This window comes from Genypterus blacodes, unplaced genomic scaffold, assembly GCF_046128005.1.
Source record: "Genypterus blacodes isolate CSIRO-AG114 ecotype Tasmania unplaced genomic scaffold, CSIRO-AGI_Gbla_v1 ptg000007l_1, whole genome shotgun sequence".
Classification (NCBI taxonomy): Eukaryota; Metazoa; Chordata; class Actinopteri; order Ophidiiformes; family Ophidiidae; genus Genypterus; species Genypterus blacodes.
Window position 1 is genome coordinate 5,896,957 of NW_027466821.1, and position 107,785 is coordinate 6,004,741.

Here is a 107,785-nt window from a genome sequence, read left to right on the forward strand (position 1 = left end):
GGGGAGAAGAAATCGTCCAATCACTCCGGATTTGGCCAGACTGCATAATGATATTTTTGGACACCTGTGGCTCACATTTGACTTTTGTATTTTTCCCCCCCAAGACTCCAAACTGAACAATACTATTTACAGTTGCGCACAATATCAAATAGTACACAGAACAATATCTTAAAATTGGATACTGGAGGCATTTCTATACAGTAGGTGTGTTGGTGAAATAAAGAAATCCCACAATGCCTCAATTAATACGCTTTAACTAAGAGCTGATGCTCCTAATGTCATGGCAACGCTACTGTTGAAAACAAAGCTGGATACTATAAATAGGTACATTATGCCATTTGGTAAATGTCATGTGTTTGGACTGATTTCCCTCCGTTTGTGAACCCTTTGACTTTTACAGGGCTTTTCAATAAAGGGCAGCTCAACATGTGGTCCCAGGTGTGGAAGACGGGATGTGCGATGCAGCAGTTTCCACTCTGGCATGATGTGGTCTGCCTCCGCCGTAATTGAATGCCGATCGCTTCCGTGATGTTGGAGAAATCGCACAAACTTGAAAGAGAAGGCGAGAGATTGGGACAGAACAGCATGAAGGTGATAATTTCCTCCTCGATTTACATACAGGCACTGAAACGTCACCTCAGCTCGAACTTTCCCTTTTAGAATAATGTGGTGTAAGAGGCGCGTGGGCAGAGACGAGACACGTTCAGGTTGGCTTTTGAGAAAATGTGGCTGCGTAATAAGAAAAAGGCCAGAGGGGCAGGAAATTGCAAAAATATATTCTGCGCGTTCGGAGCCTAATCTCCATCTTCCATCCTCTATGGGTGAATGCTTCCTCCAGACCCAAGAAGATGGAGGAGATTGTGTCAGAGAACGGAGTGTATGAAAATGAAAACCAGCGACAATAACATACGGGTTTCTTCTAGAACATGATAAGAATCTGCCTCTCATCTCCCGCGTCTTAACCACCGCCTGCTCAGATCTAATTCACTTTGCGGGTTTCTGTTTACAGGCATTACGCACAAATAAACCGTGGCATGTGTACACCATCGCCACATATGTGTCGGTTCAGAGGACATTTTTCCCTTATTTAGAAGAACAAAAGATGGCAATGAGGCGGCTGACTGGCATGCCGGGAGGATTATATAACATCGCCTGACTCGTCGCAGTTTGACAACCCAAAGGAGGAAACACCAAATTGTGTTTGCCCTCTGTGCCATGATTCCAAATAAACCCTCCAAGTTTCCATAAAAATGCTAATAGGGATTACAGCTGAGGCCTCCTGCACTTTCTGTGAGCTATAAGAAGCTATTATCTGGAAATGTACTTGGTATTAGCCCTGATATAGCTCCTATAGAGATGCTTGGCTCACCACTCTGCCGGTATATGAGGGAATTAGTGGTTTGAACAGAGTAATAGAGGGCGAAGGGGTAGACTGAGGCTTTATGTCCCAGGATGGTGGCTGTAATGCAGTCAGGTTGTGATTGGCACGTTGAATCATCACGGCTGTGTGTGTGTGTGTGTGTGCGCGCGTGTGTGAATGTGTGTGTATGTGTGTGTCTGTATGTGTGTGTGTGTGTGAGGAAGTGATCCCCTGCTGCCGTCACATCGCATTACCGACTCAGTGGCATGGTATCATCACATCAAATTAGTCTTAATGAACACAAGCGAGTCGACTGAGAAGAGAGATAATCAAACTTTTATTAAATGTCTTAATCTTCTGTACATGCATAATGTAATGGAGAGAGGGAGAGAGAGAGAGAGAGAGAGAGAGAGAGAGAGAGAGAGAGGCGGGTTTGTGTCATTTCCTCAACTCCCTTCATGGATGTGCGTTTGTGCCAAAGTGTGATTGAGTGTGTGTGTGGAATCATCTACAGACCGTCACTAGAAACTAAACATGCTTGGAAATGTCAAAGTAAAACGTCTCTACCAGCCAAAACCTCAAATCCAGCGCTCCTTCAATTCATTTGGTTAACGCCTATACTGTTTATAAAAAAATTAATCCACAGAAAGCACCTAAACATCTACCATTATCTCAAAGACATGAATTGTAAACACTTGAATTACAGAATGTGAAGGTTTTACCCGAAAACAAGCAGGAAACTCAGATAACGCTGAAGTGGGTAAGGAGATAAAATGGGATATTAAGCCTCTGCTCGCGTCAACTTTACCATTTGCATTGACATTATTTCATGTATAATTTACTTCATCCAGGAATGTACCAGGTATTTAAATGGAAGAGGAAGAAGAGAAATCAATCAGTTGATTTATAAAGCGCCAGGCTTCATGTGTTCAATGACGATGATGATGATGAATTTGGTCTATGCGATTTAAGTCACAATCAATCACTAGTTTTACATGCACTCAACGCTACGATTACGCCTGAATACATCAATTAACATTTACATAATCTGGGTTTATTTGTTTGTTTGTTTGTTTACTTTCATTTATGCTAGGTTGTATTCCTGACTATTGGAAGAATCTATTATCTTAAAGTCAAAACAATATTGCGGGAGTTGTTGTTCATTAACCTGCTGTTATTACTCACTACCAGTCAGGAAACAGAGCAAAGCTTCAATCGCAGTATAATCAAAGATTGAACGTGCATGTAAACACAACAGCTCGACACCGCACAAGACTTTTTAGCCTCAAAATCATTTTTGAAAAGACTGTGTACATTCATGATGTTTTTTGCTTTTTAAGACTTGAAAAATGGACAATCTACCTGGGCCTATGTACAACACATTTACATTAAATACAGCGTGACAGATTCTCCCGGGGGGCACGGGTGGGGGGGGGGGGGGCGCTCCGTCTAAGTCTCTACCTCGTCAGCTGGCCCACCACCTTCAGCAGAGTCTTGTTCTCCTGCTTGAGCTGCTCGTTCTCGTCTTCGATGTCATCGAGGTCCTGCGAGGTGGCGAGACAGAAGCAGAGATGAGGTCATTGGAGGTCCATTTTCATTTTATTTCAATATTCCTTTCAAATTTCGTTTCATTTTCAGCTTTGAAGTTTTTAAGAGCGGAAATTAACATTCTGTATCATTTGTGACACTTTCCATCATTAACCTATGGTAGATATGGACTATGGACACTTTGTTGGGTTTTAAATAAAAAATAAATATAGTTGATTGTTGTTTCTACCAATTTTTAGGTATTAATTACATTTACATTTACTCATTTGGAGGATCAAAGCTACGTACATGTGAGATAAAGATACAGCACAAGCAAAATCAAGTCATTTATTTTGTAATTACATTTCAGCCCTTTGTTCAGTTTTTATATCAATTTGATTTAGTTTTAATTCAGCTTAAATAACATCGGTTGGGAGGTTTAGACGCATCAGTATTCCGCAGCATTCCTCTCATGGATGAAGGTGCTGACTGATTTGTTTTTTGAGGGTTCCTCTTAGCCAATCGCCCCCTTCTGAAGGTAAATGTCTTTAAATCAGTGAGAAAATGGTGGTGAAAGCAGCTGTAAGTGTAACTGCTTCACACCAGATGACCTGCCGACTCTTATGTACTTCTACAACCGTCTCAGACTGGTCGATGTCTTTGAGGGCCCCGGCCAGGTTGGAGTGTGAGCTTTAAAGCAGGTCTCCTCCCCAGCTGGACCGCTGCCATAGCAACAAATTGGACTTTAACAGCTTCAATTAGTCGCAAACGAGAGCACCTCATCAGCAGTCGTGATCGTGTGGCCGCTGGGAACAAGTCCGAGTGCACTCTAAATGAAGACGAACTCTAGAAGTCAAACCGAGGAGTTTGCAAGTTTGACTTTGAGGTGACGGTTTGGAATTTCACACACATACTTGTATTTGCTGCGTCTTGCGAATGTGCTCCTCCAAGTTTGACACTTGAACGCGTGAAACACGTAAACACACGTGTCGAAGAACAAGTGATCTTCACAGCCCCCCCTGCCCCCTCCATATTCATTCGCCAACCTTGTGCGTGTGTGAGATTCCGAACTCATCCTGACGATCATCACTTCAACCTTGGAAAAGTCAGAATCCTCATTTCGCTTTATCGCCAGCGGGATCTCATCTGCATTGGTGGCACGATGCATACGTGCCCACATTGGATCTGAGCTTTGGAACAACAACCCAAGCGGCTTTGTTTCCTTGCCGCATATTGAGAGAGAGATACTGCGGGGGTCACAGGTTCGGCTTTATCTCTCGCTTTCCTCCCAAATAAAGTTCTGCGGCAGTCAAGGGCTGGATCAGCCGTTATCTCCTGGCTTCTCCCTCTTTCTCTCTGGCACGTTTCCGATGGTAATCGCCCCGTCAGGCCTTCACATAAAGCCCCCTCTCCTGCATCTCGCCTGCTTCCTGCCTGTTCGGCGCTATCAGCGGCCTCCTGACCCTCGCTGTGATACTGCTCTGCTTGGTCGTACGGCGGCTATCACAATGCACGGACGTGTCCAGATAATAAGCGATGGACTATTTGGCAAAGCGGCACACACACCCCTGCATGCTGTGTGTTGTTGGCACCGTCTGATCTCTTGTTCAGATTTGGATAGCTGCCGCGGGGGGGAGAGAGCTGCGATCTGTCCTCTCTGAACATCTCAGACACAAGACACTTTCAGTTCTGCTCGCCGCTCTCTTTCTTCAGAGAATCCCTCCCAAAAAACAAGAGTTCAGATTTTTGTTTTCTCACCAGTCGAATTGACCCCGAGACCGCGGGCGCCGGCTGCGAGGAGAGTCGAGTCGAGGAGGGATTATTGTTGACAGTCTAGGGTCAAAAAGGAGACGAGGGTTCACAGAGTTCAAGTCTGCTGCTGCTGGATGTAAGTGCATCCGCGACCTCTAGACCCTGACAGCGCGAGGCGAAGACGTAACGTGACCCCCACGACCGGCTGTGAGGCCAAAACAACCTCAGACAACACCTGATCTCCCCAAGAGCTCGCGAAGGGATTCATGTTAGTTTAACAATTGCAATAATCCAGGAATGACATGGGAACGTCAGCACGGTGGACTCACTCTGTTCAGCAAGTCGATCTCTTCCTTCAGCTTCACAATCAGCTCGTCCTTGTCCTGGTGGGCCCTCAGCAGCCGGTCGTTCTCCTGATGCTCCCTGGCCAGCTCCTGCAACCACACATTTCACTGTAAAATCACACTGGAGATTCACACCTTCACCACGGTCCCTAACTGCCATGGATGGGTAGGAGACAAAAATACAGAAACAGCGGTACAAAGGAACAAACTGAGAACAAACGCTTCAAATCTAATCAATCTTCTCCCCAAAATCGAAGACTATTTGTGATGATTTTTCCAAAACAAAAATGAAGAAGCTGCGGTCGCCTTTTGTGTTGGCACTGTGAGAATTCCACACACACACTTTCACTTTGTTTCCACAGCAGATAGCATGAAACAGTTTCCATAGAAACCCAATCGAGCAGGTAAGAATGCAGTTTGCACATGAATGACGCTGTATTAATGACTTTTGGCAGATTAACTGCTGCTTTGACGCCTCTATGAAACAAATAACACAAGATAACGGCATGAAATGTGAGAGATTTGACCCAGAGAAAGGTCAACAAGGTCATTGATGTCTCCTGAACCTCTCCCAGATTTTCTGAGGTGTTGTGATTATTGTCTTTCCTCTGATTTCCACCCAAATTCCATACAAATAAATGTCATCAATACCTTTTCCAGCTCCTCCAACCTTTTCTCCAGCGTTCCAGGTGCCGCAGCGCCACCGTCTCTGCATTGACGGGCGTGTCTTTGTCTGCTGCTACCGCCTCCGCCACCGCACACTTCCTCTTCAGATCCCGGCCCTGCAGAGCTGAACAACACACACACACACACACACTTATGTGACACTTTGTAAGACTGAAATGAGCGCGCAGCTGTTTGAAAATCGGCGAAAAGGTTTGAAGTTATGAATCACACCGTCTTTGTTTTGGCCCCTTTCAGCATCTCTTTGCTTTTATTCCATTAATGCACAACCTGTGAAAGGAGGTTAGCAAGATGGTGCAAAAAGGATTTTGATTAAGAAACAATTTTACATGTTAAACCTTCAAAACCCTCAGTAGCGCCATGAGTATAATATCATATTATATATTGTTTGAAAGGAGCTGGGACAGAGCAACATTAAGCTGCTCTGCTGCTTACTGCTCCACACTTGGAGACGGAATACCGGAACAGCTGGGAGATAAGGTAAGAGAATATTCATGTGCCGTTTATTTTCTTACTGACCTTTTTAGTGAAAACATTGAATTGGAAAATTGGAAAGAGTCGCCTTTGATGGCAGCGAACACACACCCACACACACACACACACACACATCCCCTTGACATGCCGTTCCCCAAAAAACGCCACATCAAATCATAGACGCGGTGTGTGTAATGCCAGTCTACATCATGTTGAGTCATTTTGAGAAATATCTGTCGCATTCAAACACTCGACCCAAACACACACACACACACACACACATACACACACACACACACACACACACACACGCTCAGCATGTGTTGAAGTCCAGCTTACACATCCGCGGCCTCAATACTAAACCTCACACTGTGGCCCATTAGCGACCTGCTGTGCCGGTCTGAGGAGAGGCCGGCTCAGCCAATCATCTCGTCCCAGGAGCCTCAGCGGGTGAGGAGGAGGAGGAGGATGAGGAGGAAGAGCGTGGAGAGGAAGAGGAGCCAGAAAAAAGAGCCCCAAAAAGAAACACTTTTCTATCGTCCCTAAACATTGAAGACAAGCGAAGAGGAAATCCTCCACTCGCAAACTTTCCGATTCACTTTCTGGTCTGGCGTCGGTGTTGGTGGCGCTCTGAGGTGAAACGGACACATCAGACTCAAACCATCTGGACTCTGCGCTCTACCTGTCAGCCACTGCGGCGAAGTCTGAGGTCCAGATGGCGTTCTGTCAACTAGCGCTCAAACACACACACATCACTCCTCTCCAGCCAAGGAAGTGCGGAAAATCCTTCACAATCGAGAGCGGGAGAAGGGGAAGGTCCTTGTTCTCTCATCCCAGGCCTCTGTTCCTTCACTTAACTCCTCATTAAAACACAGGAAAATAAACAGAGACTCACCTTTTGTGGTGGCCGCCGTCGGATCTTGGGGTCTCCTAGAAAAACAAATGAAAACCACACATGAGCAAAGGAGAGAGAGAGAGAGAGAGAGCAGCATTTATCTGCCCTAGGTTGTGTTTGTTTGCTCATCAGCAGCCTTCACAGAGAGGCCTTGAGGTTTGTGACGGGCAGCTGTTGATCTGTCGTATAGATGATCCTTGTGACGTTTAATAGTTCAGCCGGAGCCTCGAGCTGCAATCATGTTTCGCAATGTTTATCATCTTTTTCCACGGCGATATCACGTACAATCTAAATATCGCTCAGGTCTGCAGCAAAAACATCTTCGGGTTAAAATGGTATTTGGCTGTGAGATGATGAGATGAACGCGAGTCTCTCTCTCTCTCTCTCTCTCTCTCTCTCTCTCTCTCACCTAAACTCCTGTGCAGTGAAGGGTTACAGCTTTGATAGAGGAGACGGATCATCCGTTACCCGTTACCGAGTGTGGACAGATTCACAAAGATGGAAGACGTAGCAGGGGACCTGCACCGAATAAAACCTCGGAATCGGACCTGGAACCAGCCGAACCCCGATTAAGTAGACTTTGGTGATTAATGACCTACATTAGATCTCCAAGAAATAAGTAATAAAAGTAAAATATAGTGTATATTAGCCTGCGATTGCCTAAGTTACTGTCACACATCCATGTTTTGTCCGAAGGAATCCAGGTGGAGTGAAGTTTGTGGTGAAGCTTTTATGGGAAACTGTCACAGGGTAGAAACCTGAAACACACTGTGGGATCCAAATTGTAAAAAAAAAGGGAAGAAAAGTACTAAAACGTGTTCTGGCCCATTAATTTCCCACAGCACTTTTATTTCCTTTCAATTATTTATTTATACCTACACTGAATTTTTACGGGGTTTTAATAGATTTTTATCGACCAATAAACTGGCTCCGTGTGTCAACACATATACGTTACGGTTTAGTCTGTAACAGTGTATGTGCCAGTCCAGGTTGTCCAGCTGACATGACACGGGTCAGAGCAGAGAATTGATCGAGCCAGAGCAACAGCAAGGATAGCGGAGGGGAACAATAGTGAGGAGGGGTTCATTGGAGGTAGTGTGACAGCTCTGGCCCTCGCTCTCACGCATGCACGGCGCCATACGTGCAGACGGAGCAAAAACAGCAAGGCCCAGATTGCTGTACGGCACCAAGCAAATAGTGCTGATTTCCCCTGGTTGGCTCGCATTTATGAGAATGAGAGTTTAGGAGCTGATCGGACCGATAAGGGATTGATTTGAGGCGTTTGGCTCTTGGTGGCGCGCCAACCAGAGGAAATGATGCGTGAAAACCTTGCATCACATCAGAGCAGAATCTATAGAATCTAAAACCTCTAAGACAATTTCCTTGTCTTATATTCCACATTTTGACGCTACATTTATTTCTACAATTTACTTTTAAGGCAAAATGCAATGCAGCAAGGGAATACTCTACGCTTACGTCTCTCTCCCAGCATGCATCCCCTCTTCAACCTCCAAGCTTATTTGGCAGAGGAAGGAAACTCAACGTTAACATATAAGGAAAAAAAGACGAAAGCTTGCAGAAGATGTAAGGAGGCTTTCAAAAGACCTCTGGAACTGATCAGTAACAGGCCGATCCTCTGCAGATTCGTCCGTTTGCAGGCTGGAATATGAATAATCAAATCACAGCATGTTTACCGAGAGCATCCCAGGCTCCGTTTAGAGCTCCTTCTGTCTGGGATATGAATCTGCGAGACAAGGTCAGCTCAAGTCACGTACCAGCACTTCACTGCACACAACACGCGCCCGTGCTACTTTATTTATCATGCTTGAGCTGCCCTGACAGCTCCCATGAGCCCCTGCTGCACACCTGAAAGCTCCTAAGAATTTCACGGGACCAATATTCACTAAAACACTGGCCGCCATCGCTGACCTCCGGCCGATTGCCACTCAAGATACAGAGGCGTTTACTCTCAAACATCGCATTCAGATTTCTTTAAATAACACTGACAGCCTTTTACGATCTCGTCAGGTTTTTGACAGGCTGTTAAATTTTCATAAATCTCTAAAGTGGAGGCCTGGCGAAAGGTTTTAGCATTCCAGCCAGCGACCGTGGATATAAAATCGCTATTTTACTGGAGGCATTCACTCGATTCCAGTCAGATATGCTGTTCAAATAAGCATGCAAGACTGGCGTTTAAGGGCCAGGGAGAGAGATAAGGCAAAGAGTAGAGGCTGTACAACAACGTCCTAATACCCTGGTGCCTTATCTTAAAAATTGCCTCATCAGTAGTATCATCTAATGAAATCGAGGCTTGAAGTGGCACAAAGCAAACTGGTCTTTCTTGGATATTAGGGAAAACACAGAAACAAAGAATTAAAGACTTCCCTGCAGACTTTTGTAAGTTTTCTAGTATCAGTATCAGTTTTTGCTGGGACTCATATGTATGTTGGCTTACATAACCTTAATCATAAACATCTTGAATCAACAGAGGTGAGAATGTGATGAAAGGATGCTTTAGACAACAAGATGGAAACCAGTTTACAGCACTTAGTGGACATTTCTCTGCTGTTCAGGTGGAGAAGCTCGGAACAATCTACGCTTCTGGCAATTTAAAACACAACCAAGACTCAATAAGAAGTGATGGATGGAGACGGGTTCTGTGGACAGAAAGACAGGGGCCTGGACGTCTCCGCTCTGGACTTTTGGCGCCGCATTAAAGCAGATGATCCCAAGGAATGTTCCATACCGCTCCTGCCGGCCGGATCGCTAAGACAGGTCCTCCTTGTCAGACCTGCATACCAAAGGGAAGTAAGGCCCGATAACCAGGACCACATGCTTACAGAGCAGAGGTGTGTGTGTGTGTGTGTGTGTGTTTGGTGTGTGTGTGTGTGTGTGTGTGTGTGTGTGTGTGTGTGTGTGTGTGTGTGTGTGTGTGGTCTGTGGTGTGATCATGTGATGCGTCAACCGTTGTACGTTCTGTATCTTGGTCGATTAGGAAGTTTTGTCACATCTGATGAAAGGATCCTTAATGGAGCTTCCATTTTGAAACACTGTTATGGTTGGGAAACGTTTTGAGGCCCGTGGAGACGGTTCAGATCTTCTCTGAACAGAAGTTAGTCTGCAGTTAGTCTGTTTAAAAACTCTCCCCTGGTCCAGATAGCTTGGTAGCCGGTGAGCTGCCTGGCCCGCTCGCTCTCGCCGCGGCTGTATATCAAAACCGGCCCAATGTGGCGATTGTTTGTCTCCCCGATAAATGGGGCCCTGCGAGAGCCTGCACATTTTTGGGATGCTCCGTTGTTACAGATGTCTGTAATAAATCCCCGTCAATATCCATCTCTCCTGCTCCCTTTTCTCCCTCCCCGCTCGCCTCCTGGTGAGCGATGGTCCGCATGTGGCCGGCACACGACTCCGAGCCGAGCGTCAATTTTGACGTATGTGGCAATGAAACGTCCAACGGTTTTGTTTCTACCGAGCCACATCCCCTCCCCATTAGAGCTCACGTCAAGACGGTAAGAATAGATACAGCAGGCATAAACGGAACTCTACCACTATGAGATGAAAGGCTGTGGGACTGATGGATGCAAGACGAGGCGACAAAAAAGGATCTGACTCGATTTTTTTTTTTTTGTTCACACACAGTATTTCATGTAAATAGAGGAAGTTGTGGCCCTTCTTATATTTTTCCGGTCGTTTCTCTGCAGGTGCTGCCATTCTTCCTGTTCGGGTGACATTTGTGTACCTATTTCACACGCAAGACCTCACTCGGTGTAAACAACCAAACAAAAAGCACCTCAGAGCTCAATTTGCCCACTTGATTTTGTGTTTTATACTTTCAGGCAGTAATTTTCACGTCAGTCAGATACAGAAAGACGCTCAAAGAACGAGGTTTTGGTGGTTGTTACACAGCTGGATGCCTTTCTGATTCTTATTGGAAGTACAGAAGCTGTGCTCCTAAATAGAAATGATTGTCGCCGTCAGAAGCGAAAGACTTGGAGTGTGCAGGTTTCCGATTTGGCTTGTTTTGCATTCATTCGTTGACGTGACGTGACACCGCCTGGACGCTTCACAGCGAGGCCAGTTTTTATTAAGTGAGCATGCGATTAAACGCCTTGTGTATAAACCAATAGTCTCTACTTCAGATGGTAGCGAGTCACTCTGCTAAAGCACTTTGGGACAGAGGAGAAACTTCTGGATGAGGCTGTGAGAAATGGCTGTAACTTTGCAATGAAAGGTCAGATTTGCATGAGAAAATGACTAAAAGCAAGAAAGCTGCACACACCTTCCACATAAAGAGCTCTGATGCTCTGCATCCCTGAGCAACAGTGCCTCTGTTAGGCAGAAGAGGTGAAAGGAAAGCAGGACGAAGACAGACGTGAGCAGAGCGCCAACGCTGTGTCCCTCCTTACCATTAAGTGGCCTGTGGCAGGGTCGGCGGCCATGGCCTCGTTCTGGAAAGTGTTGGCCTGAACCAGCTCCTCCTCCTCCCTCCGCTCCTTCTCTCCTCCGTCATCATCGTCCAGCTCGTCCAGACTCTGTGAGTGGAAGAAGAAGTAAGAGGGAAACGGAGGGGGAAGAAAATCATTAGATCAGCGTCGGATAGAGAGACAGGACGACAGGAGAGGTCATTCTCACCAGAACAGCAACCGTGACCTCTGGCTCTGGGTCTCCTCTTAACTCTCTTAAGACATGATCACATTCACTTCCAGGAATCCCAGAGGAGCTGTGAACACTAACAACTCCCATAAACCTCATCAGGCAACAGGAAGACGACCTTCGCCAGGGCCTTTCACCTCCTGGGGACGGTCAGCAGGGGTTTGGGACAGGGAGGAATGTCCCTGTCCCAAACAAAAACCCAAAGCAAACATCCCTTTGTGACGGAGGAGTGTGGGCTTCACTTCTCGCTCCAACATTCCCACATTGCCCGGGAACGCGTCCAACTTCGCTCCTCGTAATCTGGATTCTTAAATGTATTGCAAGCGGAGCCATGGGAGTAACCGGGGGTTTCGCCTGTCAGTGAGGTGAAGATGCATTGCACAAACGGAGCGCGACACTCCGACGTTTGATGATTGTGACGAGAGACAGCGGCCGGGGCAACGCTCCCAGGAGGGCACAAAGCAACCGGCCTTTCCTGTTTGGCGCTGCGGCGGGGCAAACAAAAGGCGCTGGCTCGATGGGCCCTTCAGCGGTAAAAATAGCCTTACAAGGTTAACAAGGAATGCAGCTGTTGCGAGGCCATTTCCTGCCAAACGGTTTATCAGTCGTCCTTGGGGAAAAGGCTCACTCCTTTCTTTTTGGACTCATTCTTCCCAGTTTAAATGCTACAACTCTCGTCTACTTCCCAGAAGTAACCAAGCGCTCAGAAAACCTCTTCAGAAAATAACTATTACGTTTTAGAAGCTTCGTCTTCTAAATAAAGTTTTTGCCTGCTAATTAAGATTGACTAAACAATCTTTATCTTCAGTTTAGTTGAACAAGAAATGTGCGTATTTTCCCTCTTGGGATTAACATAGCATAAGACAACAGGCGTTGCTTGCTGTGCCATTACATGCCAGTAGGGGGTGCAAAATGGTCACGAGTCGCCCGTTTCCAGTGTCATGTCACCCAGGTGGACGCAATTTACAGCTGTGAGCTTAACCGGGAACCCTTACAGACAGAAGACTGAGACATTACGTGGAAAATAAATGGTAGGAATTATGGGGTATATCATGCAAAATTAAACAGAAGTCGGCCTGTGTCAACACGTAGTGAAGTGTGCAGTGACTAACCGCTCTGCTATGCACAAACCGCCTCAAATCTGGAATTGGGGGATCTGAAAGTTTATTTTGGATGCAGATGCAGCAGATTTTGGACTGTAGTAGTTTGAAGCTGCTGTTCATTTCCCCTCTTCCAAATAAAGGGACGGGGGTTCGACGTGCAGCCATATAAGGGGTGTTTTTGGTGCTGATGTCATCAAAATGTGTCTGCAGATTTCTCCGGGGGCCATTTCTTACCTCGGACGGTAGAAGTAAACAGAGGGAAGGGGGCGGATGACTGAGCCGTGTTTTGACTGTGTCTCCTTTTGAAATGATTAACTCTGAACACACACTCATGTCAGATGCAGAGCGGCATTGTTACACAGAGCCCCCGGAGGTCTGATGGTGGTTATGTAACTCTTTTGCAGACAGAAAAATGAGATCTGCAAATTAAAGCAGGACGTTTTCAATTTGGTGTCTTTTTGTATTTACTCAGGACGGTCGTTTTGACGTTGCAATCTGTTCTTCATGAGCGTTCTTGCCACAGTTATGGGACACAAACCCGACTTGGAGACAATGGTGGACAAAGACTCATAGTGACGTGCTTTTGAGACTGTTTGATTTGAGAACACTGTTTAAATTGTTTACTTACTTACTAATTCAGTACTTACAAGGCCTGATGTTAGTTATGCATTTTTTCTAAATGTCTCATTGGACGTCCTCTGGTTCAGGCTCTTTGCAAAACCACATCCCTGAAAAGAGAGCTGCCACATCTGGCTTTGTTTTGCCAGATATGGTCAATTTAAACTCTCTGCAGTCTCCATCTTCATCTTGTTTTGGGCAGTCGTGATGGAATGGAAGCACTTTTTCTACTTCATTAGGACTTTGGGATCAACTAACATTTGACCAAAGACTTGCAGCATTACGTGATTATTGATCCTGGATTTACTCCCAGTGAGCCAGAACTGAAATCTGTGAGCCGCATCTAAAGAATCAGGCAGTGTATAAGGTTGATGCATGTAAACTGGACAGTTTCCTGTGATTGTGAGCCAAAGAGCTAAATCACCAGTGTGAGCTAAGAAGAAGCAGCAAGGGTGCCAGAATTCTCTCCGCTTCCTGTTTACAATAGTAAGACCCCACAAGACAGTTTACTTCTCCATAAAATAAGTATCCCGGTCCGCTCACGTCCGCCACCACGCACGACTGGAAGCAAAGAAGCTCCATCTGCAGAAGACGTCACACTCCATTGGAATTTCTGTTGTGGTTGGAAACTAGGGAGGAAAATGATCAACCATCTATCACTGGAAAGCGCCGGCCCTGACGACGGGAATTCCAATGATTTTGATTGCAGCCCGCACAACAGCACTCTCCCACTGGTATTTCCGAGTGTTTCTAATTTTGTCCATATTGCACGGCTGCAACATAAAACAATGCAAACACATCCAGTGTTAAACATATCTGATGTTATGGGTGGCAAAGTCATGTTGAGTGGCACACACAGTGACGTTATGTTGTTGTATTTTATGTTATGACGTTATTTTTCTGTTGTGACGTGTGTGCCTGCGTGCACTATTTATACTGCGTGCATGCGCAAATAAACGCTCTTAAGTTCCCAGACGGTGTCGGTCTGTATTTGTTCTCCCGTGAATATTAACCACAAGAGGGTGTGAGCTAACCGCTTTGTTGACTGCTATAACGATAGACTGCTGCGAAGATGTCTAACGCTACATCCAGGAACGACAGCAATTAACCTCTAGCAACCCAAACCTTCATTATTCTGAGTCATTTCTGATTCATACTGAAAAGGTGCTTCACTAATTAAGCAGCAGCATATTTTTGGAGCTGCAGATCCCTCATCAAGTTGATTAGAAATGAACAAAATGCATTTTTTTTCACCAGTGTAAACAACATTATGTATTCTACAGTCATCACCAAACAATGTATAAGCAGCAGTTACTGACTCCGAGTGTGTATTTACCCTTCATCTTCAAGATCTTGGTGAAGACACTCACACACTCTTGATGTCCTGTCTCCCTGCCAGCATCCATCCCCTTAGTCCTTAGATTTATCTCTAAGCAAGCGGAGGGGACGTACGCCAGAGGCCGCACTCCAACAAGACTGCGAGCTTAACGACTTGTGCGTATTAATTACCTGTCGCTCGCCCCCAGCAAGCGACTTCATTACCATGATCTACAAGGGAGGATGGGGATTGGCAGGAAAGGACTTTGCGCCGGTGCCCGCTGTCTTTTAATCAGAAGCAGTGAGAGACGACAGACTGCCAAGGTCAGAGTTAGAACCAACGACAAGCTGGACAGAAGAGTCGCTGGAGCTGCTGCAGGTGTGATTGGACCTTCATTGATCTTCACACACACACACACACACACACACACACACACACACACACACACACACACACACAAAGCTGGCATTCATCCCATAAGAGCTGGTACATTTAAGAGAGGAGATAGTGTGGAATCATAATAACACACTGGTGGGTTCATGCAGTCTACAGAATGTGCAAACGAGCGATTGTTCACCGACATCTTCATCTGTCAGCTTCTTTTAGAGGTTTTTCTGCCCCTAGTGGTTAAATCTACAACTTTTCCTCCAAAGCGTAGAGTTCAAGATGCATTGCAGCTGCCAATCTGTGTCTGGTTTCAATCACATCCTGCCCTTTCCCGTTTGAGTGAGTGAGTATCTAAAATTGCACAACATGGGTTTTCTGTGGGACAGGGTTGCTCGGGGACAGAGTCAAACTGCGTACAAGACATTCTCATGAATCAAAAAGCTTGTATTGGCCACAAAAGCTCCGTTATTCAAAAATCTGTGTTTATCAAGTGAAGTCTGTGCTCATTTTGGCTTTGAACTCCCGTGTCCAAGCTTGACCTTCATCTTCATTCCGAGTGCGACTGGAATATTTTAAAAATCGATGTGCGGCAAAAAAAAGAGAGAGGACTCGTCCAAACCACAGCGTGAGTTTGGCTTTACACAGGGGGGCCAGAGCAAAAAATGGATTTCAACTAAAGCGTCAGGGGTCCAAAGGGATTGCTGATGCCCATGGAGACAGATGCATCGCTTTTTGCTCTGTGTGTGTCTTTGTGTGTCTGTGTGTGTCTGAGGCCTGAGGGCTGCTCGGTCACCCTCTGGATGAGCTTTGATGCCTCTGTGGGAAACGTCCCCCCCTGGCACATCTCTAGTTTGCCAGAGTCACTTTTGTTGTGTAACCTCCACAGCAGGTTGGGAACCCATCAGAAGTTTTGAGTGAACTTTCAAAGCATCTGGCGAGTGTGTGTGAGAGTATGTGTGTCTGTGTTTGTGTGTGCAGGGTTGGAGCAGAGGCGTTTGTAGCTTTCTTTTTTTTTCTCTGCGTATAAATGGGGACGTTTACGTTCCAACGCCGCAGACCTCAACAGGAAACCACACAGCCCCTACTCGGCCCTCTGCTCGCCCATGTGGGATTCAAGAGAGAAGTAGGAACAACACAGAGATGAACCTGGAATACGGAGTAAAAACAAAAACAAGGAAAACCATCAGTCATTGCTGCATTGACTCTAGGACTGCGAGAACTCAGCTCCTCAACGCAGATTACAGCTCCGTGCACACATGTGTACCTGAACGGAATGTTTCCCTTTCACACTCGAAGCCAAGATCAAACAAGGCAAAATAAATGCACGCAGGTCTTTGTAGAAGCAGAAGGAGGAGGTGGAGGCAGGATGTGATGCAGGACATTTGCCGTTATTTGGTCATAATCATTAATAACTTGAATCTCTGCGCGTTCCTGTTACGGATTCCAGACATTTCTTCGAATGCCGTTCTGGAAATCGCGACAACCTGGGAAGTTCTCAGCCCCGTTCTGTTCTGGCTGGAGTGTCTCCAGGTTCATGCAGGCGTTTTCCTGACTGCAGGGCACGTTTGAACGAGGCTTAAGAGGTAAGCAGCAGACCTTACATAACCCTTCCTCTGTGCTTTTCAGCAGGCTTAGTACATCTCAAGCTGTGCCTCTGACCTTTTACAGACATGTGGTCCTGACCTGCTCCGCATGTACTCAACAAGTTTCACACGCAAACTTGAACACTCTGGGAATAAGAGTTTACAGAGCGTATTTTTATTTTCAATTCATGCCCGTCAACACCGGGGGCGCATGGCTGCATAGCAACACTGAATCGTCGTGTCAATCTGAAAAACGGCGGCAGTTTTCCTGTCAAACATGGCAGCAAGCATTATCGATTCAAAACCAGGATGGAACTTCAAGTGCTTCAAGTAGCGCCGCAAGTAAGATTAGAGTCTTGAATAAACAAACTCTCCAGCTGAGAGAGAAGGTGCGATAACGTGACAGGCGAGGCGGGAAAACACAGCGAATGCGATGTAATTAACTGACAAGCTTTAAAGCATTCCTGCTAAATGTTTTGCTGTTTGTGATTTGTGACAAATTAGTTCGACATAAAAGCAGTGAGAGAAAAACGACTAATTAGATGCAGATTTCAGGTCAATTAAAATTCACAGACGGAAATAAAGACCTGTCCTGGAATGACTCGTTGCTTTTCCCTCTGCTTCCTCCGCTTCCTCCAGGTGTAAACACTCTCTCATCGCAGGAAATGGAGTCTGACTGAAGCGACCCCCCGGGCAGGAGGCTCTTCTTTATCTTCTCCGTGTATATTTGCTCACGCCCGCTCCTCATAAACACAGCTGACAGGCTGGCAAAGGACGCGCACGCCGCTCGCACTTACAGGCCGCTGTGTGTTCTCTGAAGCGCTGCACTTTACTCTGAGCCCTCAGGCGTCAACAAACACACACAGGGTCGCGACTGGATCCTGATCTTTGATGCTTGTAATCATATTGATCGCAGGTTGCAACCCTGCAGATTGAGTTCAGGTGGTGTTGGGTCTGTTGTTTAAGATTCTGGATCATAGATTTCATGTACACACTTAATGCAATAATGAGAGAATTGAACCCGGCACCTTCAGGAACGGATTCACCTTCACATGAACAAAACACTGATTAAGGCAAAAATGTAAACGGACAAAAATTATTTATATGTTGCAGTTTTTGATGTGTCTAAAATATAATGTAGGAAAAATATGAACCTAAACATTGCGTCATTATTTCCTCATCTGAACAGAACTCTTAATTCAATTACCAAAAATCGATTTAAATCAAACATAACTAAGTCTATACAACATCATCAAGTCCAAACATCTTCATTTAAATAAAGCAAATAGTATGAGGGGTTAAAGTCAATCACAGTCGGTTTCCCTTTTCATTTGCCGGCATGAGCGTGGTTACAGACGACGAATGTAAACAGAGTCAAAGTGGTATTTTTACCCTCCGGTCTGAAGTGTTAACAGAATTCAGCTGTTCTCTTAGTGTACATGAAGGGGTTGCGTAATGGCAGAAACAGCCAAGTAGTTCCATTCAGGAAACGTGTTTACATGCCTGAGTAAATTAATTTATGAGTAAATCTACTCAGATTTGAAAGACAGGGCGTTGTGGCGTATACATGGCACCGTGATCTGTTATTGCCTTAATCGCAGTGTAATCTTTGCATGTAAACGTACTGACTCATCCTCTTAAAACACGACATTGAGTAATAACAGCTCTCTCCCCGTTATTACGAGTACTTTGTGCTGTCTGGAGCAGCCGTGGTGAGATGAGTTTAACATCTGCGACCCAGACACAGACGAGTGTGGCCTTAACTCAAACCAGAGTTGGCAACGGCGGCAGGCAGGCAGGCAGGCAGGCAGGCAGGCAGGCAGGCAGGCAGGCAGGCAGGCCGGCGGCGATGGCTGCTAGAGCGCTCAGACCGCCGGCGTCTCCTGGGTCCTGCCTCTATCGTAATGAATTCTGTTCCTGCAAAGCAGCGGTAATAACGGGGTGCTTGCTGCGCACCGTACGGAGGCAGCAGGGGAGGGAAGTAGCCCAGTGTTTTGTCTAACCCCCTTAATCTTGTTTTGGCCCCGGCGCTAGCATGCACACTTCCTCTTCCTCCTTCCTAATGTTCCTAAACAGCGGCCCCGACCTCCACACACAAAAGGTCCCAGCAAACTGAAGCACAATGCGGGCCTGGCAATTGACGCTGCGATGGGACAGAACCACCAGCCTGTTGCTTTCCATCTCTCAGCCCAGCGTCCAAACGCAGGCACTCGGAAAAAGGGATGTGATGAAGTGATGAAGAGCCCGAAGACAAGCCAGAGCGGCAGGAACAGCACGCTGCTCTCTCGTTCATCATCATTTCACCTCCTTTCTCTTTTCTGATGTTTGTCGTTTAAATCGAGTACGAACACACACAAAGGAGCACAAAGACAAATTGGTGGCGGTTTCACAATGGTTGAAAAAAGGCCAATGAGATCAGAACAGGCCAGGGCCGACACGCAGGACATCCTGTACCTTAATCAGAGTTAATAACGGCTTATCTCCTCAACAGTTTATCAGCACACCGCAATGTGACCCCTGACCTCCAGCTGCCTCCTTTTCCGCACGAACTTCCAACAAGGAATGTCTGGTATCTCAAGTACACTTAATCTGCTCCTCTGTCTGGCTCGTTGCACTGAGCCGAATTGGTTTGTTTGACATCTGCTATCCCAGAACATTCTCCTATTCTACCTCCAACGCTCCTGCAGTGAACCTGTCCGCACTGGCAGCGTGACAAGCTGGACGCCCTGTTATTGTGCCGCTCGACCTTGACTCGCTGCGAACGCTTGAAGGGAAGAGATGTCTCGGGGCATTGTGGAGCTCCGTCACAGGAAGGAGGACAAATCTGTGCTGGCCCTCTTTGGGGTTGGGTTTATCTAACGAGAACAAGCCACTGGCAGTTAGAGCCAAGCGCCGCTCCGTCCTCGCTGCTCGGCCATGGTGTGTTTTGGCTGCAGAAGCCGGGTTTTCTTGGCCGGGCGCTCGCTTTTATTCAGAGCTCCGACAACTCTGGGACTATTCGTGTTTCGCGGACCTATCAAGCGGACCACAGACATGCCGGGCCGAAGCGTAGCCAGGGCCACGGCATCCAGGAAGCTATGAAAGAGGCAGCAGCAGCAGCAACCGCAGCGCAAATGGCTTTCTCACATTGTCAGGGCGCTCAATGCTCTGAATCCATGTAACTAAGTACGTAACCTGGTACTTAACTTAATCTCATTTAAAAGCAGAATATTTTATCCAAGTTAGGACTATCCAATAAATTACCAATTAAAATGACTGCATCAGCCCATATCAGCTTAATCACATTTTCTGCCTCTAATCGCAGTCAGGACAAATACTTTCCAGTACTGAGAGCATGTGAGCGAACTAACTAATGCATTCACATCATCATTGCGGGTTCGTTCTCCACGCTCCATGGATCACACACCAACAAGGACAACCGGGATGAACTAAACAGTTGACGGCGGATCAAAACTGGCCATCTGGGGAACGCTGGGCGGCCGTTCCCCTTAAGCCCAGATGTTAAATGTGATGACTCATGCCCCCCTTGTCCCCTCCCTTCCTGCACGAGTGTCTGCTGGGCAGCTGGGGAGCAGTTGCAGCCTGAGGGCACCTGATGGCAGTGCTTAATCACCCTCTTTGCCAACCTGCACCTGAACAACACACCTGGCAATAAAAAGGTTTGCACGTCTGACATCGGGTGACACTGAATGTCCTGATCTCCATGTTTGGTTCGGTTAATGTTCCTCTCATTTCCAGGTTTCTAGTAATGAGGAAGAATTGTGCATGCAGGGAACGTCTGCCACCAATTTTGTAGCACATTTCCAGGTAAAACATTCCAATAAAGGTTAATGCAGCTTCAGAAGGGAATGTTGTGTCTTTCAAAACACATGCCGGGCAAATTACGCATTCAATCAAATTCCTCACAAAAACATTGCGGTCGGAAACAAGATGCCTGTGTTCCCGGGCGCCGTAGGTGCTCCGAGCCTTTGTCCAATCATTACAAGAGAGAACGGTTTTGGAAAGCAATGATTGCCTCCAAAGATTATTTCCTCTCTGTCGTTTATGTAAAAGGGGCCGGGCCTAAATCACGGCCTAATTAAAGAGATAATGTCTTGTAGAAACAAAACAAATACCTCTAGCAGCCGGCGTGCCCTGCAGCTTCAGAATGGGCACAATTCAATTATTTCAGATGGAGCTTCTTGCCGAGCAGAGGCTGGCTACTAAAAATCTGATTTAGTAATGGGATCAAGCTGTCTCTGGAAGGACAGATTGTTTTTATGTTTTGTTAGCTGTGGCTCTTTTCTCATTTTCCTCTCGATGCTTTTTCCAGACTGCTTTTTGTCCCCACACGTGAGGCGGCTCGTATAGTTTGGGCCTATGGACGGGGAGACAAGCTGCAGAACGGGTCAGCAAGGGTGCGAGCGCCGTGTAATTGATAACATCTGCGTCAGGAACCAAAAGTGAAGTCACCTGTGCCCAACGACCCGACCCGCCTGTCAGAGCCTGTTTATTTATCGCGCTTTTATTGAAGGTGAATGACAAAATTAAATCTATCAGAAAAAAAGCATAATCCCTAGATGATTGTAGGTTTTTGAGAACGCGTCTATAATGGAACCGTTAAGTATGAGCGAATCTTCAAGCATTCCAACAATTTCCATTTCAGAACATTTCTCGTGCCAAAACCAAACCTCTGAGACAAAATCGCATTAATGTGGATAGAGAAATGATTGCGAACTTTAAGTGTGGCTTATTATCCAGTCTCCAGCTACCACTTTCCCCTCTGATGTTGCATGACAACCTACACGCCAGAGGCAATATGTGGAGTTCACAGTCGAGCCCCCTTATAGCCCATAGGACCGGCTCCTCCAAACAAACGGTGGAGCAGTCCACCTACCGCACAGCGCAGCAGGAGCGAGGCCTCTGGGGCGACTGCAGCCGTGACTGACGTGAGGAAAACACGAAATGTCCAAGCCTGACAGCCTGCATGCAACAGTGTTATTGCTCCTCATTTGTATTCCCGACTCCTGTTGAGAGGGATGATTTCAGACAGGAAAGAGGAAATCACTGCGGCGGATACAGGGGAGAATGATTACACTCACAAATAAGATGTTCAAGAGGATTTGATCTTTGGTGGACACATGTTACCGGAGCTCGTAAGACAGACGGTAATATCACATCAACACATTCCCCAAGCATTTGGTACCACTTAAGTAACAGTCCTGACCAAAACGATGCGGTACAGACGCTTGGTACAAATCCGAAAATTCAAGCTTGTAAACACTCAATCAGCATAAACATTCTGCCATTGGAGGATAGCGTGCTGGTTAAAGTGCTGAGTGTCAGTCCCTTGTTCAATCTAGGTCAAGAGCAGGATTGTAAAACCAGATCAGATAACGCGTGTGGACCCATTCATCTTGAATGCAAAGACGAGTCGACTCTGCGTCCTTGCTTAGAGTGAAAAGCGGAGTCGTTGACAGTAGATATCATCACCTAACGTTCAATGGTAACTTTGAGCTCTGCACACGAATGAAAACAGTTTGATCAGCAAATTCCAGAGCCAGATTGTTGTGAGAATATGCATATGTGAAACTGCAGTTCAGCAGGAAGGCATAATGAGTCTGAAAAAAGGCCCGGCAGAGTACAGCGAGCGCCCAGTCAGGTTCCAATATCAGTGGAATTTCAATGAACTGCGAGCTGATCCCCAGAGCTACGGCAGAGGGACACTCATCGAGTTTCTGTGGGTTTGCTTTGGCAGCGACGCCGCATTCTCCTCAGAGCCGGTTCATCGCAACAGGAGAGATGAGCTGCAGATGCTTAAGAAAACAACCAGGAGGTACGACCGCCGAGCACAGACGTCTGGCGGAACGATTAAACCTGTGTGGCCACTGACAAACCAACAAACGTTTGATTCCGCCATGTCCGGTTCCTAAGTTATTGAGAAAACTTAAGTGAACTCAACTAAGTGTTGTATTTTGCGTAAGTTCATGAGATACAGCACTTTTTGAACGAACCACGCCCACTGAACTTTGGCAGCCAATTATATGGAAACGGTGAGGGTTATCAGAAGAAAGAGATAGAACTTTTCAGTCCAGATCTTCGTGTTAACTTTTGTGATTACCGACTCAAAGGTACAGGAGGAGATGCGGATAGATGGAAGGAAAAATTACTTGATTCTATGACTCACAGTTCAAGAGGCCGTATAAGTGGTCATGTCAGCGCCACCACCAGGCCAACTGATACCAAAATATAATGAATTCTCTGTGGATCATGTCCATCAAATCCATTGAAATCTGTCGATAACTTTCAAATATCCTGTGAACACACAAGTGCGAATGGAAAACATAACCTCCCTGGCGAGAGAATGTAGTGAATATAGCAAGTGACTTTTTGGTGCACTGGTGAGTTTGCTGTACTTGTTTTATCCTCAAGCTGAAGACAAACAAAGGATATTTTCTCTAGACTGGCATGTGACCACACAATCCCAGATATGAGCACAAAACAAACTTCCACGCTCCTCTTTTTCTCCTTGTTGGAATGTTTCTGTGCTCCCTTGTCAGGGCCACAGGTGATAAAATGCCCCTGAGGCGGTGCAGATGGGGCTCCTTACTAAATATGTTCATCATACATGAGAATTCAGGTCCAACATAAACTGGCGGTTGAGCAGTGGAGCATTACTGGAAGCCCAGTGAGAGGGGGGGTACGATAAAGGTAGGGGAAGCGACCAGGATGGTGAAGTGTGTGTGGTTGCGGCCTGTGATTAGGTTATGTAATTTCCACAACAACAGATACGTCCCTCTCTCCGTACACATTACATCCTTCCCGGCACTAATGGCTCAAAACAAGCTCCTATCTTTTCAGGGCAGAAATCAATTTTTTTTCCACACAGGGTGACTTTGCACATCTTTTTCTTGTACCATCTGTTCTTCTCCCAGCTAACTCTCTGGAGCAATCAACGCCCCAATCTCCACCATTAAACAGCCGTTAGACAAATTCCCCCCCCCGCAGACCAAATGGAATTTTGATTGCCGTCAACGAGCTCAGGCTGAAGTCGACTACATATCCCAACACGAATCCAGAATCTGCTACCATCAAACAATATTCAATAATCTCATCTAAACCTTTTACACATGTTCCAGTGTCACAGTACTAGTTTTATAATTCTAACAGTTCGGAACAAGGTCTCTAACCTATTAGACGAAGACATGTGTGGGACAAAACTAAAACCCTGAAACCTCGTGACCTTCTTGAACTGTCGAAGCTCATCAATATAAAGTATGTCACAGATCAGCTGATGTGTGGATTGTGTTTTTTATAGTTATATACTGTAGCTTTGATTGATATTTCCAGGACTAAATCAACAAACGTGTTACCTTACGTTAGCAAATTTGGTTGCATGAGTTCATTGTTGACATCAGTTAGACACCACCTTGCAGTGCACTAGATGGACGTCAGCCACGTGAGTGAGGTAGTAATTTCTTTTCATTTGATACTGTGATTACCACCGTGTTTGCTGTGCTCCAGCACCACTTAACTCACATTAACTTGAAATTAAAATAAGTGCTTTGATTTGGAGCTTGAAAATGAAGTCGCTGGCTAAACACAACAAAAGCAACAGTGAGTTTAAATCCTTTGCGCTCATTTAAGCAAAGTGCAATTACATTTAATTCTGTATTATTAGATGTCATTTGATACTTTTGTGGTGTTCGCTTCGAGTAACAGGAGGCCTTTGTTTTGGGCAAGAATGACAGCTAAACACAATTTAAACGTGACTTATCCATTCTACACTCATACACATTACCCCCCCCCCCCCCCCCCCCCCAATAGCAGTCGTGTCAGGGCACGCTGGCGTACAGTGAGCCAACACCCATGAACACAACACAACACTGGTAGCTCTTATTCACACCTGGTTCAATGCAATAAAACAACATCTATGTGGAAATGTAAGGGTTACGCTGATGACATCAGCGTTGATATTGGCTTTATCAGATGTTTGCTTACAACACACTTTACAAGCACACACTAACTATCTCTTATTACAGTTAAGCAAGATTATTCTGGTTGTCTGTGCAGAACTGTACAACAAAAACATTACAAGTCATAACTCGGATCCAATATTGAGACAGAATGCAAACACTTTCTCAGAATTTCAATAGTGCTGAAATGCACTTGTATAATGTATGTACATGATCGTATATGTACATACATGATAATAATAATATGTATTACTATCTGTATTATGTAATAAGCAGGGGAGGGGGGTCAAGTCATTAACCTGTTAATCATTGATTAAATGTTGACATCATTGAAAGATTAGAAGTATGCACTCTCTCTTTGGTGTCTTCTACTTTTATTGCACATTTTTGCACCCTGTCAAAATAAAAGCACAGGAACACTAAATGCAGTGGTGTTTTTTTGGGGGGGGCATTACAATAGTAACATTTCAGGATATGAGTGAATACACCCAACCTCACTCTTAAACTCATGGCACGAGCGAACACTGCACTGGTTGAACTCTAATCTCTACCAGGAACGCCACAATGAATCCAATCAAGGCCGACACAAAAGTGAAACCTCGGTTACCCAACACCGCCGCGTCTGTAATCTAATATATCTCGCTAACAATCTGATAAAAGCAGGACGGGGGAACCAGAGCCGGCCGCGGCATGTGACGGGCCGAGCTTTGATCACCACGCAAACGCCTCACAGGTCCGTCAGTTCGCTTTGACATTGGGAGGAATCCAGGGTCTTTGTGTTTTCTCTGCCGTTTCCTCTAACCTGACATCTCCTTATCGGCTGAAGCGCTGAATGAGTTATTTCACCAGTGGGGGTTGTCTGTGCACCATGAGCAACGACGGGAGCTGAACCCTGAGCTGAAGGAAATCAATCTATCCCAGAAATCCTCAGAGACTACTTCAATTTGTTTGCTTGCTATACTAAAATATAGAGACAAAGTAAAAACAAATCCCTACATTGCAAAAGCTGGATGCAGAAAATAAAAATTGAAGCTATAGCAAGCGAACAAACGAGTTCCAGATTCCACCACAGGGTGTTGGCACTCGATCTCAAGGTGCAGTTGTGCTCGAGCTCATCCGCCTATTTTCTGCCAGCAGCTTGGTTCACAAAGCTTTGGCCAGGTGAGACGGTTTGGAGAGGAGACCCTGAATGCAGCCTGTTGTTCCCGAGCAGGCCGGGATCACCGTGTCACAACATTCCCGTCAGAGAGAGAGAGAGAGAGAGAGAGAGAGAGAGAGAGAGAGAGAGGATTGGAGGGAATGGGAAGCCAAGCTGGGCTGTGTGTGTGGGTGAGGGGAGGGGGTCATCCTGGCACAAGAAGATGACAAACTCTCCACACTCACCAGCTCTCTTTTCTCTCTCTCTCTCTTTGTTCTGTTGGTAAGAAACGGCTGAGGACTTTTTTTTGTTTTGGTTCTGGAGTGCAGACAAAGGCAGCGCTGCCAGGGCCAGGCAGCCGAGTGGTGAGATTAGTGCATTCCTCAGCGTTCCACCACTCCACCCCACCCCACCCGGTGCACAGACAACCTCTCTCTCTCTCCCTCTCTCTCTTCCCTGTTTACTCTTTGGATCACTGCATCACTGCCTCCCCATATTTACATACAAATAAGAAAGAGGATGTGGATAGTTATCTCTACTCCCCCATCCTCCTCTGCACTCTATCATTGGTAATTTGTTAGTCAACCCGTCGGGCTTTCGCTTTTCCTCTAACAGTGGTGAGGATGTCAGATTAGAAACGCCGCTCTGATAGCCGAGGGCGATTAGTGACAATCCTCCAATCCCAGAGCTTTGCTGAACCTGGATAAGAGAGCACAAAGAGGGTATAAATGACAAATATGACTGAGGACTTCAGATAGCAGCCGGTAACACACAGGTGTGTGATGACACCAGCGGGAGGATAACACATTTCCTAGCAGCTTTGGGGCCCTGACACCTTCCTGTGAGGAGCGAGAGGCATAAATCACGGCTCATCTACACACGGCAACCTGAGTGGAGAAAAGGCTCACGTGTGTCTCGCTTGTTGCAGGTCGATTTGCATTCGTCCCAACACTCCCTTTGCGACAGTCTCACCCGCGTAGAGGATCGCCTTAGAAAATTTGCAATAACCTCTGTGGGACATATCAGGAGCCGCAGCAGAGGTCCAAGGTGAGAAAGCAGAGAGGAGGCCAGCGAGCGTGAGCCGTTTGTTATTCATGAGAGAGCCGACTCTCCTCTTGAGACTCGGGGAAATTATACTCTTGGTATTGTCAAATGACCCGCTTCTCTCTTGAGCAGGGCAGAAATGGCTCCACATCAATCCAAAGACACCCACGACCTTTACACCCCCGCCGCTGCTCAGGGAGAACGGTCTGGATTTGGCAAGTTTATTTAAGCCAAACTACCTCTTGCAGGAATGCTCTGACTGAGCCTTGGTGGAGGTATTTGCTCTGCGGGTGCCTTCTATTATTTTCTGCAAATCCGACTTTTCTCCAACACATTTTCCCAATACGTCATCGGTGTGTCCAGAAATCACAAGTCTATCCAGGGATGGCACAACAACTTGTCAATACGTTCTAACAACAATGGCAGGAACCTTTCCTGACTGGAGAGCATGTGTCAAAGGGGCTTAGGTGAGAGGAGGAGGAGGAGGAGGAGGAGGAGGAGGAGGAGGGGGAGAGAAAGTAGGAGATTGAGGGGAGGAATTAGTTCAGTATTCGATAATGGACATACTTGGATGAAGCCCAACCACTCATGGAGGAAAGCAGGGAAAATATGCAGGGGACGAAGACAAAGAGCACAAACGAGACTGAACCCAAACTCATCGATCTAAACTCCCAGATCCAAAACACCAAACACTTCCTGTGTTTATATCATGGTTATTCATCAGAGCTCTGCACCTCAATACTTTGAAAAGTGAGAGGCAATCCCTCTTTCCTGACATAAAGGAGATATTCCTTTATGCTCCCTGTCACCTCGTTTATAATCGCCGACAGCCGATTGCGGGCTCTTAATTTTGACGGTTCTTTATCTGTCGTTTGAAGCGTCGCGAGAGAGAGAGAGAGAGAGAGAGAGAGAGAGAGAGAGAGAGAGAGAGAGAGAGGAGGGCAGCTCCAAGCCCGGGGCGAGCGACGGAGCTTTGCATGTGAAATGAGGAAGCCAGCTGGGAGCCGCGGCCCAATTAATGGAAAGCACCTCACTCCAGAATACACTGAGACAGGTCTGTCAAAGGCCCTGTTAGATGCATCGGACTGGAGAAAGCCTCACAGCGTCCTGGGGTCCAATCCTGATGGAGCCACGGTCCCCTCTACTGTCCCTCACCATAACCCATAAAATGTGCAGTGTGAGTTTGAAGATTTGTGCTTTGGGCAAACATCACTGAATCAATGCGAGCCCTTCTTCTTCTTCTTCTTTCTCGATTCACTGAACACAAACAGGATTTCAGCCTCTAATGTAGAACGACTGGATGGACAAGGATCCCTAATAATCCCTGAATGATCTTCTTTTGGCACAGGCGAATCAAAGATGGCATTGCATAACCGCACAAGCACTTTGACATTATGTAACCCACCTCAAAGGCAAATCAGCCCCCCATTATAAATCATTCTCCACGAGGCAGGCATGTTTTTCAATAGAGTGGCGTGGATGTTCAGCGGCGTGCATTCCGCCGCGTAGCCTCCCTCACAGTTCCACCCTCCTCTGCTCTGCATGCAGGGACACGCAAGATCACAGCTTAAATGACTCCAGGGAAGGGAGGGAGAGGGGAGCCAGCGACAAAGTGGAGGACGAAGTGAGGGGACACAATTAGAGGCCCCCCATTAACCCTAAGCGAGGGGGAGGAGGGGGAGGCAAGGGAAAGCGAATGACGAGGCAAAGGAGCACCTCTGCCGACATCCCAGACGGGCTCGTTACTCAGCAGCAACATTAACGTAGTACAGAGTGTCGCATTTCCCTCCGAGACAGACGGAGGGAAAACAAAAGTTTGGTAAGACAAACCTGCAAGTCAGCATGTGGGCGTCTTTGCCTCAGGCTGAATCTGTGAATTATGTGCTGGGACGTGTCACCGGCTCCACGGGGGCCTCCACTTCCAGGCACTGACACCACACTTCCTCTAAGCAACACTTCCTTTCCAAAGAACTCCTCACATTTACATAACCTGAATGAAAACTTGATTACATTCCGATCCATTTCCATGACGTTTCTTCTTTGTAATAAGGAAGAGATGTCAACAAACGCCTGTGTGTTCAGGTGAGAGAGGGGAATTCACAAGACACCGTCTCATAGCAACCGTCACCGTCTCCTCAGGTTGTAAGCATGACATGTGAAGAATCTGATCATTATTAAAAAAATTCCCAAAATGTTTGGCATATTTCATCATTTTCAAAACGGAAAAGCATAAAAAAGAGCATCAGCCAGAGTTTCATCCAACTTTTAACACTAACAAACATTACTAGCAAGTAAGTAAGTAATATTTTTAAAGCTTCCCCAATTAATCATCTTCATATTTAGTTGTGTTCTCTGATCAACACGGGGTCATGGTGGTTATGTCTGTGTGTGTGTGCGTGTGTGTGTGTGTGTGCTTGCTTGCCCCTGTAACAAAATACGCAGATATACAGTATCGGAAACCGTTACAGCATGTTTTGCATTCCAGCAGGAGGGAGGCAGGGCCATTGTGTACGGAGCCCCATTGTGTTGGGAGGCTGGCAGACACCAAACCAGACCATGAGTCATGCTAGAGCACAGCCTGAACTCCCCGTCTGCCCAGCCTGGGAAAGGTTGAAGCCCCTTCACCAGCAGAATTCCAGCCCGTTTCCTCTTACGACCAGACTGCCGTGACGGATGACGAGCGCGAGACGTGACGCGAACGCACGAGCAGTAATTGGAGCACACGGAGCAGAGCGCTCTGGAAACAGGAAGCTGCAATTTCTCACATCCGGCAGTCTGCTGAAAGAAAGGCCTAGAAAAAGTAGAATTTTATGTAGAGGAGTGTCTGGGTGCATATTAAAATCATACATTTAGCTACCCATCATGCATTGCACGCATCATGCACGCCAGAGGCATTTCGTGTACATTTGGTGTCACGGCAAAGGAATCCCCTGCAGGCCGAGCTGCTCTACACTGAGGCTGTCGCTCCCTGTAGATAACGATGGTGCGACTGAACCGTTTGCCCTCCACGATTGTGACCTTTCGGGCCGACACCAGGAAGACAAATCCCGCCCGGAGGACAGAAAGAGCAAAGACTGCAAAAGAAATCGGTAGGAAAAAATAGAGCGAAATAGAGCTTTACCTCATGTTTACTTATGAGCTGCAAGGCTGAAAGAAGACGCTGAGCTAATGAACAGCTCCGTTTGTGGCGATATGGCATTTTTATTCCTCAGAATATGTGGGATAGAAATGGCAAGAGTGTTATCAAAATAAAACACACTCGGCATCCCCAGGGCCAAACACCAGCAGAGCGACATCAAAACACAAATACACCAGCGAGGAATAGGTGAGGGAAAGAGCCAAAGAGGGCAGCTCGTGAGCAGAATCCAATCTGTCACGCCAAACCGGGGAGTTTCATTGGCTATAAATGTTTCAGGAGGTTAAAGGGAGCTACAGGACTTCTCTTTCTCTCTGCGTGAAGCCGTGACTCCAATAGCAACCCGCTCCCGCCGCTCCGTTAATTCCGACTTCAAATCACAAGGTTTGGATGCGGTGGCGGCGGCAAAACGAACAGGCACGGCATCAATTTATGCCACGTCTTGCTAGCCGGGAGGGGAGGAAGAAGAAAGTAAAAACAACATGATGCAAAATGAGGGACAGAAGCCCGAGGAAAAACGTGGAGAAAATTAAATTACGTGCTCTGTATGTTACAGGGTTTCTGCACTGGCTGGAATATAAATGCCTGAACTTTTCCGTATTGTGACGAGAAATACACTCCAAGAGATGCTGAACATTGGGTGTGGACACAGGAATTCTCTCGAAATTTCAAAGCAATAATAACAGCGCCACCATCAGGCTGACCGATACCAAACTTGAATACGTTCTTCCCATGTGCAACCTGCTCACAAAAAGTCATTAAAATCAGGTCAAAACTTTTTAATTTGCTGCATCACAAACCTCTACCAAAAACCTAAAGTCACCAATCCAGAAAAATAGCTTATTGTGGCTTTAAAAGCGCAAATAAAAGTTACTTTCCACGTTCACTTCACGACGCCACCTGGAGGTCATCAGGTGTCTCAATTACACGCCGGCATAATGTAACAATGGCGTCAGTGATGGAGAGGAGGGGCGGGGGGTCCAGAGCACTGAGAGAGCTGGGGTGGAGTGGAGGTGTGTGTGTGTGTGTGGGGGGGGGGGGGGGGGGGGGGAGTTTGGGACCCCAAGCTGCTCTGATGACGAGCAATCAGAGGACAGAATACATTATCCTGCAACACTTCCCCGTTAATTCAGCAGCTGTCGGCTTCCTCTCTATAAATTATGTAAAAATAACATGCAGGAGAAGAAGAAGCTTTCACAAATGTAAAAATTGGGGCTTTAGAGCTTTGATTGCTTTTCATCAAATCTGATGAAAAGCAGTTTTAAAGCTCCTGAATTCCTAAAGGAAGCAGCAAAATTGTGAGAGAGAGAGAGAGAGAGGGAGAGGGGGAGAGAGAGAGAGAGAGAGAGAGAGAGAGAGAGAGAGAGAGAGAGAGAGAGAGAGAGAGAGAGAGCGAGAGAGAGAGAGAGGGGCAGTGAGGGCAGCATAACATCACTCCTCACTGTTGTGTTGTGACGTGCACTGCCTTAATAAACACATCACTCTTACAGCCCTGGCATCCACAAACACACACACTCACACACACACACATGCAGACCCTCACGCACATAACAAACAGGCCCTTTACGTCACAAGAGCATATTTCACACTCTCTCTCTCTCTTTGACGTGAAGACTTCGCACATTTAAACAATTTCGAGACTCCAGCTGAATTCCTGTAAGTTTGGTTGGTGAACATGAAGATTGTCCTCTCTGTGCTACGCAATGAGACTGCAAAAAAAACACCAGACCAAAGGTCAAACACTCCTGTCTGTGTCTGTGTCTGTGTCTGTGTGTACGTGTGTGTACGTGTGTGTGTGTGTGTGTGTGTGTGTGTGTGTGTGTGTGTGTGTGTGTGTGTGTGTGTGTGTGTGTGTGTGTGTGACACTTTTGTTCTTGGCGGCGGCGGAATTTATGTCTTTTGTTTGCTCGTTGCTCAGGCTGGAGTGCAGGTCCGGTTACATAGGGAGCATGTGGGAAATGGACTCGTCAGATAGCGCCGATGCTTATCTGGAGAAACACCCTGAGCCGACATCACAGTGACATAACGCAGCTGCAGTGTGTGTGTGTGTGTGTGTAAGAGGTGTGCATCCATTCATAAAAAAATAAACTGAGGCTTAGTGCAGACTGTGCAGTTAAACACACACAATATAACTGAGAGCTGATTATCCATCCGTACAGTTTCCACCGCTTATCCGTTTCATGTATCAAAATTTGAGATTTTCCCTCTGCCCCCCGGCCAGTTCTTCCCGGGGGGATCCCAAGACGTTCCCAGGACCGGATAGGACATACAATCCCTCCAGCGCTTTCTGAGTCCTGCCCCGTGGTCTCCTGCCAGGTGGACGTACCTGGAACACCTCGCTAGGGAGGCGTCCTGATTAGACGCCCCAGCCACCTCAAGTGTCTCCTTTCAACGCCAAGGAGCAACGGTTCATCAGGAGGCTGAGACCTCACATCCTTCTTTCAGCTAATCCATAAAATGTAAAAGATCCAGACAGGTTAATGGCTGAAGTTCTGAGTTTGTGTCCCTTCCGAACACTGCAAGGCCCAGCACTTTTCAATCAACACTTGTTCCCAGACATCTATGTCGTCGGCTTGTTTGTTTTTAGTTTTCGCACCGGTTGTCAGTATCTAAAGAGTCATTTAACAACTCTGGGTCTGCGTGCAGCCTCTAACACCGCACACACACGCACACACACACACACACACACACAGACTGTGTGTAATTCTGCTTTAATGAATACAAACAGCCGGGCTCCCAAATGCCTAATCACGCAGAGTGGCCTGATTAGGGCTGACTCACAAATTCCCCTCCGCCATCGGCAAACACACAGGCATGTCCAACAAAGAGGTTATACACACGCACACATACACACACTAACACACACACACACAAACAAACACAATCCAGTATTTTCTTACACTCCACCACCCCACTGTGCACGTGTGTGTGTGTGTGTGTGTGTGTGTGTGTGTGTGTGCGCGTTTGTGTGCATTTACTGTCCTGCAACCAAGCAGCTGAGTTCAACAGTTTCCAAAAATGAAAGCATGATTCTGATTGGTCCTCAGCTATCAAATCCCAGACGGTAAGGTTCTGGAAGCGTTTGTCATTTTTTTAGGTAAGTGTGTGTGTTGGTAATGATGGCGAAAAGCCATGTTAGAGGGGAGGAGGAGGGTCCAAAGTGTATTTGAGTTAAACATTGACGCACAGTGGGTTTAACAAAACCTGCGCATGCACATTCCACCGAATCGATCATTTCTGCTCCGTTGTAGGGGATCCGAGTGCACACAAACCGACAATAGCTCACCAATAGGGCCTGGATACAGCACGCACACACACACACTCAGAAACACACACAGCGGTTGATGATTAGCCACAAACACAGCCATCGTCGTGTCTCTGCGGCAGTAGCAGAGGAGTGAGTAATGTCTCGCTCAAACATGAAGTCCAGATGGAACCAAACTGAGACAGAGACACAAAATTTGTTATTTATGTATCTATCCTTCATCTATGCTGCTGTTTGTGAACAATAGCTGAGTCATTATTTATTCATTATGTCATTCAAGGCTGAAGTTTGGAGAGTGAACATGTTTTCCACCACAGCATGCAAAAACTGAATTCAGTAAGGTTTATATAGAGTTTATGAATTCCGATTTTGGAAAAAGGACAAAATGAACTCATTCAGAGATAAAACAAGTCGCCCTCTAAGTTCAAAGCCTGCGCTGCCTACCATTGGTGATCGGTCGACATCCTCGTAACAGACAAAGACAAAGACAGTAAATGACTTCATATATGCTGATGACGCCACGTTATCCCTCACAAACTGGGAACATGGGGGAGAAGGAGGATATCTGCCTGTTCTTTGGATGTCGGCGCAGGTTTTGCGTGAGTGTGCATTCTCGTGCCGTCGAGGATCGAGTGTTGGGGGGGGGGGTGACATTCCTGTGGAGTAATAAGCTACAGTCTGCTTGCTTATGAGCCATAACTAAAGAGCAGTGACCTGGATGAAGAGGCCTGTGAACTACATTAAAGCAGCAGTCTGTAAGATAGCGGAGGGGTCGACTCCCTCCTCCTCCTCCCACCTGACAACGGTACATAGGATTAATGGATCCCCCTTGTGGTAAATAGGGGTATTCCATAAGTAGGAGACGCTACGGCTACATACACATATTTTGTGGATTCCGATCAGGATGTAATGAGGATTTGCGGCAAAATGACATTGAAAAGCGCGTGAAGTGTATTTCTAGCAGTAGCCTCGTGTTTCCATGGTGCAAAATAACGACGGAATGTTAATTAGCGTTAGGCGGGGGTGTGTTCTGCGCTCGCTCTTAAAAAATACTTCCTCTAAACAAGGTCACATCATCACATCAACAGCTCCGGGGTTTTTATCACGGGCTGAGGTAAGCCATCCGCTATTTGGGCACGCTGCTGTTTTTGAAGCTTTTTCCCTTCCTTGTTCTTCAGGAATGCTTAAGTCTTTAACTGAAACAAGCGTGGCTCACACCCAGATTTCCCAGGGAGCGTTTTTGCTTGGTTGACTTATTGGGGATTTGAACTCTTAACCATTGTTTACGAGGGGCCACCGGGCAAAAAGTGGGAGAAGTCCCGACGGAGCCGTTCTGTGAAAGTTGAGGATTTTTCAGAGTGGGAGGAGGGAATGTGGAAGTGCTCGCCGTCTGCATCTGCTGCTGTTGCGGCGGTCGTTGCCTCGCTGGCCTCTATCCATACGTACGGGCACCCAGGGGTCTCTCAGCACCTCATAACATTTTTTTCTGTTTTACAAACCCTGACGGTCCCTCTGGTAACGAGCCGTGGCACGTGGTTCTGCTCGGTTTGCAGGAATGTTACGCCAATGTCGGTTCTCGTTAAAATGGTAGCCAGGAACGTCTACAGCCGCCGCCGCCGCCTCACATCGTTGTCATCGTATAAAAATGCTGCGACTGCAATTCTTCCCCGATCGGCCGCGCGATTCCGACGGTCTGTTGCGGGCTGGTATGATTCCCAGAACATCCCGCGCTCGCTTACAGGGACCCCACATGATGCGTTACATAACTGTAATCACATCCATCATCCTGGGCCTCCACATATGCTTCAGCTTTGGATCATTTCTTAATTTTTGGCGATCTGCTTTGTTTTCTCCCCGATCTTGAAAGGAAATTCATATCAAAATGTTTTTTCCAGTCAAAAAACCCAGAAAATAACATTAAAGTTCAATTTAAATTAGTTGACAATTAAATCAAGCCACAATAAAGGGGACATATTACAAAGATTTGCACGTTGTTGTTCTTGTCATTTGTATTTTGTAACATTTTGAGGCCTTCGTGACACAGAACACACACTAAAATGAACGACGGGCTGCACCTCAGCTTTGCTTTGGAAAATACGCAAATAAAATGCAAAAATATCACAAGTAAAAATGTGAAATTCAAGGTCTTTCACACACACGGATCACACACTCACGCTATCTTTGCCTATTCAGGTTCAATATGTTTACATTCACAAAGCTGCTGAACAAGCTTCCCCATGTCGTCCTTGCAACAACATGCAAACTCCCAGACTTTCTAGCGCCGAATTGTACTTCCAGAGACACACAGGCGACAGAAGCCTCCACCCCGCTGATCCAGTTGGAGTTCACACTGCCGGGTGGAGGGTCCAAGGAAAGCATCGGAACTCTGCGAGGCTGTAAAAAACAGAAACCGCACTCCACCGACTTTGCTCTTTGGCCTGGCCCTGTTGCGCAAAAGCGTTTGGTGGGTATAGGAGGTCAAAGGTCAGGAGCGGCCACAATGCAGCCTAGACTAGAGGCAGCAAGCGGGCGTGAGAGAAAGGAGACAGCTTCCTGGAGGGCGGGAGGAGGTATTGATTGATGCTGTGTGTCCCTGCTAAAGCGCGGCGCTATTAACAGACCATTACAGCCTCTACAGACGGAAGATTGGGTTCCCCGGGCCGCTCTGAAATCCCCCTCAACAGCCATTATCCTCTCCAGAGCGAGCGGGGAGATAATCCCAGGCATCCCTATTCACACCTGTCCGCTCATATTCGCCCGCACAAAAGGCGCTTGTGTGTGAGGGGGAGTTTTTGCTCGCGTCGTTTCGAAGTCTTCATGTGCAACAGGAAGGCCAGAGAGAAACATTGGACAAAAAGGGGAATACGCACATATTTGCTACTGCCTTTTTCTTTTTGCCGTTTCTTTCCAATTCCGCGGTTTACAGGATCACAGGCCATGGGATCAGGCACCTGAGAGCCAAAGCTTCCATTATTAAAGCGGGATTAGAAAATGTGAGCTGTTTAGAATTAGCGGCTGGATGGGAAATGTGGATAACGCCTGAGCTAAAACATCAAGCTTTACATGAGGAAATGTGACCGGAAGAATGAACGGGGCGGTTTTAGATCCAAATCGTTCAAACTTAAGGGGTTGACTGAAATCTATGGAACTTCTCTCACTATTCTTGACTCTCTTCTCTGTATGTGTGACAATACCTCACTCTCCCAGTCAGGGTGGAAACAACATTCTGTAGATCTGCACGTTGACGCCAACAACGCTCAAACATCACTAAACTAAAACAGGTTGAGGAATTTTTCTGCCATAGTGGGATCTGCAGTGCCAGTTTCTCCTTCCAATTTGTTTTTGGATTAACAGAAAATGTTGAAAAATGCCAAATTCCTGAGTTCAGATCTGCACCAAACTTTCCACCAAATCACACTTGGATCTTTCAATTTAGACATGAATGTGATGGGGATCAATCCATCACCAATCAAGAAGCCACTGAATAGAAACGCCTCACTGCACTTTACAGGTTTTTACACTAAATAGACCTCAGCACTCCAGATGGGATCAGAGAGTTCCAGCAAATAGATCAAAGTGATCAGTCGAGCTCTTCATCAGGATCCTCCCCGCTCACATTCATCACCCCCCCCCCCTCCTCTTCACCGGCTCGACCTGACAGCCTGGCTTACCAACGCACTCTTCAAACCGCTTCGCTCAGCACTGCTGAGCGCCCTAATAACAGGATGCAGAGCCAGCAGAGGAACTGGTCCGGTTCCCGAGCGGCGCGTCCCCGAGGGCACCGGGATCTGGGTGGCTGTCAAATATGCGAATGGAGACCGGGAGGGAACGGGAGAAGGACAGGGAAACAGGGAGACAGGGAGACAGGGAGACAGGGAGACAGGGAGACGGAGCAGGAGAGGGAGAAGGAGAGGGAGACAGGAAGACAGAGACTGGGAGAGACAAAGGAGTTGAAGAAGGAGAGGAAGCAAGGTAGGGAGACAGAGAGGGAGCAGGAGAGGTAGACAGGGGGAGGGTGACGGGGAGAGGGAGACGGGGACACGAAGCAGGAGAGGGAGGAGGAGAGGGAGCAGGAGAGGGAGCAGGAGAGGGAGCAGGGCGGGTACAGAACAGTTCCCCAGGTTTTGCACCGTCATGGGTGCATGTTGGGCTTCATATCAGAGTCCCTGCATGCGTCTACACCACAGGGTTTAACTTGAACTAAGATTGGGACGTGATTTATGTTCAATAACAATGAGCCCCCCCACCCCCCACAACCTGCACCACTTGTCTCTCTCTCTCTCTGTCACAGTAGAGGGCCAGTTTCATTTCTTTCACTGCAGTGGGTCGATTAAAGCAAACACCCACAGTGAAGAGTTTGTAGACATGTGTTTATGGACTTTTTGTGCGTTTCACACACACACAAATGTATGTTGACATTAATATCCGTCTGCACTGTGGCGCTCTGTCATAACATGCAAAGAATATATTTGAAGAGCTCATTTACAAAAACAAAAGTTTAAGTCATATTTTTACTCTAACTAAAATATTGGTCACCAGTATAAAAACAAAAGTTTTTATTAACACAAAATCAGACAAATCACAGATATGATCACTGATTCTGACGTCTAAGTAATGGAAAGTGAAAGAACAACTTCCTGTGCCAGTATTTTTAATATATCCTCCTCTTCTAAGATGAGAAATTGGCCCCAGATCATGAATTTGTTTAATACTAATCCTGCTGAGTTCTGAGTTCTGAAGTGTCTTTGAGCAACCCAGGGTGCTGTACAAGGGGGACTTTCCCTTGTAGTGTACTTTAAACCGTCACATCACACACACACGCAAACACACACACAGTGACTCACCTCATTGGAAGGAATGCTGACAACACCTGTAGATCTGCGCTTCTCCCTCAACTTCCTCTTCTCGATCTGACCTTTCCCCTTCCTGGCACTGGGACCTGCACACTTCTTCTCCTTGCCTTTCCCGGGTGATGGACTCTCCTTGTCACTGTCGGTGCACGCCATCGGGCTGGAGTCCTTGTCTGTCTGAGGCGGGGCCTTCTTCGGGGTGCTCGCCGGGGTGCTCCCCGCTGTGCTGGGTGCAGGGTGCGCGGCGGGGTGGTGCGTCTCCTCCTCGGCTCTCTTCAGAGACGAGCTGGAGGCGGACCGAGCCACCGGGTGAGAGGACGTGCAGTTCCCGGCCGGGGCGCCTCGTTCCGGGTTGCCGTTGTTGGGCAGCTCGGTGCCCGCGGCGGCGTGGCGCGTCTCGCCTCGGCTGCCGTTGGCACCGCCGGTGTTGTTGGCGTTGGTGGGAGCACCGCTAGCCGCGGCAATGTCACCAAGCATTTTGGCTCTCATCTTCTCCCGTTTGGCCTTCCACTCCTCCAGAAAGTCCGTGGTTGCGTTTGGTTTAAATCCGCCTGTAGCCATGATTCCCAAAAGTTCCTCCAATCGAGTTTTGCGCACTTGTTGGTGTTGATTGTGAACTTTCCGCTCTCCTCCCGTCCTAATGACGCCGCATTCCTCAAGCGATCAACCCGGTTCTGCTGGCAGGTAGGAGGGAAATAAAGTCCGCGTCACGATAAATTAAACCACACTTTGTTGCTACTGCGTCATCTTTACTTTTTAAAGGATTACAATAATCAACAGGTTCTCAAAAGTGTGCTGCGAGCTTTCGGCGGCGCGGCGCGTTCGGGCAGGAATTCTTCAGCAGCCAAAGTGAAACAAAGTTGAGTAAAGTCGCGTAAAAGCGTGAACTCGAGTACAAACTCACCCGTGGAGCTGCTTCGGTGTCCGGGGGTCCGTCCTCGGTGTGTCCAGGTGTGTGTGCGCTCCGTGCGGATGAATGGCGCTGGTGTGGAGCGCTGGAGGAGCCGCTGTGCTGTGCTGCGCTATGCCCTCTGGCACACCGGGAGAGAAAGCGGAAACACACGAACGCTTCCGAATAGGACCGAAACAAAAGTAGAAGCAACTCGGCGTCGTGTTCCTTTAATAGTCCCACAGGGCTCATAGTGCCCGTGGTGATTTACGGTACTTTTACAGGTGTTTACGGTACTTTCAGGTCTGTGAAAGCGCCTAAATTTCACCCTTAAACTTCAAATAACTATTATCTAAACTTTGTAATAACTATATTAATATGTATTGTGATAATTATAAGATTAGTACAAATTATTAAAATTAACATTATCAAATATTTCTGCTCACAACTTTTTAAAAATGATAACTTGCACATTATAAATAAAGATACATAATTGAATCATGTGCACTAGCTGTTGTTTATTTTACTTTACTTTAAACACTACATTATTTGATTGATTGAATAACAAGATAGTGGAAATGCGCCTCAATATATATATCTACGTAAAAGTACATCTTAATCTAATCTAACGTTATTGTTATTATTTTGGTGTATTAATAGATCTTATTCATTCTGTTGGAGTGCAGCATTCCAGCAGGGAAGGGTTTGTCAACTTTCTCTCCCACGCAGCTCTCACAGACTCCCTTAGGCGCTGGATGAGTCACCCAAGCAGCGCTGATCAGAGGGGACTCTCCTCCCTCATCTCCTCTCCTCTCCAGCAGGGTTGTCAGGTTGAATGCCTGGCTTTTTATGGTGATGTGGAATGAGAATATTAAGCGTTGAAACCCCACGGACATGCCTCCTCTTCATCCACAGAATGTGGAGATGCGGGGGTATGGATCTCAGATGTTCCTGCAACACACTCCAAGGTCATAAAGTGCAAAAGTAACAAACAGAGAGAAATATTAGCAACAAACAAAAACCTGTTCAGCGTTGACTTCAGCAGATGTTTACACCTCACAGGTATCCAAGGTAAAAAAACAATTGTCTCTGGATTTAAAGTTTGCATGTGGGATGATGAGTCCAAATAGCTCAAGAGGACACGAGGGGCCTGCAGGCAGTTTAAGGGGGTCACTTTTTAATGTCTCGTGTCCAGATACCTACATTCTATTTTGGCCAGAAAAGGTCAAATAAGATGCTCTCTCTGTTTTTAAGTACTTCCCTTGTCCTCTGGAGTCCTCTCGACACCCCTCCCTCCCTCCCTTTCTCCCTTCCTCCCTGTCCACCTGCCACACAATGAGATCACATTCACACTCGTACTGTTGACTTTCTCGTTTCCGTTGCTGCTGGAGTTAATCTGCCTCTCGCGGGCAACAATCCCGGCTAAGGGGAAGTATAATAAATTTGACATATTGCATGTCGTTGCTGTGTGCTGATGCAAAGCTGCACTGCAATAACCTCGTGTGGCATTCCAGTGATATTCAATCCATGTGTGTGTAATGCGGTGGGGTGGCGACTATGCAGGCCCTCATTTCCCCACGCGGTCATTTAGACCTGCTATAGGTGCTTACTGTCAGGAATCTAATTTCATACTAGGATAATAGCACTATAACTTTACTGTGCTGAAGGCTGCTGCTGTGTATGGAGCCTTGTGCTGTTAGATTTGTGTGTGTGTGTGTGTTGACGGTTCCCAAGGGTGCACTGACTTTCAGGTAGGTTTTCATAATGTAGATCACTTTTCCAACAAAACGTGTGTTTGCGAGCAGGATATCTCAAAAGGGTACAGATGGAATTCAATGACCCACAGTAGAATCCATTATATTTTGGAGTGAGTCAGTCTGAAGGGGGCATTGATGAACGAATCAGTCTATTGTGATCAAACATGCACCAAAATGAAACATCGATCGACCTGATGGAACTGGAACCTGGTTGTACATGGTCGGATCAAAAGATTTCAGTGGGGGTCGGGGAGGGGGGTCATAATTGGAAGACTTCTCTGCCTTGGCGGAGGTATGAGCTTGAGTAATTTACAACAGAGGAGTGAAAATGTGACACACGATGTCTCGTGGGTGAGTGGGAGGCAGGAGACGCAGGCTTTATCTCAACATGTGCCAACCCTGTTCCAGATAATGAGAAAATGGAGGTGGAGTGCAGGGAGGGAGTGAGTGAGTGAGGCGCCTCTCTCCCCAAAATAAACCCTGATCTATGGACTCGGGTCACACTGCCGCATATTTAGCATATTTCTGTCTGCTTTCCACAAGAAAAAAGCGAGAGGGCAATAAGGTTTGTGGCTGAGTGTTTCCCTACTGTGCCAACACAAACGCTGTGAAAGAATCCCACAGCATTCTTGTAATGCGTTTCCACATGGCGATATGGGAAAGAATGCAAGCATTTATGTATCCCTACACCCTCTATAGAAGCTATTAAATAAATATCATTGTCATGCATACTGCGTGATAATAACAGTAATACAGCATACTGCACGATAATAATCTGTGAGTGGCGTTGCATTTATTAGAGAGTAATGGTTCAGTCAGGAGCTATTAGTGGGCCGATACTACAGCGTGGAGCCCGGCTGAGATCATTCACTCCACCATGGAATTGTTTATCCAAGTGTAAATGAGTATTCAAGAGAAGATTCCTGCTCCAGCTGCCGCTGCAGAGATGGACGCGGCGGCCTGCACAGCGCCACAAGTCAGCATTTCTGGAGAAGAAGTAGAAGGGTTGAATCAATAACTTCGATTGTTCACAATATACTGTATGTTTTACTTGACTATACTAATACCTTTACGGAAACTTGAGAGAATGCAGGATTTGCTAATTTATAGACTTTTCCATTGTAATATTGCTAATTCACAGATCATCCTGGATTTGAACTGGTGACCTTCCGGTCACCCTCTCTGTCTTCCATGAAGCCACTGGAGCTCTGCACATTTCTGCAGCGTCAACAGAAGGAAGGAAGTTAAAGAGAGGGACAACAGTGCTTTAACTTGACGCATTTCCTGTCAAATGCAGGGAGCGACGGTCCGGGTGAGGTCATCCTGATGCCCACGAGGTGAGGAGGACAGGAGGAGGAATCACTGTGGAATTATCCATGGAAGATTCCATTTCATCTACGGGACAGAGAACAAAGTAAAAACATCAAAATCAGAAATCTTTTCCTACGCCCAAATAACGAAGTAGTATTGACACTGTTTTACTGCTGAAATGTGTTTTTCTTTAGATAGAATTATCAGAGGAAAGACAACTTTTTAATAAGTAGATCAAACAACCACATGTGATTGTTGAAGGACGTTGTGCACCCCCCAATTTCCAGGTCCGCCCCTTACCCCTTCTGTGGCCTGTAACGGCTCCCGGTCTTGTCCCAGTGCCATCTGCAGGGCGCCATCTGTAGCTGATGATGGTGCGATGGTGGTCGTGGGTGCCAACCTCTTCCCCTCCCCCTCCCCCCTGATCTGTGTTGCTGAGTCAGCAGCACACAATGTGGGAAGCATCCAAGTCAGCTAAATCCAAGTTGGTTTAATTTAAACTTTGTTAATCCCTGCTGGGAAATTTGAGCCTCTGTGTTTGTGGCGCTCGGGGGGCCAATCCCAGGTCTACAGTTGTGCCTTGGTCAAGGGCAGTGGCAGCCATACTGATAGTGGGGAGTACATTGCATCAAAAAATCTACATTATACTTTCTTAAAAATAGCACTGGGCAATAGTTATTGTTCTTACCATGAGGAGGTCCCTCCCCGCAGGCATGAAGGCCACAGTGAGGCAGGTGGAATATGGCAAACACTCCTGCGGTCCAGTTATATGAAAGTTGATTATATTATCGCTGCCTAGAATGTCAGAAAATCTGTCTACAAAATTGTTTAGAGATAACACTTTGAAAATCATTGGTATGGAACGGTAACACTGATAAACATTAGTTTGAATTTATGAAATGCAGCAAAATATAAGTATTCAAATGTACACTTGAGATTTTGCAGCTGAGTGAAAGCAGAATACACTGATTTATTTTAGAATCCCTGTAGGCAACATGAGTCTATCCTGTGTGATGGAGGAAAAATGAAAATAAGTCTCATACAGAGACAAATCTAATAATAATGAAAGAAAATTATCATCTGTCAGAGTTCTTTTAGACTCTAATCTTAAACTCTCCGGCGAGAGGAAATGGCAAAGTGAGAGTCTTTAGCATGACTCTGAGTAATTATAGAACATTCCAGCGCTTATCCCCACGGCTTTATCTGAAGACTGAACAGAGCTCAGACCAGACGAGTCACACCCAGCCAGCTTGTTTGTTTGTCATACGTGACATACTGTATCTTCGGTGTAATTTGTCTCTACGGCTACAACAGATTGGTGTTAAATGTGGCGAAATGATAAATTAACAATTAATAACCGTTTTGGGTTTGTTTTTTTTTCTTCAGTTTCTACAGGAGAAGGGAGGAAGGCACTATTATTATTAGAATCAATACTAGAGGCTGCATTTTGTTACTAAATCACTCCCATCATGATTTTATTACTTTATAATTTTCAATTTATATAATATCTCTTTGTATCCTATGTTGTGCTGTCTATTAACTGTGTGATGTTACAGTGGTTGTGTGAAGCTTTACAATTTTACACAACCAAATCAAGCCATAGAAACAATCATAAAAATATTCAGTACGACTTTGGACGTAATTTATCCGTCAGGTGTGCGCGCAATTACGTAAATAAGTACGTGCACGGACAAGGATATGATTGGTGAGAGGCTTCCGGGTCTGGCAGGTGATTGGCTGTTTCGAGGGGAAACCTGCAACGTTAAGAACCAAGATGGCGTCGCCAGCGTCTCCCAACCTGCCAATCCTTTTGTTCGCTATCGCCGTTTAACTTTGACTTTATTCCTGCATGATATTGAAGAAAACAAATATAATCAAAAATCTTAACGTAACGTAAATTAGCTTACATAGAGACTTAACTCTTGCAGCAACCTCCATCCATTCAAAATGATGCAAATGCACCCGACTGGTCGTCTGCAATGCGGCGCGCCATCTAGTGTTGTAAAGCAGTACTGCGACAGTGAGACGACTCAAGAGCAGGCACACACACGCACATAGACGGACACAAAGACAACAAAAATGCCCGAGGAGAAGAAAATAGACACGAGAACTTTACAATGTACAAGTTTATTTTAATGAACTCTTCAGTGGTTTGTAGTCACAGCACAGCTTGCATGTATTAAGCCACACACCTATTTTACAAGATGAAGGGGGGGAGGGGGACAAAACAAAAACAAAAAAAAAAACCTAAACCAGTCGATGGTCATCAGTCCATCTGCAGCGACTTTTTTCCTCTTATACCTAAAATATTCTTAAAAGGCCACTGAAATGCATAAGATGTTTGGGTGGGGAACAAACCGGATGGTGGCGAGTTGCTTTAACCTGACATCAAGACTCCTCACATGGCATCGACAGTGCATGTAGACATTGTAAAAGGAATGGGTTAGCCATAACCTACCACTTCTTTTTAGTGACAACACCTCAGCTATAATACAACAGCTCTTTAAAAAGAAAAATATGGAAAATCAACAGCACTCTTCCAAGATCCTGAATACATCCAAGGTGAAATGTAGTGAAGCGTTTATTTATTTCATCTCACAATTATTTTAAACTGGAAATTAAAAAGCAGTGAGCACCGCTGGCTGCCTGGCGCACACTGTAATCCAACCACTAGAAGGAAAATAATTAAAACACAACTTTTTGTCCTCTGGAATTTGTATACTTTTAATAGTAACAGACGGGAACCATAAACGCATGCCATGTGCTGGTCTCAAACAAATACATACAGGTATATACAGCATCACTCAGTACCTGCTAAAACAACGTGAGAAATACAGAATATAAACCGACTACACTACAAACTTAAAAAACAAAAAAAGAGGGGGGAGGAAGGTGAGCGAATGAAGCAGTGGAAGAGTGAGAAATCCTACATGTGATGGACTCGTCATTAAAGCATTAAAAAAGAAGAAGAAGAAGAAGAAGAAGAAGAAGAAATGCATATTGCACATACAGTGAAAGCTTAAATTCCACCAGGTCCGCCTCGTTCGCTAAAGCGAGAATTACGTTTTTTTTTTCTTTCCCTCTTGGAGGAAGATGCACGCGGAGGTACGAAAATACAGGGAGAGAGAGAGAGAGACAGAGGGGGCGCTAGAGGGCGCCGTGCAGTCGTGATTTGTGTGTCTCGGGGAGGGAGGGGGGGCAGGATCAGGCGGTCACTTGCACTGAGACGGGAGCCGATATGCGACAGAAAAGGGGGGAGGGAACCGCACAGCACACACACGTACAGGGGAGGAGGAAGGGGAGGAGGAAAAAAAAAACAGAGAATTACGTCAAATAAGAGAATCGTGGCACGAATAAAATCAGGTGTTGAATAATAACGTTGATGCAAGTGTTTCTTTTTCCTTTTTATGTACAACTAAGGCTTACTGGTTAAATAGATTTCTGGCTTGCCCCGCCCACAACCACAACCACACACACACACACAAACACACACATTTTCCTTCGCTCTGTAAATCCGGTGGATCAATCGGGGACAGCAGCCACGGGGGTGGGGGGGTAGGGGTCGAGTGGGTCGCGGCGAAGGAGCGAAAGGAGAGGAATAGCCAGGGAAGAGAAAGACGAAGAAGAAGAAAAAAGGAGTCTGATGTCTGTTGCAATTAATATCTAAATGTGCAATTCCATTAGTCACTGCCATGGGGAGGTGGGGTGGGGGTGGGGGGGTGCAGATGATGGGGCTGGGGCAGGAGGGAGGGGGGAGGGGGGAGGGAGGGGGTTCTGTTCTACTTGGAAAGCTTGCTAATGACTCGAATGAGTGCTCCGTTCTCGTCCTTTAGTCTCTGGTTGTCTGCTTTCAAGTCTGGGAGCATCTGAAAGAGAAGAAGTAGAAACAGAAGGGAGAGGAAGGGGGGGGGGGGGGAGAGAGGGGGAGAGAGAGAGAGAGAGCTTAGACGAGTCTGGACAGATACATTGTGTCGTTAACCAGTCACGCCGGTTTCTTACAAAATGTTAATTGCAGCCCGCATAAGAGGCCTCTGAACGAGTCACACAGCACCTCGCATGTCTTTTCTCTTTCAATCACATCCATGTTCCGTGTAAACAGAAAGAAAGAGAGGGCGAGGGAGAGAGAGAGAGAGGGTGGGAGAGACAGAGAGAAAGAGAGAGGGGAAGCGGGCGCACGCACACCACAGGCCAAAGTTCCCCGGGAAAGCCATGCAGAACCTGAACGGTTGCTGGACGGCAGCCGTGGAAGTCGAGAGAGACACGGAAATGAAAATGAAGATCCAAAAGGTTTGGGGTATTATTCTGCCACGGACTTCCAATTTTTCAAAATAACTGGCGACATTTTACGTTGCCAAATAAATAAATGCAGAACGAAAATGAAATTCAATAGTGGGACGGCTTTTCTATTCTACGGGATGATAAGACATTCCTGTTCACACTTCAGTTTCCTCTGACCTGTGTGAGGCAGATATTGGGGGTTTTACACTTGCTTGACATGGTCCGCTCCCATCAGCGGAAAACAGTCAGATTGGAGGATAAAATGATTCTTAATTCCCTGAGAGCAACTAGATGACAATTTCTGATCTTAATATTGCAGGATTGGAAAAGCAGACATAGTTTAACGGACACACTGCCACACGTTTGCCTGTGTTTGGAGTCAATCTGGCAATGGAAACGCGGCTTGTGGTGGAGAAGTGCCGGAGGCTTCAGGTTTCATGTCGACACACTGACAGCACTGAGAATCTCCACTAAGAGATTTCAGCCCACTGGTTATTAAAAGCAATCCCTGGCACAATGCTTACAGATGACAATCAACCAAATCAGCTTTTTGACCGGTAAAATGACTTCAAAGCCGGGAATGAAATGCAAACTGAGCTTGGGACCGAATGAGCCTGTGTGCATGCAGCTGGACCCAAAGTGGGGTTCTTTTTGTTGATGTCATCTGTGTGAAATTAAGAGTAGAAAAAATGAGAAGGTCTTGGAAGATCTGGGGCCACAGCTGGATGCCAAAGAGAAGCCAACGTCATGCAGGAAAGCCAGAACAAACCAAACGGAACAACCGTGGCCCCCTGACGGAGGCATCACAACTAGAATCTAAACAACGGGCACTTTCCTTTACAGCACCTAAACAACGACTGAACTGATATTTTGGAACAAATTCAGTAAAATGTATAAGATTTGCCAGTCTAAAGTAATACTTACCCTTCAATCCATGTGCTAGAAACACACAGGGCTCATTATTTCTGGTTTTTATTATGAAACAAAATGAGGACTACAAATGAGCCAACAGAGCCTGAACCAGTCACCCTCTTTTGCAGTAGTGAGCCATATAAATTGTGAGCGGTTGGGATGTTCCCATACATGTGTGCTGTGGAAGGAGAGCGCCCCGTTGTAAAAGAAAACAAAAAGACACGCTCCCCAATCTGAAAACCAAATAGCTCTGGGGAGGCGGAGGAGGGGGAGGGGAGAGGAAGTTTACAAAACCAGTGAGGGGTTGGGCGGCTGGGCACCTGCCTGTCTATGGGCTGGGGCGTAGCACGAATGGAGCATGAGAAGGACGGGGTCGGAAAGGGAGAAGGTGAAGAAGAGGAGGAGGAAGAAAAGGAGGAGGAGAAGGAGATGGTGGTGGACAAGACGGACGTGGCTTAGAGGTTGACGGCGGGCAGGTGGCTGCAGGCGGACTGCGAGAGCTTTGCCACCACGCGGGCCAGGGCCCGGTTCTCGGCCTGCAGCCGCTCCTTAACCTGCCGCAGGGCCTGAACCTGCTTTACCTGGGGGAGGTTCTGCAGGGGGGAGGAGGGGGGGGGGGACAATAACAACAACAACCACAAAGAGAGAGAAGAGGAAAAGAAAGGGGGAGACAAAGGATGGAAGGAGAGAGTGATAAGGAGAAAACGTTTATCAAGTAAACCAAAAGGAGAAGGAGGAGGGATTAGAGAGAGACGGGACGGTATAAATTAACAAGAGAAGGATAAAAGGGAGAACAGAAGAGGAAGACTGTTAGAAAACCCAGGACAGACTTCTGGAAACTTTGATGGAATGATTGAGAGCTCAGAGATGTCGATATAAACACACTGACGGAAAAGAATAAAAAGTGACAGATAAGATCGGGTCAGCTGCCTGCACGACCTGGAGACAAACACGCTACGTTACCGCGGCGATGGAACAAGCGCTTCATTACTCCCCCCGCCTCACACTTTAATCGGTTTTCCAGAGGAGGGATGTTTAATTGGAGCAGCGAGCAGAATGCAAACGGCTGATCAGCCGATATCCAGCGATTGATTTGATGATCCGGGCAGCTATACCGACTAATCACAACCTTATATGAAGCCACATCGACGGCTTGATGCGATGAGATGTCGGCCTAAAAACAAAAAATTAAATAATAATATATTGACGCGTGACTGCATCGTGGCATGACTCACCGGTGGAATGAGCGATCTAACTTTCACGATGACTCATGCTTGGAGGCAATGTTCCCTCTAAGCTGCCCGCGTGCGCAATCGCGCACTACTCACACATTCTCAGCGCACAAGAAAATCTATGCGGCGCATAAAAATAAAATTCAACATAAACTGTAAATGAATTAGACCAATAACCTTTTTTTCTGTACCATTGTGCAATGTAACTCAGTGAGTGACAGGTGTCACTTACGCTACGATCGCGGACAGCCCGAGCTCTAAAATTTGGGACTGAAAACCACATGCAGATTTGCTACTGTTTGTTACAATGGTGACACGCAACGACACTAGCAAGTCCCCATATCTCTATTCTCATCCAATTATAGCAAAAGGCATTAAGAATGTTCAAAATCATTCAAAACTCCACAACTTTTTCAGACCTGGAAAACCCTGACCCATGTCTATTTTCCACAAATTTTCCGCGATTTCCCTCCCGGCTACTTGCAGGCACCAGCTTTAACTTTTTTTGGGAACTCTTCTTAACTTAACACCGATCGGAAAACTGAAACGGAAAAGAGATGGTGGAGTGTTTTCGTGTGTGTTTGTGTGTGTATGTGGATACCTTGAGTTCCTCCTCCATCTCAGAGATCTTCCTTTCTAGAGCTCTTCTTTCCTGTGGACAGAAGGGGGAGACAGAGAGAGCGCGGCTTCAGGTCACGCGTCGAGACACGACATGGATGACTCAGCCCAAAACACACACACAACACGCTGGTGTAAAATCAAGATGGAGTGGATGTGTGGGAGGGAGGGTGGGTGGGTGATGATGGAGGCATTGCACACACTTGAACACACACGCATGACATGTGAGGCGTCTGCAAGCGAAAGCCACGGCCTACAGGACGGTTTCAGGCGCTACGTACTCAAGTTAGTCGCAGCTACGAACGCCCAAAGACGGACGTGATGTGATGAAGTGAATGTATAGCAGATGTGTTGGATGGAAAGTTAATGAAATGAATAAGACACCGAGGTCAGAATGTCCCTTTGTTTTATTACAACAAAAAGAGACATTGGTGCTCTTAGTTACATTACGGCGCAGGTTAAACAGTAAGGTTATGTGTCGTATGGAGGGAAGATGGATTTTACTGCTCTCATTCGCCAATGTGATGAGGTTTGTGTGATGAAGAATGAGTGGAAAGTGTGTCAAACACCAAACACCATGCACAGGAATCAAACATCTACATCCGTTCTATCATCTGCACACACACAAGTACACACAGACACACACACACACATTAAAAAAGGAGGCCACACGCTGCCTCATAGTTTGAAAACCATGTGAGAGAGCGAGAAGGTGGCTAGAAGGTTCCCAGCTACGAGGGCGGACGCGTGTATGTGTGTGTGTGACACGACAGCCAGCAGCAGAGAGTAGAGGCTTAATTAAAAAAAAAATAACTCAGGATTAAGATCATCATACCACCACCAAGCTGATAATGGGGCCTGCTTGTTACCTTCAGACATAAACCCATTGGCACTGTTACCACAACGCTTCCACCAGGGATCATCAAGTACAGACAAGTGATAAAACAGGACTGACGTTTGGATTTTGCCCCAAACGTCAGATTAAAGCGATACGTCGGCGACTAGACTAAACGTCGGGATTTTAAGGTCGCCGACATGTTCGCAGGCGTATTGCTTTAAAGGCTCATAAAACATGGAAGGAAATGTACAGCAGAGGAGAGTCATTAACAGAGGTGCGTCATTACCCTTTTCTCCACCTCCAGCTGCGACCGGTCGGCGTAGCGTTCCTGCCTCTGCAAGGGGGAGGAAAGAACAAGTTTCTCGGTTAGTGGAGGATATATTTCTACCGATTGGTCAGCTGAAGGAGGAGGTTGTCGGCATACCTGCGTGGCTTTCTCTCTCTGTAGCTTCAAGTCAGCCAGCTCCAGGTCTGTGTCGCGTAACTGAGCCTTCAACTTCTCATTCTCAGCTAGGATCTGCTCGTAGAGCTGCATCCAGGTAACGCAGAGGGACGCTCAGAGATTCAGTTGCAAAAACCCCCAAAATGTATCAAATTATTCATAGGTTTCTAATATTTCCCATGTGTTTACCTTCTTATAGTCAGTGGTGTCCTCTCGGTCTAGTCGGCTCGTGTATGGCCTCCGAATCTCGCCGTAGCTGCGGCTAAGGTAGGTGTCGTTGCGATCTAGGCATGAGCCGCTGCTCTCGTTCCTGCAACAGATATCCCAGCAGGTTCGTTTGAGGTCGTTTGGCGACGGTAACAGAGCAAAATGAGGAAAAGATGTAGAACGTACCTGGACAATCTGTCACTCTGTAAGAAAGCAAAGACAAACGTGATTATTATTGTTTACAGGCATGTTAAATATGAAGTCTTGAAGTACAAAAAGCTGAACAGTGAGAGGAAGTCTGAACTGAAGATAACTATGTACACTTTCCCTTTCAAGCTGGGGTCTCACTCCCTTGCAGTTACCCTCCTACACACACACAGACACACGCACTCACACTACACAAGTACGCATTCATTCCTGCCAGTGCCCAGCAATGTGGTGCCCCTCCGGGCTTACAGGGTCTCAACAGTTGGCGGGGACATCAGACGGGCCGGTCAGATCGCTCAGGTCCAACCTGCGGCTATCTACTCCTATTCATTAATTCATGCTGCTGGCTTCCTGAAGGTGATGAGGGAACAAGGCAACTACAATTTTAAATCGATTAAGAATACATATCTGAGCTAGTTTGGACCATTGCACCGTCCTGTAAGAGCCAACAGCTGTATCGGTTCCTCGTCTGCAGGCAGAGATGATCTGGGTAAAACCATAGTTGGTCCCATTCCAACAGGAAGTTCACAAAGTCAGCGAGAGGTCCAAAACATCGTCTTTCCTGTCCTACGTTCACAGCTTGCGTTATATCAGATACTCCCAATTCTTAATTTCCTCTCTGGTTCAGTTCACATTCGGCACAAAACACACAGACATACACAAGCATTTCATTCCTCTTCAACCTCATCACTGAACATCAAAATCAGACACTCTCCAGAGTCCACTGGCTCTGTGTGTGTGTGTGTGTTGCCTTGACCCCTCTGAACCACATTTCCTTTGTGAGCTCGTCTGTTTTTAAAACCCACTGATCTGTGCTGAGAGCATTTTCGTTTGTCAGTGTTGCCTTAGCAACCAGACAATCGCAGGAAGGTGGAGGAACGATGAGAAAAATTTAGAGGCTGCAGACGGACGGAGGGGGAGGAGGAAATCATGGCTGCACAGGGCGAGAATGACGTTCTGCTCACCAGGACGTGTGTGTGCTTACCTGTGGTTCTCCCTTGGTGCTGCCCTCCTCCGAGTCCGATTGCTGGTCAGGGTCATCACCCTGGGCAGAGAGGGGGGAGGGAGGGGGGGGGGGGGGGGAAGACTCGTGTTACCCAAACAATGAAAGGGTCAAGAGCTACGTCTGCGATTGGTAAATAAGCCATCGCCTTACTTCTTGGGTCCAGAAGGACACACCGGTGGAGCGTCTCTTCTCACGGGGCCGCCTGCGGTCCCGTATGGACCGGGGCTGAGACTTGTCCTCTCCCTCCTTCTCTTCCTCCTTTCTGTCCGTCTCTGTGGAGCGGTGAGGAGGACAGCGGGTTAAGTGTAATGAAGGAGATGAAGATGAAAGGTGCTTATAGTGCAGGTAAAGAATGTAAACACCACAACATCGTGCTGAATCTCTAGCGGAAACATTTCTATCATGAGCTGAAAGTCAAGGGCTTGGAAGTGATTTATATGAAACTACACTTGTAAGGAGATTAACATTATGATTACAAAACACCATGTACTTTTCCTGACAATAAATCCATGTGCCAAGCGATAATCCCAACAGAGATCTCTGCTTCTATGACAGAAACGTTCCGGACGGGCTGGGGCTCTTATTTGGCCGCACACGGAACAATTAGGGCAGCGATTCCACTTGGCCCGAGATCAGAGCGTGCGCAGCTTTGGTCCCGAGGGAACAAAGGCGTCATTGTTTCCTACGGAGGAAAAAACTCCAAAGCCGCCGTGTGTTTTTCCCAGAGATGCGTCGGGGGGGGGGGATTTATTTCATTATCGGAAGATCTGCTTAGTTTGAAAGTCAAACCTCAAATCTTTTCTTTCTCGGTGCTGTTAATCAGGGCGTGGCAGCTTGCCCATGTGAATCTCAGCCTGTGGGGACAAATACCAGCATCAAGGTGGAATTACGCCAAATCTGTCGTGCATCTACACGTCGCTTCTCTGTGCATCTTTACAGCAGGAAGGATACCGGAGTGTTTTAATGATTTAGTTAAACTGAACTTTTGTTTTGTTTTGTGCTTTATGTCCATTATGTTTGACCTGACCTTTTTCTGTATCTCTGGAGGAGCGGCTGTAGGAAGAGGTGATTCCCGTCAGACTGTTGGGCCTGTTGAGGGAGCTGGAGCTGGAGGACAATGTGGTGCTGGAATAGGATGGGGTGGAGGCAGTGCTGACAGTCGAAATGCTCGAGATGGAGGAGGATGAAGGTCGATAGCGCTAGAAGGACAACAAAGGCGTTTTCACTCCTTTCATCCAATACAACAGCACCAGCTGGTAAATTACTGTTACCTCAGAGGAGGGACGTACCTCTTCAAAGCTGCGGTACTTGGACCTGTAGTCATCGTCCCTTGTCTCTGTCTCCTTCTTCTCCTCTTGCTTCTCCTTGTCCTGCTTCTCCTCCTTCTCATCTTCCCGGCTCCTGGGCGCACGACTCCTGCCGATGGTTTTCTCGGCCTCTTGCAGGTCGGTCAGAGTCACGCCCTGGAAGGAGAGAGAGAGGAGAGAGACCTTTAGAACCTGAACCTTTAGAACCTCTCTGCACGGGTATCAGGAACAGAAAGGGGTGACATATTAATCGCTAATTTGCTCCGCTGACCTGAGTGGACCTCCTGGACTGCCGAGCCTGTCTTGAGCGAGCTTTCCTTTGGGACTCCGACTCCTCGTCTCGCACAGGCGTTAGGTACGACCTGCCGCACAGAAACGAACACACATAAGAACAATCACTGTGACGTGAGAGCGCACCAACTGCTCAGAGGCCCAAAGTGGATATTGACGTGTTCTAGATTTGAGATGCACATTTCACCCCACAATTGTATTCTAATAATCGCGTTATCTAGGTCCGTTACTTTTGGCAGAGAAGCAAACCTCTGATGGATCCAAAATGAAAGAATCTATTGTTTTGGCCAATATCATTTGATACGCTACTTCTCAAAATGAAGTAGAATAAAGAACAGGGGCTTGGTGTGTTGTTTGCGTTAAAACTCATGTGCAACTGCATGTGCTGATGCTAAAATGCTCATTAATATCATCAAGCTTTCTGCGGCTGCCAGCTATTCTCGCACTTTCTCCGAGTGTGGAAGTGCTCCAGTTGATCACGTGGACGTTTGAACTCATTTTGCTTTGTCCTTGAGGAAAACGCTGCGGCCTCTGCCCACCTTCCTTATAAGGAGAAAGTAGCTGGAGCAGTGGTGAAGGCTGCTGTCCCCCCCACCACTTCAACTACGACAGGTGGCTCATTTCAGCTGAGGAACAGGAAGACGTGCACTCGACCCCACTCAAAACACATTCTGTGAGACACACACACACATTCACAAGTTCCCTCTGTCCCAGACAAACTCGCTGCTCTCTCTGTGTGTGTGATCTCTGGCTTTGTGCACACACACACACCCCGTTCTCAAACAGAGGAAATGCATCCGGATTAACGTGTGACTGATGGAGGTTTTTAGTGCCAATGACAACAGAACTGGAATAAAGCCGCCTGTGTTCATGTGAGACGCTTTGTCTTTCCCCAGCAATCATGTCGCAGCTAAGCTACTCGATCTGCTGAAACAGATGTGCTCAAAGTAAACAAGTCTGTGTTTGCATGTGTGTGTGTGTGTGTTACCTGCGCCTTTCAGAGCCAATGACAGTGCCAGTGGTAGATAGGGCGGTGGTTGTAGTGGTAGATGTGGTGGTGGTGGTAGAGCCAGTGTTTATAGTGGGGATGACTGTAGCAGACTCCTTCTCTTTGTCCTTTTCCCTCTCTGCACTCTCCTCTGACCAGTACCTGATCATACACACAAAGCAAAAGCTTACTTAGAAAAGCATCTCTACTAGCGGCCATTTGGCGTTTGAGTTGGTTTCCTTGTGTGTGTGTACCTGCTGGTGAGACTGGTGGAGCCAGTGCGGGTGGAGGAGGAGCCCAGGCTGGAGAGCAGGCCACGGTGGCCGGTGGGCGAGGTAACAGATGAGGAGGTGGTGGTGGTCGTGGAGGGGGTGGTGCCCGAGGAGCTCAGATCGTCTTGTCTTCTGCCAAAAGAGCCGCTACACACACACACACACACACACAGAGCACAGCATCGTCACTGTCGTACACAGATACACTGTTGACATGTGAGTGGAGAGGAAAGGGATAGACTGGGACACTAATGCTACACTATGGCCAGTTAGTCATTAATAATCAGCATACTAGAGAACACGTGAAGTTTAATGTTGTGTTTTTCCAGCCTTTGCATGTTATCATTAACAAAACAAAATCTAGTGACATTACGTCTGTAGTCCTAGAGAAGAGGTTTTGCTTTTACTGGGCAGGTTTGAGAACCTTTCAGCTTCATGGAAGATTTGGAACAACCTGACCCTTGCTGGAGCGACAGTAGCAAAGGAAACATTGAAAGGGGACAGCAGGTGTAGAGATGGAAGGCGGTGCCCTGGTGAGGCTGGTGTACCTGCGGTAAATGCTGTAAGACGGGTAGTGGGAGGCAGGTGGCTGCCAGGGTTTAGTATTACAGGTGTTAGGGTCCAAGCTGGAGGTGGACGAAGACTTGGCTGGCACGTCCCGCGTGCTGCCGCTCCGCCCTAGCGCTAGCGTGTGGGAAGTGCTGGTGTGTTGGCAGGCGGGTGGAGGCGAGAGAAGCATTAAAGCAGTGGACGCACACACACACACACACACACAGATATAAGAAACACACACACAAAAACAGATATAAGACTATTAAGCTTTGACATACTTTTGGTGCGATCCTGTCATATGGGATTGTCGGTAGCTTTTTCTTACTGAAATCTCCTTTAAATTTCAAGAAACATTTAAATTCATTGATTAGTGTTGTGGAAAAAATCAATTTTAATCAACTTTTTAGTAAGAGGCTCACATTTACTGCCTTTCCCATATGACACGAACGCAGCGTTTGTCCACGTCGAGTTTGTGTGTCATTAAAATGGTGACACAGCAAACTGAGCGGACAGGTACAGTCATGCAACAGACTGTGGCAGTGAGAGAAACACGTCGGTGCTGATACGCGCGGCTTTCTGGGTAGCTGTGGTTGTGCATGCAAGCATGTACATTTGCATCTCATGACATTAAAGATGAGACTAAACAACTATCGGCTGGAGTTCGAGTACAGTTCAATAACCAAGCCACAGCTCGACCTCATGATGGATAATCCCAGCAGGGACCTTGATGATGGTGGAGGAAAGGGAGGGAGGGGTCTTGGTATTGGTAGGTGAGGCTAACCTGCGCTGGTAGCTGGGGGTTCGGTTGGTGGAGGCGCTTCCTTCACTGTTCCTCAGGTCGTCGTCCCAGCGTCGCCGGGTGTAGGAGCCACTCCGTATCAGAGTGGTGGCGGTAGAGTCCCTGAGGAACCACAAGCTACAATAGCAGCCCAGCATTCCAAAAATAGATGCTGACACAGATACTGTGCGGAAGTAACTTCTATGTGCAACAACCTAAGTCTTTAAGAAGGTCAAACTTAATTTAATCTGTCTTTTCTATTCTATTTCTAATGTCTATTTTTTAGTCCGTTGCTGCACAACATCACACGTACAGACAGCAGCTGCTTGAGGCCACACACCATGCAGAGTGTTGACACATTTTGCCTGCAACACAGCAGTGGGCAACAGGAGGCGCTCATACCAATGCACGTTTGCAAAGGTCGCGTCTGGGCACTGGGCTTTACCTGTTTTCCTTCTCGTCAATGTCTGAAGTACTGGCCAGTCTCCGAGGGATAGTGGGGGCCACGTAGGCAAGCCGGGTTCCTTTTTCCTTCTCCTGTAGTCGAAGGACACGTTCCTTTATTGTGATGACTCAGATGTACACCACATAACTGTGCGAGGATAGGAAAGGATGACTGACCTTGTCCTTGTCCTTGTTGTCCAGGGAAGAGGAGAGTCGAGGGCTAGAGGCTGAGCGCATCACACCGGTCGTGTCCTTTTCCCTCTGAGCCTCCTTGGTGGCCGTGATCTCCGCCAGTGCCCCGTAGCTGCCGGTCTTCCTCAAGCCCAGACGCCATGACGCCGGAGATTCGTCCTTACTTTCCTCCTCCTTTTTAGACGAGACCTTCCCAGCTGGCTGAGGGACCTGAGGGGGGCAGCGGGGTGGGGTGGGGTTTAGTACAGCAGGTTAACCATTACAAAGTGGTTAAATGATGGTTAAATTTAGTCGTCGTCGTGAGTGAACACAAACTTCAACCAGGTCAAAACTGAGGTCAAAAGTGGTGCTGATTAATCTGCAGGAGCTGCAGTTCCTTGTTACAATGCGGAGATCAGGTACAGGATATTTTGTGGTGGTGGGACATGCCGGCGGACAGGAACGCTCACCTCCACTTTGAGAATAAACCATACACACCTGTGCCTAACCTAACATGTCGTTCTCTTGAGGGTTTCACTTCGTCAAAGGCATTCTTTGATTATGGGAGGTGGCGGCAGTCTTTTTGCAACTTGCTGGGGGTTTTAAGTGTTCATACAAGGTCTGGCTCCATAATATGCTGGGATTGGATGACAGGCAACCGGACAAAGCACGGGGACCACATGGACACACAATGAAAGCAGACGTAGGACAGTGCGTTCGCTGAGGACAAAGTGAAAACAAAACCGTGTGGGAGTGGTGAGTGGGTTCAATCATCACCTGGACAGTTAGGGTTGTGTTAGGTCTTGGTCAGTGCACACGTGCATGTAGGACAACAGCAACAACTCTGGTGCACACCGATGCCTCACCATGGGTTTTTTGGGCACAAGAGAAATGCCAGTTTTGCGCAAGCCTTGACGCCACAATGCAGGGCAGCCTGGTTCCGCTACAGGCATGAGGGGAGTAATACAATCAAACTACAGCCAACCAAGACAAGAGCCCAGGGTGAGAACGACGCAGACAGACAGAGAGAGAGAGAGAGAGGGGGAACAGGGAGAGGTTGAGAGAAAGAGAAAAGGCCAGAATAAGACAGAAGCACTAGCAAATGAAACACACTTTATGGCAAGGACAGGTTGTTGTTTTTTTAAAGCCGAGCCATCCCTCACAGCGTCGTGCTCTGTGTCCATCATGATTGCTCTGATGGAGACAATAAATGACAGACATCCGGGAGTGTCTAATGTTTTGCACACTCCGGTTAGACGACATTGTGCTGTGTGGACTCTAGGCTTTAAAGAAGGATTTGACAAATTGATTTAAGAAGAGAAGCAGAAACAAGAAGTGACACTCAGAAAGCTATGAAGTGGCAGCCGCCAAGAGCTGCTATATACGCCACATCCTGCTGAAAAGAAACTAATGCATGCGTGTGAAATAAGGACTGGGTCAGCAGGGAGTATGATAAAGAAACAGAAAGTGAGAAGCCACTTGCTTGGCTCTGTCTTGCCAGCAGAGGGCAGCAGACCCCTAATGTGGGAAAACCTGCCACACCAGCTTTGTTATCTTCCCAACAACCTACACATTTCACTGCTTCTACACACTCCAGATAAGTGAGCCCAGCAGCCCGCAGTTAAAAGCCGACGTCATCCCATACTGGCCACATATCATCCCTTCCTGCGCAGCCCCGTTGCCATGTTTGCTAAACAGCAGAGACGACTCGCCGTGACTCCTGTTCTCGGGGAACTCGGTGACATTTGTTAACGCTCTCTGTACTCGGTGTACTGAGAAACACCTCGACCGAGAGCGAGTATTTGCGTTACGGCTCAGATGTGAACCGCAACTTCATTTACGTAAACCTTGTATATTCAGTAGGCTGTGAAATTAAGTCGATGTTCACAGGAGGTAGAAAAACTGAGAAGATGGTGAATTCTATCATTTTGTATACCTATCCAGGCACCGACGTGTCTCAGAAGTACAAAAGTCCCAGGGCCTCATATAACAGGGGAGCTACAGTTTCTACTTGGAGTAGCGCTCGGTAAGCATTGTGAAGTGATTACATCATCACTGTGCTGCAGCCTTTATTCCCCCCGCAAATTTTTTTTTCACACCAAACAACAACTGCACGTTCATCTGGAGTTAAATGCGTCTGCTTTTGGTGGTGATAAAGTTCCTAACTTCATGGTAGCAACTTGGTGGATGATTGCGTCATCCACCACGCCATACCTTCTTAATCGGTGAAGTGGGAGTCGTCACCTGGTTGGTAGGGCTGGCGGGAGACGTCACGGTGATGGTGGCTGGGGTAGGTGTCGTGCTGTTGCTCACCGAGGCTGAAGGCTTGCTCCTCTCTGGAGAGGTTAAGAGGATAAACAAAGGTGTGAGAGCTGTCAGCGCAAACAAAGACAATATTTAACAATAACCGCTCGGAGACCAGCAGTACCTGCTTCCGTCTCCGATTCGGAATCTTCTTCGTCGTCTTCTTCACTGGAGCAGCTCGATTCGTCCTTCTTCCCTTCCTCTTCCTCGTCCACCTTTTCTGGTTCCAAGGCTTCGATGCGTGGGGCGCTCTTCTCCGGCTCCAGTAGCAGCGTCTCTTTACTGCAATACGTAAAAATGACTTTTCATGCACAGCTACAGCGTTGGTACAGCGCACCACATTTTTCAGCGGGAAACTCACTTCTTCAGTGGTTTCAGTGATTGGTTGTTGTTGTCCCCTGTGGTTGTTGTTTCAATCAGAGGAGATTTCTTAACGTCCTTCTTTTCGCTCAATAACTGGAGAGAAAAGGTAGAAAGTAATGTACATGGACATCAAAGACGGGTAATCAATCAAAAGGATAAAATAGAATTCATTTCCATTAATAAGCAATCAAGAACCCATTAACTCACCCTGCTGTGAAAACTTACCAGATTTTGTTTCTTTTGTAGCTCTTCTAAGTATCCCAGAACATCTTCATCTACAACATCAAAAGCAGTCTGGCCCTGAAGGAAAAACAACAAAAAAATTATTTATATAGCATTAAATCACTTTGCTCATCAAAGTGCAGACGGACTTGTTACTCACCATTTTATTAATGGTGTCCATGTCACATAGATTCTCTACCAGTATCCTACATGCCTCCTCTTTGCCCCAGTGTGCTGCTGCGTGGAGAGGTGTCCAGCCGTCATAGTCTTTAATATTTACATCATACCCTGCTTGGATTAAAAGCCTGCAGAATGGATAAAAAACGCTTCCATTAGAATCATCAAATCTCACATCCCAATTCTGTAAACTAATCCGTGTCTGTTGGCTGTCAGGATCCAGAGCTTTTAGAAGTGCGTCAGCATTGCAACCTGCGGGTCAGATTTAAGATTGCTTCCAACGCCCAAACAGTAAAACATAATCTGACAATTTTAGTCATCAGTAAGCAAAAGCAGCAGGCAGAAAGTAAAACTTTAATATTTTAGCCAATAAATCTGCCATCAAAGGCAAAACATTTGGACCCCCGTCTTGTATATGGGAGTCACATTCGACTTGCAGAGATGTCTGTGCTATCTATGGCAGGAGAGCGTGCTGGCTGGCTTCCCTGTGCAGATGGACAGGCGGTTACAGTTCCTATCTTCGAACAAGCGCCTCTATTGGCAGCCAACGCAGGCGATGTCGGAGCAGTGCATTGACAAGATGCAGAGACCGAGATATGTTTGGCATTAGTGGGGAAAAAGCACCACGTTAAGCCTCAACGCTGTCGCTACTATAAACAGTACCCATGTAATATCTTACAGGACAGGACTGTATCGGTGCTTAGCAACACAGGCCATTTCATTTACTAACCGGCAATAAACGTGGTCGCTAACTCGTTTTGTCCCAACATGGATATGGGCGAGCGGTGCGGAGCTATAGAGCATAAGGTTTACAAGTGCGGCGATTACGATCGCTGCTTACTTTAAAACCTCGACGTATCCCTTCGCAGCAGCGACGTGGAGCGCCGTCCCTCCAGATTTGGCATGTCGGACGTCTTGGATCTGCCCGCTGTTGAGCCACTGCCGGGCGTCCCTCAGCATGACGCGCTCCTCCTCTTTCCGGGCCGCCTCGATATCCACCCCTGGTTAAGAGAGAGAGAGAGAATACGGTACATCACTACCATGTACATTAGCACGAGATGATTCCTTCCATGGATAAACACTGCTATAAAAACAGTACATTCAACACATGTATCTATATTCTTTAGTTGAAACAAGCCCTTGATGATGTCCATTGTACAAAAAAACAACATTAAGACAAACCTAAACACTAGAGGGTGTTGTCAGGGATTTGTCCAGCTTTGAGATGTAGGTTTATGCCAAAACTCTGTCAATTTGACAATGAAGTAGTGGGTGAGGACACATAGGGCCTAGCTGGTTAAGTGGGTCAGTATGTCTGCGCTATATGCTGCATGCGAGGCAGTAGTGAAAACAGGCCCTGCATTGTCTTTTTTTGACACCTGGCTGGAACATGAGAAGGCTGAAACGCACTGCTGCACGAGCCGTCGACGAGTCAGCTGAACGTCCAAATGTGCTGAACTGCGTAAACAATGAATCGAGAAGTGCTCTGGGGCTGAAGCCAAAACTTCAGCTGGTGTTATAGGTTTTGTTCTACTTCGGAGGATTCATCATCACTCATTTCCTGACCCCCCGACAAAGCCTGTAAGGCAGCCATGAGCTTTCTAACCCAAAGAAAGGGGACAACTGTATTTGCAAATGTCGTTCGATGAGGAAAAGGCAGGGGAAAATTAAGTTGGAGAAGCGCACAAGCAGCAGATATGAGGCAGATCAAATCCAGAGAAACCAGAACCGGCAGAATTTTAAGAGGAGCTGTCAGAATTATCAGCTCTCTGATATGAGACATTACAGAAAGGTGCAGTGCAGAAGGAAATTGACCCGAGAGGGAGCGAGTTAGTCAAGTTATTGTAAGGAAAGAGAGGCGGCCAGGTAGGGTGTCACAGTGAAATCTCTGGGGAAGTAGCCTACACTGCGTCTATAAAAAGCAGGGAGCCTAATGGCCTCTAAGTAGGACTACAGAACAAGAGCCCAGTGGAGGAGTTGGCAGCAGTTCAAACTCCCAATTTTTAAAAAGAGAACAGCACATCGTCTTTGAGCAGATGAAGAGAAACAACCCCCTGAAAAAGAAAACAATGTGCCTAATATAAATAAACAAGTATACTCATATCGGTTGAAGCAAAGATGAAATATCAAACCAGGATTCTCAGAGGGACGCATATACTTTTGGCTTTCTGTGAGAATTCAAGAGAACGGGGAGAAATAATTAAAACGGCTTTATTCCTGGCTCAAGAGGGAAAACCGCTTCTAGGACAAAAACCAAATGACTCCTGCGCCCCCCCAGCAACCGAGCTAACAGGGAAAGACTGTGGCCGAGCGCCACTTGTGAGCCCGTCCACCTTCACTTTATCATTTGGACAGACAGGAGCATTCACTAGGCAGCTGATGGAAGAGGGGGGAGGAAGGAGGGCAGCCGGGCCGCCTGGTCACTTCAGCGCACCGGGGTCAAGGAGAGGATCAAGAGGTTGTCCTTGCCACGGAGGGAAACTATGACCACTTGTTACCAAGTTTAAACCCATGACTGGTATCTCTTTCAGAGGAGAAAATCACATTACAAACATACAGAAGCGTTACACAACAGCTGGTTACATAAGCTCCCCGCTACCTCTAAACTCGGGAACTGAGCTCTGGATTGTCTGCAGCTGCCCTCGGGCCAGGATCACTGCAGGTTTGGCTTGCATGAATAAATAAATACGGATCAAACTAAAATGTCTATATAATGAAGGCGTCTGGCGCTGTGTAGTCTATGAGCGCTTTGAACGCCGTTTGCGTCCATCAGCGATGGAGGATGTTGGGGCACATGGCTGAACGTGGGGACGCTTGGAACCGGGCAGGACCTTCAGCCAATGGAGGCGGACTCACGGGACTGTGGGACGTAAAGGGCCGGCTGTGCGAATCTCGCCACGCTTATGTAACACGCTTAAGCAGCTAACAAACACGCAAACAAACAACGCGCTGGGTGTAATTACAACCAACATGTGACACTTAACACCACATTTAAGATTAGGCCAAAGGAGAAAGAACATTAACATATTATACAGAGACGGCTGGAAGTAATTGCATCGTAGAAATTGGCTGAGGCCGCCATCCTCAGCGTCGGCGATCCTCACAGACCCCCAACTTTCACATAGCGGCGCCAACAGGGGAGGAAATGATGTTTTAAATGGAAGAATGCAACCTGTGCTTATGGGAAGATGAAATGTGCCACTGTTGGTACTGAGAGGCAACCTTTCTGCCCCAGAGCCGGTTAACACGTCTGTGCGTGGCATCTCGCCACAGGAGGAGGGGCCTTTAATCATTTCAAGAATGCCCCGGGCCTGAAATAGAAAGACTCGACGTTTCAGTTCTGAATCGTCACATGAAGCTCATAATGCAGCTGGATCACTTTTTCTGCATTACGTAAGGGATTCTTTCGAGCACGTTTGTGGAAAAACAGCAGGTGACTCGCAATCACTGATAATTCACTGATCCTTTTGGACACAGTGCTCCCAATGGATGAAATTGCCGTTTACTGCTTATAGATTTAAGTATACGTGATCAGTTTTAGTTTAGTCTACTTGTGTATTGGTATTAGTTACACAAATCCAGTCATGAGTCCAGAGGGTCAATGTTGTACCTTGTCGGTTGATCTCATTCTGCAGGAGCTGCTCCATTGCCTCCTCTTCGGCAATGTCCAGAGGTGTCTCGCCCTCGCTGTTCACTACTCCTACGCTGGCACCCTGGCCGATCAGATACCTGCACACACGCACGCACACACACACAGACAGACACAGAGAGGTGAGTGACAACGACAGAGACGGAAATTTTGTTTTGAATTTTCGACGGTGTAAAATTACTACCATTTATTTTCACAGCGAAAAAGGCTGAAGACAAAATTAAGGCTTTTGACAGGGTGACAAGGAAACTGTCACTCCCCTCAAACCATGAGGAAACAGATGAAGTACAGGACCTGTTTAATATTGCTTTTGGATCACGGCCAACACTAGCTGACACCGCACCACGGTCTACGTCTCCTGTTTTGTGAGGCACGTCTTCAAGACAGCTCTGGGCCCTATGAGAGGCATTCTGACACCACCTTTAAATACTTTTGATTTAGTTTACATTTCAAATTCATTCAGAAATAATATTGGTGCTGTAAACATCAGGTTCAACGTGGATGAGTGAAATCCCACTGATTAAAATGGCTGGGTTGTAATAATGATCCCAACCCTGGAGGTCATGCAGACCAAGACTGTTCCCAGTTAAACCGTGACGGCCTCTGTAACCGCTATCAGATAACAAAGGATAGCCGCGTTGGTTTAACACTATTAATCACCGCTTACTGATATGACCCCTTTAAATCTTTGCAATTTTTTCATGCACGCTAATGTCTCACCACCACCGACTCGAGAGTCTTACGACGACACAACGTCGAGTTCAGCTGCTTCCAATTAGACCTGTGGTGAGACTCAGGCCCTTCTCATTAGACCAACACGCCACTTGAAACAAGCTCAGCGCTCATGACTTCCAGCCAAACGGCAACCAACTGGAGTCACATTTCATTGTTTGACGCTGTCTTGATTAGACTTTCTACGCAGCCTATTTTGGGACCGTTTTACTACGTTTGATGGGCTTGCGGTCTGGGGTCCCACCGTGGGATTCCGGACTAACCCTGCCATTACATGGCTTTGGGTTTCACACCAAGGACTTGAGGTGTTGGCGGGCGGACGCAGAGATACCTTCCTTCTTTGTGATTCTCGTTACTGTGAATGGGGATGCTGAGAATAAATGGGTCTACTGAGAGCTCGCCACCCACATCAGGTTGCCGAGTTACTCCCTGTGACAAGATGTCTCCACTCGTCATCCATATCAGGCCAGTCACTTGACCTTTACATTCATTGTGTGAAAACAAAAAACCTCTTGTTTTCGGTAATATTAGCCCAGCACCGATGCAGGCCATTGGGTCTGCTGGACAGAGACTGACAGTGTCTGAGACGTTAACAACAGTCATCCCAAGCATATTAATACTTATTAAATATTATAATGAAGCGCAATACTGAATTTGTCCGCATTACTCTTCCACAGTGGCTGCTGAAGTACAACATGCATGGTAAACACTTTGTTTGTTCAGTGAAAAGGCGGTAGTGCTGGATAGATTTCGGGAGAAGTAAGTGATGATAAAAGTGTAACCAGGTTCCTGTAATGTAACACAGCAGTAAAGCAGGTCACAGCAGACTCCCGACATGCTGAACAATGAGAGCGAGTGAGCTTCCTAGCCCTCTTTGGCCTCTTTAAATATCCTGATTATATCGGTGTTGCATTCTGTGGCACATAAACCGCCTTCTTACCTCACAAGGACACAGGGCGAGAAAATACTAGTGTGAAACTCTAGAGATGGACTCCAAATCCAGCAGGTGACCCCATCTCTCCATATTGGATTACATCACCCTTAAACTGTGTCAGTACCGATCAGATACGTCTGCTGTCAAAATGTGGTGCGAGCGGTACAGTAAGCTGACGAGCATGTTGGCTCTGGTGGCATGTTGGTTCAGGTGTGCTGGCTGAAACAACACCACTGACATTTATCCACTAATCATATGCCAATTTAGCCTTTCAGCAGAAGAGAATGGGTTCAGCGATGTGAGAGCAAAGTAACATTCATTAGAGCCTAAGGTGTAACCATAGGGCTTATGTTGCTTTGTGCCAAGTAAAGCCAAGTTGTCTATGCAGAACAATAACATTTGATTAGTATAATGCACCAAGCAGCACCGACTGAATGATCGCCAATCCTGCAGAGGTCAATAGGGCTCTAAAGGGTGACCGGACAGGGCACACCTTAGTTGGAGCCCAGCCATAATCGCACCTTGAATCCAAATTAAAATGTTGGGTAGCAGATATTGTTCATTTATCATTTTATAAAATATTCTGGACAGAATAAGATAGTTTAGCACTAGGGACATCATGAACCTGATGAAACTGCCCCTCTTACTTACTCTGCTATGTCCATGTATCCACAGGAGGCTGCGGCATGGAGGGGGATCCAGCCCTCATTGTCAGGCTGGTTGATGCTGGCGCCATGTTCCACCAGGAAAGTCACCATGTCAACATTGTCATCAATGCATGCCTAAGAGAAAGAGAGAGAGGGAGAAACGAGAGAGAGAAAGAAGAGAGTCAGAAGTGAGTGAATAGAAATCATGGCGACATCTTCCCAGAGTGTGTATGTGTATGTGCACGCATGCAGGTGGGTTTATGTCAGTTGGCTGCACTGCACTGTTGCTACAAGTACCATGGAAGGAGCAATGCTCTTCCTCTGATAGAACCCCACGTGCATCTGGAGCTGTTGGGGAATTCTGGCAGCCATAGTGGTCCCAAAATGCGGGCACATAGCGGGAGTGCTTCAAATACCACATAGCGTAGTACTGAGGTCTGAGTATTGAGTCCCCTGCCTATATGTTGCTCAATCATGAAAAAAAAAGTTCTGAAATTAAAACTCAACCTCCCATAGAGTTAATTTATGTGTAAAATTAGACAGATCTGATCACTGGCCAAATATCTGCCAGAGTGTGAGGAATCAAACCACAGATCTAACCAGGAACACACACATAGCATCATCTGAACAGCACTGAGCAGCAGCTGATGACTCATTCAAGCCAAAGCCACATTCATAGTAGAACAGAGGCAGAGGGACTTTATCTGCCAGCACATTCTGCACATAACTACATGGACCACATGTAGCCATTTCACTGCACATCAGACTTGTGCCAATGCTTGTTGTGGTGGTGGTTGGCATCACTAATGGATACAGTGCAGAAATCAGACAACTCAGTGAGAAGACATCTCATCATGAGACCCTTACAGTTGCTCTCGACAACACAACAATTTGAAGAAGAAGTCAACAACATCAGGTAAGACACTGGGGGAACCACAATGAAAAATATGTAGCATGTTTGACAATGACAGTGAAGTCCCAGGTGCATTCCAAATGAGGTCAGGAGGAGCGACACAGGGACAGTCCAACCCCCTCACAGTAGGGGGGCTGACATTCTCTCTGCATTAACAGTAAACATTCTGTGGGATTCATCTGGGAATAGTCCCATCTAGCAGATGGCTGGCATTAGTTTGTGCATGTTCTTTGCATTGTCTATACCATCATTGAACTATTTTCTGCCTGTCTTTACCATTACAATATAACCCCTCATCTTTTCTGTCTCCACATTTGTTTAATGTAACCCCAAAAAAGTTGATTTAAATTCGTGTGTTTGGCAGCACAGAGTGAGAACTCACAGCAGATAATATAATGATAACTCTCCCACCAAAACGAGCCTTATTGTGCAGTTCCTACTGCGGAGCCACTTGCAAAGCAATGGTGAGGGAAATGAAGATAGTCCACATGAGGCCTGATAAACATGGAACTTTGAGCATTCACCCGAACAACCAGAACTTATAAACAGCCAATTCGGCTATCTACATTTCCAATCTTCTTCACCATCAACTCATGTGTCAGTGCGGGTATTGTTTCACGAATATATTTGCAGTTATCTAATGTAAATGAAGTATTCAGGTTGACAGGTAAAGTGATAAATTAATAAGACACGACAATTAGAAATCTTTACTCGGGCGCAACAATTGTCAGTCAGCAATATTAAACACAAACGCCTCCATCCTTCCCACCCCTGAACACTGTGCCTGGACTGTCTCCCTCTCTCTCCTGGGGTTGCTATGACAACAAAAGAGTTGACAGGGGAAACAGATACACACACATACACACAAATGCGTGGAGGCCTCACGTTCAGGGCACACGACTATCTGGCTGGAATCCTTGTCCAAATTTGGACCGTTTGCAGCACCGTACATGGCCAGGGATAAAGAGTGCCTGCAAGGGCCTCACTGAGCTTATCTGACAGAGTGCGAGAGTGTGTGTGTGTGTGCGTGTGCGTGTGCGTGTGCGTGCGTGTGTTATAGGTTTGAGCTCAGGGCAGTCAGACAGAGTTTTCCCAGGTGCAGCTTAACTTTTTAACAGATTGGATTCATCTTTGTTACAGAGCAGACAGCGAAAAAAAAGAGGAGGTGCATGTGCTTCCGTCTACTGTTCTCATCACCACCATTATGGCTCCATTTCAAATTGACCTTTAGCACCATTACCAAATTGTGGACATAAAACGAGAACAGATGCACTTACTAAATTTAAAAGCACATTTTGGGGAACAAGGGGAACAAAGTTCATCATCTCCCCTGTACCACTCTGCTTAAAATGTTTGGTTATGTTCAGCACAAGTAAGTAACTTCACAAGTCTCACTACCACCATCATCCGTCAGTCTTTCTTCCAATGACTGCCGTGAAATGACTGAAACCGGAGAAAAACACTGTTGCCGATCTTCAATTGACAACTGTCCTCCATAATCCCCCACTCAGTCCCCTGCACACTTATCTCCACAACAATCCTCTCCTCTCAGAATGGAACCGAAGCCCTTACTGGGAACTCGGCCTCCCTCTTCTGTGGGCTATCGGCCTCCCTCAAGCTGGCCCCTCCCGGCAGCTACGGGAGCCCAACAAAGGTAATCCCTTAATGGCTGTAATTGTCTACGGCTGACAGGTGCCAGAGTTACGGCCTGCGTGAAAAGTGTGTGCGGCGTAATGGCCAGACAGACAGCAGGAGGGAGATTTGAGTGGAGAAAATGTGAAAGAAGCGTCAGCCTCCATCCTGTATTTGGGTACAAAGAGCCTTCTCTTGGCCTGTAAAGCGCCTCAGAGCACAGTGAGCATGAACTGAACAGCAGAATTACAGACGCTTCTGCGACTGCACCAGGAGATAAAGATAGAAAATGTTTGAAATCTAATGACAGGCGGAGTGAATGAGAGCGGGAACATCAGGGGGATCTGATTATTAACTGATGTTAAAATAGGCAGCATTGTGAACTAAATCCTGCCTTACACAACACAATCAGCCCTGAGTGATATGTAGGCCTCGTCCTATGTGCTCAGTGAAACATTCACAGACTCAGAGTGACTCACTGTCAAACAGACACATAACCATTGAAACCTGTTCAGCCAGTGTGGAGGCCTAAGCACGACCGCGGGGAGCTGGATGCAAAGAAGAAGTAGGACAAAGATTACAAAAACAAAACTACACTATCTAAACTTATGGTCAAACAGAATTTCGTCATGTCCCTCTGATATCTCAGTTGTATTGAGGGGATTCCAAAACATTACGCAAGAGCCCAAGCAATAGGCATCATGCTGTTGTTTAATGCAAACTGGGATCATTGTTTCCATTGCGTATTAGAGATGAATGTGACTGCTATGTTTCGTTGTCCAGATGGAGGGATCCATCTTGTGTGAGGAGCCTAACAATGATGAAAGCTTAATAAACGGAACACACCACAAGTGTTCTCCACACAACCATGTGTGACTTTACTTCACACTTACAGTCACAAAGTAACACGCAGATTTGGGGCAGAATAACTGCATTCAAACTTGGGAGAAAAGAAACACTCAATGTGTTCACATGCGCCTTAAAGCTTTGGATCTACTGTGATCAGGGCAATAAATAGACTTTTTCAAACAGCATGTGATTGAAATCAGCACAAATTGATGATCTAGATTACATAAACATCTTAAGGAGGATGACACCGCGCATTTTCTCACTGGTTATGCAACGTTTCATTTTAATTTAAAAGGTATGTGCATGAATAAGGCTTAAACACATTTTTGCCTTGAAATGCTGTCAGAACAAATACTGAGTCTAGTATTGAGTGTAAGTAACATACTGTCTGACTGGCTGGATACCCTGTGGTCACAACACATTAGCATCCGTGGCCAGACATCACTTGTTTGTCTGCCTGTCAGGACTAGAGCAAAAGGCCTTGCTGCCATTTCGGATAAAGAGCCTATCTAATGGAAACCGAGGCTTCTGGGAAGTCGACATAACGGCAAAAATCAAGTACTAACCTAATCAATGGGCACAGGATGCGGTGCTTGATTGGTCGATAAAGTTTAATGTACAGCGTGGAGCACAGCCTTTAGAAATGGCTCCGTGTCTCCGTTATGCCTTGTGGGCATGTTGACTGGACTTGATAGAAGTCCAACTAAGGTCAGTTGTTTGGAATGCCAGAATGGTTGGGGTATCTTTGCTGCCAACACCATACTCCATCAATACCATTTAAATGGTGAATAAAGGGGAAAAGTATCTTTATACTACATCAATCAAGTCACAATTTACAGTGCTTTAAAGCAGAAACATACCAACGGAGATCAAATGTTTACACTGTCCAAATGCACAACAGGATCCACAGCAATGCTTCACCAGAGCCCATTTGATCCGGGTGGCTGTGACAGACCACTTAGCATCTTATTTCACAACACAGCGCTGCTCTTACCATGTTCTTTTCCAGCTCTTCAAAACACGAGCGCTAAATCACAAAATGTGTCTAGTGTGTTTATAAGCCGGTGTACTCGGTGGCGGGAGCACATTAAAATGAATGTCAGGGATACGTCAGAGGAAGGTCGGCCCGTATTCGACGAGAAAGGGCCGGCCTCAAGTGCCACTTTAGCGAAAGCGGGAACAAGAATTTGTCCCCTTACGCAGCCAGCCAGAGCGGAGCACCCCAAAGGAAACTTGACACAGAGGGCAAACATGTACTGGTCCTGCAACTGGAAACCACACTGTTGGCAGAGGCAAAAGCAAACATAACCCTGCAAGCTATATAGATGTCCCAGTATGAAGCCATAGCTGCCTTTTGCCATATTAATCCAACGCTTCAACCAAGAGGAGCTTCAAATAACGCCGCAAATTCCTAAAACGGAAAGGTACGTAAAGCAGAACCTTGTATCCGCCACATCCACACACTCTTTAATTTGGTGCACCCGCATCGGGCTAATTATGGGCACTATCTATAGATTAACTCAATAAACCTCCCCAGCCCAGCAGGGATATATATATATCTGGAGAAGATTAGGACAGAAACAATACAGTGTCCATCGTATGGACCCGTCTAATCCTGAAATAATATAGAGGAATGCAAGGCCCCGCGCCCTGCTAGCGTCAAAAAAAAATGGGCAAAGCCATTCTCGGAAAGCGGGACCAAAAATGTGCCCGTGACGTGCACCTAAGAAAGGAGACTGGTTTGCTGCCGTGACAACAAAGCCTAAAAGAGAACATGGGTTCACTTCTTGTTAGGCTTTTCTCAGAAACATAAATAAATGCATGAAAGACTTCTTACTGTGTCTTAGTTTGAGTGTGTGTGTGTGTGTGTGTGTGTGTGTGTGTGTGTGTGTGTGTGTGTGTGTGTGTGTGTGTGTGTGTGTGTGTGTGTGTGTGTGCTGCTCCAAACACACCATGATGATAAAACCTCACCAGCTTCACTTCCAGCTAGACAGACACTAACAAGCTTATCAGTACCAACTACAACACAGCGAAGCATACAGACAAAAACAAAAAGTTGAACCGCGCCACTATTTTGGCTACTTCCCCTTCAGCCCGACATCCTTTGCACTTTAAAGGCAAAGTCTTCCTCCCGTTCCAGTAAGGGGTTATATCCGCTATGTGTGTGTGTAGAAAGTGAAGCTTTTTTATCTATTGGGTCAGCGAGATCCAAGCTTAATTTAGCTGCACTCCACATCAAGGAGATACTTGAAGTTCCCTCCCCTGCCCGGCTTCCCTTTAGTGGCACCCACGGGTGGCCGACTTAAGCACCCAGTAGAACGCTGCCGTTGCGGCTCCTGCACTTTTTACTGCCGTGTGTGGCAGGGTGCTTACAGGAACATGAGGCCGACTGAATTAACGGTTCCTCCACCATGCTGACACACACACACACAGAAGTATGATGTCAGCTTTAGTGTTAGACCTCACAAAGGAATCAGAAAATAAGACAGATAAGGACTGAAATCTTTTGAGTAGTTGAACAAAACATTTTAACAACATAGTGTTTTTACAGGGAAAGACAAGTTTGCCCCTTAAAAAGCAGAGGCCGCTGGAGTTGGCCTCTCTCTTGCTTTACTTCTCTCCCTCCCCCTCTAGTAGTACTACTTTGTGCAACCACCTAGCCAGGGAGCAGCAGCCGCACGGCCCTCCACTAGCATACCAGTGGAGAAATTCCCAGATAAGTAATACTCCTAGCCTTGGGGCTTCAGGCATCAGCGTGCTGGCCACTCCTCGCGCTTAACGTCATCAGCTCAGAGGCGCGCAGCCACTTCCACAAAAGGAATTCCTTCTTACCGCCTGCATGCGAGTATGAGTGCTTATGTGCCTGTATTTGCATGTGTGTGTGTGTATATCTGTGTGTTAAAAAGATCGGCCCTTACAGCAAGACAAAAAAGATGGAGTGAAACACGAAAGAGTCGAAAGTCGAAACAACAAAAAGACATGTCAAGAGTAGAAATGGATTACAGAAAGAACATTTTAGCATGGATCCCAGTTAAAGTGGTGCATGTCTGCATGTGTATACGGGCAAGACAAAGAGCTCACAGGTCCTGTGCTATTGGCAGTGTTCAGGAGGCCAGAGGGTACGAGGGGGAGGGTTAGAGCGCTGCAGGGCGACCAGCTGGGTCCTTCCACTAGATGAGCCCTTTTGGGAGCTCTATCCAGAGAGACACACATACATATGCACGCACACACAAACACACAGCCTCTGCCTTCAGTGCTCTAGCTGCTGCTACTGAGGACGACCATATAAGGCCCTGGGATTCCCATGGAAAAAGAAGGCCAGGATTGGGGGGGAAAAATGCCGGCAAGACTGTAACTGTATGTTTCACTTGGGCTTTTGCTCGGCCGCCAAAACAATAGCTCCACTTGAGAGCCAAGTTTGTTTCAATGTGAGGGGTCCAAAGGCGAGAGGGGACACCAGGGGGGTAGAGGCAGAGAGGTCAAACAGCTACAGAGACATGGCAGAATACAACTTCTGTTGATATTTCCATATAATAGGGCCCTTATGTGGAGGGTACTACAGAGAGGACAGTAGATCGCTCAGTCAGCAGTCAGGGACTGCACAAGCTACTAAAGAGGCATTGAGCATGTTCCACAGAATACACAGCCCCTTCCCCCAACGCATTGGCACCATGTCATCGCTCACGCCAATAAGCTCCAAACTGAAGAGGTTAAATGGGTAATGTGGATGCCAAGGCAGGTCCTGCGGGCATTGTACCAATCTATACCCATTACCAGATCAAATATGAACCAGCTCTAAAAGCTGCGTCTCACCCACTGTGCCGTCACACAACACAGAGCCAGAAAATAACTGAAGAAAATCTGCATATAACACAAGCTCACAACAACTTACTCTGACATAAACGTGCACTTATACATTTTATTTGAAATGCACTATAGTAAGTATTGCTGGTGATAATTTCAGGCAGCCTTACATAGAAGATAAATGTGTTATTAAGGAATACAGGTCTGTCTTCTTTGTTTTCAGACAAAGGTACACAATGTAGAAACCAAACTTTACATGTTTATCATACCACGTATAGAATATGGAGGCTGTACATCTTGATTTCAGGGGGTAATGAAGTGAGTTGGTTTACATGTATACACACGTTTACATTGAGCGAGCTGCGGTGATAGAAGCAGAGGGAGTGGGAGAAGCAGACTCACTAGTGGAGCCTCAAAGAGGAAATGAGAAAAATAAACAGCCACTTCCTGTTCCTCTCCGGTCTGAAATCTCCAACGCCATGATCCCTCCTACCACCGCCACTTCACTAAGGAAAGATGAGCAACACTCCCTTCCTCCCTGAGTTTCTGGGACTGCGCGCGCGCGCACACACACACACACACACACACACACACACACACACACACACACACACACACACACACACACACACACCCCCCCCCCCAGAGGGCATTCACAGAGACAGTCTGAGCCAGCGAGCGCGAGCACCACAACATGACTGAATTCTGAACCCTAGACGGGGTGGCCGAGTGGTCCCGACTCATTAATTATTAATGTTACTGTCTATTAACATCTGAGCTGGATGAGACTCAGTGACCTGACATTTATGCTCTATAAAACATGGAAATCAAATTTAGGGTTATGACACCGTAATGACTTCATCGTGCGCCTTACCATGAAAACTGGAATCAAATCTGAGTCGCTGTTAAAAATTAATGCTTTTCATTGTCTCTCTGTGAAGAATAAGAGCATGTTACATTACACACACACACACCACTATTTTCTACCATTTTAGTTGCTTAAATGTCACAAGTACTGCGAGTAGAATAGCATCAACTCCCAGCCAGCAGCAATGACACACTCGTCCAAGTCCATGTCAATGACTGTTTGAATCGCGAGCCAAAGGGTAGAGATTCTCAAGATCCAGGCCGATTAACTGAGGCTGGTTTCTGTCTGCAGGATCACTTGGATGCAGTTACTCAAACATCGGTGGTGGTGCATCACAGCAAACAGTGAGTTGAGTCGTTCTCGTGTGTGCTTAAAGTGTAGTGCAAACACAAAGTGGAACACGCTGGAATAAGCCTTTGATGATTGCTTGTTTTAACCTGATGTCCCAATTTCACACAATTGCTTCAAGTGCACACCGCATGTATTTGGCTGGCTGATTATGTAAATGAGCCTCCATGGAGAAGGGCACTGTCAGTTTCGAGCCTGAGATTGAGATGTCAAAATCAGACAATTACACAGACTGAAATGACTGGACAATGAAACGCTGTTGAAGTTACCCAGAAGAACCATTCTGAAGCGTCTGTAATGGGGAAATCTCTGATTTCACCTCTAACCCACATTTCGTCAGCTGAAGACGCGGCCATTTGGAGATTAAATGGAAAGAATGTAACCTTCCACAGATACTGAATGGACACGCGCTCTCTGCCTTAATTGTACTTTCGCTGCAAAGACAATGAGGAATTTACAGTCTCTGGGTCCAGGTGTTTTCAGTTCAAAAACAGCTCATAAAAAACACTCAGCGTGAGGCGTGCGACTGCCGCCAAGCAAACAACAAAGCTTAGGAAGACCTAGCTTAAGTTGAGGACAGACACTATGTGCCACAGGGTGGAAAGAAACACGCTGAAGTCATCCCACAAACATTTCACAGCAGCTCAATACTATGCGCAGCCTTGGTCGGGCTGTGAACGTGGGCAGACAAAAGCAGCGAGTGTGTGGAGGCGCACGGCGGGATCTTCAATCAATCCGTCTTCGTCGAAAGCCTCAACAGGTAGGTATGCGCTCGCATTATGTCTCATCAACTTCATGAGCTGTTCCACGAGGCACTGAAAGGGCAATGATGCGGCGATAAATGCACAGTAAAGGGGAGCATACGATGACATCATCAAAAGGCATTCAGCCGAGAGCAACAGATGATAAGATGGCGGCTCGTCGTGCTCGTAAATTGACGTGAAAAGGCGCTGCTTTGTTATGTTAATGCAATCCTTTCTATACGCATAATATTGAAAATACAGGGAACACGTGAAACGTGAAATGGGTCCAGTGTATTCAGCAGCACAGCTCATATAGACGTGGCAATGGGTTTACTCCACTGTGGAATTCTGCGTACGACCCCGGGTGGACCAGTTCCAACCTGCAGCAACGCTCATCTGAATACTTGAGAGAACCCTAAACCATTCCAAGTCCTGGAGTGGGGAAGCCTCTAGCATTTTATCCCCGTCGACACGCACCACTGCAGTACCATCATTCCCATCACATCAGACAAATGGAAGAATACATTTTTAGTTTGACAGCAAATCTTCCCTTCTTTGGTGTATTTTTTTTCTGTATGTTCCTTTGCTTGTATCAATTCTTGAATCCGGAAGTTTACTGGATGCCGACACTTCCAACCTGTTGAGCTGACACCGTGCCGCCCTGTTTTTAAAGGCGGATCTGTTACTCGCGCAAGGAAAACATCTCCGACGTGTCACAATCAGTTGATGACCTGGCATGCTGGAGAGCTCTGGTGCACAAACACCACAAGGACTTCCTGCTGCTGATTATGGGTTTTGGTCGAGAGGCTGAATGAAACAGCGAGCGAGGCCAGAGCACAAAGCGAGACCTGCCAATTATACGCAGGTAAAATGTGCATGTTCTGCTCCTCCGATTCTAAAATTAACACTCTGTCGTCAATCAGGCCGAGGTAGCAATAGATCTGCGGTGATTTGCTCCTGACTGGAATTTGGCGTCGCGCTGAACGAACCTAGACTGCCATATGAGAAGTTGAATTGAGGGTGTCATATCAATCCCACAGTAATGGATCTACTCTACAACTAAGCCTATTCAAAACACACGCCGTCCAAAGTGGCCCAAAATGATGTCACCTTTCTGCGTCTACACATAAACCAGCTGCCGACTGATCTGTGCACTGGAAACGAGCGCTGGCGGCAGAGTGTAAAAATGCACAAAGACGAGCACTATCTTCTGTTTTTTGTCGTCATGTCAAGGTCTGGCTGGCTGTGACCCACACTATTCTACACAAGGACTCACTTCCATGCACTACTACGCTTTCTTCCTTCCATTTGCGATGTTGCTGCTATCATTTCCTTGAATTTAATAAGACACTGGAGGAGTCTTTTGCCAGGCCTGTTTTGTTTCATGTCGATTACAACATTATGATGCAATACGTTTGCCGCGTGGTTGTTTTCATAAAAGGATGTGATCTGCTTTGAAGAGCGTTTATAAAAAAACAACATACTGCAGAGTTACAAATAATGGGAACAAGATGCTAATTACATTTAATAACTTATTTTGGTACACCACCTTGGATTGAACCTGAGCTGTGGCAACAAGTGATAAATTGTTACATGACGACTGTTTCCTGGACCAGGTGTTGAAATATCAAACAAACATGTCTCACTGGCAGGAAAAGAGAGAATTCATAAGCCATGTAGCAATTAGAACTAGATATTATCGACAAAGTGGCTAAATGTGACAATAACTATTAATCTTTTAAGGTGGTTTGGTTGCCATTTGGTTGCTTGGATTAGAAAAACAAGAATAAAATGAAGACAGCCCAGATTCTGTACATGAATTATTGAGAAGCATCTTAATGTATTCTGCAAAATGATACGAATGCATGAGTGGCTGGCAGCTGCAAATCATAACAAAGAGCCCAGATGCTTTGTGCCCTCTTCTATAAGAAATGTGATGTGAAAGCAGACATTCATCCAAATAAGACGACAGCAAATGCTTCAAGAACAGATGAAGGATTTCATTTCATCCGGCCGACGCATTTAATGCTGTTGACCTTTTGTGGGTCCACCTAATGGCCTCTTGCAGACAATGCCGACTGCTAGTAAAGTCACAAGCAGCAACTCGGCTCTCTTGAAGCCAGCTAAAGGTAGAATTTACATTGTAGACACCAAAACCCTTTTCCTCGCAATGCTCACAGATCCTTCTGCACGACAGTATTGAATAGCCTGTACAAAAGTACTACATCTGAAAACAGGTAATTAAGATTAAGAGACAAAGGACACAACATTGAGTGAAAAGCTCCAATTCAAAGTGAGAGGTCTTAAGTTCCAGGAAATTGATGTTAAACAAGAAATAAATGATAAAACAACATATGCATAATGACAAGAGCAGGCCCTCCATTCACTGAGAGGGACATTCATCTCCCTCCTAATGCTGGCATTTGAAATGACCACAAGGCAGCGTATTTACTCTTTGTTAAATTAATGTACCAAATCGCAGTACCCTAACCTTAAACCTAGATACAAATTAGCATTATTTTTCCATTTGCATGCAAATACCCATTATGTTGTCTTCTGTGCTTGTTAGCCTAAAGCTACCCATCTAGTGATCAGGTCAAAGGCTTATTGCATCTTTTACAGACTCAAATTGTTATTAAGTGAGCAAGCAGAACAGGGAACAACAAGAGCAGCGACAACAAAATACTCTATGATGCAATCTGACATACACACATTTTGTCCGTCTGGACCGAGGAGTCTCTCCACATGACATGGTGGAATGTTCTCCCTTGGGGGTCCATAAGGAGATGTCATGATACCTTTATCAGAAGGACAGGGGAATGTTGGAGGCATTCCCTTTTGACCCCTCTCACTGATCGACTGAGAGCCAGACATAGCTGAGAATCTCAGGCTGTAGTTCGACTCACGGCAATTATGTAATGTGTTAATATGACTGATGCTCCTTGTGATGATGACAAATGCAGCCGTGATGTTACCATTCCTCCACACCGGCTCAATAACTGCTCAGTGTCAGGATTCATGCGATTGAATCTCATTTCAAACTGCTGAGCATTGCCGAAGACTCTGTGCAATCTGTTATGCAACTCCCTCTCTGTACATGCAAATCCACCAACACAAGTGACTAGCAACCTGCCCCGAGTCGTCATGGTGACAGAACAAGATAATGTTCATAGATTTCAGAGCCATAATGAGGGTGTGTAATGTCAACAGAGCAGAGACATTGTAATACAAAATGGTGACATGCTACGTTGAGTTCAGTGCCGTCACCTTGGGCACAGGGATCAGCAAAGGTCACAAACACGGAAAAGGAAAAGTTCAGGTGTGGGTCAGGGAGGACATTTTCTTGTGCAAAGTGACACGCATGGGCCCTCCTCACGCTAATTGCCTCGACGCGCAACAGTCAACCGGGCCATGGCATCGCATGGGGAGAGGCAAGCCGGCAAGCCGGGGAGAGAGCGACTGCAGGGGAGGGGTTTAGGTGACAGCTGAGGAATGTCTGCTCTGCTCTCCCTTTGCCATGGTTTTCAACGACTGTCATGTGAGGAATGCACAAGCTGGGACGACGGGACTTGGAATGCTACCATCTGAGACGAGTTTAGCCGATGGGATCTGGAATCTCCACTTGTCAACTGGACCCCTCATTTACATGCCATCGACCTTAAGCAGCGGCACGGCCTGTGCAATGGGGAAGGCCAATCTCTCACCTCACAAACACTGGACCTCGAAACTGCAGAAGCGATACACACTGTTGCACTGCAGGTACACCAAAACCTGAAGTCATCACATTCCTATTAGTCACGTCTTCATGCCTCATCCCTAACATCCTCCATATGTGCAAGAGTGTCGGTAATAGTCTTCGTAGTGTATCACATCATAAAAATGACAGAAGAGAACGTGTTTACAGGTCCCTCAGAAACAAGTCATTCTTAAGTGGCAAAAGGTCTGTGACTCACGCCGAGACACAACCTCTGACCTAAATGTAAGCTTACACCAGGCCTGCACTACAAAGCAGAGCTACAGACTCTGAGTCATACCCAAACTTAGTATCATCTCCCGAAACCCAGTTAGGAGAACTTGTGGTCACGGTATTTATAACCCTGCACTGGTCAACGGTGTTAGGAGCAATATCACCAACTGCACCCAGTGACAGAGGTGTGAATCTAGGCTCATCTCACCATTCAATTCTCAGGATGACAATTCGATTACAAAACCATTCTCGATGTATCACAGTACATCTCGTCCTCCATTTTCTATAGTTTCAGTAGATGAATCTCAACTCCCTTTTTATTTACATTGCGTTTTCTTTAATCTATAATTACGCTAAATTAACGTCTGTGATGAATTCAGCTATTGCGAGGCTTACTGCAAATGCTTTGAGAAAGAAGACATGCAACAACACCAAGAAATGCCCTTTGCCGTGAATATTGGGCAACTATCTACACCAGAGAAATGTAACAACGGTTTGACTTCCAGGCAAGTTAAAAGACAAACGTCGACATCACCTTCACTTCTCTCTAAATATAGCATATACACACAGAGCAGCTTCACTCCTGAGGTGGTTCGGTCTGTAGAGCGGCTCTGCAAATTCTTTGCCTCACTCTAGCTCATCCCTGGACATAGGCCCAAAAAGAGGAAACGTTTCCACCCAATGAGTTTGCATTGGGGGCCATAGGAATTCCGGATTTATGCACAAAGTATGGTTGGTTTCACAGGAATATCAATAAAACAGTCATTTCACCATCTAATGGTAAAGCTAATGACCTATCTCAGAAAACCAGCTTTTTAAACGTTTTAATGGATGAAACAAATTCCTGAAAAAGTAAACACTGACATGCTTAACAAGATGTAGCAAGGTGTAGACAGCAACACTTAGGCTTACTCAGACAAGACATGTGAGCAGTGAGTAATGGGATGACATCAGAGGAGATCTATGCTCACATTAAACATTTAGTGTAAGAATTCCTTTGTTAATCCTTAGATCCCTTTAGCACTTGGTATCCAAACAAAGAGGGAGAAAGCATCCCTGTACAAATGCTGAACTGGTGGAATCAGCCACTGGCAACACCTGGAACCAACAGGGTGTCCAAGCTTCCTAGGTGTTGTTGTTTGATCCTCTCATCACTTTTCTGAACCTTTTCCAATTTAACCACTAAATAAACCAAACATAACATTCCATATACATGGAAAACATAAATAAACACATGAAAGGTCAACATAATAACTATTTAGTACCCACAAAGTACTCCAAAATACTGACAACCTGAGAAAAGTCGTGGATCCCGATTCTTTCACTGCACCTACTTCCTAATTTAATGTTTCAAAAGAAAAATCTATCTCAAATCACGTTTGTTTTGATGTTTAGTCCTCTGGCAAACTGGACATTTTGCTGCGTTTGACTTAAAGAAAGCTACACGGATAGAACAGCACCTGGCGACCCTGTCTCACCATAGCCACAACCAGCTGCCATTTTCATCACTTGGCTGTACAGAGGCTAGTCAAAGTAGCTTCGGTCGTTAGCGGGCAAAAAACAAGCTCGACATCGCTGACATTCCAGCCAAACTGCAAGATGTCCGATAAAATTGTATTCGTTGAGAAAACTACAAACCCCCTTGGTCGCCTTTGGTTAATTTTTGAGACCAAATCTTCCCCGCTGACGTCGTTTCGCAGCAAAGCTAAAGAATGAATTAACCTGAGCTAAACCACCATAACAGCTAATAAACTAGCCGAGCCAGCTAGTGGGGCGCTAGCATACATCCTGCTTGGCTAGCACTCCGCTGCAATAACAAATACATTGTCTACAGCGTAATTGGATTTAAACACGCACACAAATGTGTACTGGATGGTATATTCAAGTATAATTAATAAACGAATAGCATTTTAGGGATTGCGTTAGCTTGCAACCGAGCAGAGCAGCTAACGAACTAGCAGGCTAGCTTTCGCCCAGACAGTAGCCGCTGTCGGGCAGGGGGGTTATCAACAAATTGACTAGCTGCTAGTCATTACAGTGGAAATCTGTTCAGATAGAGCTCCCGGGTCGGTGACAACATGCATATTACAATCGTGACAATATCACGTTAACGCCAAACCAATGTCGATTAAATAATACATCTGAAACACGGGAATCCCCGTGAGTGTTTAGCTCGGTTATACAACACAACTATTCAGCTAAATGCAGCATTACAGCAATTAGACTGCACCCACTGACTGGGAATATGGGCTCAGGCTAGTCTACCAGAGCGAGAATAACCATTGAAAGAAAAGCATTTAACTTTGCCGAGCACCGTGAATTGCCTTCTAGAAGCAGAGTGCATTGTGAGCGAACATTTGGGTTTAAACAACACACAAACAAGCTGAGAGGGAAGTCAATGTGTTCATGTGTGCCCTGCGTAGAAAAGGACAGGGGAGCTAGGTAGGTAAACAACGGGATGAGAATGGCTTCCATTTGACAGGTGTTCCAGGGCAAGCAGTTGTTGCCAGCGAAACCTTATTTGTGTATCGGACTTATGGCGCTGGCAGTGTCGGAGGGTGACGCTAATGCACAGAACAGGCGAACACAAACCTGGTGGAGGGCGGTGAGACCGTCTACATTGGCGTAGTTGATGTCGGCGCCCCGGTCAAGCATTCGGAGCACCTCCTCGGTATCGCCGCTCGAGCAGGCGGCCAGAAACACGGCGCCATCATCGAACTTCACCTTCGTCTTCTTCTTTTTCAGAATAGGAGGCTCCAGGTCCGTTTCCGAGCCCATCCATCGCTTCAACTGTTCATTCCTCTTCTGCTTGGCGTCCGCCATCTTCATCCCCCTCCTGTGTCGGGCTTCTTATCTTTCTCCCGGAGAGGATATACTTTATAGTGGCACTATCCCACAGTGAGCAGGGGCGTGGGAAGGGAGGAAGGAGGAGGAGGGAGAGCGAGAGAGAGCGAGAGAGAGAGAGCGAGAACGACTGGATCGTTTTCCATAATCTCGCGAGAACTCAGGGGCTGCAGTATAACGTCATCATGAGCAGATTACGAGGGGAGAGTGAACAGGGTAATCCTTGTGCATTGTGTACACCAAATAAGACAAGAGCACTTGAATATTACATAACAGGTAGCTCACAGGCATTTGCACCTACAGACACTGATACATACTGCAGCAAGTCCCCAGGTTTATCATCTTACTGTAAATATTATACTATATTGTATAACAAACTGTATTATTGTGTATTGCGGTGTTACTGAATGATTTTATCTTCACAATGTGCAAGGGATTCTTGTACTTTCTCTTTAGTAATGTTTGACATAACATCATAACATTTCTGTATATCTTAACATACTTTCTATGTGACAATATTCAAGAGAGAAGAAACCTTTTAATGTCATTGTCACAGGTACAATGAAATGTGTGACCATGACGAGCAGCTATAGTGCTGCACCCAGGGACCAATTCCAATTCCGCAGCCTAGTGCTTTAGTCAAGGACATTGGCAGAAGCAATAAACCTAACACATATGTTTGAAGGGTGGTACCTGGAGGACACTTACACACACAAAGAGAGAAGAAGCAGCCAAAGAGAAGGGATGGTGTGGAATGTAAACCAAGGATCCTCTATGCTGCCCAAAATGCATTCCTTCTAACCAGCAACCTAAGGATGCCTGGTCTTGCCACTAAAGTCCTCCGCTCCACCAACTGAGCTATCGAGGGAGGCTTGTTGATGTTTTTCTACACATCTGACACATTTTAACATTTTCTGGAGGCTCTCAAGTGATGATATTCACAGAAGAGTATATAACTGACTAACTAACAGTTTTGGTGGATGCATTTGCAGGTGCACTAATGGATGCATCAAATTAAACCTCCACTCCAACTCCATATGTGATGTGTTTGATTTCTGCCTCATAAAACGGGAAAATATGGGATACAAAAGCCTTCTAGCCACAAACTAGTACCTGTAATGATTTGATGGGTAACACTTGAAGTGTCAGGAATGTCTGGTGGACTCAAGCACCGGGGTGGTCCAGCTCAACCTAGAGTAAAATCAAGGTGGCTGAGCATAAAGTGTTTTTTATTTTGGCGCGGCCGTGTGTTATTGTTGGCAGTCCCTTGTGTGTACTCAGCAGGGGGCGCGGCATCACCTCCTTACACGCAAGTGGTGGTTGCGGTTCACGTGGCAACATTTTTTAACATTAAGTACTCATTAGCAGATGATAATGATATCATCTGTGGGTTTAAAACAGTTAAAAAAATCGTTGGTGCTTGTGCTCGATTAGATACCACCCACCTGAACATGAAGCTGACATCCTGAATAACAAACTGTTCAAGCAGAATCGCCATCCAAAACATTTATACATCTGTTACCGTGGGCCCCTGTGTAAAGACCTGCTACACTCGTTTCCTCATTTGAAAGTCCGTTCTCGACATTTAGTGAATGCAGATTTGCTGAGATTCATTCTCTACAAATGCAGTGAATGAGCCTGAGACAGACACGATTCTGTGTAAGAGGAAAACGTTGAGATTTACTGGCAAACCACAGTGAGTCGCCAACGTTGTTTTTTTGGGAAGTTGTAGCATTCCTCAGATATTTGGCATTCTCCTACCAGGTCTGTAGGTCTTTAGATAGAAGTTATGCACGCCACAATGGAAGCTAAGCCTGAATAGAACTCTGCTATGCTGTAATGACGGTAACGGCTTGTAAAATCTATTTACGCCCTGCATGTACATATCTCCACAACATTCTCTCAGCTGCTTCACCTTATGGGACGACATCGTGCAAACTGCAAACTGATGTGCGAAAGCACCAGGAAGTAACTGTAGGGTAGAGATCCATGTACATATTCAGTACAGAAGGTCAGGGTCAAAGGTCATAGGTACAATTAATACTCCACGTAGAGGAGCTTTTAGAGGCTTTTTGACGTTTTTCAATGATGCTCCATTCAAACCTACAGACCTCAGACCTTGTGAGTGACCATCAAATATCCAGTCCAACTTAACCAGGACATAAATGACCATGTGGCCCAACTTCTGTCTCGTAGTTATCCAAGCATAGGAACCTTATCAATGTACAGTACATTCACGTTTTCCACTTCACACCATAACAAACATCTTGAATGTACAGTAAATGTTTACACGTGCTGCCTCACCCTCTCAACAGCTGTATTTATCTCAACGATATCAACTTGCGATGTTTAATGTCATGCAGATAGTTTATTACACATTCTAAACTGCAGATACGTCGTTGAATAGCAGAAAAAAACATTTGCACGGGCGGTGGCGAGTCTGCAGCAGACGTGTCATCGGCCTCTTAGACAAACTTTGCCTTTCATCAGCGTCACTTTGATGTCAGATGACTCTCTCAGTGTTGTTCCTATTCCTTGTGACTCAGTGCCAGGAAAATTCCCTGGAAGCATTCTCACTGTTTATCCTCCTCGATGTGCGTGTGCGAGCTCATTTAAAGTGGACAACGACAGCTAGCTGTCAGATGTCATCGCTGGGGTGTTTGGTCAGAGATCGTGACCAATTCCAGGGAGGAGGGTCTGTGTGTTTACTGATGTAATGGAGTGTTTCGGAAGGGACTGTTCTGTCTGGTGCGGGTTGTGAAACCAGATGAGGTGTGCAAGTCAAGTGTTCTGGAGAGACAGCTGGAAACGGGAAGGAGGAGTGTGTGCTTGCTTGCTTGCTTGCATGTGTGTGGGAAAGAGTGCGTCTTCTTATGGTAGGCTGATGATTCCTTTCCATTTTTTGATCTTTCCTTTGGTAAATTGCCGGTAAAAATGCTGTTTCAGAGGATTTCTTTGGCAACATAATCATCACATATATCTGCTGACTTACAAGTTTATTTGGTACAATAATAGCTGCATATCACAGGGGTCGACTCCACAGTTGTTGACCACTGTAGTTAGTGGTGAGTTTTATTGGACTGCATTGTGTTGAACTATCACACACTGTTTCTCACATAAGTGGGAAAACATAGACTTTTTGATATAATGTGATGAAAAACATTGTGTAAGAAGTACTTTAGTTTAGGTGATATTAATGAAAAGTAGGCTTTACTAAATCAGGGTTAGGGTTTACTGAATATGATTCAACAAGATGATAGTGGTGGTTGCATGTTTGTAGCCACACTAGCAACTAGCAATAATCCTGTATCTTCAGCCAGAACTGAACTGACTCCAAATGCAATCTATTGATCCTCTGCCCAAGACCCTCCACCCACAACATCTAATAAAAACCTGTCAATGACTTTTCTGAGATATCCTGCCAACACATACACACACACACATACACACACACACACACACACACACACACACACACACACACACACACACACACACACACACACACACACACACACACACAAACTCCCTCGCAGAGATGACAAATACAGTATAGGAAGGATGAAGTGCATTAGGCTATACATGGGTACCAAACAAACTGGTAATGCAGCATATAAATGCCCTATTACTAATATTCTCTGTCGGTATGATTACAGTTACAGTGAGCCAATATTCCGACTCATCCACCTACATGTCAGTGCAGGTTACTCAGACGAGCTGCACTCACATGGGGGTGACTGGTGAAGTGCGGAGAACATAGGCCCATCTGAGAGAAGCCAGACGCTCTCTCCCATGCTCCCATGTCACCCGCTGCCTGTTGTTGGCGCCTGAGACACTGACACACTCATCTCTTGCGAGGAGTTTTGGATCCAGACGGCGGCGTTATCAGGCAGATAGAAATAGTCACACTTTGATGTTATCGGGGGATGTCTGAAAAGTAATGGCAAGAAATAACCGTGAGAGCACCGACTGAGCCCTTTAGCCTCGTTCAATTAGTCACTACTTGTTTCAAAAGCTTGTCCTGGCCTGTGGTATCAGGCGAGAGCTAGCAGCTCAAATGTATTACAATACACCTGGCAGAAATGGAAAAAGTATTTAGATCTTTACTGAAGCAGAAATAGCAAGAAAACAATGGATTCCACTGTATTCCAGGTTAAAAGGCCAGCAAATGTGAACTTAATAGTTTCCACCTTTGAAACCTGGTTTCTGTGAAACATAATAATATTCTACTCAGAAAGCAGGAGCAGCAGCCCCAAGGTGACATGGCGTTCTCTGAAAAAGACTCAAACCCATCTCCATCACTGCTGACCGGGGCCACTGGGTCGCCTGCATGCAAAGTATGTGTAGAACTTCAACCACCACCCGAGCAATGTCACCGCGCGGGGGCTTCAACTGTATTAGGGGTAAGTATTTAGGGGCGGAGCGGAATGGGAAAGCAGAGTCTGTTCCAAGGCCAATCATGTGTCAGGTGGTGAGGTAGAAGGACAGACTCACAGACAGAGGAAAGATAGTTAACAGTGGTGTGTGTTTGTGTGTGTGTGTGTGTGTGTGTGTGTATGTGTGTGTGTGTGTGTGCGTGTGCATGTGTGCGTGTGTGTAGATAGATTCACGTCCTTCTCATCAAGAGGAGTAATAATAGCAGACCCGATCATGCCAGTGATCACATGCTGCGGCCATTTCTGTCAATGCTGCTCTTTGCTTGCTTGTGTGTGTGTGTGTGTGTGTGTGTGTGTGTGTGTGTGTGTGTGAGAGTTCCTCTTTGTGCACGTCTGCAGCGTGAATCCATCACGTATTTAATTTGATGAAATATATCTGCGGTTTGAGTCAGTATTAATGAAAAAAAAGAAATTATAGCTGAAAGGTATTTTAAAAAAGTCATATTCTGCATTCTTTTTATGAAATCTTATTATGACATTTATTTATATATTTTTCCCAATTTTGTTTTTAATAGATAAAGATAAAGGTTTTTCCTCTGCCCGGTCTTGGCGTCTTGAGGTGGTATGGAATGAAAAATGAAGACCCCCAATATAGACATGTCATCTATACGTTTCAAATGAAAGCCACAGTAATCAGGTGAGGTATTGAATGATGAAACACACACCTGGCTAATGTTGTGTTGCAAAAACACACACCGCCTGGCGCTCTTAGTTGGACTGTTGAGGGATTTATTCCTCTCAGAGAGCTTGTCACACTTTCCACACGCTCATATGCTGCTCCAGAAACGTGGGTGCATGATATTGGCCCGCTGAGGTCTGTGGAGGCTTATTGAAAACACCAATCCATCACCAATATCTCATCCTGCCCTGCGCTAAAATCAGGATGGATTGCAGGAGTGGGAGAGGGAGTGGTGGTGGGGTGCTCATGAGGTGATCTACTCCCAGACGACAGCTGAGCTCTCACCCCAGACAGAAATAGGCCAGACCCCTTTCACTTCAGCCAGTGCATCACTCTGCTCTCTCAATCCCAGCCCATTACGTCGGAACAATATGACCGCTCGATCGCGCCATCTCAATTCAAAGGTGTGACGATGGTGCTATGTCAGGTATGTGTTAAGGAACAAATGCAATGAATTCCGGGACGTGTGTTTCTTTAAGGCCCAACGAGCAGCGACAGCCTAATAAGAGAAGGCTATTTGAGCGACCTTGTTTCCTGGAGAAAAGGGGCTAATAATAGGCCAAATCTGGAGCTGAGGCCTGTAATGGGTTAGTGCTAAAAGCTATGATGACTCATTCCAGCCAAGCAACGCATGGAAAACAAGATCATCAGTTTTTGCTGTCAGGAATAAATATCGCGCTCCAGCTGGACAGAGATGAGTGTGTTTCACATCTTCATCTAGTGGACTGAGAGCGGGGAGTGTAAAGTAACAGATAAGGTATCAGGGTTACCATTTACAAAACAGAAACAGGCAATAAATAGAGAATTGGACAAATATAGATACAATCAGGAGGATTAGAAGGTGTAGGAGCAGTAATCAAAGTCAATTCTGCCTTGATGATGATGTTGTCCATGAAAACTGATCCTGAGAAAAGTGGATTATGTCATATTGCATCATTTTTAAGTCAAGTACTCAGCCATTGAAGCTGTCTGTCTGAGTTATTTCCATTCACCTTGATGACAAGAAGCACGAGTGGAAAAACACAGCCGCATTCGGCCTTTAAAGCCGGCGACCTATCGGGTTTAGATGCCATTTACACAGCGGGATCCGAACCCAACCGTGCGGCCGGCGAGGGGGCACAAGCCCAGTGGGTGCGCTCTCCAGGGTGAAGGCTCACCGGCCATCTCATTCATCACCAGCAGCACTTCAAGGCAATTCAGTTCACATGTGGGAAGGTTCGAGTTTCAATTAACAGGTGTCGTATATACCTCGTTTCCTAACCATGCTCATCTCCCACCAAAAGTGTATTTGAGACAATCAATTATATGTTAGACGTGTATGGAAAAATCCACAATAGACATTTTTTTGGGGTCAGATTGGTTGGATTTCCTTCAAGCAAAAAACAAGGCTGAATGTTTTTACTGGGCCGGTCAAATGCAAACATTGCATGCAGGAAATTTTGACAATACAATATTTGAGCAAAAAGGGAACTATGGGGTTGCGTGAGTACAATGTGTGTGTGCAGAAAGCAGAAATCAGCCAAAAAATATCCCTACACACACAAACACAATCAAACACACACACACACACACACACACACACACACACACACACACACACACAGATTTCCACAGGTAGTTACAAAGAGGGGCTGTTTCAAACTATAATGTGATCCATCCGGACATCATTCCTGGTCACTAAAGTGTAAAGAAAATGGATATTGGGAGTAAAAACATAGAAATTTAAGCCATATTTCATTACATTACGATCATTTGGCTGACGCTTTTATCCAAAGCGACTTACATTACATTTTACCACCCTTCGCAGAGGGGGGAGCAATTGAGGGTTCGGTGCCTTGCTCAGGGGCACCTCGGCAGGGGCTCGAACCGGCAACCCTCCGGTTCCCAAGCTGAAGCTTCCAAGCGGAAGCTCTACCCACTGAGCCACTGCCTGCCATTTCATGTAGCTTTTCATTCCTGAGTGGTTCAATACAACAATTTCCGGTTCTTGTTTGAGAATCTTGCATCCAGCGAATTGAAGGAGCATTTTTCACACTTTTAAACACTGAGCTGAATTCCTCCTGACTTCCACCTACACATCTCACAAAGGAAGCCCTCCAGCAGCAGCAGCAGTAGTTTATAAATAGTCCTCACTTGTGCTTCTGGCGCTCGAGCCGCCCACCTGTGATTGTGATCCTCCACGCAGCCATCTGCCATTGCTACCAGCCATCATCCTGGCAGCATGTGAAACTGAAGAACGCTCCTGAATGTGTTGGTATTTGGCATTTTTAAACAATTGTTCAGCTCGTAAAGAGAGCGGTTAACGCGGAGTTAAAACGGCGTGACTGTGCAAATCGCTGTTAGTGTGAGAATCCTGCAGCTAGTAAGAGAGTAAAGGGTGGAAGAGATCGAGGGAGGCGAGGGAGTGAAAGTAGGAAGCAAGTTATAAAACACATTGTGAAGAAGAGTCTTCATCTCGTTTTACTGTGAGGAGATCGGGAAAGGAAAATGGATGAAGAAAGCAGGAACAGAAAAGGAGAAGAAAAATGATATGATGATGACACATCAATATCTCCGCGAGGTGAGAGAGAACATGTGATATCATCATTTCATGATAAAAAAGTCATTTTCTCAAGATAACAAGATTATTTTTGCGTTATCTCCAAATGCAGATAATGACTTGGTTTCATATCTCACCCACTCAGACGTCACACACAGGACATTATGTTTCTTTCTATGCTGCTCTTCTGACCCCATTAAATTTGTTTTCCTCTGATATGTACCGGAGGTAAAAGTACGAGTATATGTGGAATATTTCAGGGTAAATTTCAGAGTCTCTAATGATCTGAGCCCTCTGAGGTGTCATTTAAATATAGAGCACTGTAGAGGCTAAAATGGGTCACAGGCAGTTTTATTGCCAAAATTCGCAATCCTGGTCCCCCCATGTCCAAACAGAGGATACGCAGGAGTGTAAATGAATTGGATCCAGGGACGCATTAAGCTCCTGTCTGTCTGGGAAAACTAGGAACTATTCTCAAATATTCCCAAACACGTCAACGGAAGGGGGAAACCACGGTGACCTTGCTTTTGATTGGCCGGTGTTATCTGGTATGCACGGGCCTCACAGCGGTGCCAGCAGGTCGCAACTGACAAGGTGACAATTGACACTCTTCATCACACACGGTACCTGTCAACAAGCCCAGAGCCTGTTCTCACTCTTTACCTACACCGGAGACGAGGATGAGAGAAGGGGTGAGAGCGATAGGAGTACAGGCAGAGCGAGGTGGGCTGTGTGTGTGTGTGCTTGTGTGTGTGTGTGTGGGTGTGTGTGTGGATGTGTTGTGTGTTCTAGACCTCCTTCACGTCATGGGTGACATCCTCTGAGCTTCCAAACCCAGACAGAGCAGAACACATTTCACCTGTCACATGAGATGAGTACGCTCCAGTGCAAACCACTGCCTGTGTCTGTCGTCAGTCTTCACACCCACACACACACACACAGGTAGACAAACACAACAGGACAGGGAAAACCCAGTCAGCGGGCATTGACAGTTCAGCTCTGACATACTGGAATCATACCTGACGTTTCTGGTGTTTGGGGTCTTACAGCAGGACTGATTTTGGTACTTGGGTAATAGTCGCTGTAATAAGAAGAAATGGGGCAAAAGTAATCTCAACATCAACATCAACAATAAAGCTGAAGATGGATCAAAACGTGCAGTAAAAAGAAACAAAAAAAAACCCCAAAAAATGCAGTTTGACAGATGAGTAAACACAAACAAACACTGGCGGGAATCTGAACCCAAGACAAACAATCAGACTTATTTTGAGAGCCTGCGTGACATCATCATGGGCCACAACCAGCGGGGGGGCCCGGCACTAAAAATAGACCAAGACGTGAACGTGCTGGTACATATATGTCCATGGAGTGTGTGGAGAACATTCCCTAGATGACAGCTGTTTGGGGCCTCAGGAGGTGGAGTTGGAGGGTGAGGAGCAGAGCCCACACATGCCTCTTCTGACGCCGCTCGCTATAGGCAAACTCACCTGGGAAAATGGCTCCCTGGTGAATCTGGGGGAGAGGGGACAAGGGGGAGCCAAGGGATCTGCTCTGTGTACACCGAGCGGCTCTTGACCCCCCAGTCACAGGGGATGGGGGGGTAGAAAGAGGGGCCAGCAGCTGTGTATGAGGAGGACATCCGCTGCTCGCCGTCACTTTGTCTCCCCACCCCTGGTCTGACAAGAAGGCGGAGCCTGACGGAAGACTCTGACGCACGCATAAGCTCAGAGTGGATACTTATTCAAACATCGATGACTCGATTAATAACGAAAATAATCGGTTGATTAATTGATTTTCAAAATATATCAATTGATTGAGCATCAGCAGGAATGAATCACTTATTTATTTATAGCCTGATGAGAAATGGTTCATAATGAGGCGTAGAGGCAGAATATGAGGGCCAGATCCATAATGTGAATGTGTATTATGAATAGAATTTAAGGGTTAAAAACAAAAGCTTCAATGTTGGCCAAGCACAGCTTACAAAACGTGGATGCAACTTCTGCATCCACTCTTGCTAGCGTGAGATTGCGTTTCCTCTTCATTTCTGCTTTTTCTTTGCAAATAGAGGAAATGTAGCGACGCTCAAACTGCCACAAAGCATCCAGACTAATCAGATTCAACACAGAGTAATGCCTGCTCTGGGAAATACGATTTTTCAACACGAGTGCGAGTCTTTGAAGAGTCTGATGGATGGGCGGCCTTAGATGAAGTCATCAGCGTTGTGTCTTTCTCTGATGTGCACGACGAGTTGCACTGCTGGGCTCCTGCACCGCTGTAAGAGAGAGAGAGAGAGAGAGAGAGAGAGAAAGAGCGAGAGAGAGAGAGAGAGAGAGAGCGAGAGAGAGAGAGAGAGAGAGCAGCAAGGAAAAAAAGGAAAGTCCACGACATCATCTCTCCAGGCCTTTTAAGGAGCTCTCCAGTGGAGGGCTGAGAGCGCTTGGCCCACTTTCCCATCAGAGCTTCCCAGCCCAGTCTCCTCGGCCCCCCTGGGAGCCTGGAACACAGAGTGAGACACATTCTGATCCTCGGGAAGACACAGTGTGGATCATGTTGATATCACACCAGTTAAACTGAAAACTGGGCGCAAAATAAACGACAAATAAATAAAGAGACGGGGAGGGACGGTGACACAATGCGGCGTCCTCCGTTGTTTGCTACGCGTGGCAACTAGCCGGCGAGTCGTAAGGTGTAGTTGCCACGTTGTCAAGGTCGCAGTTTATCATGTGTCGGACATTTTAATATGCTTGCAGGCGAGAGAGAGAGAGAGAGAGAGAGGGAGAGAGAGAGAGAGAGAGAGAGAGAGAGAGAGAGAGAGAGAGTGAGAGAGATGGGGGGGATCCTGGTCGCTGGTCGTTGGCAGCACTTGTATTCATCATTGTATTACCAGATGTTGTCTGAGCTCAGAGTTCCATGGCAGAGCAGATAAAGACACTGGAAGGAGGGAAGGAGAAGAAATAAATGTCCACAATCTCACCCCACTGACCTCCAACCCCGACACCACCACCATCACTTATGCGAAGGTTCCAAGGATGTGACTGGTCAGCTCAGTTTTGTAGGATCAGAGTCATATAGTTGAAAGATCAGACCCACATCGATACCATACATTGAAGCCGTGATGAGCTCTGGGACAGACATCTGGACAGACAGAGACGATATATTCTGTCCCCCTACCCCTTCAGCGTTTGGCCCGTGGCCCCCCCGACCTCAAGGCCAGATGGAGGCTGGGACAGCTGCGAGGCCTGCTGCTATGTGGCAAACGCTCGCTGAAATAGCCAAATTAATGGAAGGGGCTCAAGTCCAAAAGCAGGGTTCAATACCGGGGCTGCATGTCAGCGCTATGAGCTGTCATCCACTCCAGCAGACGTCAATATTTACTGCTGCCATGGCACGGCAACAGACACTGGGAGAGCGCTGTATCTGTGATTTTGACAGGCAGATCCAGAAGATCTCTCCTGTTTTGTGAGAAATTGTGTGAATACAGGAAGAGTTTGTATAAGTATAAGAAATACTGCCATTTCTTACGTATTGACCTCCCTTAACATTGCTTAAGTTTACGCAATACCAAGCAAAAACTCATTTAAGTTGCAGCATTCTGTCTGATTTTATAAGGCAACAAAGCACAGAGCAGATTTGCTTTCCCGGAAACGCTGGAACAGCATGCAACATCGAATGCATAAATCGTCCAGTTGCGTCCAATTAAATGAGACGTGAGCCAGAATATCCTGATTTGTGTCTGAAAAAGTGAGCTTGTTTGTACATTTGTGTGTTTCACAGAAGGCCGGAGATCTAGTTGAGGATCCTTGTACAGGGATATAAAAGGTAAGACCTGTTTTTGTGAATCATATTTCTTCTTCTTCGCTCCTAAGGGAAGTCGCTTATCTGCCTCATGAGCACCGACAGAGTTTTCCCCACGTTGCCATGGCGACCAGGCTTCTGTGTACCTCACAAAACCTTTTGCCCCCTCGCTGCCTCTCCCTGTCTGCCGGGTTGAGCAGATCTTCTGTTCTGCTCGGGGAAACTTCAATTACCGGCAACACTTTTTCAACCACCACCAGGCCTATTATGGTCAAATGAGACGACGCGGCCGGCTGGGAACGTTGTCTCCTCCTCTGTAAATCTGAGCGGCGTCTCATGGCTCAGGGTGCTGTGACAAGTCAAGGTCACGGGGTCGCGCCTCCAGGTGATGTGTTTCCATAAGGCCCTGTGGAAGGAAATGCACATATATGGTGTGGGCTTTATTTATTGCCTGGCTCTTTTACTGGACGTCTGCAATCTCTGCATGTCTTCCTACGCAGAGACTCTGTTGAAAGACTCTCGTTATGATATTTAGGCTGAATGAGTTATGCTGCGATCGTCTCTGGGTTCCCTTGAAAATCCCAGAAGAAGGAATCGGAGAGCATTTAGCCTCAAATGGTGGAGAAGCCTGGACTTTGTAAGATGTGGTTGACAGTTAGGAACACAAAAGGATTGAATGTTTAACAGAGCAGGAAATCAGGGACGATTCAGCAGCCTTAACGTGTTTCCTAGGCAGACGGCGACTGGGGGCCCCTGGTGACCCATAACACAAACATGGGTTTATCTGAAAGCTTATCGTCCAGCCCAGGCTCCCCCGCACAGTGCTTCCCTCTGCCTGCCTGCGGACGGACGGACGCTGGCACCGGCGCCCGCCGAGTAACATCCCCTCGCCGGCCGTTATCACTTGTTGCGCATGAACCGTGGCTTCGTCCCAGAAAAGGGGGGCAACGAACAGAGAGAGACAGACAGAACACTCTGGGCTCTGTGCTGGGTCCTTCATGTAATGACCCTTGAACAGAGCAGCTCCATCAGTCACTACAAGAGCCTTATGGGAAAAGGTCCAAACTGGCCGCATGTCTTCATTCATTTCAGCGCGGGTTTCTTCCATTTACTTTTGCTGTTGTTTGATAGTTAATAATTATGTCTTTATGACAGAGGAAACAATATTTCACATCTATAAAAAGCTCCAACAGGTAGGAAACAAAACAGAAGTAGTTCAAGGCAAAACTAAAGTACACACGCGCTTATTTTTACTGCCGGAAACCATTTTGGAGCTGGATCAGGCGTGGCAGGAATACATATCTGAGATTTCCTCGAAAATATTCAGTAATCAAGAATGAAACACCTGTTAACACTCAAAGGCTTGGCTTCAAATCATAGCTGACACAAAAATCACATATGGAAAATAATAAACCACAGGTGATGACAGTGTGTGTTAAAACACAAAGTACAGCAAAGTTTCATTCCGGTGTGGAATGACAGAAGGGAGATGCGACACATTTTTGATTCCAACTTAACATAAATTCCCTGAAAATCACTTTAAATCTATACTCTGACATGTTTGTGGTTGTTCACTGGACGCCACTCCAACTCAAACGTGGGTGTCCGGGCAGCACAGAGCTCTGGAAGGAGCAAAAACCATTACGTGTGCAAAGCGGCTCATCAGGCGCAGGGCGAGCGAGCCAGCAAGTGTTCTGTCAGACAATAAAAGAAGCCAGGTGCCTGTTGGCCCGTGCCTCCACACTGTAAACACCACTCTGCCCGCTGTAAATGTCAGGCATAGGTAGGCACTGCACACTGCACACATGACTCATGCCACTGTATACAGATTCCCAAGATGCTATCTGTCTTCAGGAAAGGCCTCAGCGCTTCCCTCCTTTAAGGGTAAGACGGTGCCTGGACGGGGACACTTTGCTCTCGTCTCCAGAGGGACAAGATTGCTTAACAAGTGTTCCACTCCATGTTCTAATCCAACATCTCAATCAGTTGCCACCATAAGAAAGCAGAGCAAATTTAGATTGGTCTGATCACAGACGGTCTCTTGCGCAGGGATACAGTTGGACATTTGCCGTCAAAATACTCCCCCACTTCCTTTTTCCCATATCGGGTCCCATTCCCACAACCCGACCCTCCGGTCCTAAGTCCCAAGCTGCCCTAAACCATGTGATCCCTGTGGTCGGAACCACCACAAGGCTGAAAACTTGCTGCACTGAGCTTCTGTGATTTTGTGAAGAACACCTGGCTTGAATGCTGGGAAAATCAATGGCCTGCGCTGATGTTTGCCAGGCGGCTTTTCAAAGTCTATTTGGTCATCTGGCCGCACTGCCAAATCTTGCCTCCAGCGGAGGTGGCAATGACGTCACATTTAAGGATGGGTTATTGGTCTTGTGAACACTAGAGGAAGCTGTTGTTCAGGGAGAAGATCATGGGTGGGCTGCTTTGCAGGAACAAGCATTTATGGCGGGCGGCGGTGACAAACTCAACAGCTTATTCTTCTGCTTTTGTTGTTATGTTTGCCCTCGTGTTGCTATGATGGGACGATTGGGATGGGACTATGCCAAATATTTCTGGATTGTCACCATATCACCTTATTCTGTTCAGGTTAAGTGGTAAATCCCAGCTGGAAAAATAGAAATCAGCTTCAAACTGTGATTTTTGTTTTAAGGTTTTGATTTTTGAACTGACTTTTGAATAAAAAGTACTTTAAAATGTCAAAAACTATAAATAGACATGATGGGAACGGTATCCACATCCACCTAATTCTTCATCTTCCTCTACGGCAATAATATGGCGTCTGCGAACATCTATCAGTGCGGTACCGCCATCTGCTGGACGGAAGGGAGAATGCCTATGACATTAAATAAAAAGAAAAATCTAATTTCATTTTCATTTAATGTCAGATTATCTAAAAGGTACCATTGGAGCGTGTGAACAATTAATAGTAATAATAATAATAACTATTATTATTATCATTATTATTATAGTAGTGAATAGGTAGTGTTATTAGTAGTAGAATACATACATTTGCATTGCCATTGTGTTAGCTGTTTTATAGCAATCAAATTGCTATGTTATGCTCTAAATGTTCTTCATTGAAAAGATTAAGGTCGTCCCTCTTCTCGAGAATAAAACAAGGGGAACTCATCTTATTAACTAAAACAGCATGACTGTAAAATGGAGGTGAACCGAAAGCAACTGTCGTAAAGATTTACCGGAAAGCACGTTTGTAATGTCGCGCACCAGCCCCTGATCTTCGCCGTGGTGCAACCCGTCGGCCTCTCCGTACGGCACCCAAAGCTGAAGACGGTATGTTTCCCAGCACGGTCCAAGAAAATGGCCAAACTATACGTATTATTTGCGTTATAAGATACCTATTGTGTGTGTTTGTGTTCCAGAAACATGCCGGCTAAAGGTCCCCTGCAATCGGTCCAGGTTTTTGGACGTAAAGTAAGTAAATATGAAGAATTTATTCCACATGTGGTGTGTGGCTAACTGCGTTGCTAGCATACACCAGCAAATGGAGTGACTCAATGACGTATCTTTACGAGTTATGGCTCTGAGAAATGAAACCTTGGTGTTCAGGTATACACCATACACGTTGTAAACATTTTAGACGCATTTTAGACGTGTCGATGAAGCCGGTACGCTCTCGATGTGCACAACGTTACGTTACTGAAACTTGCTAACTTTAGCCACCGGGTTGGTCATATTAGCCTACTAGCTTTTGGGCCGATTGTCCCACTCTTCATTTCCCAGAGCGTTTACACAGTGTTCCTCATACAGAACGGCACATTATCTGCGGATAACTGGATTGGCTAAGGCGGTAGCGTCGAATCTAACTGTATATGTGTAGATACGCGCTAGTTGTTGCTGGCTAAGTTGAGATGGGAGGCCGTGATATCATCTTCAAGCTCTGTCACATAATACAGCTAACATGGAGTGTCACAATGGATGTTTTAATTTAAATCTAATACTCCAAATGCTTAAGAAATCGTGTAAAAGATGACAATTATTACAAGTAAAATGTCTCCTGTGTGGTGGACAACACAGACTAAAGGGAAATGATGCAAAGAAAGCACTCAAATGTAAGAAGTAGATTGGTTGCCAGTTGCTGATTATACTGTTCTCTTTTTAGAAAACCGCTACTGCAGTTGCCCACTGCAAGAGGGGGAATGGCCTGATCAAGGTGAATGGCAGACCCCTGGAGATGGTGGAGCCTGCCACTCTGCAGTACAAGGTCAGTCTGTGAAGTATATTAGACTTGATTCAAAGCTCTACATCTCTATTAAAGGCTGTTTCTCTCCTGATGATACTAGTGTTGTATGTTGATGTACATAATTCTCAAATGTAATGTGAATTTTCACTGTAAATGCTTTTGTTTAGCTGCTGGAGCCAGTGCTGCTGCTGGGCAAGGAGCGCTTTGCTGGAGTGGACATCAGAGTCAGGGTGAAGGGTGGTGGACACGTAGCTCAGATCTACGGTAAGCACCCACCTCATGAGGGAGGAAGATGAGAAATCCCTTTGACTGCGTCTGATCTGTATTCACCTGTCAGCAGTGTGTGATTCAGCTGTCATGAGTGTTTGATTTCACGTGGCATGTTTATCTTGCAGCTATCCGTCAGTCCATCTCCAAAGCCCTGGTTGCCTACTACCAGAAGTGTAAGTGTTGAAAAATTGCCTTAGTTTAGATGAATTTCCTTGTGTTCCAAATAGGTGAAATCTTTGTGGCTGCCGGTAGTATTTTTGTAAAATACTGAAGCATTGTTTACAAAGTGTCCACTATTGTTTAACTGTGGATCTAATATGATGCACTAAAGCCTTGTTGTGATCAATTTCTAGCCACACAGCTGTGAGTTCTGTTATCTAAACTGTTCTTGTGTCTGTCCAGATGTTGATGAGGCCTCCAAGAAGGAGATCAAGGACATCCTGATCCAGTACGACAGGACCCTGCTGGTTGCCGATCCTCGTCGCTGCGAGTCCAAGAAGTTCGGTGGACCTGGAGCCCGTGCCCGCTACCAGAAGTCTTACCGTTAAGCGCTCTGTACATTTTCATAATAAATTGGAGGATCAAAGAACTGTTTCTCGTTGTCCTCTTTTTCAAAATGTTAACCATTGCCTCATTTGTTGCGGGGTTGCTGTTGCTTTAGTACAGTATGGTGTTATTTGGTCTCTAAAGTCATCCTGACACTCGGCACAGTGTGGCGGGTGCCTACATGTTTTGCTCTTGAGGTATGAGATGAGCTCAGTTTGTTGGTCGCCTAACTAATTGACAGAATCGTCGATTGCCCAACTGGTTCCAGATTTTCAAATACCTATAAATTCACTATGTATGAAGGGTTAATGCTCAGACATTGTGATATGTATACATACACAAAAAGACCAAAACTACAAAATTGGCTTCATTGGTGTAGTATAGTGAGCCCAAATAAACCAGATCATTGATGATCCCTCCAGACTGTTGAAATGACCTCAGATAGCTCACCAAGAAAATGATACAGATCACACACATGACAAATTAAACGACAGGTTGATGGTAGTAATTGGGCCAAATTCTCAACTGAATTATTGTCAGGCTGACATTTGCCAGGCTGTATTCATGTTTTTAAATTATGGCTATTGAGTTTTAATTAAGGTTTTTGGACCACATGAAAAGTCATGGCTATTAATACACTTGCACTATACGTGTATAGTATAAGTGATGTTACCACCAGGGGGCGCCATAAGACACCTAAATGAATATTGCACATACAGTATGTCCTCACCGGCAGCCATTAGGAAACGTCTTCAACTGGCTTGCTGCCATTTCAGAAATGCTCATATCTATAAATCAAAGAATTCCTTTTTAATGGATGAATGTGCACGCCACAGTCTTGCTAAAACGTCTGGATAAGTAACTTGTGCAAACAGTAGAAGTTGCTGATTTTGCATGACATTGCGATCTAGACCCGTTTTCACTGTCCTCCCCTGCTGCTCTGTACTTCACTATACCTTAAAGAGCTGCTCATCCATCTCTATGCTGGACTATTTTATGGCTCCATAATGGACTAAATTTTGCTTTTGAAGGCTTTTCTACCCTGATAACGACACCATTCACACGCAAATTACCCACATTACATCTGCACTCTCAGGTTTATAGCTTTGCATCAGATTGCAGAATTCTCTCATTTTCTGCTGCCTGCCTGCTTGCTTGTTACTGTAATCTGCTTTCCCCTCCCTGCAATGATCCACATACATCAACAGTGCAGAAGTGATGAGGTGAGCTGAGGCCCAGATGTTAGTTGGCCTCTCTGTGGGCAGCGAGCAGCATCCGTTCCCGCTCGGCGAGCTCCCGGGGGGATCAGGCCTGTTTACAGCCCTCCAATAATCAACAAAGCAGGGGATCCAACCCCCCCGCTGCTACTGTTGTTTACTACTGTTTATTTTCTGCCCCTGCCCACTACATCACCTCCAAAAAAGGCCATAATAGCACATCGGCGACATTCAATGTCTGCAGAAATGGCCGTCTTTTCTGCAGAGACGGGGGACTGGAAGCAGACACTCAATTAATGTCGATTACTCAGCGAGCGCCAGGGAACAGACGAGGAAGCGAGCAAAGCGCTGTCTACAAAGTATTGATGTTTGCACAAAATTGCTTCTCATCTCTGTTTCCTTGCAATGATCACTTGCACATCCTGGCTCAAGTCAGGCAGCGATGGATCACATGAGGCAGTTTATAGAGTAACAGTAGGACATTGCCTGCATATCACCATGCAAAGTCATTTTTAACTTGTTAGCAGCAGAATCCGTAGCTGTGTTTGTTTGTTAGTGGGATTACTCCTCTTTAGCTCATTAAATTCTTATTGGTCTCATAGCTGCTGGGTCTTTCTGAGTTAAATTAATCCCAGGATGTGAAGCTTTACTGCAGTACGTGGTCAGATGTAATTCATAGCACCATGTGTAAGCTGTAAAAGGTTATGTGCAACATACTGGCGCCTGCATTGATCTGTTTTTCCTCCCCCTTTATTTTCTTTCCTTCTCTTAACCATCTGCTGCTTGTGTTCAATCATTACTGGTGCATTTACTGAGTTTGATTCAGAGAAGACAGTTTTAATTGTTTAGGCCCTTTTTGGTGTTTTAAATCACGTTGTATACTTTTTTTGACTGAGCACACACACACACACACACACACACACACACACACACTGGACCTAACACCTGCCTTTCCTCTGTTAACACCTCTGCCTCTCTGGGTCTCTAAATCACACAAACACTGAGGCGTTAGGCCAGGATGCATTTTGTCATCACTCGCGTTGCATCCTCACCTCTCCTCTCGACGCCTTTGTGGACCTGCTGCTTTTCATTAATCCACCAGAGCACAAACGCGCAGCCACAAACTGTGCTTCAGGCATAACCCAGAGCACATTCATGTTCTCCAACCAGAAAAACACAGAGAGAGGAATGTAGATTAACATATATTGACCGCAACCTCCTCCTCCCCGCGGCAGTTCTGGTCCTCCCTCAGCCTCATTGCCCTGGATGAGTAAACAACAACAATTGGCTGTAGAGTGTGTGTGTGTTATTGATTGGGGTTCAGGGCACAGTAGCAGCCCAGGCAGCGACAAATGTTGGCTTCACTGGAGAGGAAATGCAGTGTAGCCAAGCGACACGCCACTGTTTGGGCCTGAGAGCGATAATGAGGGGCTGTTGATTATCTGCTGGATCGTCCTTGGGGAGGAAGAAGAAAACAAAATGTCTGCTTGGAAACAATTCTGGAAAGCAGAATGAGTGGAATTCCAAACAACTCTGTTGCTTTGGAGACGATTTCACGATAACTGAGCAGTCAGAAGTGAGCATTGTCATAATAACATTGCGCCGAAAGGGTCAGAAGTATAGTTAAGAAAGTTTCTGAGAAGTGATTTGAAGTTTTCTTACATTAATTAGAAAAGTGTGGAGGCACAGATATGTGTGTGTGTGTGTGTGTGTGTGTGTGTGTGTGTGTGTGTGTGTGTGTGTGTGTGTGTGTGTGAAGCAGCTTTGATCACTTTCTCTTTGTTTTTTTGTTTCTCCTCTCAGACGGAGCAGATGTTTGGTTTAAGATGTAAGATCCTCCGTTGCCTCATACTGCCTCATATAGAGTCTGCTTTTGGTCTGCAAGTTGCTGCATTTCACACAATGTTTTATGTAACAGCACTATCATCTAAATAGATTTAAACTGTATATATATTTCTTTGGAATGCTTTTGTAGGCGTTGAAAAGCAAGGACATCATCGCACAACAGCCACCTGAGCACTGGCAGTAAACATTTACGCATTTAGAGGCCTGACCTGAAACCCGATGACAACTTTAGAGTCCAGTCTCGTCTGTTTACTTCACAATCCCACACACCACTTAGTCTCACCCCCGCCCCCTCTCTCTTAAAGCACCCTTACATTAAAGAGAGAGCGAGAGAGAGAATGAGAGAGAGAGAGAGAGGGAGAGAATATTGAGCTGATGATGGATTCATCTCATCTGTTTGGCTCGGCACAAAGAGGCCTCGCTCTCCTCTCTGCCTGTTTTTGGTCTGAATCAGCCAGAAATGGCTCCCTCTTTCTGACCCGCTGTGTTAGTCACACTCTCTTCGGCCAGCATTGACTCATTCCCAACACATTTAACCCAGACTTGAACTAAAGCGGGAATTAGTCCCAGCGCGCTCACACCGCACAAACCTTTGTCTCCCATTAAAATCTCCCTCCTCTTCATATGTTCTATGTCTCTCTTTAACACTCCTCTTCCTCCATCTTTATTCCGGCTGCACTGGACGCAGAGCCTGTTTGGGGAGGTGAGTCGGGTCATGGAGGGGCTTTCCCCCCCCGAGACTGGGCCTGTTACACCCGAGCCAAATCAGAGGGGTCAGAGGCCACCACACACACCTTCCAACCTTTACCCTTCAACTCCGGCTGCGGCACTCAAACCTGCAGAGGATCTGTGGCGATCCTCTCCTGCGGGGTCACGCCTGCCCCGGCCAGGATCTATTTTAGAGAAAACACACAGAGATTAAAGTTCATACGGGAGCGCCCGGCCTCCTGTGCAGCGGGGTGACAGATTATTAAAGTTCATGCGGCTCTTTAGGTGGGACTTTGATGTATAGAGGTTATCTGTCATTAATACCGTGTTTGTTGTTGTTGCTTTTGATGTCATGATTAAAGGAGCACATCCATACTGATCAAACTCCCTCCCTGCCCTGTTTGAGTCAGTCTGGCTCCATTATCTTTACGACAAAATCGCAATATGTTTTGTGATGATAGATGGCTTTTATTATCTCAGCTTTTAAGGCAATTTATATTTTATATCCCCTCTATTTTACTTTGTTTATTCATGGGCTTTTGCTGCAAACCAAACTTCCCCTCATGGGAGAATAAAAAGAAGTGAACTGAAAATGAATTGTAATTGGTAAATATTGTGAAATGTTGGAATAGTAGAAACTTTAGTGTAACTTTTTGCTCACATGCAGCACATATATATAAAACCTGTAATTGTAATCGTGTAATTGTGTAAACCAGATATCCGCAGAGCTGCTCTTGGACTAAATTCCTATTAGGGAATAAATCTGATTTGTATCTGATATCTGCCGTCAGAATTTCTTCGCTGTTGGGACTTGCACGTCGTAAAATGCGACACTCTACTATTTTGCCCACATATGAGTGTCGTAAAACAGCGGAAATAGAGGACAAAGGCTCTATGAAGCAACACAGAAATAGATTAAGTCAGTGGTGGACCTTTAATAACAATTGGGAAAGTAACATTATTTGGCTCACTGCAGTGATTTTTTTTACCCGTCTTGAAACCTAAGACCCTTCTTTCCCCATGTGGGATGTTTCAGGTCTGTGTGCATCATCTTTTACACCTTAACAAACTGTGTAGGTGCCGATAAAACACATAATCTCGTCTCGGCAAGTTGGCAAAGTCCTGCGAACCTGTTGCTTGCCTTTGTCTTTGTGAAGGCACACGAGGTACTTCGCTGTCAGGAAGTGCTGTGAAGAATGTTACTGGGGACGGTGTGTGAATTGATTACTAACTGACTAACTGTTGCCAAAGTGCTCTCGGTGTGCCATCGCGCCCACGAACTCTCGCTCTGAGTGTGTGTGGGTGTGTGTGGGTGTGTGTGCGTTTGGGCCCACGGTGCCCCCCTGTACGCGGAGGCAGGGGGACACGGCTAATTAAACGTGCCGAGGAGCTGTTGAAAGGGGTTGGACGCTGCCAGCACGAGAGGACTTGACACCCATGTGTTCTTGTTTCGCTGGGGCAGTGCTTCGATTAGGGTAAAGATAGAGAGGGAGAGAGGGGGAGAGAGAGAGGGAGAGAGAGGGCAAGCGTGACGGAAGCGTGAGGCCCAGGTTACAGCACCCTGCCTGGCTGCCAGAGCCCCATCACAAGGCGAGGAATTGAGGGGCGGGTAATGGGAGAGGGTGGTGTTAACATTAACTGCAATTCCAGACTTTCTACTCCCCTTCTCTCTCTCTCCCTCTCTCTCTCACCCTCTCTCTCTCCCGGCTCTGAGGTTCATGTCTGCAGCTCCCTGGCCAGCACAACAGCGCTTTAGCTCCATCCACACACACACACATACACACACTCGCATTCCAAAAGAAAGGGATGGGAGCGTGACAATCGGGAAACAACGGCTGTTAGTTACAGAAAATGCATTACGGCGTGGGCCCGGGCAGCAGAGGAAGTGGTGGGATTACGCCGGGGCTCGGACGGGCGGAGCGCAGGGCCGCTTTTTTCCCCCCACTGGCGCAGTAAACTGTCCAGATTTACAAGGCCCCTGGGGACGCGGATACCCCATCCTCGTCTCCGTCAAAACCTCGACAGCCCCTGATTTAAAAATAATCCTAAATCAGCGCCATGACAGTTGTCAGCAGGGCACAAGGAGGTCATGAGTCAGGCGCAGATGGCAAAGGCGCACGCTGGATTACAGATATGCCTTATTTGTGTTATATACTGTATGTAAAGGTCCTGTCTGTATTGGCAGAATAGCGCCTCCTATTGAAAACAGATAACCTCGCAACTGCAGCAATAGTTTAATTTCCACTCATACCCTTGGAACCAGTTTGTGTGTGTTCAGCCTCAGGTTTTCTAACTACGTTGTATCCTTGATGAAGTCGTTACCTTTGACCCTATAGTTTCCCCCATTCCTTCCCATAATGTCTGCGTTCAGGGCCTCCTTATCTGGGCCATAATCCCATCACCGTTAAGAGACTGCGGCTCTCTGAGGTTTTGTTGCAGCTCCCAGTCTACCACTTTCTCTCTCCCGTTCCACATTATCACCTAACACATTTCTCTCTTGTAGCTGTAAATAATAGTGCTGTGCCACCTTTCTCCTCTCCTTTTCACTCCCGTTCAAGCTGCCGCTCTGTTGATGTATGTCCTCTACTGTGGCAGCGGCATCATCGCTGCCGGATGCTTCCCCTCTGTGATTGCCAGCGGGCCTCGGAAGACCCCCTTCGACAGAAACAGGAAGCAGTTCATGGCAACAGGTCGCGACCTCTCTCGTTCGGCTCCATGAGTCAAGCGAAGCCCACCCCGACGAAAACAGCAGAGGAAAGTTCCGGTCCCATCAACTAGGTGTGGAAGGATATTTCAGAGAGGGGAGTATGAGCCCCCCCCCCACCTCTCTCTCTTTGTGCTCATCTGTACGTGTGTGTGTGTGTCTGTGAGTCAGAGGTAGACATCTGTCGAGCAGTAGCCGTGTAACATTATTACACAGGTTCACCTAAACGCAACTGCAGCTGCGTGTGAAACGAGACGACGTCACTGAAGCTTCGAGCTGAAACTGAAGGACGCGTGGTGTGTTTGCTGACGTACTTCTGTAGGATTTTGTTTAAGCTTCATTTGTATCTAACTAAACATACAGCCTCATGTAGTGGAGCTATTACAGGCTTTAATGTCCGTTCTACAGACTACAGACCAGGTAAGGGAATGCTGAATATCTCCAAAATGCTACAACTTACAAAAGAACAATGAAGATTAGACATACATTTGCTGAAAATCTTTAAAGAAGTCGTGTTAAGTAGGTTGAAATATTCTCATGCTTGTTTTCCTTTTGGGGTTCATTTTGAAACCTAATTTTGGGTACTGTACCTTTAAGGCTTTGGTCCTCAAACTGCAGTAAGCATGACCTCAAAAATCACCACGGAAACCAAACAGCTGATCCGCATAAGCTTTGTCTCCGAGGAATCGCACACAGGTGTAACTTATGACATTAACGACCTGTGTCAGGCCCCGGAACCTGCAGGCTGACATACCAGGCGGCAATTAGTGTCATTAGTCACACCTGTGTTTGACAAGTCAGAACTGTTACCACGACGATCGGTCCGGTCAGGTTACTGGGGATCGGAATGAACCTCCACATCAACGTAAATACCTTTTAAATTGATGCTTTTTCAGTCAAAACACACGTAAAGTGAGTGTAATCGGTTGTTTCTCACTTCCTCACTCGTCTGTGAGCCAGGAAAACAGGATGCAGAGTTTTTCTGCCAAAGATTGGAGCTTTTTGGCCACAACCTGCCACTGATGTCATGGGAGCTCCGTTAATGTTCGTGTTTTCACTTTAATGGCGTTAATAGGAGGAGGAGAGAGAGACGGAGAGAGAGACAGAGAGGGGGGAGAGATAATTTGGCCCAACGTATAGATTTCCTTTTCTGAATCTGCTGAGGTTTTATCTCCTCTCTCACCTTTTAACGGCCTCCGCTCTCCGGTCTGAATCATTCCAGCTCTCTGAGGCGTCTCTAACCTCCGACTGGGCTTATTGGCGCTTAGCAGAAGATGTTTTCATGGCTACGGCGGGCAAATCTCACAAGAACAAGTCCCTGGTTTTCATTGCCTTTTAAACTGGTTTGTAACGGCACAAAACACAATTGCCCCCGCCTCCCTCTGTAATTCTACCCTCTCTCCGCTTTACAGCAATAAAAAATTTTTTTCTGAACAAATGAGCTGGCGTCTCTCCTGCTGAATTTATGTCTTGCCAGTTCTGGTATTTGTCCTCTTGCCAGCTGTTTTCTTTCTTGAGGTAAATCTCTATAAATCAGCGGGAGTTAATCTGCTGAGAAGATTGTGTGAAGGACCCCGGCTAAGAGGGGCACTCCATCTCCATTGGTTACAGAGCATCCATCAATTCCTCAATGAAGGCCTCGACGATGCAGTGACAACCCAGGATCCCCTCTCCCCCCCTGCCCCATCATCTTCCTCTCAGCATAATCTGATCTATCATCTGTTTATTCCCGAAGAATCCGACAACAGTTTCACACTTCTTTCTTTCTTTTTCCAGCCCGTTGTCCCTTGAGAGCGTTCCTCTGCTTCGCTTCCTCCTCCGGCCGCACTGCAAGCGGTGGACCCTTGTTTCTGCGTTGGGAAAGTCGGAAAGCCAAGCTGGATGTGTCATCATTCATCATGTAACTTTAACTCCCCCTGGGGCGGAGGGTGGGGGGGTGCAGAGCCATCGAAGACTCTCCTCGGTGATATAAAAGCCGAGGCTGCACGGGCGCAAATCATCTTTGTGCAGGTTTTTTTTTAAATTCCACACATTCTGTCTGGGATCGTCTCAGAGGAGAGGATGGATCACCATACACACGCGTACACACACACACATCTATACAGCATGCAGGGGTATCGTGCTCAATGTCCTCTGCAGGTATCTCAGTCATTCCTCATCAAATTACACATTCAAATATCTGAGATGGTTACAGGTCGACAGGGAGAGACGACGAGTGAGACCTCAGCATGGACGGTGGCGTTTAGGTTTCCTGGGTTTGAACCCGGGATGACCCTGCTTTGTTTACACAGGTTGCCCCCCTCCCCTTTATCCCACCATCACACACACACACACACACACACACACACACACACACACACACACACACACACACACACACACACACACACACACACACACACACACACACACACACACACACACACACACACCTCCTCTGAATCCTACTGATGGGTGAGGAGCATCTCTGTTTGAAAAGTAAACTATTTCTACAACTAGTAGACACATGTTAAAGGTGTTTCAGCAATGTGGACACTGTCAATAGTCTGATAGATTGGCAGTTTCGAGTCCTAAATAAATAATTCCCACCATGTAAAGCCATCAAAACATGATTGATGTTTTCATTGATTTCAGTGTGTGTGTGTGTGTGTGTGTGTGTGTGTGTGTGTGTGTGTGTGTGTGGGTGTATGAGTGTGTGTGTTTGAGAGCAGGTTGAGCCGCTCTTCATCCCCATCTCGCTTGGTGTTCAGGAGCTTGTTTGTGAAAGCAAACCACCGCCGACCACACGGGGAGATGGAATCAAGGCAAATGCTGGTCTGCAAACACCACCAACAAACCCTGACGTCGCCTTTCATCTGCTTCCCCTTGATCCGACGAAGAGGTGGTAGGGAGGAAGGCGAATGAAATTAAAAGACTTGGATAAAGAATGTGTGGTGCTTGTAGCCAAGAAAAGATGTGCATTCCTTTGTCCGGCGCTGTTGAGAACGGGTCAAGCAGGTCAGTGCCGGAAAGGAAGAGAGTGAACTCATTCCACTCCGAGATGACTCCATTCCCTGCTATTCTTCGTCATCCTGACCCCTCTTCTTTCCATTTGAGAAGCGTGAAGAAATGACTCAAAACTCAATCGCCGCCCCCAGAGGAACTCCTCACTCGCAAGGAATGTCCAAATGAGCGCTAGGGTCTCAAACACCAGCGCCGCTCTCCCTAAAAACAATGTCTGAGGTTTTTTGTGAGTGTTTTTTGGG

The 107,785-nt window shown here is 46.3% G+C and overlaps 3 protein-coding genes across 8 annotated transcripts; 1 reads left to right on the forward strand and 2 right to left on the reverse strand.

The window, feature by feature from the left end:
• Positions 1 to 1,674: 1,674 nt before the first annotated feature.
• pawr (PRKC, apoptosis, WT1, regulator) lies at positions 1,675 to 39,165 on the reverse strand. Of its 2 annotated transcripts, none has more exons than XM_076153500.1 (7): positions 38,991 to 39,165; positions 38,081 to 38,763; positions 11,443 to 11,568; positions 7,037 to 7,071; positions 5,635 to 5,773; positions 4,969 to 5,073; positions 1,675 to 2,904 (listed from the first exon to the last, which is right to left on the reverse strand). In XM_076153500.1, exons 2-7 carry the CDS (start codon positions 38,645 to 38,647, stop codon positions 2,818 to 2,820), a joined length of 1,059 nt encoding a protein of 352 aa, XP_076009615.1. In that variant the 5' UTR covers positions 38,648 to 38,763; positions 38,991 to 39,165; the 3' UTR covers positions 1,675 to 2,817. The 2 variants fall into 2 exon arrangements, with proteins under 2 accessions (XP_076009615.1, XP_076009624.1); XM_076153509.1 differs by having other exon boundaries at positions 38,081 to 38,760; positions 38,991 to 39,164.
• Positions 39,166 to 45,161: 5,996 nt separating this feature from the next.
• ppp1r12a (protein phosphatase 1, regulatory subunit 12A) lies at positions 45,162 to 81,684 on the reverse strand. Of its 5 annotated transcripts, XM_076153565.1 has the most exons (27): positions 81,331 to 81,684; positions 65,619 to 65,749; positions 63,263 to 63,381; positions 60,494 to 60,653; positions 59,636 to 59,780; positions 59,479 to 59,553; positions 59,252 to 59,346; positions 59,015 to 59,172; positions 58,801 to 58,922; positions 57,453 to 57,560; positions 56,593 to 56,817; positions 56,417 to 56,508; positions 55,975 to 56,094; positions 55,190 to 55,342; positions 54,624 to 54,788; positions 54,370 to 54,531; positions 53,362 to 53,452; positions 53,073 to 53,246; positions 52,811 to 52,982; positions 51,934 to 52,055; positions 51,763 to 51,822; positions 50,757 to 50,773; positions 50,553 to 50,673; positions 50,346 to 50,450; positions 50,208 to 50,255; positions 49,067 to 49,117; positions 45,950 to 47,826 (listed from the first exon to the last, which is right to left on the reverse strand). In XM_076153565.1, exons 1-27 carry the CDS (start codon positions 81,565 to 81,567, stop codon positions 47,689 to 47,691), a joined length of 3,366 nt encoding a protein of 1,121 aa, XP_076009680.1. In that variant the 5' UTR covers positions 81,568 to 81,684; the 3' UTR covers positions 45,950 to 47,688. The 5 variants fall into 5 exon arrangements, with proteins under 5 accessions (XP_076009655.1, XP_076009647.1, XP_076009664.1 ...); XM_076153540.1 differs by lacking the exons at positions 45,950 to 47,826; positions 57,453 to 57,560 and adding an exon at positions 45,162 to 45,909 and having other exon boundaries at positions 58,831 to 58,922; positions 81,331 to 81,682; XM_076153532.1 differs by lacking the exons at positions 45,950 to 47,826; positions 57,453 to 57,560 and adding an exon at positions 45,162 to 45,909 and having other exon boundaries at positions 81,331 to 81,682.
• A 14,591-nt stretch (positions 81,685 to 96,275) lies between these two features.
• Positions 96,276 to 98,109, forward strand: rps16 (ribosomal protein S16). Its single transcript, XM_076153648.1, has 6 exons — positions 96,276 to 96,340; positions 96,430 to 96,481; positions 97,170 to 97,271; positions 97,418 to 97,514; positions 97,646 to 97,693; positions 97,923 to 98,109. The coding sequence occupies exons 2-6, from the start codon at positions 96,434 to 96,436 to the stop codon at positions 98,066 to 98,068; spliced, it is 441 nt and encodes a 146-aa protein (XP_076009763.1). The 5' UTR covers positions 96,276 to 96,340; positions 96,430 to 96,433; the 3' UTR covers positions 98,069 to 98,109.
• The last annotated feature ends 9,676 nt before the right edge of the window (positions 98,110 to 107,785 follow it).

What these genes read in the sequence shown, in the direction of transcription:
- pawr (XM_076153500.1), bottom strand. Translation starts at nt 38,647, where the DNA reads ATGGCTACAGGCGGATTTAAACCAAACGCAACCACGGACTTTCTGGAG. An exon ending in TCAGCATTCCTTCCAATGAG is followed by an intron (nt 11,569 to 38,080) that starts GTGAGTCACTGT and finishes TTCCACTCACAG; the next exon opens with AGTCTGGACGAGCTGGACGA. An exon ending in GACGGCGGCCACCACAAAAG is followed by an intron (nt 5,774 to 7,036) that starts GTGAGTCTCTGT and finishes TGTGTTGTTCAG; the next exon opens with CTCTGCAGGGCCGGGATCTG.
- ppp1r12a (XM_076153565.1), bottom strand. Translation starts at nt 81,567, where the DNA reads ATGAAGATGGCGGACGCCAAGCAGAAGAGGAATGAACAGTTGAAGCGA. An exon ending in TACAAAAGAAACAAAATCTG is followed by an intron (nt 59,347 to 59,478) that starts GTAAGTTTTCAC and finishes TTTTCTCTCCAG; the next exon opens with TTATTGAGCGAAAAGAAGGA. An exon ending in ATTGACGAGAAGGAAAACAG is followed by an intron (nt 56,095 to 56,416) that starts GTAAAGCCCAGT and finishes GTGGTTCCTCAG; the next exon opens with GGACTCTACCGCCACCACTC.
- rps16 (XM_076153648.1), top strand. Translation starts at nt 96,434, where the DNA reads ATGCCGGCTAAAGGTCCCCTGCAATCGGTCCAGGTTTTTGGACGTAAA. An exon ending in CTGCCACTCTGCAGTACAAG is followed by an intron (nt 97,272 to 97,417) that starts GTCAGTCTGTGA and finishes GCTTTTGTTTAG; the next exon opens with CTGCTGGAGCCAGTGCTGCT. An exon ending in ACACGTAGCTCAGATCTACG is followed by an intron (nt 97,515 to 97,645) that starts GTAAGCACCCAC and finishes TTTATCTTGCAG; the next exon opens with CTATCCGTCAGTCCATCTCC.